Here is a 141,888-nt window from a genome sequence, read left to right on the forward strand (position 1 = left end):
ACTACTGAGCCCACGTGCCACAACTACTGAGCCCACGTGCTACAACTACTGAAGCCTGCACGCCTAGAGCCTGTGCTCCACAACAAGAGAAGCCACTGCAATGAGAAGCCTGTACACTGCAACAAAGAGTAGCCCCCGCTCGCCGCAACAAGAGAACGCCTATGCGCAGCAACGAAGACCCAATGCAGCCAAAAATAAATTTTTAAAATATATACATATATTTCAATCTGTAAATCTCAAGCATAACTACAAGAAAAGAATTAATAAAGCAGTCAGATGTTCATGGCTGTATACAGATCCCCAGGAAGACAGGTACAATCAAGTACTGAGCAGGGTATGCTATACTTGAAACTCAAACACAGGAGCACTGTGACATTCCATCAGGTCCAGTAAAAATCAACCAATTGTTACATTAAAAAAACAAAAAGTGGGCTTCCCTGGTGGCACAGTGGTTGAGAGTCCGCCTGCCAATGCAGGGGACACGGGTTCGTGCCCCGATCGGGAAGATCCCACATGCCGCAGAGCGGCTGGGCCCGTGAGCCATGGCCGCTGAGCCTGCGCGTCCAGAGCCTGTGCTCCGCAACGGGAGAGGCCACAACAGTGAGAGGCCCGCGTACCGCAAAAAGAAAAAAAAAAAAAGTTTTGAAGTCTCAAGCTATGAGAATAATGACTTTTAAGTACAAAAACTGGAATGTGGTTTGGTTTCAGGCAACCCAGCACATGAAAGATAGAGAAAACAGCAAATATGTAAAATATCACAAGTTGTTTGTCATATTAGCTTCTTTGATAACTACCCTTTCCTATCACTCTAAAGTTTGGGGATGGAAATTCGTGACCAGTGGTGGTCATCTTGGATTTGGAACACAACAGCCTGTACTTGGGGGCTTTGACCACCTCCCTAATGTTACCCAAGAAGAACCATAAAGCCTCTCATCTGGAAAGAAAGTAAAGAAGGCCAAACAGGCCCTCAGGGAGCAGACAGCTTAAAGTAGCCAGAGCCAGGCGGTAAGCACTGCTACCAAGCGAACTGTTCATACTGCAGTGTCTCCCTCCTGACCTAAGATGCTTCCCTGTTGCTGAGGACACCTCTTCTGAACACTGTATTTTTATGTCAAACACCTATGCACATTTCAGACCCAAGCCCAGCTGTCACAGCATACTAGACGGGAAACTGCAGAGCTCGGAGGCCAGGCCTCCTACCAGAGTCCGACGGAGCAAAGAACATTCCAGCTGTTCCCACAATTCCTGGAGCCCCACTGCCACACTCTCTGCTTCCATATAAAGGGGCTGGGTGGGTTTGGGAAGCAGAGGCTGCGATGTGTTGGGTGTCAGTTAAGAGCAAGATGAGCCCTCAGAGGAATAAGCAGCTAGAAGGGTACCAAGGGTCAGTCTGGGGAGCAAACTCTAAATCAGAATGCAACAGACAAGATGGCAGGGCATATAAGTAAGGAGATCCAGGAGGCTTCGTTTTACCACTGAACACCAGGGTACTTCTCACATGTAAAGTGAGGATGACTGTAACAATACTTACCCTTACCAACCTCAGGAGATTGTTTGGTGGAAGGGATTCAATGACTTATTGTAGATGAAGACATTCTGTAGAGCACTTTATGAATGTTGTTCTTATTACTGTCATTACTCTTTTTTAAGGAACAGCAGACCCATGGAGAAGGTGAACCTAGAGCTTCCTAGGGCCTGGGGCAGTCAAACAACTAGTGGTCACACATTTCATACAAGTGAGTCACGCTTCCTACCTAGTCCACTCCCCAGTGGGAAAGATAAGGATGGAAGACCACTTGCAAGAGTGAGAGTGACTGTTCTGTGTCTGGAAAGAATAGCTGGAAAAACCTATAAGGCTGGGAGGTGTTTTTGAGAAATACGTTTCCAAAAATTTCCCCAAAATGTGTTCCACTAAATATTACCAAAAAAGGATTTGGTGGTGAAATCAGTGTTGGGAACAGGCTTCCTCCCCCAGGCCTTCTTTGAGACCTTAACAATGAATTTCCAGTGAGGATATGGGATGCAGGATGTGCCGAATTTATTTAACAACAGAACCCCTTTTCCACAGAGCATCTATCAAAGGGTTTCATGAAACATACTTTGGGAATTAAACCCTCCAGCTGGGCATAATGTTATATGGGGACATAAATCATAAAAAGGGAAACAAGAGTATTTTGTTAACATTTGATCAATGGTAGGCAGCTGTTGGACATTTTGGAAAAAGGAGAAATCCATTTTTTAACCATGGCACTGAAACAGTATCACGTTTTCCCTGAACCACCCTAATTCTAGCCCCTCAAGATCTACCAGCTATGCAACCTCACATTCCACAGTCACATACATTAAATCTACTTTTATTTTGTTTTCTAAAATGTGCTTTTTCTCTCTTTAATATCAGTCCAGGACCTCCACCTCCCCTTAAAAAAAAAAAAAAACACCACCACACGCACACATACACACACCCCACCCTCCAACCAGGTGAAACTCCCCGGCGATTAGTCTATAACAAATATTGACACGAGGGGGGAAAAAAGCATGTTGAAATGTATTAGAATCAGAACCTGTACAAAAAAAAAAAAAAAAAATTAAAATATAACCTGAAACTGTTCAAGTTCAGAAAGGCTAGTCAAGTCCTTTTCTCTTGCCAGGAGAATGCCATCATCAGAGGGCTCTGGGTCACCAGCCAGGGAGGGTGGGAAGAAAGAAACAGAAGCAGCAACAGATCCTTCACCAGATAGAGGGGCCTCAACACCACCATCCCACCACGGATGCAGCCGGGAAGAATTAAAGATCTCGGGAGAACAAGTGTTGGCAGACAACCCCAGTGGGCAGCCAGGGCCTTGACACCAAAAACCAGTCTGAGTAGTCAGAGGCAGCAGGGAGCGAGGCCAGCAGAGAACACCAAGCCGGAAGAAACTTCCGCCACCCAGCAGACCCGCAGCGACCCCTACGGGTGCTCAAATTCCAGAGGTTAATCAGCCCGGTGCTCCCAACTAATGAGAGACTGGAGCTGGGCGTAAGAGGCTGAAAACCCGCAGGTTTAGTAAACATAGCCCAGCATCACATCCCTCCATGGCCTGATCTGAGCTGCCAACAAGGGATAAGGCAGGAGAGGGAGAACAAAGCATTCTGATACCTGGCTAGAGCGCCTGCACCATGGTGGGCACTGTGGCACATGGGGCTGGAGAAGGAGTGCCTCCCGTCACTCAGAGAGGGGCCTCCTTCGCAGTCATCCCTGTGGGCCAGTTAAAGCTGCTTCCAGCTTATGACCAGCCTGACAAAATGACACGAAGCAAAAGAAAAACTGGGAGGGATACAAGCCCTTAGACAGAGACAAGAACCTCCTGGAGGGAAGCTGGGCAGTGTCTGGCCCTGTTGGGATGGCATCCGTGGAGCCCCTGAGTCTGAAGGGAGCAACTGGGGAAGAGGGAGTGGGAGAGGGAAGGGAGTTAACGGTTCTTCTGGAACAGTACCAATGTCGGGGGAGGCGCTGGTGAGGGCATGGGCAGGTCTGGAACTCATGGAAGGTAGACAGGGGAGGAAATAGGCCCTTGGTGTCCCCTCCCCACCTGACCCAGGCCTGGTGAGTGCCAGCTGCCCCAGCCGGCCCTAGTGGCGGCTGGAGACCAGACCTTTCACTTTGGACATCTTCTTAGTGGGCTGCCTCTGCTCAGCATGGGGGGGACACTCTCGTTCAGCCAACTGTTGCTCCATCTCCTGAGCTGAGGAGGACGCAGTAGCTTTGAGTGTCTTCTTGATGTTGGTAACCTGGAGGGAGACACAGAATTGGTGTGGTCAGCTTGTAAGCGCCAGAAACTCACTGCAACTTGTTTTCGCTATAAGGGGGGGCCACTCAAGGGAAGAAGCCAGAATCCTCTGCAAGAAAATCTGAGATTATCTTCAGAAACTCAGATGAGGAGAAACAAGCAGGGGCTGCTCATGGAAGATACATGGAAATGAGTCAAGTAAAAAAGTGGAACTAATGCTTTCTTGGTTGAAAATGGGGAATAAGCCAAGTGGTAGTGGACCATTTGGCAAAAAGGTACAACACAGCAAGTGAAAGAAAGCACTGGTTAAAATGGCCATAGAAAAAGAAAGGGTGACACAAGATGCTACACTCAGCTCATTACTGTTCACATATGCAACCACAGATATTTTCACCAGAACTTTGGGAATACAATTCCCGAATTCCCACGAGCCCTTCTTGAATAAGCAACTAGAGGATAAACTTCAGCCAACTAAGTGACAAATGACAAAAAATGTAGTAAAAGAAAAATGCGACCACAGTACTGTTTTCAGCATTCCTTTCTTCGATTAACAGAGAGGCTCCGAAATATTTAAGCAACTCCTAAGCATATCCTATGCAATATCTGTGTACTGCTCTAGGATGAATGTTCTACCATTTTTTAATTAGTTCCCAGTTTGTTTTTCACTTATGTATGGTGCTCCTGTGAACAGCCCCCCATGTTTACCTTTGCATACTTTTGTGAACACCTGTGGAGGACATATTCCTAGAATTGAGCTTTCCACATCAAAGGGTTTACACATTCTACTTTAGTAACGATTGCCATACTGCCTTCTGAAAAATGATTGTACCAACTTGTCCTTCTACCAATCGTGTACTCCTGTGCCCGTATTTATACACATTCCCCAACACCAATTCTAATGGACTGTTCATGCCTTTGCCCTTCATCTAGTTGAGGTGTATTGGTGCAGAGTGAGGTGTATGTTTGTCGGTAAGAAAGTAAAGGCGGGGACTTCCCTGGTGGTGCAGTGGTTAAGAATCTGCCTGCCAGGGCTTCCCTGGTGGCGCAGTGGTTGAGAGTCCGCCTGCCGATGTAGGGGACACGGGTTCGTGCCCCAGTCCGGGAAGATCTCACATGCCGCAGAGCAGCTGGGCCCGTGAGCCATGGCCGCTGAGCCTGCGCGTCCGGAGCCTGTGCTCCGCAACGGAAGAGGCCACAACAGTGAGAGGCCCACGTACCGCAAAAAATTTAAAAATTAAAAAATTTTAAAAATTTAAAAAAAATTTAAAAAATCTGCTTGCCAATGCAGGGGACACAGGTTTGAGCCCTGGTCCGGGAAGATCCCACATGCCACGGAGCAACTAAGCCCGTGCGCCACAACTACTGAGCCTCCACTCTAGAGCCCGCGAGCCACAACTACTGAAGCCCGCGCGCCTAGAGCCCATGCTCCGCATCAAGAAGCCACCGCAATGAGAAGCCCGCGCACCGCAACGAAGAGTAGCCCCCGCTCACCTCAACTAGAGAAAGCCCGCATGCAGCAATGAAGACCCAACGCAGCCAAAAATAAACAAATAAAATTTTTAAATAAATAAATAAAAGAGATATTTGTTTTTGTTTCACTTCAGTGTATTCTGATGGCCTTGGGGGAAAGGTTAAGAAATGTGATTTCTCCGTTATCACCGCTTTATAAAATAACAAGGTTTGTCCAGTTTGATATGTTTTCTAAGCATTCATTCAAATGCCTATTTACCTCCTCAAGCAGCTTTTTCTTATAGAAACTATCTCCCAGTAAGCTATTATTTCAGGTGCTCAGTGACCCTGGTAAGCCAGAAAAAGAAATGAGACTTACCCCAAGGAAAAACCTGGTTTGTTCTGCACTTCTGACACGCCACTCAAGACCCTGTACCTTCCTTCCCTTCCACAACATGTGCCCTCCACTCGAGCCACGCTAGTCCCCGGCCTCACACCCGGAAGCAGTCATTTCTTCTGCCTTGTTGCCTTTCCTGCACCCTGTTATTCCAGCCTGGGCAAGCCTCCTCCTTCGCTAGCCACCTCTGACCCTACCTCTTCCACAAACCCGTCCTGACCACTAGCCTCCCCTCAACCTATATTGCCTGGCAGCGCCCTCTCACTCTCGGGTGGCGGCATCCTGTGTGCTGTGTCTCCTCTGTGTTTCAGGAGTTCACATCTAGCTTCCAGTAAGACTACGTACTGACAAAGTTGAATCCTCCACAGTCAGGTAAACATGCCATAGGGAAAAAGAGGGCTTCTTGGGCAAGTGTCTCTTAGCCTAGGAAATGAGGCCCTTTATCTTAAACAAGGCCTCAGCCTGGATGGGGGGGATGACATGGCTCACAGGGGCCCTATTATGGATATGTCATGCTCAATCAGTTTGACTGTTAGCATTTTAAAACACAGGTAACTCACAAAGTAGACTGCTGAGCCAATAACAGACTCTCATAGTTGAAGGGGAGTTAAGAGTCAACTAGCTTTTTGTAATAGCTGTGCAGGTCTACCTGCAGATAGCTCCTTCCGGGACGCAAGAGTGGCCACTCATGTAGGTCCACCAGTTAAGCCCACATCAGCTTCAAGAAACAATCCTGAGAAGTCTAACTGCTCTTGCACAGAGCCGCCCTTTAAACGACGACTAGTATCCCGCAGACTTGTCTTCTTTGGCCTAAATGCCCCTGATCCTTCTAATTTTCTTCCTTGAGTAGTCTGGCTTGCAGGCCATCCCCATCCCATTACCCCAGATGACCTAGAGTTTGTCAAGCCCCTCAAATCATGGGCCTCAGGAGTTTTCAGGTGGGACTGCGCCTGCTAACAAAATAACAGCCTAGTTCTACTAGAGACGTTAAATATTCAGGCAAAAGGAGAAAGAAGAGAGTCTTAGGGTAGGAAAACCTCTTTGAGCTATGGGGCAGAGCAAAGGGAGACAACAGAAGTAGAGTGCACAGTGGGGAAAGGGTTACATAGAAAAGAAGAACGGGGAGATGGAGAGAAGCACTCCCGGAAGCACCGAGAAGCACACTCTTGGCGCACCACACAGCCAACAGGCTCAAGATCTGTCACTAACTTAACTCCTGGGGCATTTTCTACATAAAGAAAAACAGGGCTTACTTTGTCCAATTATGCTCTATTACCTACCTGACTGGAACACAGCCTATTTTGTGAATGCAGCAAGAACTACAGACTGACATTCCAGAGAACATCAGACTTATAAGCGCACTGAAATATGAAGAAAAATACACTCCAAAATCAAATTCAAATGAGGAGGTGCTTTGTGGAGGTGATCATTACCTCCCCTCCAGGGTATTTGCTCAGAGGTAATGACACAGCTCATAATGTTATTGTTCTACCTCCTCCAGGTATGCTGGAATTGTAACTAATTATGTGCTATTTCTGTGAAAAACTAAAAGGAGAGAATATTCTTAGGCAGTTTGTGATAGGGCTGACTTCGTTAAGAGGTAAGACTCTTAAAGCTAATACTCAACAGAAGATAGCTGCTGTTATAAGATTTTGGGAGAAAAACGTCAAGATTTCCCCTCTGGGAACAAGCAATCTAACTTAAGGACAAGTAAAGAAAAGATCAACTCAGTTGAGAAAATGACTATAAAAGTTAAGTCAAGGGCTTCCCTGGTGGCGCAGTGGTTGAGAGCCCGCCTGCCGATGCAGGGGATACGGGTTCATGCCCCGGTCTGGGAAGATCCCACATGCCGCGGAGCAGCTGGGCCCGTGAGCCATGGCCGCTGAGCCTGCACGTCCGGAGCCTGTGCTCCGCAACGGGAGAGGCCACAACAGGGAGAGGCCCGGGTACCGCAAAAAAAAAAAAAAAAAAGTTAAGTCAAGAGTAACGGAAGCATAAATACAAGCAGAATAGGACAGAATTACAGCTGTGTTTGTGGTAGATCTGTTTTATTTTCAAGTCAACAAATACTTAGTGAGCACCTTCCATGTGCCTTCAGCTGGGGGACGGTCAGCATCCCTCACATAGTAGCCAGATCATGCATCTGTGAATGGAAAAACTGTCAAGGCTCTGGGCTTTGACCACACTCCCACTCTTCTCATACCTGTCTGTTCTAGATTTCCTAGAAGATTATTAAATTAGTAAACTGTTTTAATTGGTAGTGGAGGTGACCTTGGAGGTTTCCTCAAATTTCTTTCTCTCAAACTTAATCAAATCTTTACTGCCACCTGGTGGCAGCATCAGGCTCTGCCAGCTGTGTTTTCCAGCAGTGGGCCGCCCGAGCTAATCCATGTGTGCTGGCTCTCATTTAATAACCATAACCTAAGGAGCCCACACTGTTGTCTACGTATTGGTCGTGCCTCAACATTAGGCAGTGCCTTCTTTCATCAGATGCCATTTTTTCTGGAAATAAACTTGAGCCATTCAAAATTCTAAAACTAGTATCATTCAGTTTTGCAAATGACCACAGTCAAGCCCACCACCTGCCACACAATTAGCAACAGTCCGAGCACAATGGGGCAGCCAGTAGCGATCAGACTCCTCCTCCTGTGCCACCAACCAGGTTTAAGAGTGTTTCAGGCTATCCCAGGTCAGGTGGGCATTTCGCCTCCAAATCTACTGTTTCCAGGGTCTGAGGTACAGGGAAGAATCAGTGAATACTGTCCTACTTTGCTCAGATATCAATCCCAGGTCAGAGAAGAGAGCAAAATATTCAAGAGGGGGATCACAGAGCTTATTAGAGAAGCTGCAGGCTTACTTTCCTAATTGCATCTGTCTTTGACTAATGCTAAATTAAATATAGTTCACACTTCTTTGGCTAGAAGTAGAGTTAAAAATTTACAGTGGATGGAACATTCACAGCGTAGGTATGCATATATATACAGGGATGTGTGTATCTGAAATAAATGCACTCTAGTTCATGGAAGCAGAGTTCAGCAGTCCACTGACACCTATAGGGTGTGCCTGAAATATAAACACTCATTTGAGCACCTATTATGTGCTCATTAGGCATGGGACAAGGAGCTGGGCTTACAAAGACCAGGTTTTATTTTCAAGGAGTACATATAACAGAGCAGGGGAAATCTTCAAATTTTACAAATCCCCCTTAGAAAGGCACAACTACTTATTTCTTATGTTCCTTAGCTGTAACTCTGGGTCCCATTCTGCTACACTCTAGGATACCTGACTTCTAAAATTCATTAAATACCATTAATGCTTCAAGCTCCATCACGCTAGAAAAGGACTTTCAGTGCTAAAATTCTGGTCTTCAGGGCTCCAAACAAATTGGGAGATGGCGCCACAGGTGTCCAGGCTATAGGCAGACAAACACCCACTAACTCAAGGGCTGGAGCCTGCGTCTCTCCCAGAGGCTAAAAATGTCCTGAACAACCAGGCATCTAACACCACAATCACACACTTTTATCTTCACCTGCATTTCATCCACCAAATCTTTTCCCTTTTTTCTTTTTTCAAGATGAAACATATCATGCATTTTAAATGGTTACAACATACACATACAGATTAGAGAAGAATACAATGAACACTGTGCACCCACCACACAACCTAAGAGGCAGAGCGGCACCGGGGCCTTGAAGCCCCATGTGCCCCAGCCCAGCCGCACCCCGCCCTCTGCCCCGCCTGGTAACCACCATCCCTCCATCCATCTTTAAGACCCATCCCCAAACTCGTTTCTTTTGCTCTACAGCTGCAAAGTGCGTGTAAACTGAGGAATTACAACATTCCGCCCTCCGAGCCCGCTCATGCTCTGGTGACCAGGAATCAGAAACGAGACGGACAGCACCAAGAGGAGGGCCTGGGTCACACTCGCCTCTACCCCAGCACCTCACCCAGTGCCCACGAGCGAGTGAGTGCTGTTTCATCTACGCCAAGATCACAAGACAAGGGACAAACAGGGATACCCTGGAGTGGGGACAGGCGTTCTCTTCCTCACCTCGGCCTCTACCTGCTGCTGAGTTCGGCTGTGGTTTTCCTTGTACTGGTTGGCTCTCAGAACTTGCTGCTCGATGCCCAGCAGGACTGCCTCGCAGCCATCGCACCTATATAAGAGATAACCAGCCCTGAGCCCCAGAAAAGCCTGGTAGTTGTCCTGCAGCCTCCCAAATCTCCCTCCCCGATTCCTTAGAGACTTCCTGTAACACTCCGTCTGCCAGCGCTCTTGCCCCTTCACTCCTTCCAAAAGACAGGTGTTTCTGAATACATAACATAGGGCATATGGAAACAAACATGGAGGATGTGGGGTGGTTTCTTAGAATACAGCTTTAATTTCCAACCTTTGTATCCCATGGGAAAGCTTCACGGACTGTGCAATTAAAGGAATTAGGAGGGACTTCACAGATGGCACTGATTAATCAGTTTTCTCAATAGAAAAATTTATTTTCTAAAAGCATCCTATTTTGAAGATTGCCCTTTTTCTCAGAAGTGTGTTACTTCCCAACTGCCACCCCCTCCTCATTATATCATTTTCCCCACTTTTTATTTTGAAATTTTAAATACGTTAAAAAAAAAGTTGAAGGTATAGTACAATAAATAGCCACATACCCTCCACTTTAGAGTCAACAGTTGGGAACATTCTGTGTATTTGCGGTGCCGCTCTACATACCAATTTTGTTTCAAATCTAACTCCAATGCATAAAAACAAGTTGTAGGAATTCATACGAGTAAACATCCTGGAATGGGGGCTAGAATAGGCCCTCTGGATGCAAACACGTTGAAGCCAGACTATGGAGGTGAAAGACGGTGTCAGTCATCTCAAAAACGGAAAAAGACAGCCAACTTTAGTGGGACTGGAAACCTAGATTTTGTATGCCAGACCATTTTCATGTTAGGGGTGTTTTCTAAGTTTATTTCCCATTTAGTCTGACTTCATCGTTTTAAAATCTTTTGAAAGTTACTGCTTGTGTCAGATGTTGTAAAGGGAAGGGGTCTGGAGTCACACTTGGGACAGAACCTGGGGTAAAGGGTGGGCAAGTACATGCCTGGGGATCCAACAGTAGCTGAAGTGAGGGAAACTTAGGGGGCTGTGGACCCCCAGAGGGTCAAAGCTGGACTGTACATCCCTGGATACACACCCCTAGAGGCTAAGCCAGAGAGTCAGTCTGTTTAAAGACAAAATGAACCCCAGCCCTCTGCACAAAGTCTGCCTACTCTGCTTCATGGCCTCCGACGTGCCATGTGCCGCCTGGGAACACACTCTCCTCACCTCCAATTATACTCTCACCCTGGCCCTCCTTCACAACTCAGCCTTGAATCACACCATGACAAATCCATGTAGAACGTGCAACAGCTCTTGCAAACATCAAATTCCATTAAAATGGAGTACATGCAAATGTTCCACTTCCTTTTATATACCAGAATATGGTTATCAAATATTCAGTATATGAGTCTGTGTTCCAACTTAGAATAACCCATGCCTTGTCTTTAATATCCTTCACAATGTTTTACAAACACTAGCCCAATGTTACTGATGCCGAACTTGGTTCTCTTATCCAAAGAATCTTACCAACACTAATTCCCAAGCTTGGTCAAACACTGAGGGTGAGTCTGCAAAGCACAGGATCAGTGTCACACAGCGAGGCTTCAGAGGCTCCACCTGCCAACTCTGGGCATTTTACAGCCTGCTACTAAACAGCCCCCAACTGCACAGGACAAGAACTATTTTACAACCATGGCACTAGGAAGCCTGAAGTGATTCCTACTGCCACACAGCTGTAGTCACAAATGCAGCCCCACTCCCTAGCTTGCTGTCCCAAGGCCCCAGCTCCCAGGCAGCCCCAGCTGATACCTGGAGATCACATTTCCCCAAACAGAGGCATAGAGGGCATGCTGGGTATCCCCTCCCTATAGAGGGGGGCACCTCCTTCTTTGAGCCTCACCATTCATGCAAGGTCTTGACAATATTATTGATATCTTTCTTTCGGATGTCACGGCCAATGCAGAAATCCACTTCTAGCAGCTGGTTTCGCTGATCCAGCTTGCCCTGGATGATATCAGTGTAGACAGCCTCGATGATGAGGTCTTCCAGTTCCCGGAGATTCCGCATCTCCAGGTCCTTCAGCAGCACGGAGTAGGGGATACACTATAGATAAGGTACATGTGATGTTTACAAAAACCATTGGTAAACATTAAAGAAAATTCAGGTTATTACTCAGATAGCCAACATATGCCTCAGGGCTTTGGGAAATGCAGTCTAGTGGTAATTATTAACATCTATGGCAACAAGAGATGGATAAATGAGCTGTGAGACCTGTGGGATCCAAACAAGACCCACAGCATCTAGGAATGCGTTCTCCTCCATCCCCTGCCTCCTGGACTTTGCTCAGCTTCCAGCTTTCATGCTCTGAAGCACACTCTTAGAGATCCCAAAGACTCTTTCTAGAGGAAAAAGAGATATCCTCAGTATGTGGCACTCTGCTGCCTCTTGGAAGCTGGCAGAATTTGTATAAGACGCCAGATCATCAAAAAAAACTCAAAAGAATCTCAGATACTGGACACACAAACTGGCTGCTTGCCCAGCAGAGCACAATTAAAAATCTTACAGTCTAATGCATCCACCTACAGGTGGCCAGTGGATACTGCAAGCTCAGAGGTCATCCTGAAGTTTACATGTTTTCTTGGTCTCTGACAACCAATGTCAATTCCCCAACAGTAGTCCTGTAATGGACTGTACCGACATTCTGCATGACTCCAAGACAACTGGATTATCTAAATACCAGTTTTCTGTAAATCCTATGACACATCACTATTAGTTTGAAAATTAACACAGCAATCAAATCTGCAGAAACAGGAGGAAGATGTATGAGGAGAAGAGGGCAAACATACCTGGGGGTTTTTCTATGACTAAAGGTCTGAAATCCAGGGTTGGTACAGGGGCTTAGAATGACAGGTTGGACAAAGGATTAATCTCCAAATTATACAAGCAGCTCATGCAGCTCAAGAGCAAAAAAACAAACAACCCAATCCAAAAATGGGCAGAAGACCTAAATAGACATTTCTCCAAAGAAGATATACAGATTGCAAACAAACACATGAAAGGATGCTCAACATCACTAATCGTTAGAGAAATGCAAATCAAAACTACAATGAGGTGTCACCTCACACCAGTCAGAATGGCCATCATCAAAGAATCTACAAACAATAAATGCTGGAGAGGGTTTGGAGAAAAGGGAACCCTCTTGCACTGTTGGTGGGAATGTAAATTGATACAGCCACTGTGGAGAACAGTATGGAGGTTCCTTAAAAAACTAAAAATAGAACTACCACACAACCCAGCAATCCCACTACTGGGCATATACCCTGAGAAAACCATAATTCAAAAAGAGTCATGTACCACAATGTTCACTGCAGCTCTATTTACAATAGCTAGGACATGGAAGCAACCTAAGTGTCCAGCGACAGATGAGTGGATAAAGAAAACGTGGCACATATATACAATGGAATATTATTCAGCCATAAAAAAGAAATGAAATTGAGTTATTTGTAGTGAGGTGGATGGACCTAGAGACTGTCATACAGAGTGAAGTAAGTAAGAAAGAGAAAAACAAATACCATATGCTAACACATATGTATGGAATCTAAAAAAAAAAAAAAAAGGTTCTGAAGAACCTAGGGGCAGGACAGGAATAAAGATGCAGAGGTAGAGAATGGACTTGAGGACACGGGGAGGGGTAAGGGTAAGCTGGGACAAAGTGAGGAAGTGGCATGGAAATATACACACTACCAAATGTAAAACAGATAGCTAGTGGGAAGCAGCCGCATAGCAAGATCAGCTCGGTGCTTTGTGACCACCTAGAGGCATGGGATACGGAGGATGGGAGGGAGACGCAAGAGGGAGGAGATATGGGGATATAAGTATATGTATAGCTGATTCACTTTGTTGTACAGCAGAAACTAACACACCATTGTAAAGCAATTATACTCCAACAAAGATGTTAAAAAAAAAAGAATGACAGGTTGCAGAAACGAGGGAAAAAGTCGCTCCTACTCTTTGCTACACTTGAGAAGTTCATGATCAGGACAAAAAAAAATTCAGGTCCTCATTTCCTAACAAAATAGGCCTCCCACCTGAAGTGCCCAGCTGAGAATCAGAAATTTGTGATTAGGCCAGATAAAATAATTTTAGCACGTGAAACAGCAATCCAAGAACAAATATACATCTCTCCAGCTCAATCACAGAGGGGAAATGCAAAAAGCAAACTTTTTCAAAGGCACAGCCCCTCAAAAATTTATAGACATTTAGGCTGGGATTGGGCAGAGAGCCAAAAATCAACTATAAATTAATCAAACCTGGATCTTCTTTGTTAATGGCTATAAGCAGCTGGTTGCACGTCTTCTTCTAAAAAGAAGAACTCAGAGATATAGTGGAGTGGTATCTTACAGAAGGTTAGGGTCAGAAGTTAGCACAGAAGGCAAAAATTCCAATTAGTAAAATTAATCTTGAAAATCCCCAGAGGAAGGCAGCATATTAAAAAATCTATCTCTCAGTAAGTTCAACATAGCAAGTTTTTCCTCCTGCACAGGAACAGTTCACTGTGCACTGAGCAACAGCTGAAGCAGTTAACTTGCCTTGAGATGCCTTGATGTTTGAAAAATCTGTATCTTGAAACAGCAGTCTCCTTTAAGCATGGCAAAATGCTCACAGCACGTGGGGTACCACGGCATGCCAGAACTGAGACCTGCTGATTCACAATCACTCCTGGGCATACTTTTCCTAAATGGAATGGTGAGTAATTATCTACACTATTTTAACTGTTATCTTTTTCTCTTTTGTCCTTTGCCAGGCAAATTTTATGCATTTATGATGCAACTCAACTGTGTGTAGCTGGGAGTTCCCACACTGATGCCAATGTGACACCTGCCTCGAGGTAAGGAGGAAGACAGGAAAGGGTTTGGATCGTACCTTCATCCTTGACGCCAAGCTCACGATGGTAAGGTGTTTCAGCTTGTTCTGCTGAGCTGTGCTCAGTTCTGGCAGGCTCTCCTTGTTGGCTGCTCAGTCCCACCCACCACAAAAATCAAGACACAAAATAAAATTAGGATTTCTTCATGGAATAAGCACACCAACTCCCCACATCAAACCTGCTACTGAATCACTGTCATGACTCTGCACTTATTCACTAGGCAAATGTTCCATAAGCACCTCCCATCTTCTCTGAAATACCATGTGCTACCAAAGAAGACAAAACTGAATCTCTACACACAAGAAGCTTAGTCTCCTAAGAAGCCGGGCATCAGTGCACAAAACGGCATGACAATTCTCTTACTGGAGTACTATTTTCAACATGTCTTCACTGAGCGTCTGTTATGTGCAATGCACTGTCTTAAGTGATTCAAGGAGAACAGACGGGGCTTGTCAGGGCTGCTACACTCCGCGACTCCAGGAGCACCAACTACCACCCAGAGTCGTGCAACTCAATGGCCCTGGATTTGTCCTCAGTCTTACCATCCAAAGTTTCAACAGCTACAAATGCAAGAGAACTACCAGAAGAAAGGTACAAACTACCAGAAGAGAACAAAAGGGTGAGGAGGTGGGGGAGAGGCAGAAAGGGAAACAGGGGGAGAGAAAAAAGGGAGAGTGCAAGTGAGTGCAGTCACACTGGGGAACTGCGGAGGTACAGGAGACAAAAAGAAAGAAAGGTGGACTATGAGATGATCCTTGAAGGACAGGCAAAACTTTAGCAATAACAATAATAGCAACAGCAATGGCACCAGCCAAGGCAACGTATATGGCAAGCTTTACTTAGTGTAAGTGCACACACAGATCCGTTCATATACACACACATCCAGTTAGTCCTCACAACAGCCCCACAAGACAGATTCCAAATGTCTTCAATTCCTTATCCATAATGCTGGATTCCAAAAAGGTGAATCCACACTGCTTTTGCTCCCTTGAGCACGGTGCTGAAATTCATTTGGTGGCAAATCATGACCTAAATTGAGTTAGGCTTTTTATCCCACTTGTTGTGAATATTCATTTGTTTTGCTGCAAAACTGTGAATGTGTTTGACTACCGGTGCTGCCCACATCTCTCGAGGGTGTTACATAAAAAAGTATATGCATCATATTACCTTTTTAAAGTCCCCAAAATTCTAAATTATGAAACATCTAGCCCAAGAAGTGCAGATAAGGGATTGTGGACCTTTTTATTACTCCCATTTTACAGATAAGGAGACTGAGGTACAGAAGACCATTTAATTTACCAAAGAACACACAACTATTGAAGTGGACACAGAATATAATGCAAGAATCCTGGTTCTAGAGTCTGTAAAATGCTGCTCTTTAGTGAGGATGGAAACAAAGGATACACACACTGGAACAAAGTGAAGGTCAGAAAAAGCTGGCAAGTGGCAAACTGTCCAGTCTGGCAGCAGCACCGAGTAAGTAGAAGTGACCATGGAGAAAGAAAATGAGAAAAAAGGGGAAGTCGAGGACATAGTAGAGAAGACCCTGAGTCACACCACTAAAAGAAACTGCCAGGCCTCTATCATTATCACTAAAATAAACTAGGGAAGCCAGACAAAAATGGCTTGGGTGGAAGGTAAGTTAGTGTCTGGACATTCATGCACCTCATTCCTGATATTTAAGATTCTAATTTATCAATACAATGACTCAAATGATCTACAAAAGAGAATGGGGTAAGTAGATTATGGAGTATTCGATTATGGAATATTAAAAATGACTACAAAGACTTAAAACATGGATAAATGCCTATGAAATAAGTGAATAAAGCAAGATATAAAATGGTACACATAATCTACTTACACCTACATATCAGAAAGCACAAGCACAAGGAAGAAAAGTCCAGCACCATAATGCTAACAGCAGTTTAATGGGAGTACAAGTGACTTTTTTCCCTGTTTTCCAAACTTTCTTCAATATGATGATAGTATTTAGATAATATTTACAACGCTTAAATACTTTACAAAGTATTCTGACATTTCACAACACTCCAAGTGTTCCACAAACACCAGTCCTCAAGAATCTCATCTGGAAAATAAACAAGGGCTATATTCATGGATGAGCATAAACATAGTCCCCATTTACCCACTAGGAAATAAAAGGCGGGAACGAAAGTCCTCATGCGAGGTCACTTACAGAGCACAGTAGAATGAGAAACAGCCAGGTTAGGAAGATACCACCCCATGTTTTATATCCCAGACCTCAGTGACCCTCATGAAGGCAACATATCCAGACAGAGCAACAAAATTAAGAAAAGTCTTTGGAGGATCTTAACCAACTCACCTATGTAATCTGGGTATGTTCCATAGGCAAACAGATTCAGCAACTGCAAATAAGCAGCATTACCTCCTTCTGCAAGCTGAGGAGGAAAAAAAACAGCAGTTCACAGACCGAGCTACCAATCACTGCAGTGTTCAAGAAGAGGGCAGGTGATCACATGCCACAGTTCTGACCGTTTTATTGCTTGGTCCCTGAGGTCCCTCCCAACTCTTTGAGTCTTTGGGAAAAAATAAATAAGGCCCCAAGTTTAATTTTTCTCTCTGAGGAATACATGCTTTATACTGCACAGAGCATGCCCAGGAGCTACTTTTGTCACACAGACGCACACACACACAAAGCAGTAAGCACTGGGAGCAGTTCAGGTTTGCTCAGGATTCCCCTGCCATCAAAACAGACTGGAGGGACTTCCCTGGTGGCGCAGTGGTTAAGAATCCGCCTGCCAATGCAGGGGACACGGGTTCAACTCCTGGTCCGGGAAGATCCCACATGCGGCGGAGCACTAAGCCCGTGCGCCAAAACTACTGAGCCTGCGCTCTAGAACCCATGCACAACAACTACTGAGCCCACGCGCCTAGAGCCTGTGCTCCACAACAAGAGAAGCAACTGCAATGAGAAGCCCGCGCACTGCAACGAACAGTAGCCCTCGCTCTCCACAACTAGGGAAAGCCCGTGCACAGCAACAAAGACCCAACACAGCCAAAAATAAATCAAATAAATAAGTTAAAAAAAAAACAGACTGGAGCAGTCTTGTCAATATACCAGCTTGGCGGGTACAGCACAAGCCACTATCAATCCAAACTGAAAAAAGTGTAGGGTTGGCTCCAAGCTTCAGGACTACATGTGGACTGTGAATGCTGGAGATTAGCACAGCATAAGGCGTGACAGAACAGCCCAGCTGCGACAGGAAACCAGGATACCAGCCCCAAATAAAAGTTTTCATTAGAATTACTTATTCCTCGCTAATGCTAATGGCAAAGAGCTCTCTGTAGAAGAAAAACGAAAGAGATACTGTTCTGCCAGGAACTGCTCTACTCTGCTCTGCTGCCAGTTACCGTAACTGGGTGTTTCCCTTACTCACAAATATGTACCTGTTACTCTTCCAATTTACCAAACTCAATAAAGTCTAAACAGGAACCAAGTGGTATTCTGTGGACACCAACAATACCACTTGATTTTAACCATCTTTTAAAAAAAGCTTCCAAAAACTATGTCTGTAATTTCTGACCACTGAAAGGCAGCTAGCTTATTCCCAGCTCACATATGGAAAAAAACAAACTATGGGAAGATAAGGGTGATTTGCTAAGCACTCCAACGAGAACTCTAGCATCTGAATACCCCAGTCTACTGTCTCAGGTTACCGAGAATCTCCTGAGGCCCTGAATCATAAGTGGAAGAGACCATCAAATCTAGCCCCCACTTTTCAGACAGACGATTACAAAACTAGCCATAAAAGACTATTTTCTCTAAAGCAGACACTCCAAAATTTCTCCCACTGGCCTAAGTCAACAAGGTCTTTCTGGCTTTAATTTTCATCCATCTCCTCTTACCCAAACTTCCATATGAAACAACCACCTGGCATATTCATTCAGGCTTTTCACAAACTTGAAGAAACACACTACCCTTTGGTCATCTCTTCTTTTGAAAAATGATGAGCTACCAAGCCATGAAAGAGCAGGGAGGAAATTTAAATGCAATATTACTAAGTGAAAGAAGCCACTCTGAAAAGGCTCCATATGTATGATTCCAACTACACAACATTCTGGAAGAAGTAAAAAGATCAGTGGCCAGGGATTAGAGGGGAGGAAGGGATGAAGAGGCAGAACAGAGGACTTTCAGGGCAGTCAAATACTCTGTATGATACTGTAATGGGACATGTCATTATACATTTGTCTAAACCCATAGACTATAAAACACCAAATGTGATCCCTAATGTAAACTATGGTCTTTGGGTGACAATGACGTGCCAGTGTAGTTCCACACTGGTGGCAGGCTGTTCATGTATGAGAGCACAAGGTATATTAGAACTGTCTGTAACTTCCTCTCAACTTTGCTGTGAATCTAAAACTGCTCTAAAGAAATAAAGCCTATTAAAAAAAAAAACTCAGTTTTCTTAAATTTCCCTCACAGGATTCCTTTTCTATCTCTGGTAATTAAATTTTTACTGAAAGTCTACTGTGTGTCAGGCTACATAATAAGCTCTAAGGAAAACAATGGTGAGCACAATAGATCTTACCGTCACGGAGCTTACAATCTAGCAAGACAGGCTGACATTAAACAAAAATTTACAATTAAAAATTAAAACTAGGTGCTCCCCTGGTGGCGCAGTGGTTGAGAGTCCACCTGCTGATGCAGGGGACGCGGCTTCGTGCCCCGGTCCGGGAGGAGCCGCGAAGCGGCTGGGCCCATGAGCCATGGCCGCTGAGCCTGCGCGTCCGGAGCCTGTGCTCCGCAACGGGAGAGGCCACAACAGTGAGAGGCCCGCGTACCGCAAAAAAATAAATAAATAAATAAATAAAACTAGGTCTTCCTGTTTCCAGCTATTGCAGGGAGAGGAAATGATGCCACTCCACACACCTGCAATGGATGATCATGGGGAACTGCTCAAGTTTACTAACCAAGAGGAATAAGCAGATGTACAGCAGCAAGTCCAGTAACGTGAAGACCCATACTCCTTCTGCTACAACGGGCTGATTCACAGCAGGGCTACAGGCATGGAGCCGGCAGCCAATGGCAAAGGTGTCCTAGTGTCATGAAGAGAAGATCTGGCCAACAAAAGTCAGCCACCCCATATGTGTGGACCACCATCAAGAAGAATGCCTGGGCGACACTCAGTAGCATCGCGCACATGATCCACAAGAACAAGTACTGCCCAGATCTGCACATGGTGGCCGTCAGCAGAGCAGGCACCACCCTGGGCAGCCAGGAAGAAGCTGTGATGGTGAAGAGGAAGCCAACCCACCCTACCAAGAGCTCCTGAGCACATCCTCCAAAGTAAGAAGATGTCACCAGACTTTTCGATCAATCAATATAAAAGTATCAATCAATAAATATAAAAATATCCAAAATGGGAAGTAGAGGTTGAAAAAGTATAGGTTGCTTTACATGTCTGTTCCACCTGGTTACTCTTCACCAGATCTTCTCATTTTTAAGGCACAACAACCAAAAGTGATACCCAAGGTTTTAATAACAACATCAAACAAGCAAACAAAGCAAAAAGGACTACTTCCCAGCTTTTCATGTCATATCTTTTTTTTTTTTTTTTTGGCCAACGTTGGGGGAAGATGTGGAATCTTTTTTTATTTTTTTTATTTTTGGCTGTGTTGGGTCTTCATTTCTGTGCGAGGGCTTTCTCTAGTTGCGGCGAGCGGGGGCCACTCTTCATCGCGGTGCACGGGCCTCTCACTATCGCTGCCTCTCTTGTTGCAGAGCACAGGCTCCAGACGTGCAGGCTCAGTAGCTGCAGCTCACGGGCCTAGTTGCTCCACGGCATGTGGGATCTTCCCAGACCAGAGCTCGAACCCATGTTCCCTGCATTGGCAGGCAGATTCTCAACCACTGCACCACCAGGGAAGCCCTGTCATATCTTTTTTACACACCTTCTTCAGCACAACACTGCCCTTTTCACAGGAACAATACATTCTTTTTTTAAAATAAATGTATTTATTTTTGGCTGCTTTGGGTCTTAGTTGCTGCGCACAGGCTTTCTCTAGTTGTGGCGAGCAGGGGCTACTCTTCATTGCAGTGCACAGGCTTCTCGTTGAGGTGGCTTCTCTTGTTGCAGAGCACGGACTCTAGGCTTGCCGGCTTCAGTAACTGTGGCACGCGGGCTCAGTAGTTGTGGCTCGTGGGCTCTAGAGCGCAGGCTCAGTAGTTGTGGCGCACAGGCTTAGTTGCTCTGTGACATGTGGGATCTTCCTGGACCAGGACTCGAACCCATGTCCCCTGCACTGGCAGACGGATTCTTAACCACTGCGCCTCCAGGGAAGCCCAACAATATATTCTTTATTCATGCCCATCTCATGTTCGATAACAAAAATTTTCTGCTATGTATGTATCTGACCAATTTTCAATGTCTATATTTGCACTGGAGGTTTTTTGTCCCTAAGAATGACTGAAACTACCCCTGTTAAACATCAGTCCATGCTTATACTCTACTTTTCTAATTCATCAGGTTCAGTTGGATTTTTTCCCCTATCTTTCGAATTACTAGCAACCCAATCAAAATTTGCCCCAAATTCAGATAAAAATATTGACCAGAAGGAGCCCAGGACATTATCCTTGCTCTCTTCCCCTGCCTCACCAATTCCTCAAAAGGATATCTCATGGGTCCACAATGCTTCAGCATGGAAATTCCTTGGAAACCTGGAGAATCACAGGAAGGTTGAGAACAAAGAAGACAGAAAAATTGTTTAGAAACTGCTCTTACCTCCTGCACATTGGCCAGCTCCAGCAGTTCTCCGAAGACATATACTCCAGGAGCCTCCAAAACTTGGCTTATGAGAGCAGTGAGGGCTGAGCCACTGGTACCTTTGGCTAGTAAGATAAACTGTTCCAGGAGGTTACTTGAGGGTTTCTGTTCGCCTGCCATTCTCTGGTCTTGAGATCTGTCCAAAGAAAAGTATTTCATTCTTCCTTCTCCTTTGCAAAGTCTATGCCTATTGAATGCTGGATTAGACATCAGAATACTTTAATTTTACAGTATTCAAAAAGGAAAAAACAGCTCCTCAGTCCAGATCTCATTTTGTGAGATGGGTAGCGTTTAACTGGGAGTTAAAGGGATTTTGTCCTTATTCTGAGGTTTAAAATACATTTAGTAAAAGCCATTTCATTCCATCTGGCCCTTTGCCAAAGGCAGCACCTTCTAAGCCCTTAAACCTAACCAGGACCTCAAGAAACACACAGGAGTATCTCAGTAGGTGTCTTATATCTACCTCATTTTTAGACTCTGGTTAAGAAGCAGAGAATCTTGCCAAAACACAGACGCAGCAAATGTAAGCAAAAGCAATCAGTTACAGCTTCGGTGTGTCATTAGAATCCCACCTATAGCCAGATGCAGATAAGGAAAGACAAAAAGCAGACAAGAAAGATGGCCCATTTATCAAATAAGTCATTGATCAGATAGAAAAAGGGGGAAATCATCTTGAAAGATAAGCAGCAACATATTCAAACTAAGAAAATACACACATACATGCTGTGTAAGTCCATGAGGAAAATCCCTTTATTTGGCCTCCTACTGATATGTGACATTTTACCAAACACGACTTCAGAATTTGTATAAAATCTCAAGAAAACAATAAAAAGATTTGAGAAAACAATGAAGATATACTATTGCCACCCTGAAGACATTAGGACAGGAGGGTCCCTCAACTGTATAATCTACTTACTACAAGCTGGGTGTGTGAACACACACACTGCGTATCTATTCTACAGGAGTTCTCCATGAGAAAAGATTACTCCTCCAAAAATGATAATATACTGGGCAGTGTGACAAAATGAAGAAGTATAGTACAGTGAAAAAAACAATAAATCAAAAAAGGTTAGCTTCGTGAGAAACTAAGTTTTCCTCTGGAGGCAGGCACCAAGAGTGGCAGCCCTTTCACAGTACTACAAAAGCAAGTATGTCGCTTCATCCAGGATTACCTAAGGAGGTCTTGTCGGAAGCAGCAAAAATGAAGTGCTAAGGAATAAAGGTTGCTGAGGGAAGGGGAAACTGAGGGGAGAGGGTAGGAAGGAGATGTCGGGGGAAGGTGATGGTTAGGAGAGGAAAAACAAAAACCTCGCTTCCAAGTGGACACGTGCGAAGACATTGAATGACAGGGCGTGGAGATGGAGAAGGGGTAGAAAAACGGACAGAACTTCGGTCCTTCAAAAAAACCTCGGCCTAAGGAGCAAAGTCCGCGGGGGCAAAGAGATGAGGAGGCGCCGATAATCGCTGTCTTCTGGAGTGGGAGAGCCCGAGGAGGCGGCTAGGAACTCAGGGGAGATGAATTCCCGTCCTAGGGGGAGGCGCTATTTTGATGGACGGCAGAGGGGCAAAGGAGCAGCCTTTACGGGTGGGGAAGCGAGAGCAACCGCGGTGCGGATGCTGAGAGTCGAGGACTGGGGTGTACTTCAGGGCGGGTGGCGTGTTCCAAGCAGAGCCGCGGGTGCAGGGTGATGAGCCGCGGATCGCGCTCCCCGGAGCGGGGGCGGGGCGGTGTGGCTGAGGGCTTTTCCCACGGCTGGCGCTAAGCCTGACGGCCCAGACGAACCTGGCACGCCGGGCCCCACCCTCTCGCCGGCCCCTACCTGTCCTCGCCGCCTCTCCGTCCTCTCGGTCGCTGGCTTGGCCTCCCGGCGCCTGCCCGCAGGTTGTCAAGCGTCCATGATCGGCCCGGCGTCCGACGCTTTTCTGCCTCCGCCGACCCGTTGCCCTTGCGGCTCCCCCGGAAGCCTCCCGCCGCTGCACTCGAGTTCCGCCCACACTAGGTTCCCCCGCCGCGTTTGCAGCCTCAGATCTCCAGGGCGGCCCCGGCCGGGGAAAGTGGGTCCCGAGCTGGGCTGTAGCCCAGGACAGGGTGGGGGCCCTGAGGAGAGGAATATAGCCTAGGCAGTACTTGGCCCCCCCAACCATCGCCATCACCATCCTGGGCCCTAAATCCATCCTCTTTGGCCGAGCTTTACCCTCAGAAGTTCCGTAGGGCGACTGTGGCTACCCTCGGGGTACAGAGACATACTAAGCCTAATAACTACCGTTTACTGAGCGTTTTTCCATGTGCCAGGTGCTGTACATTGTCTCACTGAATTCTCATAATAACTCTCGGCCTGTCATATTATTCCCATTTTTCAGGTGACATAACTAAGCCTAAAAATCCAAAAGCCAGGGACTTCCCTGGTGGCGCAGTGGTTAAGAATCTACCTGCCCATGCAGGGGACACAGGTTCATAACCCTGGTCCGGAAAGGTCCCACAGATCATGGAGTAACTAAGCCCGTGAGCCACAACTACTGAGACTGCATGCCACAACTACTGAAGGCTGTGCACCAACAGCCTGTGCTCCACAACAAGAAAAGGCACCACAATGAGAAGCCCGCGCACCGCAAAGAATAGCCCCTGCTTGCCGCAACTAGAGAAAGCCCTCGCGCAGCAACATAGACCCAACACAGCCATTAATTAATTAACTAATGATTTAAAAAATCCAAAAGCCGGTAAGTATGAAAGTCTGCTTTGAGGGCTTCCCTGGTGGCGCGGTGGTTAAGAATCCGCCTGCCAATTCAGGGCACATGGGTTCGAGCCCCGGTCCGGAAAGAGACCACAGGCCGCAGAGCAACTAATCCCATGTGCCACAACTACTGAGCCTGCGCTCTAGAGCCTGCCAGCCACCACGGCTGAGCCCACGTGCCACAACTACTGAAGCCCGCACACCTAGAGCCAGTGCTCCGCAACAAAAGAAGCCACCGCAATGAGAAGCCCGCGCACCACAACGAAGAGCAGCCCCTGCTCGCCGCAGCTAGAGAAAATCCACGCGCAGCAACCAAGACCCAACTCAACCAAAAATAATTTAAAAAAAAAAAAGTCTGCTTTGAAACCCAGGCTATCTGAAGCCAAAGACCATGCTCTTCATCTTTATTCAGAAAATATTTTAAAATAAGCAGAAGATGGGTTGAGCCAACAATGGTTCTGTGACCAAAATGACATTCGTGGCGTTGCATTTGGTACTTACCAACTCCCCTGGAAGATGGATAAGAATGCCATGTAACTGAACACTTAGGCTGGTTCCTTTAAAGTATACACCACAGACTTTCAGGTCTTGAAGATGAGGAAAAAAACCCTATTACCTTTCGTGCATTCGAGTGCAGAAATTAGACAGATACAAAGGAGCCGAGCACCAACGCATTCATTTATTTTAAAATTTTCTTTAGCACATATTATGTTCTAGAAGTTTATATGAAGATAAGACAAGGTTCTTGCCCTCAAAAAGCTTCAATGTGTTAAGTGCTATGAGAGAGAGATGACACTTCGGAAGCACAGAAGAGAATGTGTTGAGGAAGAGAAAGTGGACATCTTATGGGCAAAAAGGGGAAGAAAAGAGGGCAGTGACCATAGTCACAGAGGCCTGCACTGTGCAGCATACACTAATGCAGAGAAGAAACCCACAGTGACTGGAACCCAGGGTTCAAGGGTAAGAAATGAGGGCTACAGAGCTGGAGTCAGGTCAAGGTTCTTGGAAACCACATGCACAGCCCTATACTCAGTAAAAATCTAAATACAGCAAAGTTCCTACCTGGGAGAGCTCAAGGTTCCTGGGAGAGACAGGTCCATCTGGCTAGGACAGATGATGCCACAAGGAGCCCCAGGGGTACAGATAAGGCTCTCCTGGCTGTGTCCTGGAGAGAGGTGGTTTAAGGAAGCCTTCTGGAGGAAATGAGGCTTGAGTTGAGCCTGGAAGAAAGAGCAAACTCTTTTAGAGTTTGTTTGTTTGTTTTACCTTAAGGGCACTGGGGAGCTATTTAGGGTTTTTAAGCTGTGGAGGGGTCTGGATAATTGCCATTTTGGACACTAGCTGCTATAGGAATGTATTGGATGTGGACAGAACTGGAGGCTGGGAAACCCTTGAGGTGACTGATGTATCCCAGTTACGAGATTGTGAGATCTTGAACAAAGGTAGCTGCAGCTGGGCATGAAATAGAAGGGACATTGTTGGAGACATTTAGATACCTCAGAACCTATCAGACCTGGTGACCAGTTGAATGCAGGGATAGAAAAGGAAGATACCCCCCAGGATTCTGGCTGGGGAGGCCAGAGCTGTCTGGAGGTGGTGTTAGAGGACAGGGCTGCAGAGGAGAAGGAGCAAAGTCGGTGGTAGAAGGAGAACAACTAAGTTCTGTTTAAGTTCATAAATATTCCAGCTGTGCCTCCCCGGCCTCCAGAATAATGTCCAGACTCCAAGGCTGCAGTTAAGGCCCTTCTCAGTGTGCCTCCCTCCTACCTATCCAGCTTTGTCTCGCCCCACCTCATTAGAGCCCAAACTCCATGCCTTCCCGGCCTAACAGGACTCACATCTTCCGTCTCTGACACCAGGGCCTATGCTCAAACTTGCTCTCTCTTCCTCTTCGCAGTGCTCTTCCCTCATATTTCTCTGTTCAAATTCCACCAACCATGTAGGCAAAGATTTAAACAATGCAAAAAGCACTAATCATAAAAAGGAAGCACTGAACTACGGCACTTGACTAAAATGAAGAACTTCTCTTCTCAGAAGACACCAGTACAAGACTAAGAGGCAAGCCACAGACTTGGAGAAGATATCTACAAAGCATGTATCGGACAAGGAACTCCATATCCAGACTATATAAAGGACAACAAATCAATAAGAATTAGCCCAATTAAGAAAGTGGGCAAAAGACCTGAACAGGCACTTCACAAAAGAGGACATCAAGTAGCCAACAAGCATGTGACAAGGGCTCAACACCAAAGACAATGTAAATGAAAATTATAACGAGATACCACATTTAGCCAAAATGGCTAATATTTTAAAAACTGACACCACCCTCTATTGCCAAGGGTAAGAGTCAACTAGAACTCTCTTATGTTGCTGGTGAAGGTGAAAATTGGTACAAACATTTTGGAAAACTGGCAATATCTACTATTGCTGATCGTATGCCATCCACACAAGCCAGCAACTCCTCTCCTAGAAATAAATGCATGAATCCACAAAAAGAAACATTTAAGAATGTTCACTGCAGCTTCGTTAATAAAAGCCAGAAACTGGTAAATGAAAACCAAAATGCCCATGAACACTAGAGAAGGTAAATGGTGCTACACACACACAATGGAATACTACTTAGCAATTTAAAAAAAAAAAAGCTACTGCTACATACAACATGGATGAATCTCACAAAAATATTGATGAAGGAAAAAGGCCAGACTCATATTGTACTTACTGTATGATTACATTTAAATGAAAGTCAAGAATAGCAAAATTGATCTATGGTAATAGAAGTCAGAAGAGTGGTTATCAGGATGGAAGGATGCAGCACTAACTGGGCAGGGGCACCCTGGGAAGGGTGCTGGAAATGTTCAGTATTTGGATTTGGGGGTTGGTGACAGGTGTATACATATGCCAAAACTGTGCTCTTGCTGTATGTGTTACACTTCATTAACAAAAAAAATTTACAGATAAAACTTTTTAACACAGAAAAATATCCCACCCATGCCACCTCCTCCATCAAGTTTTGCCAGCTGAAATATATCTTTCCATGGGGGCCTCTGTAGCATTTTAATGTCCTTTCTTTTGTGCCATTCATCACAGTTCATCTTGAATTTCAGTGGAGTCTCTTTTTTTCCCTAACTAGATGGTTATCTTGCTTGTGGCAGTGACCATGCCTTTCACCTTCTACCAACAGAGAGTCTGGCAAATAACAAAAGCTGAAAAAGGTGTTTGTTGAATTACATGGAAGGAAAACTTGGGTGGGTGCCCAGATAGGCGAAAGGGGTACAGGAAGAGGAAGGAAGGCCTAGGAAAAGAGATAGCAGATCTCCAAGGAAACCTTAAGATACAATTTTACCTAGTTTCTGAAATCGTATTAAATGTCACCTTGAGTAAAAAAGAACAAATCAAAATACCAAGTCTTACCTAGACTGTGGATAAACAAACATTGCACTCCTTCACTTGCAGGAAAGCCACCAAATAAATGTTTACCTAATGTCGACTGAAGAAAAATGCACAACCTAAAAGTTGTGAGTTATGTTTTATTTGGGGACCTTACTGAGGACTATAGCCCAGGAGACAGCCTCTCAGATAGCTCTGAGGAACTGCTCCGAAGAGGTAACAGAGGAACCAGGATACAAAGGACTTTTTGCTGAAAAGAAAATATGTAATTCAACACCAAAAGATTAGTGCTAATCAACAAAAAACAGACATCTCAAATAAATGATTTTAGTGCTTTTCTATGTATGGGAAGATGCAAGTGTCTGAGCTCATTGAAATTATTCCTTAGATATGCATCTTAATTATCTGGGGCAAGTATCCTGTTTTTCTCCATCCTGAATTCCCCTCTGGGCCCATCTTCAAGGGTGGCTTCAGTGGCTGATGGCTTGATGGTGGCCAAAAGTTGTTGTTGTTTACTGGAATGGCAGGCAACATTGTTTACTGAAAATGGCAGACAACACCTCTGGGTGTTTCAACGGTGATGGGAAGACTTCACCAAGGAGAGTAAGATCGCATAGCCATGCTGCTAAAAATATCATCACCCTAGTGTAGTGGAAAAAGCCCAGACTGCAGGAGACTTAGAGCCGAATTCTAACTCTGCCCCAACTTGCTGTGATCCCTCAACAATCTCTTTGCCTCTCTGGGCCTCAGTTTCTTCATATATAAAAATAACAGGGGTTGGATTAGCAAATTCTCTGAAGTCTAACTGTACTGATATTCTGAGTATACAATCGATATCTCTCTCAGTCCAACGCAGGAGCACACCAGAAACCCCTGCAAAACACCTAAACGGCGCCCCAGGCCAACGAACAAGTACGACTTGAAGGAGTCATTTGTTATATTATCTTTCATAATTTAATCAGTGTTTGTGTTTGTTGGTTCGTCCTTACCATGATTTGCAGGAGATTTCTGAGTTCCATGCAAATAGAAGTTACCTCTCTGTGGGCTGTCATCTTTTGAGGCTGAAGAGGATCTTCCCGCCTGGTTTCAAGTCTAGGGATTCAGAAACCACGAAACCTACAAGCACGTTTATGAACTTGCGCGCATTGCGCGGCACACTGGAATCTAAGTTACAGAGGAATTGAGTGCAGGGGATGCTGGGATTTGTAGTCCCTGGGCTTTCTGTTGCGTGCTGGGATCTGTGGTCCCCCGGGCTCTCCCCTGGAATTCTGGGAAGTGTAGTCTCCGCCACATCGCACAGGGCAACCTGCCGTTATCTCAGAGCCCTACTGTGCCCAGCGGCAGGAGCGGGCTCGAAGCGAGCGTCTGCAGATCTGAAGCCAACCCTCCGCAGGGTCAAACTCTAGGCAACAACACCAAATGAAAATTTTGTCCTACGGGACTTCCCTGGGAGGGCCCTTCCCATTGACGCTCTCCGTCCCCCTGCGAAGCCGCTGAATGTTTCTATTGGTTGATCAAGATGCCAATCGCCGAGGCAGGCTTTCCATTGGCTTCAGAGCGGGCGCTCCGAGGCTAGAGGGAAGGAGAAGGGATCAGGAGCGGGAGCTGAGGGAAAAGAGGTCGGTCCGGGTCTGGACGCTGTCGCTGCTCGCCCGAGGTCTGCAGGCCGGGCTGCGGCTCAGTCCTCGGCTCCTGGGCACAGTCTACGGAGGCTCCGCCGGGCCAGCGTGGGAGAGCCGCAGGCGGCGGCCGCCGCATCATGTCAACCAAGGACGAGCGGGCCAGGGAGATCCTGAGGGGCTTCAAACTGTATCCTCCCGGGAGCGGGGCTGGGCCGGGAGGACTTGGGAGGCGGCCGCTCACTGAGGAGACCGGCCGGGGGCGGGCCGCGCCAGGTGGGCACCCGAGGAGAGGGCGGCGGGAAGGGAAAAAAGGAACGCCGTCCCAGGCCGCCGGCGGGACCGGGCGCGGGAGGCGGGGAAAGGGGCGTCCGGAGGGAGGGAGGGGAGGTTGATGGGGGCCCCGTGGGTAGAGGCGGAGGAGCCGCGGAATTGGGCTGAGAGAGGGGCCGGGCGTCGGAGACAGGTGTCGAGAGGCGCGCTTGGGTCCGAGAAGAGAGGCCAGGAAGGGGCTGCGGCCCGCAGGGGAGGGCCGAGGGGGCGCGGTGGGCTGGCCTCGAAGCCTAGCTGCCTCTTTGGCGGGAAGCCCACCAGGGCAGCAGGGAAAAGTGACTTGGAGCGAGTGACCTTGTGTGGGACAAATGCAGGCGCTGGTGTTGAACTCTCTCGGGTTCTCCCCTCCTACCCCCCCCCACCCCGGTCTTGTTTCCACAACTTCTCTTGCTCACTTGTGGCTTTTTCCAGGGTTGGAGCGGAGGAAGGTGGGGAGTGAGAAGTCCGAGGTGGACCTCATCTTAACTCTGTCTTGGCCCTTGGAGGCACTGGACGGTCGCTGCTTCTCCCTCAGATCCTCAGTTTTCTTTCCAGCGGAATGAGAACCCTAAATTTGCGCGTGCGAAGCCTTGAGGAGTTATGGTTTTGCACTGGGACTCCTGGCAAAGGTGTCTGCTCCCTCGATTTTGTGTGGTTAACGCGTAGACATGGTGGAGCTGTCCAGCAATTATTTGATGACGTTGGGGACACGGTAGCATTTAGCAGCATATCGAAATCATTGCCTCAGGCCTGTGGTGGTGCCGCGGGTGCAACCTTCTCCCCTTCCGTAGTGAAGCTTTGTGTTTTAATGGAATGTTAATCTGTGACCATATGATGCAGATGAAAAAACCCAATCTCGTTCATTCCAGTCTTACATTTTCCTGCTGACCTTAATCTCTTCTTACATCCTATGGCTACAATATGGAACACTCTTAAATTCGTCTCTCAGTGACGATGTAGGGTTCCTCTCCTGGAGGTTTCGTCAAGCACCGTTCTCTGAGCTGCCAGTGTGTTTCCACAGTGTCCATTTCACCCCTGCAAATTTTAATTGCTTTGTCATAATCAGAAACCAAGTTGGTAGTAAGTTTTAGAACACAACAGCAAAAAAGTTACAGGAAGTTTTGGATGTACAAATGAAACTTTTCAAATGGAAGCTGACCTGCTGTGCTTTTTTTTTTTAAGGGAAGGCCCTTAAAAAAGGCCTTTACATACTGCCATTCATGATGAACTTTCAGTACTTTTATGCAGTGATGTTTAGTAACAGCCTCTTTTATAGCTCCATGTACCTTCCCGTGTTTCTCTTCATAATAGTGCCTATAAGTAGATAGGCATGGCTGAAGTATTAGAAAAGCTATGACATGGATTTTATTTTTCCCTTAAGTAATTTATATTATTACTTAACGTTTATGCTGTAAACAGTAAACTGGAGACTGGAGAATTGAGAGATTTCACAAGCCATGTTTTTGTCTGGAGTTAACATTGTTGCTGAAAGTAAGAGTCTTTTTAATGGCTCTTGAACACCCCAAAAAGGGAAAGTTTGAGCTTCTCACCTTCAGTCTTGTCTCTTGAACCTTGTTCAAGAGAAACTTTGGCTCTTGAGAAAGAGGCTAAGGGACAAATATGGAAAAGAATAGAAAGCAGAATCTGTGTTGTTTAGTGCATCAAGAAGCAGGTTTTCAGGGAAAATTTGACCTGGGCTGATTAAATCACAAGGGAAGCAGCCACCAAAAAACAGTTAGCATGGGAGCAAAGGAATGCTCATCCTCTGGTGGCCTTTATTGGCATCTGAGAATTAAGAGAGAAAAGGAAAGGAGTTCTAGGATTTGTTACTACCTTCAGGAGAAAATAAAATTAACATTTTAGTAAGAAACTACCTGACTATTGTCCACCTTTTATTGCATAAATTGTTTTTCTGAACTTTCACAGCATCTGTTTCTGAAGAGTTTTTACTACAAAAAGAAATCGCCATTTTATTCTTCTGCCAACAATGTTGATAATTCTCATTTGCCACATTGACTATGTTGGGCTTTTTTATTTTTGTCAGTTTGAACAACAGATGACATCTTGTTTTAATTTGTATTTCCCTGATGCCTAGATCCCTGGAGAGGTCATATAGGACAGTGGTTCGGTGCTCTACTGGCCTGTAGAGCTACACTCTCAGCATTGGAATTCTAGCCCTGCACTCCTGGTTGTGTGTCCCTGAGCAGCTTCTTTAACTGCTGCCACAATTTCCTCCACTGTAAAAAGGGATAAAAATAATACCTTATCTCCTAGGGTTGTTGGGAGGATTAAATGAGTTGGTATTGAAAGCACGTAGCCAAGCTCCTGATGCCTAGTAAGCATTATGTATTAGCTATTATGGTTGTCGTTGTTGTTAGTAGAGAAGTCACGGAATCTTCTGTTTGGCCATTTCTTTTTCTTCGTGAATTGCTTGTTGATATTGAATTGTTTATTTTTCTTACTGCTTTGTAGGTGTTCTTTCTTGTAGTATCAATCCTTTGCCTGTATTGTACGTTGCACATCTTTTCTCTCAATGTATTGCTTGTCTGTTTTTTGTTGAACAGAAATTTTAAATTATCACTTCAAATTCATCAATATTATTCATGTGGCTTCTGAATTTTGTGTCTCGTTTAAGAAGACCTTCCTTATCTTCAGGTTAATTAAATAGCCTATGTTTCTTTCTCTTTGTAATGTTTAGCTCTTTAATCCATCTGAAATGTATTTACACAGATGGTATGTGGTAGAAATCTAACTTCCTTTGCTATTTGGATAGCCAGTTGCCCACTACTGTTTCCTAAGTAGTTAGGCCATCCTTTCCCCTCTGTTTTGAAAGCTATCTTTGGTGTCAAATACTCAGTCTTCATAAGACATGGGTTTATTTTTGGAATATTTCTGTTTCATCGGTCTGTTTATCTCTTCCCATTCCTTTCCTGTACGCATTAGTTCAATTATTATAGTTTTATAGTATGATTTAGTACAGTTTACAATAGGATTGATATGTCATGAACAGGGTTATGTGTTTGAAGTCATATTATAAGTTCCTTGTAAATATTCATGCCCTTTTTATACAAATAGAAGCTTGCCCATATGCCCATAATAGATACTCAGTAAGTATGAATAACATACTTCATAAATCAGGGATAGTCTTTGTGTCTGAGAGAATTCAACATAAACTTTTGTATTTGTAATAAGTCTTTTCAAAAATAAAATATCTAAAAAAAATTTTTTTTTTCTTTTGGCCACACGGGCTTGTGGGATCTCAGTTCCCTGACCAGGGATCAAACCTGTGCCCCCTGCAGTGGAAGCTCGGAGCCCTAACCACTGGACCGCCAGGGAATTCCCAAGATTTCTTTTCCACATCATCTCCACCCCACTGCTTTTAGCTCATACACATTAAGAGTCTTACATTTATTTCTTGTTTGTTAAAAACATAACATTTTGTAGTTATAAACTAAAGTTGTGAATGAAATATTACTTGAGGAACAAATATGATTCTCCTGCAAAGTTTTGAATTTGAGTATTTTAAGTAGCTGATATGGAGATTTTGTTTGTAAATCCTGTGTTCCCCATTTCATTCATTCAACAGAGGTCTTTCGGGAGACTTCTGAACAGGCACTGTGCGCTTAAAGGACATAAAAATGAATGAGTCACAAACCCTTATTTCCAGAAGTCTAACCATCTTTGTGTCTGTTTAGAAGGGATATCTTCAAAAGCAATGCATTTTTTAAAATAGTATTGAATTTTTCTTTTACAAACTCCAGCTACCTAGAAATGACCTTTGTTAATATTTCAATATAGCCTTCTGATGTACCTAATGTTTAATGTGTTTCCTTTTATTAAAATGGAATCATAAGTATTATTTTGAAACTTTTAAACTTAATAAATTTACCACGTTCATAATTTTCGAATATAGTTGCTTTCATTTGCTTTCAGTGACATAGATTTGTCACTGAAAGTCTTATACTAGTTTTCTAGTATAGGCTGAAATGCCCTGTTCAGCCTGTTCAAATTACTTTTTCCTCAACATAAATCCATAATTTTATTAAATTAATACCAAGAAACTGACACATTGCCATAAGAAAGGATTATGCTTTTATGATTTCATTATTTTTGATCCATCTGGAATTTGCTTGGGTATAAGGTATGAAGCAGATTTAATTTTTTTAAAGATTAGCTAATTGTCTCCATTTCTTTCTTTACTTATACTCCAGATATTAATATAATATCCAGAATATAATTGACTGCCTGCAAATCAATAAGATAAATATTTAACTCAAAATGGGCAAAGGATATGAACAAATAGTTCACAGAAGAAAGGTGCAAATGACCAATGAATAAATTCAGAGATGTTCAACCCTATTAAAACAACAGACTATCCCTTTTTTCCCAATTAACTGACAAAAATTTAAAAGACTGATAATATTCAGTGTTGGCAACTATTGCGGAAAAGGGATGCTTCATTTGCTCTGTGTGTGTGTGTGTGTTTGTGTGTGTGAGTGTGTGTGTGTGTGTGTGTGTGTGTGTGTGTGTGTGTGAGAGAGAGAGAGAGAGAGAGAGAGAGAGAGAGAGAGAGAGAGAGAGAGAGACCTTCTTTATGGAAAGTAATTGATATCTATCAAAAGTTTACGTGTAAGTGCAGTAAAGCAGAGAGCTGTCATCAGTAGACTCTAGGTTCAGACTTTATTACCCCACCACTGTGACCCGAGGCGGAGCACTCAAACTCTGAACCTCACTATCCATTTCATTTCTTTAGAGGGTTGATATGAGCATTAAATGAGACTGCATATAAAATGCTTAGTACAGTGCCTCGCATACAGTAATAAATGTTAACTGCTGTATTATTTTTTTATTAATACTTAATATTATTAACGATAATAATAGCGTTAATATTTCTGTAAAACCACTTATTTTTCTGAGGTATAACCAATGACTTCATGCTATTATTCGCTTTCTAACTGAGCAACTGTAATATCTGTTTTGTCTCTGAAGAAATTAATCAATTGAGAAGCATTGTTGTGTACCTAGTGTTTAGCTTGTTTTCTAGCAACTAATCACATTCCAATTTATGGCAGGTGAGCAAAAAAAGAACCAGTTTGGCTCAGAAGGTTTCTGAAAGCACCTTTCACTTGTGTTCTTGCATTTCCTCTCCATAGTTTGCTCCTGGATCTCCCACATTCTCTTTCTCACAGCACCTTGATCTTTAACTACCTCCAGTCAAAAATAGTTGGCTTTACATCTTCTATTCACTTAGATTTCCTTGTTAAGAGTAGTAGACTGTTGAACTTTTCTTGAATGTCAGTATTGCCTGAGAGGTGCCTTGGCCAAGTGTTAAAAATGAGTCTGGGGTTTATAATTCCTAAAATATAGTTTTTATCTTATCAACCCAAATTTTGGGAAAGCAACCAAAACATACCACCCATACAGCCAATAAATACACAGATTGTGTTGATCACAGATTGTCTAGTAATAGACTTCATGTAGATTGTGATCAGTAGTTTGTTCTCCAGAATCCTCCTGCATGGGCTCCGAGAAGTTGTTATCGTTATCCTAAATGGATTAAATGACTATAACGTCCTATTGATTTTGTTATTTAGGATTTTTAAACAGGAATTGCTGCTTTTGCATTTGGGGGAGGAATTTGGAATATAATTAGATACTTATAGTCTTCTTCAGACCTTCTAACTTTCTTTCCAGGATTGTGTTTCTAGTGAAATATTAACCTCTGGAAAAATGAAACAGAATATGGTAAGACTCTCATGGAAAATTCTGGTCGTATCATCACTATATTTGATAAAGGACTGTCAATAGGGCTGAGGTTTGCCAGCTCTAGATTCTTACTAGGCATGACCTCACTTTTGCCTCACAGGCTTCACTTGTCAGCACTCTGCATCCACAAATCCCCATGTTAGAGGAGGCCTTGACTTTTTAAAGTATGGACCTGTCCCTATTCCTGAGCTTTAGCATCATAGGAAGATATTGTAAAGGCAAGGCCATCTTTCTAGTAATCTGACTGTTCCAGACAGTCAGTCTGACAGTTTCTAATATAAAACTCAAATTATCAAGATTTTAGGAGCAACATTCTTCTTTTGCTTTTGATCTGCTGATAATTTTGAAGCTGAGAGGAAAAGCAAATATATTTTCTTATAGTCCAATATCCATAAAGATCTCAGTGGATTGGACTAAATAAGCACGCTGTTTATAGAGGAATTTGCTTAGGCTGCTGTGGGCGGGGAGGGGTACAGCAAAGTGGAACTGGTCCAGAGGAGAGGCACTTGAAACATGTCAGTACAATAACTGGAGAACTGAGGAGGATTAACCTGAAGATGAGTTGGGCAAAGGATATGAGTGTTCTAAAGTTTAAAAAACTGTACTAGGGGCTTCCCTGGTGGCACAGCGGTCAAGAATCCGCTTGCCAATGCAGGGGACACAGGTTAGAGCCCTGGTCCAGGAAGATCCCACATGTCACGGAGCAACTAAGCCTGTGCACTACAACTACTGAAGCCTGTGCTCTGCAACAAGAGAAGACACCGCAATGAGAAGCCTGCTCACCGCAACAAAGAGTAGCCCCCACTCGCCTCTACTAGAGAAAGCCCGCGCGCAGCAGTGAAGACCCAATGCAGCCAAAAAAAAAAAAAAAATCTGTTCTAAAGAAGAAAAAGTAAATGTGTTCTGTGTGGCTCTCAGAGGATACAAGGTTAGAAGTTACAGGGGACAGAGTTTAGCCCAGTTTTAATAATTAGAGTTACCTGAAGAAAAAAGTTGTTTCAGAAAATATTTTAAGCACCAGATGGATGCCTGTCCATCAGGAGTATTGCAGAAGGAAATTATGTACGCATCAGATAAGGCATTAGAGTAGATAAACTCCAGAAGGACTCAAATCCTTTCAACACTGCAATTCTTTGATTTGGTGACAACCTTTCTTAGTTAACAAGGACTCTTTTCAGCAATATTTCTATTAAGGTATGTACTACACCTAAAATAGGCAAAACATTTTTTTGTGTGATTTGATATAATTAAAACATGATATTGTTTCCTTTTTGTTTTTCAGACAACTCTTTTTAGATTAATACTACTCAGTATTAATGATGTATTTTGTTTAGTGCATTGCGGATCCACTGATTTCAAAGTTAGGGAGAGCAATTTTTGCCTCTGAATTTGGATAAAGTCTAGAGAACTAAACATAAATAGCTCTAATATAAATAACACTTTAAATATAGCCACAAGAAGAAGGGGGATAGCCTAATAATATTTGACATTCTTGTAGTCTTTTTCAGTTTTTCAAAGCACTTTCACATATTATTACATTATTACAACTCTACACATTATTATCCATACTTTATAAATGGGGGTAATAAGGATTGACAAGGTTGTCACTCAGATAAAGTCAGAACCTTAATTTAAACCTTGGTTTGTCTTTCTACAAACTACTGTTTTCTATAGTATACCGTGATTCCTCTCTGGAGAATTTATTTTTGTTACCGTATTATGGATTTTGAGTTTAAAATTTTTCCTCAGTGTTTAAGTCACAGATTTATTTTTCACTTGAAAATTATTCTCTTCCATAGTGATCACATCCCCTGTATTCTTCTTTGTTTTTCCTCACCTCTCAGATACAGAGGGCAGGATTTAGCTTGGGATAAGGAAGAATTTTCTAACAATTAGCGTTAGCTGAAAAAAAGACATTTTCCAGAAACTATTGAAGCAGCATGTATTTTTCTGCTAGGGCTGCCACAACAAAATACCAAAATACAACAGACATTTATTTCTCAACAGTTCTGGAGGCTAGGAAGTTCAAAATCAAGGTACTGACTGATTTGATTCCTGGCTTACAGATGTCCACCTTCTCCCTGTGTCCTCACATGGTAGAGAGTGGATGGGCAAATTGTAGGAGTCATAACTATTATACCATGTGTGGCACTGCTACCTGTCTGACTGTTCTACTTGGAAAGGGTGGTTCATAGATCACTGCAGGGAAAAGAAAAAAAAATTTTAAGGGACTAAATGTGAGAATCAAGCCTGATCACTTACTTTCATGGAATAAGAAGTAAGAGATTTAAAAGCCTTTGCTTTTGAGCCACCTTCTGTGAGAAGGATAAAGGCAGAGGCCTTACTGCTGCCACTTATCTGGTGGTTCATTCAGACATGTGTTAACAGGGTCTATAAGTGCCAGGTAATTTGCTAAACCCAAGAGATACGAAATGATAAGCCAGTTTCTATATCCTAAGAACTTTTATGAGGGAGGGAGGGAGAGACAGAGACAGAGATGATAACAATCAAAATATAGTGTGATAAGTGCCTAGTAGTATGAAGTACTGTGGAACCTCAGAAGTAATGTGGGACCCGCTGCTGAAGGTGTTCTGGAAGACTTCAGAATTATCATTTGAATCGCATCTTGGATAATGAGTAGCTGTTGAGCAGTTTAATTTTAAAGATACTGGGGAGGACTTCCCTGGTGGCGCAGTGGTTAAGAATCCCCTGCCAACGCAGGGGACACCGGTTCGATCCCTGGTCCAGGAAGATCCCACATGCTGCGGAGCAACTAAGCCCGTGCACCACAACTACTGAGCCTGTGCTCTAGAGCCCGCGAGCCACAACTACTGAGCCCATGTGCCACAACTACTGAAGCCTGCATGCCTAGAGCCCACGCTCCGCAACAAGAGAAGCTACCGCAGTGAGAAGCCCGTGCACCGCAACGAAGAGTAGCCCCCGCTCACCACAACTAGAGAAAGCCGGCGCGCAGCAACGAAGACCCAACACAGCCAAACATAAATACATACATACATACATACATAAGTAAAAATAAAGATACTGGGGAGTAAGAGAGAAAGGAAGGTGATGGCATGAAAAATGAGGGAAGAGAGGATTTCAGAGGGGAGTTGGGGTCAAGAATGAGGAAGAATGAGGATCAAAAACAAGTCCTTGAAATTGCTGGAAATTTCATTCACTCATTGAATATTTGAGACTACTGAAAGTCCCATAATACCTTGTAGGTCACTGGTGATCTTTTTGAGAATAGCAGATTTTGAGAATAGTAGCTATTTGGGGAAACAAATTAACTATCATTTGCCAGGATTAAAAAATGGATACTAGATGAGGAAATAAATTCAGCAAGAATAGATTACTCTTCCAAGAAATCTGGTGACTTGAGAAAGCAGATATTAGGGGAGTAGGTAGAGAGATTTTACTAAAGGATGGAAGTCACTTATTTAAGCTTATCCAGCTTTGTGCAAGTTGCTTAACACCTGTAAAACAAAGATGCTTGCTCTGTCTGCCTTACAGAGGTGTTATGAAATTTGAGTGGAATAATATATGCCAACTAACTTTAAAAACTATAGCTCTATAGATGTATTATGCTTACTATAACATTGTTAAAATTATTTAGTTATCTTTGTTTTGAAGTTCAGGGTTGCTTTCTATTTTGCAAATTTGTAGGTTTCAGGTTTCGGGGTGTTGATAAAGCCAGAGTCTTAGTGATCCTTTTTTTTACTCCAGATTAGACATCTGAAGCCTTTTTCACAATTCTGGGAAGTAATTATGGCTGTTGGAGTGATAGCAAAATAAGCCCCCTAGGGCTTCCCTGGTGGCGCAGTGGTTGAGAGTCCGCCTGTTGATGCGGGGGACACGGGTTTGTGCCCCGGTCCGGGAGGATCCCACATGCCGCAGAGCGGCTGGGCCCGTGAGCCATGGCCGCTGGGCCTGCATGTCCGGAGCCTGTGCTCCACAACGGGAGAGGCCACAACAGTGAGAGACCCGCGTACCGCAAAAAAAGAAAAAAAAAAAGCCCCCTACATGACACGTATGTCCCATTTGAAAGCCAAAATCATCTTTGGCTTTGCTTTTTTTTTTTAAAAGATGGTTGTAATTTGAGGAAGTTGATTTCTCAGTACTGTAGCATTTTTAAAGCTAGGTAAAATTCAGGATCTCCAAATGTGGATTTCAATAGGATTTAAGGTAATATCCCCATTCTTCTGAATAATGTATAAGAAACAGTTGCTGACCCTTTTGGGAATGCACCTCAGGAAAGTGCCTTCTGTTATCTCTCCTTCGATCAGGTAGTTCTGGGAAGCAAATAAAAATGCAAAGGGAGTCTCTATGAATCTCTTTGGTTATGTCTATTCTAGTTTGTTTCTGAGCAGTTTCAGGCACATAACTGCACATATATCAGTAGAATAATAGACCTACTAGAAAAAGAAAGGTTTGTTTCACTGTTTGACTTTGCTAGTGAGAGGACTGTGTTATGTTTCAAATAGCGATCTTTTTCTCATTACTAACTTTCTTGCCTCCACTGGTTCCCAGACCAGTTTGAATTTTGATTGTATGCTTTCCAAGCATAGTACCTCTGCCAGGGCCAGAGTATCATTTCACAGGCATATCACCACTGATTACAGTGCTGCATATTATGTTTCAAGGATACTGAAACCAGGTTTCTCAGGGATCCGTTTATATTTTCTCACCTTGTCCCCATAAATAGGAAAAGTACCACAGGGAAAAATCACTGGGAACTTATTGGTCAAAGAAAGATGTTTAACTGCCGATCAATTAGAACTGGTTCTTAAAATATACCAAAAAATAAGATGCTCTGTATAACTAATGCTAGTGCAGGAGGAGCCTAAGAGGAGGGCTTTGATATTTAAGAATTAATGAAAGTGGGAGTAGGAGAAGGAAGTGAGTTCAGAGAGTGAACAAAGAAGAGAGAGTTTGAGAGGGGAGAGATCATAAAGGCAGAGTGTTAAAGGACAGAGAACAAGAACAAAAAGAAAAAAACACAACCAAAAACTAGGTAAGCAGAGCCAAGGAAGGCATTCCTGTGATGAAAATGTTCGGGATACCACTAAACAGAAACTCCCTTTGTTTACTGCTGGTCATTGCAGCTGCTTCCACCCCAGAGGAATGAGAGGGGGAAGTTTTTCTTCATGCCTGTGACCTTGGTATTGGAGCTTTGCCTCCTATTACTCAGGTCTGCCATAGTAGACATTAGCATATGTCATTTGTGCTTAGTCAGCCATTCTGCCTGAAAATTCTAGCCACCTTGAAACTCCTCAGACTACAGGTAATGAGCCACATGCCCATGTATAATTTACAGGTACTCTGCCAAGTCGTGAATACAACTTCAGAATGGGCTTTTAAACTCGAATGTGTTTTTACCTGCAATTTAGCTTCCTGACTTAACTGTTCTCCTTAAGGAGAATGGGGGTTTTTTGGTTTGTTGGTTTTCGCTGAGCTCCATCTCTAGTCTGGCCTTTCCATAGCCTGCTGAACCCTGAATGAGCAGCTCTCCTTGTTTGGCTTCTAGACACTCTTCAGTGAGCCTTGATTTCTGGTTGCTCAGCCTGAATGAGAATTCTAATCAACCCCTCTGACTCGCTCTCTGATGCTCAGTGTGGTTCAACACATATTTGAGAGGCAATTACGTGCTGAGCACTGAGAAGAGAAGGATAAATAATATAGTGCCAATGGAATTTGACTTGCAGACTTATATGCATGGTACGTTCTGATAAGTACTGTGATGCGAGTATAAACAAGTGTACAGGTGCACTGAGGAGGAACCAAAACTTTGCCTCAGGGTGTACCAGGGAACGTAATCAGAGAGGTTGACAATAGCACTGGGTTCTTAAGGAGAGTACTGGAGGGTGGGATGCCCATTCTGGTGGGAGCGGAGCAGCGGTCTGCTAAATACTCAAGCAAAAGAAGATATTGTCTTTGGGAAGTAGAGCAGTTAGGGATGGCTGGAGGATAGGCTGTGCCTAGTAGCTAGGGTAGGAGGTGACTGGAGAATGCAAAGGATGGCAGAGACTAGACTTGGTGTCTTCCTCCCTCCAGTAAGGCTTGAGTTACCCTCTTAACTTCTTCACTCCAGACTTATAGCAGTTCATTATACCTGCTACCCTCCTGGTTGCCTGTTGATTTCCTGTTCTTTATTAAATTGTCCTTTCTACTTGACCTACCTTCCTATCTCACCCTTCTCCATTGTTCTTTTAACCTATTATTAACTTACAACCTTTTTTAAAAATCAGTATTCCCAAACCTATTTACAAAGCCTGAACTTATATGTTCCTCAGAAATGTGTGTGTCTGAGGATGGAAGGATTTTTTTTTTTTTTTGGACAGTCACATAGGATTAACCGTGCCCATGTCAAGCAAGAGCAGAGGTCTTTCTGTCCTCTAGAACAGAAGTTTAAAGCTTCTTAAACTATTACTGGTAGCAAACCAGGTTTTTACTTCTAATCCTTTACAGACTGATATTTTTATAAAATAACTAAAATGAATTATTAGAAAAATGACATAGAAAATAAAAGTCAAAAATTTTATTATTAGAATCAACATTCAAATTACTCTGCTAAATTGCTATTAAAATTTTTAAATACTTGTCACATATATGCACTACCAAATGTAAAATAGATAGCTAGTGGGAAGCAGCCTCATAGCACAGGGAGATCAGCTCAGTGCCTTGTGACCACCTAGAGGGGTGGGAGGGAAACGCAAGAAGGAGGGGTTATGGGGATATATGTATACGTAGAGCTGACTCACTTTGTTATACAGCAGAAACTAACACACCATTGTAAAGCAATTATACTCCAATAAAGATGTTAAAAAAATAAAATTTAATTTAAAATAAATAAATTAATACTTGTTGCAAACTGGTAACCAATGCCTTCACAAACCAGCACCAGTCTGTGGACCATATTTTGAGTAACACATCTGTAGAATCCCCAGTACAACGAGTGCCTGATACACAGTAGAATTCAGTGCATGTTTGGGGAATAAATATGTGGATGAGATGGTTAGCGTGATTATAGTATAGGAGGGGAAAAATGATAGTGGCAGCTCTCTTTGGAGAGTTGAAGGGAAATGATTTAGTGAGAAAGTAAAGAGTACTCTAGTAATGTTACCCTCCATGTAAAATAAACTTTTTGTCATCACTCTCAGAGCATTGTTCCTTTGGCTCTCTCGTGAGGCAAATATGTACTAGTAAATCACCTTTGTGAATTTATGAGAAATATTAGTTTTGATCTTGCCAAAAAATATAAAAGTTACTCTGAATGTTTGCAGAAAAAATGTCAACCTGCTTATCTGAACTAGGTTTTAGGAGCAATTCTACAGTTGGCAAGGATTGATTTCAAATACTAACCCCTGCTCTTTAAATGAAAGTATTTCTCTGTGTTATAATGTGGACCATACTGCCAGATGCTTTGCCTGCCTGAGATTTTCTCATTTCCTTTTGCATGTTCTCAGAAGATAAGCTGAATAGGATAAGAAGTCTTTATATCAAAAACTTTGTAATAAACAAGACTTCTATGTCCATTAAGGTAATTTCAGGTTGCTTATAACACTGCAAATTTTCAGTACTTAAAAGCAAATTGTAAGGTCTTGAATCCCTTTCAAATAAGGAATTCATGGCATCATTCAGGGAATAGAAAAGCAAGAGGTGTACTTTTTAGTATTTGAACACATAGCTGCATTTCAAGGAGATCATTAATTTGAAATATTTAATTAATTGAATGCAACTTATAACAGGGAAGTTTTATTATCATAAACAGAGTTTTGTTTCCATTGTGGATCAGTAAAGTCAGCCCTCCATATTTGTGGGTTCCACATCCTGGGGTTCAACTGCATATCAAAAATATTCAGGAAAAAAAATTCCAGAAAGTTCCAAAAAGCAAAACTTGAATTTGCCATGCCAGTAACTATTTACATAGCGTTTACATTGTATTAGGTATTATAAATATTCTAGAGATGATTTAAAGTATGCGGGAGGACGTGCATAGGTTGTATGCAAATACTATGCCATTTTATATGCAAATACTATGCCATTTTATAAATAAGGGTCTTGAGTATCCACAGATTATAGTGTAGAGCTATGTTTACCAGCTGTGAGTTCCTGAGAAAGGTGTTTAACTTCTGAGAGCAGTAGTGTTTCATGTGAGTGTCATTATTAAGTGAGATAAGATTGAAAAATAGAAAAGGAGGGGCTCTTAGGACAGTGCTTAGCATGTGCATTGAATGTGGGTACTCAGATATTAGTTCTTTTACCCTGCCTCCTCTTTCTTTGAAAGACCAGCTTTAAGCGATTAATGTAGCCAGATGCCAGATAAGGCTGGAAATATTATTCACCTTTTCCCTGGCCTTGTGTCTGCAGTTATCAAGTTGAACAAGACTGCTAGGAAGCTAGCTCTGAGAAAGGCAAGAGTTAGGACTTTCTTTATCTGTCTGCACTGGTAATGAATCATAGATTAAGAATTATTTGACCTTTACAGCATTGTTAGGCTACTATAATCAGTGGGGTTTCCCTTAGCCTTTGGAGATTTTATAGAAACTCAGAAGAGAGACAAGAACCTCAATCTGAAACTGATTTCCCCCAATCCTGACTGGACTGGATTGTCCAGCAATACCCCTTATCATTTGAATGAAGAAGAGACCAACCCCTCAACTAGTACTAGATCTGTTATCTGGACATTCTTGTGCCTTTATTGATTTTATATAGTTAGAGTGGTTCAGTAATTTCTGGAAAGCTTGCCTAAGCTAAAAAAAAATTGTGTCTCTAGGCACAGAGCCTATCCTCTGTAATATGTCATCTATCCATCAAGGATATGTAAAGGATCAAGAATCAGGGACCCCCAAAAGTAAATGAGTTCTGACCTGTGGAATACACTAACAGCATTATCTGAGCTGGCGTTCCACACCAGAAGGCATCCTGTATTCTGCAGTGTTTGAAGTGCCTTTCTAGCCTCGTGTCCTGGAAGAACTGCTTGTCCTGTACCACAAGCTTAGGGATCATGACTTACTCTTCTTCTGTCCCCCAGTCTTGAGTGTAGTTTCTCCCTGGTACAGACTGGGCATGCAGGAGGCCTGTTTATGTCATATAAATGTTAAGAGAATGGTTGTTGAAATCAGGTACTCAAAAACCAACTTTATGACTTATTGGCTTTGTGACCTTTAAGCATGGTACTTGCCATCCCTAAACCACAGATACCTCATCCATACAAGGGCTATAATAATAATACCTATTTCATAGGGTTGTGAGGATTGATTTAGATGTGGATAAAGCACTTAGCCAGTATCTGGCACTCAAGACATGTTAACTATCACCATTATACAGTAAATAAGTGCTGAATACAAGGATCAGTGGGACTATTATGGTTGTGCGTGATTCTGCCAAAGATTCTTACATCCAAGAGATGTGTAACATGAATCATCTGGCATCAGAATTCTTGCATTTCTTGGTAAAGTCTTCCCCTTTAGTTTCTTCTGTTTATTTAAACAGAGGTTTTCTCAGATATGGCCCATTTGATAATGTCTGATAAAGTGTACCAGCTGATTCATATAATGCCCCAGATAATTTTATATGAAAGTTTTCCTATTTTATTGGTTTTAGAAATTATTTTGAAGGAATAACAGTCTGATGGTGACTTATGAATACTTTTATATTAAATACTTACTTTGTCATTCTAAAAAATATGCTAAACATTTCTAATTTCCATGGGAAAGCCCTCAGGAAAAAAAAAATCCCTCTGCCGCCTTTTTGTTACGTCTCTAGTGAAGTTTAGAAATTCGAAGAAGAGTATTGCCAAGAAGCTGCAAAGAGACCCCATGTTTGAGCTTCCCACGTTCTTTCTGCACACAAAGAGAAGCATTTGGGCAAATAGTCCACTGTTTGTTGTTGGTTCCTAAAGCACTGCCAGGGGAGACTTATGCTCCTGGGGTCTCTTATGTCCCAGGAGGGAGATGATGGAGGATGATTATTAATCTACACCAACTTCAGTTTATTAGCTGTACTGGTTCCCAAACATGGTTTTTTTTTTGGTGTTTTTTTTTTGCGGTACGCGGGCCTCTCACTGTTGTGGCCCCTCCCGTTGCAGAGCACAGGCTCCGGACGCGCAGGTTCAGAGGCCATGGCTCACGGGCCCAGCTGCTCCGCGGCATGTGGGATCTTCCCGGACCGGGGCACGAACCCGTGTCCCCTGCATCGGCAGGTGGACTCTCAACCACTGCGCCACCAGGGAGGCCCCCAAACATGTTTTTGACAGTGAAATATTCTGCAGGTTCTCTTGTGGTGTTTCTCTATCCATTTCCAGCACGGCAGCCAAAGATTTTATTTTTTCCATAACAATGTTTTACACATTTGATTTTTTTTTCTCATACTGCCCACCTCTCTTGTCTTCTAAGCTTGCTTGCCCTTCTTTGTGCACACAAACTATATAAGCTCCAACGACTGTTTTCCCCTGAAAAATGTAGTTATTCCAAACTTTCTTTCAGTCCCCTAAAATCTTATTTCCTAGAAACATCTTTTTCTCCTCATATCAATTCTTTGTTCATCCGCTGTAGATTACCCCTTCCTGGCTGGCATAGAATATGGGCTTCAGTGGCTATAATTTTTTCTTTCCATTCTTTAAAAGAGTTTTCTTTCCCAGAACCCTACAGCTACTCAGAGTATGATCCCTGAGCCAGTGCAGAATCTCAGGTCCTATCCTGAACCAGAATCTATATTTTGACAAGATCCGCACATGATTTGTATGCACATGAAAGTTTAAGAAAGCACTGCTGTAAATCATGTTTTGCTCAGAAGGGGGAAAGCTGGCAAGTAGTGGTTCTCAACCCTGGCTGTTCAGTGGAATCACCTGGGGAACTTTGAAAAATACTGATGCCTAGGTACCATCTTCAAAGATGCTAGTTTAATTGGTCTGGGGGGTGGTCCAGAAATTGGGAATTTTAAACGTTCCCCAGGCAATTCTAATATGCAGCCAAGGTTAAGAACCACTCTAGTGCATGAATCTTAAAATTTGCCCTAGTGTCCTAGAATAGCATTATATGTAAATCAGTGCAAAACTAATGACTAAGTAAAAGACTATGTTTTTTACATTTACATTTATTGGGAGGACATATATATACACATAGAAAAAATTGGAAATATAAACACTAAAATATTAAATGGTAATCTCTGGTTTATAGGATTACAGCTATTGTTTTTTTGTCCTCTATTTTCCAGACTTTCTATAATAACCATGAATTCTTTTGGTAAAAAATCCTCATATGTGTATATATACTTTTTAACAAATGTGATCACATTATATGTATTTTGTAAACCTCCTCATTTTAAAAAAAAGTTTATCCTTTTTCACACATCAGTATATTACAAATATTTTCTCATACCATTAAATATCATTTACATAGGCTTTTATATTGTTTAAAGTGAATCTTGACCCAGGATGACTGGATTTTTACTTAAAAGGTATGTTTATATACTGACTAGAGTCTTTTGAGAGACTGACTGTTTAACTCTTGGAAACCTTTAGTGCTTGGAAGCTTTCCTTGTCCACAGAAGGGAAGATGTTTAAATGGAGATGTCAGAACTGCGGTGAGGTCAGATCAGACCTTCCCAGAGGCTTTTGCAACTGTCATCAATTGAGTACCAGCATTTTTCTGAGCACTTAAACCTAACACATAGAACTTGACTTTACCATCCCAGAAGATGCTGTACCCTAGGGAATCCTTAATGATGTTTGTCTCGCAACCTATGTGTCCTATTGGAGGGCATTATATTTCTGAACTTCCTCTTCAAATCGTTTTTGGTTTAGTTGGAATTGTGCTTCAAGACAACTAATATCTATTACAGTTTGAGTTTCCTCTGCATTAATGTGTACATTTTGATATGAAGAGCTGGAATATCCTTTGAGCAACATCTTGAAAACATCAGTGGTATATAGTTGGCCAGGCTATGTTGTAATTAAAGAAAGTCAAGTACCTCTTTTTTCCTGAACTTGGGAATAAATACCAGTCCTCCAGCTTCAAAAAAAAATGATCTGCCTTTTCCTCTTGGCTGTTCTATTCCTGACCCAGTCCAGTTGCATTGTATGGGAAAGGAATAATTTTGCTAGTGGTCTCTTTACAATCAGAAGAAAGGAGATACATTCTACAGTTGGGGAACCTTTTAAAAGATGCACAGTAGCTGACTCTGCAGGGGAAGAGTTCTGCTTGTCATCTTTTTTACTTCATTTAACCTTTTCTCTACCAGAATCTATATATAAAAGGTTCAGAAATATACAGTTTTTAATTTCAGAGAAATAGGCTAAATGTTTTATTCACAGATTTGTAGTTCTGACTAACACAGCTTTTAAACTTAGCAGTTCTTCTGAGGAGAAAGATTCCACAACACTTCACAACCTAAAGACTTCAGGAGCTGTACCTACTGACTAAGGTCATGAGGGGATGTGTGTTCCTTTGAGTAGTGTTTGATCTGAGGTTGTGCCTAACCTGAGACAGTAGTGCTATCGACCTTGGCTATCTTGCCTGGTTATGCAAATCAGGAAGAGAGGCGACACCTGGGTATGGCACAGTATTGAAAGATGATACAAGTTAGTGAGTGGATATTCAGCTTTGGAGGCATGTTTTAGACACTGATACTTATCTTATCTCACAAGACCTGATCACAAGCAAGCCAAAGACGATACTTTGTACAAGCCTCCATTATAGATAGTACTTCTCACATTGCATTGTAATTATTCTTTTACCTGGTGGTTTTCCCTACCTGGAGGAGAACTCCAGAGAGCATGTACAGAGTCATGTCTTATTAATCATAGTATATCCTAGCCCTGAGCCTAACACTCATAAGTGTTCAGTAAATGTTAGGCAAATGAAATGTCCAGTCAGCCATGTTATAATCCAAAACCCTTTGGTCATTCAAATGTGGATTAACATTTTTTTTTTTTTTTTTTTTTTACCAATTGTAAGTTGATCATTACTTCACACCAGTAACTGTTTAACAACTGTATAGTAGATGACTATTCTGGACATTCTGGAGGGAAAATAAAGAGGAAATAATTAGGAAAACTTCTATCTAAAATTACATCAAAATTTGGGGATTCAATTTTTAGACCACATTTATTTATGTTCAGAATGGCATTGTGTTTTGGAGGATGTGCATATACTGCACTACGTGTCATTATAGTACCTTAACTCTTAAATAAGATATGAAAACACAAATTAAGAAAAGAATATTTCCCTGGCCACTGATGTTAGTATATAAGGTAAATTAAATAGATGAGACACATGTTTGATGTTTGGATGCCTAGCAAAATTATTGCACAAAAGCATTATTTTGACTTCTTAGCTATTAGTCAGAAACACTGTAGTAGTCAGCTTAGAATTTGTTCATCCTGAGTAATTGTTTTTTTTGGTCATGCCATGAGGCTTATAGGATCTTGGTTCCCCAACCAGGGTTGGACCTGGGGCCAAGGCAGTGAAAGCACTGAGTCCTAACCACTGGACCGCCAGGGAACTTCCCGAGTAATTTTTTTATTTTTTAAAAATGAAATATATGATTGAGATTAGTGTAGAATAAATATATGTTATAGTACATATTAAACTATGTTTCAATATGTACCAAATTGCTATTTTAAATTAGTTCCTAACACTATATGTAAGAGAAAATTCAACAAGAAAAAAAGTGTATTTACTAAAGGAATATTACTAAAGGAATATTCTATACAAAAGAGCAATTCCTTTTATTTTATTTTATTTTTTTTTGCGGTACACGAGCCTCTCACTGTTGTGGCCTCTCCCGTTGCAGAGCACAGGCTCCGGACACACAGGCTCAGCGGCCATGGCTCACGGGCCCAGCCGCTCCACAGCATGTGGAATCTTCCCGGACCGGGGCTCGAACCCGTGTCCCCTGCATCGGCAGGTGGACTCTCAACCACTGCACCACCAGGGAATCCCAGAGCAATTTCTTTATAAACTTAGAAGGTGGCTTAGTAGAGCAAGACCCGGGTTCTAATCTGTCTATACTTCTCACTAGCTGTGAGGCTTTAAGTGCCTGTTAATGTCTCTGAGGCTGTTTCTTCATCTGTAAAATGGGTGTGATACCTGCTTCAAGAGGGTCAGCTGAGATAATAGGTATAAAAGTGATTTATGAACTTTAAGGTACTACACAAATGAATGATGGATTTCATTGATGGCCTTAGTAGATTTGATAGCCTAATTCTGTATTTTTTTTATTATTAAAGTAATGGTTCAGAAAACATTAGGGTGGAAGGTGGATTTGGCATGAGAAATTACTACTAGGCTTTTCCTATATCTAAAGAGTTCATATGCAAACCATCCCTTTTTTGTCATTTATAAAATAAAACTTCAAAAAAAAGGTAGAACAGGTTGTGTTAGACTCTCCCGCTCGTGTTTTTTAAATTTTTTTCTAAATTTATTGAGATAGAATTGATATATAATATGTTTTGGTTTTTTTATTGAAGTATAGTTGATTTACAAAGTTGTATTAGTTTCAGGTGTACAGCAAAGTTATATATATATATTCTTTTTCAGATTCTTTTCTATTATAGGTTATTACAAGATGTTGAATATAGTTCCCTGTGCTATACAATAGGTCCTTGTTGTTTATCTCTTTTATATATAGTAGTGTGTATATGTTAATCCCAAACTCCCAATTTATCCCTCCCGCCATGTGTTTTTTTGTTTTTCAGAATAGATCCAGACCAAGAATATTTTAACTTTCTGCTGGATCCTTTCTAGTCCTACAGATTCCTTTTCCACATACTTACCAAGTGTCTCTCTGATTCTTTTCTGGATTTTTGCTTTTTGAAACATTTTATGATCCTTTCATTAATTTTGAAGGCTTTTTCTGATATCTCTATAGTTCTTTTTAAAGTACGTATTTAATAGCTTTATTAAGATACAATTCACGCATTTAAAATGTACAATTCAGTGGTTTTTAGTGTATTCACAGTGTTGTGCAGCCATCAACACAATCACTTTTGGAACATTTCATCACCCTGAAAGAAACCCTTGTACCCATTAGCAGGCATCCCCTGTTTCCTCTACCCTCCCACTCCAGCTCTAGGAAACCATTAGTCTACCTTCTGTCTCTATAGATTTGACTATTCTGGATATTTCATGTAAATGGGACCAAAGAATATTTAGTCTTTTGTGACTAGCTTCTTTCACTTAAGATATTGTTTTCAAGGTTCATCCATGTTGTAGCATGTATCAGTACTTAATTCCATTTTAATTCCAAATAGTAGTCCATTGTGTGGATATACCACATTTTGTTTATCCATTCATCAGTTGATGAACATTTGGGTTGTCTTCACTTTTTTTGGTTATTATGAGTAATGCTGCTATGAACATTCATGTACAAGTTGTTGTGTGAACATACGTTTTCATATCTCTTAGGCATATACCTAGGAGTGGAATAGCTGGGCCGTATGGTAACTCTGTTTAACCTTCTGAGAAACTGCCAGACTCTTCCAAAGTGGCTGCACCATTTTACATTTCCAACAGCAGTATATGAGGGTTCCAATTTCTCTACATCATCATCCACGCTATGTCTTCCTGAGAATACTTATCCTAGAGGGTATAAAGTAGTATCTCGTTGTGGTTTTAATATGCATTTCCCTGATGACTAATGATGTTGAACATCTTTTCATGTGTTTTTGGCTATTTGTATATTTTCTTTTTTTTTTTAATTTCTTTTTTTAATAAATTTTTTTTTTGTTACTCATTTATTTTTGGCTGCATTGGATCTTCGTTGCTGCGCGCGGGCTTTCTCTGGTTGCGGCGCACGGGGGCTACTCTTCATTGCGGCGTGCGGGCTTCTCATTGCGGTGGCTTCTCTTGTTGTGGAGCACAGGCTCTAGGCATGCAGGCTTCAGTAGTTGTGGCTCGCAGGCTCTAGAGCACAGGCTCAGTAGTTGTGGCACACGGGCTTAGTTGCTCCATGGCATGTGGAATCTTCCCGGACCAGGGATTGAACCCGTGTCCCCTGCATTGTCAGGCGGATTCTCAACCACTGCACCACCAGGGAAGCCCCTTTTTTTTTGAATTTTATTTTATTTATTTTTTTATACAGCAGGTTCATGTTAGTTATCTATTTTATACATATTAGTGTATATATGTCAATCGCAACCTCCCAATTCATCCCACCACCCCCACCCCGCCACTTTCCCCCCGTGGTGTCCATACGTTTGTTCTCTACATCTGCGTCTCTATTTCTGCCCTGCAAACCAGTTCATCTGCACCATTTTTCTAGGTTCCACATATATGTGTTAACATACGATATTTGTTTTTCTCCTTCTGACTTACTTTACTCTGTACAACAGTCTCTAGATCCATCCACGTCTCTACAAATGACCCAATTTCGTTCCCTTTTATGGCTGAGTAATATTCCATTGTACATATGTACCACATCTTCTTTATCCATTTGTCTGTCGATAGGCATTTAGGTTGCTTCTATGACCTGGCTATTGTAAATAGTGCTGCAGTGAACATTTGGGGTGCATGTGTCTTTTTGAATTATGGTTTTCTCTGGGTATATGCCCAGTAGTGGGATTGCTGGGTCATATGGTAGTTCTATTTTTAGTTTTTTTAAGGAACCTCCATACTGTTCTCCATAGTGGCTGTATCAATTTACATTCCCACCAACAGTGCAAGAGGGTTCCCTTTTCTCCATATTTGTATATTTTCTTTGGAGAAATGTCTGTTCTGATTCTTATCCATTTTTTAATTGGGTTATTTGTCTTATTATTGAGTTGTAAGAGTTCTTTATAAATTCTGGATACAATTCCCTTATCAGATTTATGATTTGCGAATATTTTCTCCCATTCTTTGGGTTGTTTTTCCGTTTTCTTTTTTTTTTTTTTAATACTTATTAATTATTTATTTGTTTTTATTTTTGGCTGCGATGGATCTTAGTTGCGGCACACGGGATCTTTGTTGAGGCATGCAGGATCTTTCCTTGCGGCATGTGGGCTCTTCGTTGGGGCCCGTGGGCTCCTCTCTTATTGTGGCGCATGGGTTCCAGAGCGCATGGGCTCTGTAGTTTGCAGCATGCAGGCTCTCTAGTTGAGACGCACGAGCTCAGTAGTTGTGGCACACGGGCTTAGTTGCCCTGCAGCACGTGGGATCTTAGTTCCCTGACAAGGGATCAAACCCACGTCCCCTGCATTGGAAGGTGGATTCTTTACCACTGGACCACCAGGGAAGTCCCTTGTTTTTGCATTTTCTTAATGGTTTCCTTTGAAGCATAAGAGTTTTTAACTTTGATGAAGTTCAGTTTATTTTTTCTTTTGTCACTTGTGTTTTTCTAGTCTGTCATATCTAAGAAGGCTTTAACTAGCCCAAGGTCACAAAGAGTTACTCCTATATTTTTTCTAAGAGTTTTATAATTTTAACTCTTACATTTGGACCTATGATCCACTTTGAGTTAATTTTTATGTATGGTGTGAGAGTTGGGGGTCCAACTTTATTTATTTTTTTTGCATGTAGATAGCCCATTATCCCAGCACCATCTGTTGAAAAGACTATTCTTTCTCCCATTGAATTGTCTTGGCACCCTTGTTGAAAATCATTTGACCATAAATGTGAGGTTTATTTATGGACTCTCAGTTCTAGTCCATTGATATATATGTCTATCCTTATGCCAGTACCACACCATCTTGATTACTGTAGCTTTGTAGCAAGTTTTGAAATCAGGAGGTGTGATTTGTCCAACTTTGTTTTCTTTCTCAAGATTGTTTGGCTACTCTGAGTCCCTTGATGTCCATATGAATTTTAGAATCAGTCTTTCGATTTCTGCAAAAAAAGCCAGCTGGGATTTTGATAGTGATCAAGTTGAATTTGGGAAATATTGCCATCTTAACGATATTTGAACAGTCCTCGTAATTCTTTTGACCTACAGGAGAGAATAACAAAAAGCACTGTAGAGAAAAAAATTCTTTGCCCTCCTTCCACAAGCAAAGAGCCTCTGAGCAGAATTTGACAAGTGGATGAATGAAGGGCAAAACCTCAGAACCCCTGTTGGTCGTCCATCAATCCCAGTCTCCCAACTCAGGGAGTTAACATACACTGAGCCTTAGCTCAGTGTATGTTAACTCTCCGAGACATGAGAAGTCTGCTTTTTGTTGTTGTTGTTTTGTTGTATGGCTGTTGGTTTCTTTTCTGGTTGTTTTAGAGGAGTTCTTTAACCTTTATCAGCCAAAACAGTTTTATCTTTAGTTAGGGAGATAAAATTTGCAGGTTTCACTCAGAGGAAATGCTTTTTCACAGTCTGGAAACTATAGGCTCCTAAAGAGGCCTAATGTGTAATGATTCCACTGGAAATCAGTTTGTAAACATAATTATAGTATCAGTTAATATAATGGTTCATTTTTGTCTTTCTTCAATTCTTACCAAAAAAGAAAAAAGAAATTCTAATTGCATGTACTGGCACTGTCATCGGAGTGAAGAATAAATTAATAGTGAGGTCTGTCCTTCCCTTGCCCTTTAGGGTTTTGTCTTTCTGACTCTTATGACTCACACTCTTTTAAACGTTACCTTTGGGAAAAGTTGGCCTCTTCTGTACTCAGAAGGCTTGGCTCTTTCTATTAAGAGCCTCCCTTTTTTTCTCCTCAGAAAGGGTGCTTTTTGCTGATGGAAACCTGGTTTTTGTTCTTGATGCCTTATGGCATGATTTCTGACTCTGGAAATGATCTTCCTCTCTTCTTGTAACAAAACATGGGGCTGCTAGTATGCTTTCTTTCTGAAAGTCAAAGGGTCATGGTGGTCCCTGGAGGAAAGCCCAGGCTCTGGCTGTTTGGAGAGTGATGCTGAAGCTGGATCTAGTGACAGTGCTCAGTTCTCCCTGGGAGAAATCTCCAGGTGAGGGAAGACCAGACCTGACTCATTAGGACTGCCCAACCATCATTCATGAAAATCCTAGGCAATTTTCCATCTTAAAAATAGACCAATCAAAGAATCACCTGCATCTTCCTTCTACTCTTTACTAGCTGTTTAATATTAGGTAAGGGTTTTTTGTTTTTTGTGTTTTTTTTGCGGTACGCGGGCCTCTCACTGTTGCAGCCTCTCCCGTTGCAGAGCACAGGCTCCGGACGCGCAGGCTCAGCGGCCATGGCTCACAGGCCTAGCGCTCCGCGGCATGTGGGATCTTCCCGGACCGGGGCACGAACCCATGTCCCCTGCATTGGCAGGCAGATTCTTAACCACTGCGCCACCAGGGAAGCCCTAGGTAAGGTTTTTAATATCTCCAAACTTAGTTTTCCCATCCAGAAAGTGAAGTGATAGAGCGGTACCTAACTCATGTGGTTTTGTGTTTGTAAAGCCCCTAACACAGGGCTTGGCACATTGAGTGTTAAGAAGTATAAAAAGTTTAAATATAAGAGAGAAAACAGCAGTGCTCACAAGCTATTACCAGCTAGTAAGAAAAACTTTACACTCAGAGAAAAGAGGGTGTTTGGACAATAATAATGAATACTAATCTAGTGAGTTTCCAGGCACTACTACTAATCTACTCTGTTCCAGGCACTGTATTAGTTTTACGTACATCAGTTCTTACTGAATCTTCACAAAAGTCGTAAAAGTATTTATTACATTTTGGAGTTGAGGCAAACTAAGCCTTAAGAAACTAAGCCCAAGGTCACAAAACCATTAAATGACAGAGCCATGATTATAACCAGGGCTGTGAGTTTCCACGCCTGTGCTTTAACCACATTGTATACTGATGAGGGAATGAAACTGAACGTGAAAGGTTGCTAGACTATGGAGAAGTAAAAAGGAAAGGGTGTTTGAGTGTGAAATCAGCTTAGGAAAAGCACAAAAAAGGTTTTGGGGGTGGTGTCACATATAGGGACAGGTCTGTGATTGAACCACTTTGGCTGGAGCAGATGTTTTTGAAGTGAACCGGAGACACCTCAGGGTGGCGGATGAGTGTGTGTGTCTATACTTGATCCAGTGACAGTAGAAAGCACTAAAAGGTTTTTGAGCAGGGAGGAGACATGATCCAAGTGATACTTTAGAAACAACAGTCTGGCAGTAGCATGCAGATTGGATAGGGGGGAAAAATATGAAACTGCATTTTAATGGAAGAAAATAGCAGGACTTGGTGACTGACTGGAAAGGAAGGTCAAAAAGGTCAATGCCCGAAGAAACAAAGCCCTTGGGCAATTTTGGCACCAAAATAATTTTGTAAAGTCAGAAACCTTGAGAATAGGCTATAAATGACTCAGTGACTCCATAAACTTCCTGTACTCTCCCAAAATGCAGGCTCCTCCAGGCACCAGTCCTTTCTGGTAGTCTCATCCCCTTGCCTTACACTCCACCCGGTCCTCCCCAACACCACCCTGTCAGAAAACCCTTTTCCATCCTAAAAACAGTCTCTTCCATCCAGGAGCTCTTCCTGGAGCCCCCACCACGTCCTGCCTGCTTGCCTCTCTGAAACCTGATCCTCCCCCAGGGAGGCACCTCCCTTGGAAACCCTGGGGAGACAGCTCTTTCTCCCTCACCTTCTCTGAGGGCCAGGCTCAGGGGGCCCGTTTGACAGGTGAAAACTTGCATTTCCCCCATGTTTTGCCTAGTGTTCTTTTGAGCCATTTTGTCTTTTTCTTACATACGTGCTCCTTGTATAGTAAAGACCATGTCCCTTTGCTTGTCATATTATAATTTTCTAGTTTTTCATTTGACTTAACTTTGTTTATGATGATTTTGAGGTAGCAGGTGTTCTATGGTTTTACTTTCTGAGATACTTTTTAAATTAACTTAACTCAAGTAATAAACAAATATATTCATCTTGTAAAAACTTAAAACAGTTTGAATAAACTAGTCTGCTTTAATCTCTGTCCCCAACCCTAGTACTCTCCCTCTCTGGCTGAAACCACTCGGGTCTTGAACTATTGTTTTTCAAATTGTATACTCTTTACTCCTTTTATGATTTTTTTTCTTTTGCATGTCTGTTTAGAGGGCTTTTTCATCCTTAGGTCACATAAATATTCACGTATATTTTCTTTATATCTAATTCTTGAGGCCAGTTGTAGTGTGTTATAGTAAAGAATGTGAGATAATTAGTCATTTTTCTTCAGTGATTTGGAATATAGCGTATAGTATAGAAGTTTTAATATACGCTGGGGTCACGGCTATGTTTTCTAGTATATCGTTGTGCCTATTTTTATGCTAGTTCCATAACTAATTATTGTAGCTTGAAGTATTCGTTAGTGTACTTCCCACCTACATGTTCTACATGCTTTTTCATCCTTGAGGTTTTTGAGGGGCCTCCGTGTTGCATCCTCCTTTGCCATACCGTTACCAACTCTTTTCCCCTCCTCTCGAAAATAAAATTCTTTTTTTCTCTTAAATTTTTTTATAAGGTACCATTACTTTTCTAGTTACCTGGGTCCAAAACCACCACCAGCTGTTTAACTCAGCAGCTGGTTAACTGGTTAACTCTTCTGCATCTTTCCCCCACCCCGAAACCTGTAATTCTCAGCATGAGAGATAAACCACAAAGGAGGACAAGAAATCTCCTCCTTGTGACCCTTTCTACAGTTTCTCTTTAACTTCATTTGGAAATAAGGCCTCTGTTTGCCTTATTTCCCTATTGAAATCTTTGTTATATTACTGAATATCATTTACTTCGTTATCACTAAGGAAAAAAACTAAGTGATAAAGTTTAAACATAAGTAAAGTAAAACAACAATGGAATATTGAAGGCCATAAAGAAAAGCACAGCCTTAGAGTCTTAAATGCTGTCTTAGAAACTAGTAGTGTGGATGTACATATGGGTGTCTGTTTTTTTATCTTTAAACTTCGTTTTGAAATAATTTTAGCTCACAAGAAGTTGTGAAAATAGATCAGTGAGTTTCCTTGTACCCTTCACCCAGTGACCCTCAATGATAACAGCTTACATAGCCACAGTATATTACCAAAACCAGGAAATGGACGTTGGTACAGTACCATCAACTGTTGTTTCCCCGGGTAACATACGTTCTAGGATTACCCAGAGAGTCCATTGGTGAATAACCATGCAAGACAGTTGTGGAACCAGCTGCTTTTCAGCTATCGTGTTCACAGTCAGACTCAGCAATGTGTATTAGAAGAAGTGAGAAGTGGAGCAAAGAAACATAGAGGGTAACAAGGAAGCTAGTGGACCTTCTTGTCAAAGCCAGCTCTACAGAATTTCCTTATTTTCCTTCCTCTGACAGACATCTCCATGTTCCCCAAGGGGCCAACCAAAAGTTTCATGGAATAGCAGATTGCTCGTCCTGTTTGGTATGTTCTGTCCCCAGTTTTACCCTGTTTCCAGGAGAGGAGCCAGTAGTCAAGTTAGGCAGGGGAGGGAATCCATAATCTCTGCTGTTGTTTCAAGTGAAAAGCAAACCCTGTAGCCTCCCCGGTGGCTTCTGTCTGAGACAAAAGAAAATAATGTGACAGGAGCAAATTGACAGCAGCCTCCTCTGCCAGCAAATGCTAATATAGCAGAGAATTTCAGGTTCTCTTGGTTGTATAAAGTTAGTGCTGCCCTGGAAGTTGTTTCCCATATAGATAATTTGGTCTTGGCCCTTGCTTGAGGCCATATTGAAAGTGTATGCTAATTATGAGGTGTCATTGATGTGACAGTGATGCACTCCAGGTTCTTTGGCTTAAAAACACACAAAAAATGTAACTTTATGAAGACATCAAAGGAATTCTTTTTTTAAGAGAGAGGTCTTGTGCGGTAGGGAAAGATATATTACAGTGGTGTGACAAATTAAGTTCTAGCTTTTAGGTGGTTCAGATCTGAAATATGACTGTATCTAAGTGGGGTATAATCTTCAGAAGTTATCCAATATGACTGACATTCTTTCCTATCACAGTGAAGACTTACCATAGATGTGCCCTGCCTGAAGAAATCACAGTAAACAGAAATTCACTTATAACTCTCAAATTAGGGCTTTAAACATTAATATTACAGAAAATTTACTCCATTTATAAGGTAACTTATTTGGTACCTTTAAAACAGTAAATTCCTGCAGAGCGTTTTAAACCACTTAATTTTTTTTCATTAAAAAAAAATACCCTTCATTTTCACACAACTGTTTTAAATTGCTAACATTAAATTCAGATGTATGAAAAAGCAGGCTCACTCTCTCTGTTTTTCTTTCTTTTTCTCTCCCCCTCTCCCCCTCCCCCTTCTCTCTCTCTCTCTCTCTCTCTCTCTCTCTCTCTCTCCCCTTCTCTCTCTCTTCTCTCTTTCTCTCTCTCTCTTCTCTCTCTCTTCTCTCTCTCTCTCTCCCTCTCTCTCCCTCTCCCTCCCTCTCCCTCCCTCTCCCTCTCTCTCCCTCTCTCTCCCTCTCTCTCCCTCTCTCCCTCTCTCCCCATTCCTCTCCACCTCTCCTCTCTCTCTCTCCCTCTCTTCTCTCTCTCCTCTCTCCCTCTTCTCTCTCTCTCTCGTCTCTACCTTTCAATCTCTCTCTCCTCTTATATTAAGGAATCTCACAGGATCTTAGATGTGGTACCTTTTTCTAGTTAAATGTGTGCATTCAAATGACCAGCAAACATATTTATCTTTACAAACTATCCAATCTCTAAAAATAGTATGAAAATATAAAGGAGACTGTGCTATTTATTTATAATAATAATTGCCCATTTAAAAATGATTCCTGGGCTTCCCTGGTGGCGCAGTGGTTGAGAGTCTGCCTGCCGATGCAGGGGACACGGGTTTGTGCCCCTGTCCGGGAGGATCCCACATGCCGCGGAGTGGCTGGGCCCGTGAGCCATGGCCGCTGAGCCTGCGCGTCCGGAGCCTGTGCGCCACAACGGGAGAGGCCACAGCAGTGAGAGGCCCGTCTACCTCAAAAAAAAAAAAAACGAGAAAAATGATTCCTTATTGTAAAGCAATTATACTCCAATAAAGATGTAAAAGAAAAATTATTCCTTTGTACTCGGTCACATTTCAAGCTAATAGAGCTAATGGTCTTTGTTGTTTTCTCTGGCATAGTTTAGGAATGTGCCCTTGTTTTGACTTTGGTAGCATCTTTAAGAGATTACATTTTCCAAAGTTTATAATTCTAAATTGTTACTACAATGGCAGGAAAAGATTATTTCTAGAATTTGATTATTTTTTAAGGAAGACTGAAAACGATAACCAAGTTCTAAGTAAATAAGAACAGTACAGTAGGGACCCTCCTGGCCGTCCAGTGGTTAAAACTCCACACTTCCACTGCAGGGAGTGGTAACTAAGATCCCGCATGCCACAAGGCACGGCAAAAACAAACAAATTAAAAAAACCCAACTATACAGTAACTCTAAGATACCTGTTAATAAGTGCCATGAAAAAGAGATAAATTGTACTTTACAAAGTAGAATAAAAATAAAATGCTAATTAAGAAATTAGTCCCTTTTTTGCCTTAATTCAAGCATAATCCTAAAATAAAAATTCTTCCTAAGAAAATGTACCCTATAAAAAACTAATATTGACTACCATTATGTAGAGTACCCTAGACCTAATAATTTGTAAGCGATTTCTTCATTGTTCATCCTTCTTAGCCCTATTACCCCCCCTCCAAAATAAAATTTTTGCTAATTACTTTTGGCACACTGGAAAGGTACTGATTGATGTGACACAAAAGCCAGGAACTCACAGCCAAAGATTTCCCTGTTTTTGCTATAAACTCAATGAGTGGGAACACTTCTGCCCTCAAGAAACCCATAATCAAATTAGGGAAACAGTAACTAGTACACAAAACACCTGCTAAAAGCCTATGAGAGTTCAGAATAAAGGGAAGTGTAATGGGGAGCAAGTACTAGAAAATCAGACAGAGGAAGACAAAAATAGGCATTGAGGAGGGCCGTTTGGCAAGTAGAAGCTCATTTTTAACTCTTGATTCGTTCGGAGATGTCTGGTTATAGTGTCTGTTTTAGCCAGGAGGTACAAACATGTGGCCTGGTAATTCTGCCCCTCTGTTTAAAGAAGCCGCACACACTGCCTTTAGTGAAGTGAAACTAGTGACACCAGAGTTGACATGGCAGAAGCTGCTGCAAAGATTAATCTGATCAAATTCAATAGATCCTACTGGAATTCTCTCCTTCTGCAGAAGTTATTATATATTAGAGTAGTGAGGAACCCAGGTCCAAATCATCACTAAAGAGAAAAGCTTCCAAAGAAAGAAAGAAATTCAAATGACCTAGAGCATGAAAAATTAGGCCTGTCCTTTGGTTAATAATTAGGAAGTGATTATTACCAAAGTTATTTGTGCTTTTATTTTTAAGTAATATACAGATTAAAATTTTTTCAAACAGTATAAAAGGTTATATAGTGAAAACTAAAACTTTCTTGCAGTTTAAAAGCTGGACTGTTTTTTTTTTAAATCAAGTGGAGGAATAAATTATATATGAAATAGGGAGCCTCTACAGGCTTTAAGTGGGAGGAATATAGCAATGACAGAGGAAGTGATTTCTGGCAGTTTGCAGGTTTGGTCAGAGAAGGAAGAGAATTCCTATAAAGGCTTCTGGATTTTTCATCACATTAGACCTTTCCCACTCCTAGATTATAAAAAAGATTCCCACATTTCCCTCTGTATTTTTCCCCTTCCTTCCTCCCTTTATTCCTTCCTTCCTTCCTTTTTTAACTTTGATCTATCTGAAATACATTTTAATGGAAGGAGTGAGTTAGAGATTTAATTTTTCTGTATGGCCACCCTTTTGTCCTAACACTATTTATTCACTAGTCCATCTTTTTTGCCGCTGATTTTAAATGTCTCTATTAATATATACTAAATTCCGTATGATTTTTTCTATTCTCTTCCATTGGTCAATTTTCTGTTCTCTTCCATTGACCTGCCTAGTCACGTTCAGCTCTACACACTATTTTAATTACTATAGCTTTATAAGTTTTAATATCTGGAAGGATGTATTTCTTGTTACCTTTTGCTTGTTACTCTTCAGGATTTCCCTGATGATTCTCATATTGTCCATATGAATTTTAAAATCAGTTTACCTGGTTTTTTAAAAATCCTATAGTTAAACTTATTTGGATTGCATTAAATTTACAGATTAATCTTCATGACATTAATTTTTCCATCCAAAATTAGGGTCTTTCCATTTATTTAATATTTCTTTTGTGCCCCTCAGTTGCATTTAGAGGGTTTTTTTTCTTGCAGAGCTTACAACTTTCTTGATATGTTTCTTCCTAAGTATTTAACTTTTTTGTTCCTTTTGCTTTGAGATTTTTCATTCCATTATATTTTCTGCTATTTGTTAATATAGTATTAATTTGGGGCCAAGCATCCTTATTTGTTTATTATTTACAGTAGGTTTTCTTTTGATTCTTTTGGGTTTTCCAGATATATAATCATATCACTTGCAAATAATGATAATTTTATTTTCTCTTGTCCAATTTTTATATTTCATATTATTTTCTCTTATAATTGTATTGTCTAGTACCTCCAGAATAAAGTAAATAATAGTGGTGCTAGAAGGTATCTCTGTCCTACTTCTGACTTCAAAGGGAATGCTTCTGGTGTTTCCCCATGGCTTACTTTATACTAGCATCTTTATTTCTCCTTACTCAACACTTCTTGACCCATTCTCTTCCTTGAAAACAAAATATTTCTTTTCATCCATTGTTAAAAATGTATATTCCTCTTCCATAGCCTAATAGTCACCCTCAACTCTGCATCATCCAAAGACTGCAAACTCAGGGTATAGGAGAATGAGCAAACTAAGGGAGACCTGAACTACTAATGGTTGAAAGAATTAAAAGCTGTATTTTACCTGTGAATCACTTCATGAGCAGTCAGCTTCACCTAGAATAGGAACCAGTGACTGAAACCAGAATTGCCATTGGCTTGAGCAGTTTGGTGTTTCTAGAAGTGCTGAAGACTTAAGAGTTTTTCTGAGTCTTTTTACAAATAAGTTGTTTTTCATTTCATTAAGAAAAAAACATGGTAATTTTTAAAGTTGTAATAGAAACAAGGGTGAATTTTAATCTTTGGAGGAAAGGGTAAGAAGGAGCACGAAGACTAAGACAGTTGTTTTATCGTTGCTTTATTCCCTTTCATGGGGAGGCAGCGGGAACAGTGGAAGAAGCTTAAGCTTCAGAGTCTGACCATCTTTCCAAATCCTGGGCTGCTGCCTCTCAACTGTGTAATGTTGGTTAGGGTACTGAACAGCTCTGCTTTGTTGCCTTTCTCTTAGTCCCATCACATGATGAGAAGCTGCCATTTTTGGGAACAAGTTTTGCTCTACAACATTTATGGCATTATATGAAAAGGACAAAGGGTGTTTCCTTCTCTCGATGGAAGTAAAGGCTGGTCACACTTGATGTATTTTAGAGAGATTTTCTTGAGGTGATATGGGTGCCTTTGCTCTGCAATTGGTACATCTGGGGCAATTATAGCCAGCTTCTGCCAATGATAATTATTGTGTCTTTGTTACTCCCATGTTCCTCCATCATGGTTACCTCCACAGGGGTCCTCTAAGCTAAAGAAAGGTTTCTTCCCACCTCCTTTTATCAGCTTGTCTGGTGTGGCCTTGTGGTGATCATAACACTTGATTAGGTCCCCAAAAGGCCACTCAACTCTCTTGATCTTTCTGGTTCCTCTCCTGAGAGACTTCAAACAAGTGCCCAAGCTGACCAGAGAGCGTAGAGTTGCATGAGGCATAGTATATTCACTATGCCTAGATGAGAATGGGGTACAGGAAGGGATAGGAAGGGCTGTGAAGCAGAAAGGGAGACTAGAGAGATGTTTGTGCCACAATGTAAAGAATTTTAAATGCCAAGCTAAGAAGTTAGGAAGTTTTCTCTGAAGTGAAAGTCTTTTGAAGGTTTATGAAGAGGAAGTAATGATATGATCCAGCTCGTACTTTAGGAATGTAACTCTAGTCACAGTGTATTAGATTGTAAAGGCTAGACAAGTGGAACTTCAATTTTATTGCACATAGAATTGCTTTTTTATTTATTTATTTATTTTTGGCTGCATTGGGTCTTCCTTGCTGCGTGCAGGCTTTCTCTAGTTGCGGTGAACAGGGGCTACTCTTAGTTGCGGTGCACAGGCTTCTCATTGAAGTGGCTTGTCTTTGTTGGGGAGCACAGTCTCTAGGCACCCAGGCTTCAGTAGTTGTAGCACGTGGGCTCAGTAGTTGTGGCTCACGGGGTCTAGAGCGCAGGCTCAGCAGTTGTGGTGAACAGGCTTAGTTGCTCTGCGGCATGTGGGATCTTCCTGGACCAGGGCTCGAACCTGTGTCCCCTGTATTGGCAGGCAGATTCTTAACCAGTGTGCCACCAGGGAAGTCCAGAATTGCTTTTTAAAATGAGCATCCCCTGGGACTTCCCTGAAGAACAAAAAAACCCCAAAGTTAGCAGAAGGAAAGAAATCATAAAAATCAGATCAGAAATAAATGAAAAAGAAATGAAGGAAACAATAGCAAAGATCAATAAAACTAAAAGCTGGTTCTTTGAGAAGATAAACAAAATTGATAAACCATTAGGCAGACTCATCAAGAAAAAAAGGGAGAAGACTCAGATCAATAGAATTAGAAATGAAAAAGGAGAAGTAACAACTGACACTGCAGAAATACAAAAGATCATGAGAGATTACTACAAGCAACTCGATGCCAATAAAATGGACAACCTGGAAGAAATGGACAAATTCTTAGAAATGCACAACCTGCCAAGACTGAATCAGGAAGAAATAGAAAATATGAACAGACCCATCACAAGCACTAAAATTGAAACTGTGATTAAAAATCTTCCAACAAACAAAAGCCCAGGACCAGATGGCTTCACAGGCAAATTCTATCAAACACTTAGAGAAAAGCTAACACCTATCCTTCTCAAACTCTTCCAAAATATAGCAGAGGGAGGAACACTCCCAAACTCGTTCTACGAGGCCACCATCACCCTGATACCAAAACCAGACAAGGATGTCACAAAGAAAGAAAACTACAGGCCAATATCACTGATGAATATAGATGCAAAAATCCTCAACAAAATACTAGCAAACAGAATCCAACAGCACATTAAACGGATCATACGCCATGATCAAGTGGGGTTTATTCCAGGAATGCAAGGATTCTTCAATATACGCAAATCAATCAACGTGATACACCATATTAACAAATTGAAGGAGAAAAACCATATGATCATCTCAATAGATGCAGAGAAAGCTTTCGACAAAATTCAACACCCATTTATGATAAAAACCCTGCAGAAAGTAGGCATAGAGGGAACTTTCCTCAACATAATAAAGGCCATATATGACAAACCCACAGCCAACATCGTCCTCAATAGTGAAAAACTGAAAGCATTTCCACTAAGATCAGGAACAAGACAAGGTTGCCCACTCTCACCACTCTTATTCAACATAGTTTTGGAAGTTTTAGCCACAGCAGTCAGAGAAGAAAGGAAATAAAAGGAATCCAAATCGGAAAAGAAGAAGTAAAGCTGTCACTGTTTGCAGATGATATGATACTATACATAGAGAATCCTAAAGATGCTATCAGAAAACTACTAGAGCTAATCAATGAATTTGGTAAAGTAGCAGGATACAAAATTAATGCACAGAAATCTCTGGCATTCCTATACACTAATGATGAAAAATCTGAAAGTGAAATCAAGAAAATACTCCCATTTACGATTGCAACAAAAAGAATAAAATATCTAGGAATAAACCTATCTAAGGAGACAAAAGACCTGTATGCAGAAAATTATAAGACACTGATGAAAGAAATTAAAGATGATACAGGTAGGTGGAGAGATATACCATGTTCTTGGATTGGAAGAATCAACATTGTGAAAATGACTCTACTACCCAAAACAATCTACAGATTCAATGCAATCTCTATCAAACTACCACTGGCATTTTTCACAGAACTAGAACAAAAAATTTCACAATTTGTATGGTAACACAAAAGACCCCAAATAGCCAAAGCAATCTTGAGAACGAAAAACGGAGCTCTAGGAATCAGGCTCCCTGACTTCAGACTATACTACAAAGTTACAGTAATCAAGACAGTATGGTACTGGCACAAAAACAGAAAGATAGATCAATGGAACAGGATAGAAAGCCCAGAGATAAACCCACGCACATATGGTCACCTTATCTTTGGTAAAGGAGGCAGGAATGTACAGTGGAGAAAGGACAGCCTCTTCAATAAGTGGTGCTGGGAAAACTGGACAGGTACATATAAAAGTATGAGATTAGATCACTCCCTAACACCATACACAAAAATAAGCTCAAAATGGATTAAAGACCTAAATGTAAGGCCAGAAACTATCAAACTCTTAGAGGAAAACATAGGCAGAACACTCTATGACATAAATCACAGCAAGATCCTTTTTGACCCACCTCCTAGAGAAATGGAAATAAAGACAAAAATAAACAAATGGGACCTAATGAAACTTCAAAGCTTTTGCACAGCAAAGGAAACCATAAACAAGACCAAACGACAACCCTCAGAATGGGAGAAAATATTTGCAAATGAAGCAACTGACAAAGGATTAATCTCCAAAAATTTACAAGCAGCTCATGCAGCTCAATAACAAAAAAGCAAACAACCCAATCCAAAAATGGGCAGAAGACCTAAATAGACATTTCTCCAAAGAAGATATGCAGACTGCCAACAAACACATGAAAGAATGCCCACCATCATTAATCATTAGAGAAATGCAAATCAAAACTACAATGAGATATCATCTCACACCAGTCAGAATGGCCATCATCAAAAAATCTAGAAACAGTAAATGCTGGAGAGGGTGTGGAGAAAAGGGAACCCTCTTGCACTGTTGGTGGGAATGTAAATTGATACAGCCACTGTGGAGAACAGTATGGAGGTTCCTTAAAAAACTACAAATAGAACTACCATATGACTCAGCAATCCCACTACTGGGCATATACCCTGAGGAACCATAATTCAAAAAGAGTCATGTACCAGAATGTTCATTGCAGCTCTATTTACAATAGCTAGGAGATGGAAACAACCTAGGTGTCCATCATCGGATGAATGGATAAAGAAGATGTGGCACATATATACAATGGAATATTACTCAGCCATAAAAAGAAACGAAATTGAGCTCTTTGTAATGAGGTGGATAGACCTAGAGTCTGTCATACAGAGTGAAGTAAGTCATAAAGAGAAAGACAAATACCGTATGCTAACACATATATACGGAATTTAAGAAAAAAATAATGTCATGAAGAACCTAGGGGTAAGACAGGAATAAAGACACAGACCTACTAGAGAATGGACTTGAGGGTATGGGGAGGGTGGAGGGTAAGCTGTGACAAAGTGAGAGAGAGGCATGGACATATATACACTACCAAACGTAAGGTAGATAGCTAGTGGGAAGCAGCCACATAGCACAGGGAGATCAGCTCGGTGCTTTGTGACCACCTAGAGGGGTGGGATAGGGAGGGTGGGAGGGAGACGCAAGAGGGAAGAGATATGGGAACATATGTATATGTATAACTGATTCACTTTGATATAAAACAGAAACTAACACACCATTGTAAAGCAATTATACTCCAATAAAGATGTAAAAAAAAAAAAAACTACCTAACTCTTAGTTAATACATATCAGTGTAAAATGTGAGTGAAGTAGAAAACCAGAAGGAATTAAAGTTAGGTTTTATTTGAAATGCTAAATCTAAGGGAGCCATCCCTGCCTTTATTTTTTCCAGGTTAAGCTACTCAAACCCCTAAATACAATTTCTGCTCTCTGTATATCTAATATTTAGTATAAACATATTTAGAAGTATAGAGTAGAATTAGGTCTTACCTGTTCTCTTAAACAGATGAAGATGGGAAAAGAAATGCTGATTAATATATGAGCAACAAAAAGCACTGCAACAGATATTCTGGGAATTATAAGGTTTTGAGTGAGTAAAACCAAAATCAAACATTAACTAGGGCTTCCCTGGTGGCGCAGTGGTTGAGAGTCCACCTGCCGATGTAGGGGATGCGGGTTCGTGCCCCGGTCCGGGAAGATCCCACATGCCGCGGAGCGGCTGAGCCCGTGAGCCATTGGCCGCTGATCCTGCGCGTCCGGAGCCTGTGCTCTGCAACGGGTGAGGCCACAACAGTGAGAGGCCCGCGTACCGCAAAAAAAAAAAAACAAACCATTAACTAATACCACTAACTTTTAATTTTTCCCTATTGAATATTATACAGCGTTTAAGATAATGTGCTTTTATTAGAGAATTTGAAATAGCTCAGAAGAACTTCCTTTTTTTTTTTGCTTTTTCCAATCCTGAATAATTATGATATAATAATGTCCTACATTTGTATCATGTTTAACAATTTATAAACCATTTTTGTAGGCATTTCATATAATCCTGCAATAACCTTAAGGCTTTGGTATTATCGGTAGTTGACAAACAAAAACTCAGGCAGGATAAATGACTTATCTAAGATCACACAGCTATTATGTGGTAGAATTGAACCCTAATCCAGGTGTTCTGCTCCAAACTAATTTTGTTTTCTTCTCTGTCAACTTTTCCTTGTGACTATATACTAATATACATTGTGGTCTCTATCTTCCCCCCCACAGTCCAAATGAATCCCTGAGACTTATAGGTGAACGCCTTAAATAAATATTTTTAAATAGATCACTTAGTGTTGAAACATTTTCATGTTGCAGATAAAAATTTAGGTATCAGAGCACAGTCATTTGATAATAAAACCAACTGGACTGATATAAATAAATAATTGGATTTAAAAATAAATGGGAGAAAAGACCAATCTCCACTGCATAATTCCAAATAATTTATATAGTTAGTCTTACCATGGGGAGGTGGAGTATAACTCCCACACCATAATTTAGACTGTGTACAGCAGCTACCTTCTAAGAGTAAAATATGGAAAGAAGGGAAAAAGACTGTTTACAATGGAGAAGACTGACAAGCACTGCCTCAGCCAAGCGATTGAGGTCAACATCATGTTGGTAGTATGTGCCCTTGACACGATGTGATGAAAATGGCACTTTACATCAGTGATCTTCCTCCCCAAAACCCACAATCATGAGAAAAAACATCAGACAAACCCCAACTGAGAGACTCTCAGGAAATACCTGACAAGTGCTCCTCAACAAGGTCATCAAAAACAAGGGAAATCTGAGAAATTCTCACAGCCAAGAAGAGCTTCAGGAGACATGACAACTAAATGTAATGTGGGATCCTAGGACAGAAAAAGGACATTACATTAAAACCAAGGAAATCTGAACAAACTGTAGACTTTAATTAATGATAATGTATCAGTGTCGGTTCATCAGTTGTGACAAACGTAAATGTTTATAATAAGGGAAACTGGTGTGGGCTACATGAGAACTCTACTATTTTACAGCTTTTCTGCAAATCTAAAACTATTCTAAAATTAAAAGTTTATTTAGGGACTTCCCTGGTGGCGCAGTGGTTAAGAATCTGCCTGCCAATGCAGGGGACACGGGTTCAATCCCTGGTCCGGGAACATCCCACATGACACGGAGCAACTAAGCCCGTATGCCACAACTACTGAGCCTGTGCTCTAGAGCCTGCGAGCCACAACTACTGAGCCCGCGTGCCTAGAGCCCGTGCTCTGCAACAAGAGAAGCCACCACAGTGAGAAGCCCGCGCACCGCAACGAAGGGTAGCCCCTGCTCTCCACAACTAGAGAAAGCCCACGTGCAACAACAGACCCAATGCAGCCATAAATAAATAAATAAAGTTTATTTTTTTAAAAAAGACTAGAATAGAATAATACTTGGTAAACCAATTCCCTTCTTGGTGAATTGCTATGAATCAAAATGTTATATATCTTCCATCCTTAGATTGGTGTCAGAATGGGAGTTAATATCACTAGAGAATTATCTCAATATCATTGCAAATTATCCAGCTTGAGTATGAATTATCTTGAAGGAAATGAGTAAACTTCTTTGGTTTTAAGTAAAGAAAACCCACAACATTATCAGAATAATGCCCAAATATAAGGTGACCCTGAGTATAAGGCAATTTCTTATCTTTCCAATGAAAACATATTTTTACATACATATTTAAGATCATAATTTTAATAAAATAATATATGAATTTAGAAATATTATTTCCCTCCACTTGTCCCTTTTTATGAAACAGTGTTGCCTAAATTTTTTTACATGCAACTTTGATGTCAATATTTGGCACCTAGTAGGTTGTCAGTAAGCATTTATTGAATGAATGATAGTTTGAGATCATTGAGATATATGGAGAGCCCTGGATCACTCTGAGGATCCACTGAAGGTTTTTGACCAGGAAGCTAATACACAAAGGCGGAGTGGTATTTAGCCTTTTCTCAGGGGAAGTGGAGATATCACAAATCTGCTTAAGGGAGGCCAAGGTGTAGCCAGGTGTTGGCCTAGGGGCACAGACGGGGCCCTGACTTAGGAGTCGGGCAGATTTGGATTTAGAAACTGCTGGAACCTGAGTGGTCCCAAGAGTCTCTCTGAGGAGGTGCCACTGAAGCCAGGACCTGAGGGTGTAAAGAGTAAGGGCAGAAGCTCTTGGACGGGCATCACCCAGGCAGAAGAGACTACTGTCTCAGAGACAGAGGAAGGAGCCCACTGTGACCAGAGGATAGTGACTGGGGACCTTGGAAACCATGGAAAGGACTCCATTTTTTTTTTAAGTGGAAAGGAAAAAATGGGATTGACATCTAATTTGCAGTCCTAAAAAACCACTTCCTTCTGTGAGGAGAATGGGTTGGAGGAGGAGTCAGGAATGGAAGCAAGGAGGCCAGATTGGAGATGATAATTAATAATAATAATAATAGTTAACACACTGCTTACTAAATGCCCAGGGACTGTTCTAAGCACTTTACATGAACCAACTCATTTAAGTGTGCTTCCCCGTTAGCACCCTCTTTCATTCTCGAAAGTACCACACATTTTTTTGAAGTCTAGTTGCTGTACAATATTATATAAGTTACAGGCATACAATAAATATAGTGATTCACAATTTTTAAAGGTTATACTCCATTTATAGTTATTATAAAATATTGGCTATATTCACCATGTTGTTCAATATATCCTTGTAGCTTATTTTATACCTAATAGCTTGTACCTCTTACCCCCCCTACCCCTATATTCCCCCTCCCTATTCCCTCTCCCCACTGGTAACCACAGTTTGTATGATAAATTCCAGGAAACTATGAATCAGCCAATTAACATTTTCAGAGGGGCTGATAGTTGGAGTGTTCAGTCTCCTCTACCCATCATTTTCAAATCATCCTATGAAAGCCACTAACCAAGACAACTCTACAGTACAATATGAAGGTAGGAAAAGTTGTGGAATCTCATCTCTAAACTTCCTGAGGCCCTTCCTTTTTGTTCCCTTCTGTCTTAACCCTGTCTCTTGGTTCTGAGTTTATGTGGGCATTTCTATTTGTCTCTTTTTCTCAGTGTCTTTTTTTTTTTTCCTTTAACTCTCTCCCTTGAGTCTCTTTCCCTGTTTGTGTGTGTTCTGTGTTTCTTTCCTCTTTACCCTCTTTGCCTTCCCCATTCCCTCTCTCTATTCTCTTCCCTTCCCCTAATCTCATTCATTCTTTCTTCCTCCCTCAACTGGCCGGTGAGGTACTGGCATGTACAGTGAATGTGTTCTGCTTGATATATAAAAATTGATATTGACAATTTCCGTTTAAAACTAATTAAGGCTCCCAAGAGCCAGTGTACTCCTTCCAAAATGCTTCTATAGATGATTGTTACAAAGTATTTTAAATCTTTTTATCCCAGTTCCTGCCTTCACATCTCTGGAGGAAATTTACCTAGTACGCCACTCATCTAACTGGTTTCTTCCAATCCCCACACCTTCCCTTCTTACTCCACCACTGCTTAGGACTGCTTCCTTTGCCTGCCTAGTTCCGAATAGCGGCTACCAGGGACAGCTCTCTTCCAAGCAGAGGCTCCCTTGGTAACGAGCATTCCTTTGTGCTCATCCTGCATATAAATCACCAGGGAGCTTTTAAATGAGAAAAGACCTGGCTGACCCAGAAGGTGGTATTTATAAATAGTCCTCCAACCCCCCCTCTTTAAAGCTTGTCCACCTAATCCTCTCCTCTCTCAAGATTGGAAGTGACTTGACCTTTGAGTCTTAAAACTCAGGCTCTTTTTCTTTTAAAAATCTGGTTGGCAAAAAGCTGTTAAAACAAAGATGTTCTCAGCAGGATGATGATCAGTCATGAGACCTTGCCTTTCATTTCTGACATTTTCAGCCAAATATGCTTCCTCTTCTGTGGACCAATTTTTCACATTGTTATTATTTTAAGACACTTACCTCAATAATTTTTATTTCTTTTTACTGATAGGCTATCATGGATTTGTATTTTTATGATTTAGAAAGCTGTTCCCAAATGACTGCAGCTCTATCATGAACTAAGAGCCTTCCTTTTCACTCCTAAAATCACAGAACTTGGAGGGGCTCTAAGTAGCCTCAATCCCAGCATCACTGGATAGAGCTCTGTTATATTTCCCTAATGTTGTATTATTTACTGAAGCTAAAATCTCATAGGTTTTTGTTAGGATTATGAAATGAAGCACATGATATAGACACTAATAGATAGTGTCTATTTACCTAGTACCCCACTCATCTAACTGGTTTTTTCCAATCCCCATGCCTTCCCTTCTCACTCCACCACCACCTGCCAACTGCCTTCTCTACCTGAGGTCTGTCCCCAGCTCCTGCACTGGACTGCACCTAAATCATATCAGACCACATATCTGATTAGGGTACATGCAGGAACTGCCTAATTGTTGAATTGGCCAAAGATTTTTTTTTTACTATATTTCCCAAAAAGATAATTAAGTCCTTAATCTGATTATTTATAAAGAGAAGAGATGCTTATATTAGACAAACCATGTGTTTTTAGCAGCCTCTCTCCCTTGTTATAAAATGGAGGAAACTTAAATTCACTATCCACTATCAGAGAGAATACTCTAATTTAAGGCTGTTTTCTTTTCATCCCCTAACAGATGGAAGAGTAAGTCCTGGTCCCAGGCTTTTCTTCGCTGACTTGGGCCAGGGGTAGTAATTCTTTTTCTAGAAGCTACTAGGTCTGATCCATCTGTTGCTTTGTGGGGAGAACCCCTTCCCCAAGGCTTTTCTTGCAGTCGTTTTGCTGGAATGTCCTACTTGCATGTGAGCCTGGAACTTTAGAAGTAATTTTAGTTCTGTTATTTAATTTAAGAAAGTTTGGTGTCCAGTGTGGCTGTATTTGTACATAAGAGACTATCTGTAGAAAAAGAATAAAAAACGTGTACACAGCAGGTTGAATAAATACTGTGTCTTCTGAAAACCTTGGGCTTAAGTGTCTAAGGCAGTTCTGTTTAGATCAGCGCTCAGCGTGGACTTGCTAGAGCGTAGTATCTGTTGTTTTATTTCTCCAGTTGGGGAAGCTGTCTCTTCATATATGGAGACTCTAGAATGGGTAAGAATATGTGTAAAAAAAAAAAAAAAGAATATGTGTAGTAATTAGAATTGTAAGACATGGCCTAAGCAAGTATGGATACTTTTGACTTGCGTTTGGATTTAGTTGTTAAAAAAAAGTGGAGTGTAGAAATATGAAACAGAGGAGAGAAAACCACGTAGGTACAGCAGAGCAGCAGTATTCAGCAATACAGTGAGCATACAAGGAGGGTTTATTAGGATTATACACACGGAGAGGAGAGTAGCACAACGAACACAACTTCAAAGCAATGGTGGGTTCATGTCGGGGGACAGTGCACAAGCAGACCAAGGGCATAGGAAGTTTAGGGTACCCATCACATTCAAGGCACACTACTAGATAACCCTTGGTTCTCTTTTGTGACTTCTTTTTATATAGCAGCAAAACTTAGAAAGAATCTCTCTAGAGGGTTAAATGTAGTACCATTAAGTACATAATGATGCTAATCAACTGTGTTGTTCAGGGTTCTTCACTGCAAGCTACCAAACAGTAGGAAAGGCGCTCAAAGGCTCTCTGGTGCTTTCAGAACTGACTGAAGTTGGAGGAACAGGGGAAACACTGCAGAAAAGGTGGGGTTGGCACTACCTGCTGCCCCACCCTGAAGAAATGCTGACTTTTCCTCAAATCCTTGTGTGACTACAGCTTCAGGGTCCCAGGTGTCCAAGCCTAGGTCACGTGCTTGCCCCCAGCTGCACCATGACCAGGAGAGAAGGATCTGGATCTTCTAGTTGCTGTAGTGCAAAGCAGTCACTGCCTCCCATGGGGGAAAGGAGGCTGCAGGGTGCTGGTTTGGAAGAAGGTTTGGTTGCTAGACAGCAAAAAAAAAAAAATAAGGCATGTAAACTGTATCTATCTGAAGCTCAGTGTCTTCACAGATATTAACCATCTTTCTCAGGCTCAGCCAGCATGCATGGAGAATATTAATTTCATTTTCCTTTAATGATTTGTTCATTGTTTTTAAAAACAAAGACAAAAAAAAATAACAAAAAATAACTTGGGACTATCTTTTTAAATTCAGTCTTTATCAAAGTTGTATGTGTACATCATTTAGAGTCATAGTTCTACCCAGTTTCTAATGAAGAACAGCATTCCATGTGCTCCCATTCCTATTTTCTACTCCCCAGAGAAAACTATTTTCAATTCTTTCTAGCTGATTTATTTGGTATTAATCTTGATATTTCTAAATAGCACACTGTGGTGATGTCTTAATGTTTCCGTTTGGGGCATTATTTATCAACTTCCCACGATGGAAATGAGTTTTGTTCTTTCTCAACACTTTATGCTTAATCACACATACACTCTCTTCTCCTTCCCCCATCCTCCCAGGATAATTGTATTGGATCCATAGCCTGTGTTTTTATTATCATTACATCGACACTGTTTGCAATGAAGCCATGTAGTATAATGTGACTACTACTTTCTCCACCTTTGATTTTTCCCTGATGTTAATAATTGTCTTGGTTTTTTAATTCATTTGCTTCAATTTTCTATACTTCTCACTGACGTGACCCCCAAATCTCCCCTAACTGAATAAATCCTCTTTCCATATAAACACATTAGATATTCTATGAATTTCATCTTTTTTTTAAATTTCATCTTTTAATTTTTGGGGTTTTTTTGGCTGCACTGGGTCTTCATTGCTGCGCGCGGGCTTTCTCTAGTTGCAGCGAGTGGGGGCTACTCTTTGTTGCAGTGCGCGACTTCTCATTGCAGTGGCTTCTCTTGTTGCGGAGCACGGGCTCTAGGCGTGCAGGCTTCGTAGTTGCAGCAATGCGGGCTCAGTAGTTGTGGCTTGCGGGCTCTAGAGTGCAGGCTCAGTAGTTGTGGCGCACAGGCTTAGTTGCTTCGTGGCATGTGTATCTTCCCGGACCAGGGATCGAACCCATGTCCCCTGCACTGGCAGGCGGATTCTTAACCACTGTGCCACCCGGGAAGTCCAAATTTCATCTTCTAAAAAAGAAATCTCTTCCTAAGTGTTCTGACTTGCTCCTATCTGGACCCTGGACCAGTCACCCTCCAAGCCTGCTAAGGAGCTATTATTGTCTTGGGGTCTCCTTCAACATCACTCTAAGGACCCCTTTACCTGTCTCTTGTTTTAGATCCCTTGCTTCCTCGATTCAGTGTCATCCTCTTCCTTGGTCTTCCCTGTCATTTTGAAGGAGCATGTTACCATTCGTTTCTTTTTTTTTTTTTTTTAATTATTTATTTATTTTTGGCTGCGTTGGGTCTTCGTTGCTGCTTGTGGTCTTTCTCTAGTTGCAGAGAGCAGGGGCTACTCTTCGTTGTGGTATGCAGCCTTGTCATTGCGGTGGCTTCTCTTGTTGCGGAGCATGGGCTCTAGTTGCGTGGGCTCTAGTAGTTGTGGCCCATGGGCTTAGTTACTCCACAGCATGTGGGATCTTCCTGGACCAGGAATCGAACCTGTGTCCCCTGCATTGGCAGGCAGATTCTTAATCACTGTACCATCAGGGAAGCCCACCATTCGTTTCTTGCGAAAGTAAAGGTTTTTTTAGTTTTAGGAATCATTTCCTTGAGAATTTTAAAGGCACTGCTCCATTTTTTTCTGTCCTCCAGAGTCCCTGTTGAAAAGTCTCATTCATTCTGATTTTGACCCTTTGCGTAACAACTTATTTTCCCTCTGGAAGCTTCTCTTTAACCTTGATGTTCTGCAAGTTCACAATGATGTAAGTTGGGCCCTCGCTGGACCTTTTCTTGAATTCATTTGTTTGATGACTTCCTCTCCTTGGTGTTTTCTGTTTTTTCTCAAATTCCTGCTAGTTAGATGTTGAACCTCTTGTACTGATGTCCAGTTTTTGCATCTTTACTCTCCTGTTTTTTATCCTTGTAGTCTTTTTCTTTTTCTTTCTGAAATAATCTCTCAACTTTGTCTTCCAAACCTTGTGTGGAGTTGTTTGGTTCTGCTATCAAAATGTATATTTTCCTAGAGTTTTTTTTGTCCTCTGAACATACTTTTTTTATTTAATTGGTATTGTTGATGCATTTATTGTATGATGAGCAATACAGAAACAAGAAAATATAAATATGTAGGTTAGAAGGCATTTTCTGACTGAAAGAGATAATCAGTTGACCAGTCTCAAAAGTTGTAACCTTGAGCCAAAGAAAAATCACCTAAAATACACAAAATTCAATGGTATACAATTTTTAGTACAGTATTTATAAGGATTATGTTTTTTTTAAGATTTTTTTTTTTTTTTTTTTTTTTTTTTGGCTGCTTCGGGTCTTAGTTGCAGCACACGGGATCTTCGTTGAGGCATGTGGGATATTTTGTTGCGGTGCACGGGCTTCTCTCTAGTTGTGGTGCATGGGCTCCAGGGCGCGTGGGCTCTGTAGTTTGTGGCACTCGGGCTGTGTAGTTTGTGACACTCGGGCTCTCTAGTTGAGGTGCATGTGCTCAGTAGTTGTGGTGCACTGGCTTAGTTTCCCCGCAGCATGTGGGATGTTAGTTCCCTGACCAGGGATCGAACCGATGTCCCCTGTATTGTAAGGTGGATTCTTTACCACTGGACCAGCAGGGAAGTCCCTGTAAGGATTATGTTTTGCTGGTTGTTTTTGTGTTTGTTTTTAATGCTCATTTTTAAAAGTTTATATCTTCCTCTGTAGTCTTTTTTTCCCTCTAAGTTGCTTTTCTTCCTCTTTGTTTTGGTCTGTCTTTCATAGTAAATGCTTTCTTGAGTTTCTAGTGATCCTTGGTTATCTTCTCATATTTAAGAGCAGGCCACTAAAAAGCTACTTGAGAGGTCTGAACTTGTGAGTAAAGCTTATGGACTGTGATCTTCACTGTAGGGCAATCTGCCTGAGTCATTTACTGGAATTTCTCTCATATCTGTTTCTTTAGGTCTTTTATCTTGGCTGGTCATATTCTGTTGGAAAATTTTAAATTTTGCACTGTTCATTTTCTACCTCTTTCTTGCAATTTCTAGATGTGTACAGTCTGAGTTCTCATGTTGTAGACAAAAATATCTCCCCTGGGTCTCTGCTTTTTCCTTTAAATGCCTTTTGTACTCTCCTAAACATTCTTTTTTTTTTTTTTAAATAAATATTTATTTGGCTGTGCCAGGTCTTAGCTGCGGCAAGCAGGATCTTCATTGCCGCATGCGGCATCTTTAGTTGCGGCATGTGGGATCTAGTTCCCTGACCAGGGATCAAACCCGGGCCCCCTGCATTGGGAACATGAAGTCTTAACCATTGAACCACCAGGGAAGTCCCTCTCCTACACATTCTTATTGGCTTTCTTGGCACTTAGCAGTTAGGCCCACTTGCTAAAAAATAAACAAGAGTTGATAGGAGCAAATCTGAAACACCTAGAGTACAAAATAGGAGTCACTTCAGTGCCTTGTTTTTCCTTAATATATTGATCAGAAATTGGATGAACCTTCGGGATGCTGAGACAGGGAAGATACTCTGGCAAGGAACAGAAGACCTGTCAGTCCCTGGAGTGGAGCATGAAGGTACTTTCCACCCTTTGTCTGCACAGGGCTGATGACGCAGAGCAGGCCTAGGCATCAGGGAACTGAGTTAATGGAGACCCACCAGGGGACAGGCCTCTGCAGGCATAGCACGTCAGTCCACGTGGTGCTGAGATGTCTAGTTTCTTTCTTATGTTTCTTTCTCCTACTTCCCAAAACCCACCTCGTGCTGAAATTTTAGCATTAGAACATACCCAAAGATACAAAGATCTCAACTTTTTTCTGAAAGAAACTTTGTGTTTTTATCTCCCTGAAATAAAAGAAAAACCAAGGGAACAGAATAGAAAGAAGGTTCCCATTCAGCCCCTTTCCTGATAAGAGGAGCTGGGTACGGCCTTTAGATGCACTAAATCTATTGTTCCTTGAAGATCTTTCAGTCAAATGCACTGGACCAGTTTGGGACCTCTGCCTTTAATTAAAGTGTAATTCTGTTACCAAGGCATTTTATGAAATTTAACATAGATAATATACGCTCTAAATCATCTCTAAGAAGCTCCCAGAAATGCTTTCAATATTTCTTTTTCTTTACCAGCCCGTGTTCCCAAGAAAATCCTCAAGTGCAAGGCAGTGTCTCGAGAATTGAACTTCTCTTCAGCAGAGCAAATGGAAAAATTCCGCCTGGAACAAAAAGTTTACTTCAAAGGGCAATGCCTAGAAGGTATTCTGCTGCCAACATGCCTGAAATCTGGGCTTAGGGACAAAATCTGGACAGGGACAGAAGTCAAGACCCAGTGAACTAAAGCACTGCTTTGATAACATTTATTTTGCAACTCAGTTTGTGATAGGGTTCCTACACCCTGGCAGACTGGGGAGCCCTGGCGAAAAGAAGCAAAAACAAAGCTGGCAACTACAAGGGGCTCTGAGCCCAACAAAAGGGTTACTGACCCTGGAGGGCCTGAGGGTGGTGCCTGCTTTGTCACTGGCGTGGTATTATAACATGGTCACAAGGAAGCTGCTGGTTAGGGCCTGGTACAGTGCTCTCCATACCGTCTTGTACAGATTTGACTGGCAAGGCCACTCTGCATTGAGTTTTTACCGTGAAGTCTAAGAGTGTACATATGTGTCTTAGAGCTGAAATTCCAAGTGAAAAGGCCTGTTCTGTACTTCCATACTTCCTGGATGTATATAATTTACATCCAGCCTACTGCTAAGAAAATATTGCTGTGGCCCTAGTGCTTTAGATCCCAGAGCATAGGGAGCAGGCCTCTAGTGTGGTTCAGGGGACACAGCCTGAAGGGGGCTTCCATGTCCTTTCCTATGCCTCTGGCCTGGGAAGTTTCTGATGGCTTCAGTGGTGCTTCCTGGGGTAGGAAGAGGCTTGCCCTAAAGGATGGGGACCTGGAGCCCTGAGACTCTGCCCAGGGTGCCAGCTCACCTGCTTTTCCTTCTTCCTTCAGAATGGTTCTTCGAGTTTGGCTTTGTGATCCCTAACTCCACAAACACCTGGCAGTCCCTGATAGAGGCAGCGCCCGAGTCCCAGATGATGCCAGCCAGCGTGCTAACGTGAGTGAGCGGGCCGCAGGAACTGTGGAGGTGTCTAGAAGCAGGAATTCCAGGCACGTGGGACTCGTGGTCCCGTTCAACAGGCAGGCAATCTAGGTTGAGAACAAGGGTAAAAGAGTATCCAGTGGTATCCGAAGTTACAGCTTACTGACTTTTGTCATGTGAAAAAGACAGTGTGATAGAATGGAAAGAATTAGAAACGTCAGATTAAACCTTTAGACTAAATTCCTGATTAACCATGACTAGCTGTGTAATCTTGGACAATGTACTTTACCTCTCTGGGCCTTATTCTCCTCCTCTCTAAATGTAGAATTAATAGTTATCTCTTACAGAGGTATAGTGAGGATAAAATGAGATGATATGGAAGGAAACTGGCATATAATATATATTAAGTCTATGCTAATTGGCTCCCTTTCCTTACTATCAAACTTCTGCTGCTCTGTACTTTGTTTGAATGGCCTTCAGTGGAATCTGGCAAAGTCCTAATTCTGTTTTAGAGGATAATATTTGGTTATAGTTTTTCAGAGACTAGCTTACAATTTTAATAGATATGCCTCCAGCTCAAAGAATAATTAGTTTGTCCTTTGTCCCCAAAAGTCAGTCAATAACTGCCTACCTACCATTTTTCTCTTGGGAAAAGATTTTAGTCTTTTAAAAGTTTTAGCAATATTGCCTAGTAACAAATTATTCACACAGATAATTGTGCAATATTGGATCATCTCTTTAAACAGGTCCTTTATGAAAGCCACATTGAATTTGTAAATAGAGGTTATTTATTTTATAAGTCTTGAATAGATTTTTAATTTGTATAATAGTACGTATTTTTATATTCCATCAACCAGTCAGATCTTGAGTTCCTTATTTACCTATTTTATAATTAATTACTAGCAAGAAGATATCTGCTGGATATTAATTACCCTGGGAAAGTACAGTGTCATATGTAGAAGGGCATTTTTTAGATTTTATTAACCATTATTTGACTTATTCTTGTCCAGGCCTGATTTCTTTCAGGTATTAACACCACTAAGTCTGTGATAACATATTTAGTTTATTTAAGTTATGTCTTACTTTTTAGAACCCCAGAGTAGTACCACTGTTACCTTTAACTTAGTACAGGAGTAGTTTGATTTGGAAACACTGAGATAACCACCAAGAAAAATGAAATTGCACACTGTATACAATACAGGTGTATTGTTTGAGGTTCTTAAGCCATAAGCCATAGAAACTGACTCTGGCTTACAGGACAGCGTTGAAAGGGTAGGGCCGAGACCTGAGAAACTCGAAAGATGCAGGTGGCAGGAACTGTGGATGGTTTCCTCAAGGAGCAGCTGTGGGAAGGATCTTGCTCAGGGGAGAGAGTCTGATTGGCCCAAATTACATCCTGTGCCCACCCCTTTGCCAGGTGAGGGGGGAGCCACTTGGTTGACCCATGGACTGGAGATAGGGTGGTTCCCCAAGAGAAGAACAGAGTGCTGTTACTCAAAGTGAGGAGAATAGATGCAGGACAGGCCAACCCACAGCTGTCCACCAGAGTAAGTTTTATAGGAAAAGATACGTCCGCAGGTTTCCATGTGAATCAGAAAGTCAGTCATATTTATAGGCACTGCTGTGTGCAAAGCACTCTAAGGGCCTTAGGTATACTGTGGATTAACACTTGCTCCCTCTTATGATTTCTGAACTTGAAGAAGACCTACCTAGTCACATAAGTTAAATGTCATGTTAGACATCTAACCCCATATGGACACAGATTTTAACATCCCCAAGCCAAGGTTATAGGTGGGTGCATGTCCACAGGCCCAGCAGACCCAGATTGAAACCACTTTGTGGAAATGAGATCTGTTGTCTAACACACTCACTCTTTCGCCCTCTCTTCTTACTTATAGTGGAAATGTTATCATAGAGACAAAGTTTTTTGACGACGATCTTCTTGTAAGCACATCCAGAGTGAGACTTTTCTACGTTTGAGAGAAGAATATGTGTGCATTTCAAGAATTCATTTTTTTAGGGGGAAGGAGGAAACTGTTTACTTTTTTCCTCTATACATTTGATTTTTGACACTTCCACCCCTAATTCCCTCTACGGCAAAACCCACCTGCGGCCACCAGGGGACCAGCTCTGTGTAGGTAACCAGATGGCTTTTTTCTCTCAAGCCACCATCTTCAACTGACCAGATTAAACTCCCAATCCCGGACCAGGGCAGAGGGCATGCCTCAACTCCTTCTTGGAGTAGACACGGGGACAAACACATACCACAAGCTGTTCCCGTCACCCTGCCTCCTTCTTGGGTCCTGCAGGCAACACATCTTCCTTTGGCCCCTGGTTTTGGAAAAGTTCAAGTTCCTGACCCACGTTTAGTTTTTTCCTACCATTTCTATTTCATACATTCTCATACATTTAACTTGTAAAATAGACTGTGATATTATTGTTACATAGTGAATTAAAACATATGAATTAAAATATTCCTATGTCTTTAGCATGGCATTGCTTTCATCTCTCCTTTTTTTGGAATGTGAACCTGGCTCCATGATGGGAAGAAAGACATTTAACAGACCAGACAGTAGGATCACAGCTATATTTTACTCCAGAGATCAACTGATAGATCTTGTGGTTCCTGAGTGCTTCAGTTGCTGCTTTCCAAGAAGGTACAACATACCTGAACAAGACCCATGACCTTGACATTTGTCTTTTAGATGTGATATTTCGTGGTTCTCTTCCACAACATACATGCACCCTCTGCTTGTTTGTACTGTTTTTAACTTTTTCCCTTCTTTTATAATGTGCATTTGTTCAAGAAGTTTCCAGAAAGGTTAGAAGTTCTAAGTTGGTAGAGTAAGGACTCTTATTCCTAAATGAGAAACTAGAATTTTCAAAATGAAGAAAAGATCTCCCTAAACTCAACTGGAGAACAATGGGAAGGCATCCAGGATGGGGTGGGATGCTGAGAGGCCTTAAAACCAGTGGTCAGAGGAAGCCCATGTGACAGAGAAGTAGTTATATCTGCAGTGCTTCCAAGTCTGACAATAGAGAGAAAACTAAAAAGGGCTCTCTTTCAGGAACTTAGCTCTGAGCTACCAGTAGCCTTCACTGTCCTTTATAAAATACCAACAATTAAAAGTTTTCTGGTTCCTCCTGTACTAAGGTCTGAGGCCAGAGGAGGGAAAATGCACCGAGAGATGGGCTCTCCTTGGTGTAGCCCCTGCTCCTAGATTCCTGCTCTCCTTCCATCTGTTACCGCAAAGGGCCTGTTTGCATATGTGGGTGGGGAGGAGAAGCAGTACATTTTTAGTACACTATCGCCATCTTTCAGTGATGACTCCATTCTTCACATTAGATCTGTTATCTTCAAAAGCTAATTTTTAAATACCAAAGGTTGGATAAAAAAACAACAACAAGGTAAAAGTGAATCAAGCTTTTCTTTTGCTTTCCAAAACTGCCATGTCTTTTCTCAGAGTGGACCTGTCTCCTTCCCTTTTCCTGGACTATATCTTCTCCCCAGAGTCCCATCAGGGAAGGCTGTCAGGGGCCTGGACACATGCTGATGGAGAAAGGACTTCCCAGGGAAGGCTTCTCCACCCGCTTAGACCTCCTTCACTGCCCTTCTCCACTCACTCACCCAGCCAACAGTCAGGGACACACTTCTTTGCTAGCCGCTCTGAGAAAAACAAAAAGAATCGTAGTCCAGTCGTTCTTAGAAGCTTGCCATCTCTCCAGGTACATGTGCTCAGGCAAAATTGCTCATTTTATCATGAAACAAGCAAGACAAAAGAAGCGTGTGCCTCAGGCACAATACTGATCAAGGGGTTGCAAGCGTGGGTGGGATTTGAACTGATGGGAAGGATCGCTGAATGCTATAGTGGGAGGAGAAGGGAAGTGGTACAGGCCAGGGAAGAAGTCAGGCAGAAGGAGAGGGAGGACACGGGAGCTGCAGGGACCAGGGCCCTAGGTAGGTTAAGGTCAGCGCTTGTAGGGTGGGTGCTGGTCCAAATGCCTGAAAATATGGAGGGTTTGTGGATATATTAAAGGCCACAAAATGTTATTGGAAGGAGAAGCATACAGATCAGGCCTGGCACAGTGACAGCCACTGGTTCTCAGACATCTATGGCACCTGCCCACACCCAGAGATTCTGACTCAGTATGTGTGGATCCCAGAAATCTGCCTATGGAAGCACCCCAAGTGATTCTGCTACAGGTGTTCTGTGGACCGTATTTTGAAATACTGGTAGAGGCATTTAGTGAATATTAGAGACATACCTGTGTACACTGGTGGCCATAAGATAAACTGAGATCTCCAAGCATGCTTAAGGAACAGAAAGGGTGGTCCCAGTTCTGCCCTGTGCCAGGGAGGGGAAGCTTTCAGTTGCTCAGGGCAATCAAGAGGAACTTTAGCGTCTTCAGAGGAGAGGACAGAAGAATCCCAGGCAGCATGGCCTTGGAGAAAGACTTGAGAGAACTTAAAGGATCTGTCAAACATAGATTTCCATTTAGAGAGTTTTGGTTAAGGTTTCCTGTGTGATGTGAGTAAACAGTCTCGTCCATCTTCCCATCTGTTCTACTGGCCAGTGTGCTGAGTGACTTCTGTGATGGAGCACATGGGGAAGCACTGAGTCTGGCCCTGGTTGGGCATGAGGGGGTGGAGGAATCACAGTCTACCGAAGAGGATCTAGCCACATTCAGGCCACACTTACAGGCCTGTTATGTATATCAGTAAGATGTCGTGTGAGGCACAGGCCAGCCTTTCCTGAGCTTTGTCCCTAGTTGAGCAATTATAAGTGCCTGCCATAAGAGAAGGACAAGGTGGGCATTTAAAGGAAGAAGAGATTACATGCAGTTCAGAAAAATCAGGAAAGCCCTCTCTTCTCTGGATCCTTCAACTCTCAGCCTACAAAATATGTTCAAGTTGCCCTAAAAAAAATAAGCTTTTATAAAGAAGGCTTTCCTTCAGTCCCGCATGGCCTTCAGCTCCCGCTCCCTCCTTTTCTTTCTCTACAGATTCAAACCTCTCGGAATTGTCTCCACTCACTCTCTGCACCCCCTACCTCTCATTGACTCCTCAACCCACGGCTTTCTGGCTCTGGCCTGTGGCTTCCTCTCCTTCGAGGCATCAGTGAACTCCACTGAGCCACTGCCCCCATCCGGTCCTTCTTGCTTTATCTCCTGGGACTCTGGGAGCCTCTTGGCTGAGTGTCTGTTCCTTGCCCCTTTGCAGGCTCTTCATTTTCCTCCAGCTGCCTTGTCCCTAAAATGTTTGTTGGTGGATTTGGGATTTTTTTTTTTAGCTATTATATATTGAGAAAATGCTTGTGCAAATTCTTCTTTTTTTTTTTTGGCCACACCTCGCAGCATGCAGGATCTTAGTTCCCCAACCAGGGATCAAAGCCATGCCCCCTACAGTGGTAGCTCGGAGTCCCAACCACTGGACCACCAGGGAATTCCCACTTGTGCAAATTCCTTAAGCATTATACATTCACTGCATGCATATTTATTGAACACTTTTTATGTACCAGACACTTGTTGGACAAGATGAGTGAAGTCCCTACCATTAGATTCTAATGAGAGGAGACAGAAAGCAGATAATTTCAGATAGTAGTCAGTGCTCTGAAGAAAACAGGACAGTGCAAGGGCAGCATGTCTGAAATGAGGAGGTGAAGAAACAGAAAGAAGTCAGCATTCAGCTTTTGACCCCAAAACAGGATTGACGAGTCCCCAGCAAGTCAACAGTCTGGAAAGCCAGGATTTACTCAAAGGAAAAGATTTTTTAAATCCCTTAACCTATCATCAGCAAAGTAAGAACCAGATGTGCCACACTTGATACTACAAAGGACTCAGGGTATGACAGGGAAGGCCCTGCCTTGTGGGAGGAGTGACAGCCTCCCCTTCCACCCTGCGAAGGATGGAGAGGAGGAAGCAGGGCAAAGAGGCCCAGTGCTGATGTCCTCGCTTTCCTCCACCCATCAGGCCTGGGTGGAAAGGCTGGATAGAAACATCTGCCCAGGTGTGGGGGAAAGATGAGAACTTCCTAGAGGTTAGTGGGGAGGGTTGGCTGCCCAGCAATCCAGTAGACGGAGGCCTATTCACTTAGCTTCATAACCATCTCCCCTATAGTGTCCTCCATGCCTACCACCCCGGCCGCGGTTCCTATATCCATCTGGGGCGAGTCTAGCTGATGGCATGGCCTCCCCTTGTGATTTATCCTTCACATCACAACCAGAGAGCCCCAGGATGTGCATCTGCTCACCAATTCCTGGGTATTGTCGAGTTTATTTTTAGAACTTCTTGCTAGTGACCTGGTAATTGTTTTGCAGCATTCAAAATGCACTGTTAAAATGGTCCTCAAAGTGAAAACATTAAATGGCTTAGCAGTTCTTTTTGGTGCTTTTGTTTGGTCTGAAACTGAGCAGCTTCAACTATAGCTTTGAATAAACTGAGGGATGCAATGCAGTGGACTGAGAAGCAGAAATCTGGTAAATATACTTGGTTCCCAAACCATATACACCGAGGCACCCCGGGCACTGCAGCAAGTTCACAGGGCTGCCGTAGGATCGTTTAGTTTTTTAAGGACATGCAGTGATACGGGACATCTGTCATACACTGCTCAAAATCAACGTGAACAGGAAATGAGGGGAGTGGTGTCCAATCTGATTCCAGGTTTGAGAAGCTGTGCAGTGCCCAACAGGCACACACGCTCCATTAGTAAGTCACTGTGATGATAAATGAAATAAAAATATTTTTTTCTCTCAATCTATGTGGCTTTTCTTTTTCCAAAATAATACAACAGCTACTAAGTTAGGACATAAATACTTAATAAGTTGTTTGGACCTAACTACTTAAGTAGAATTGTTAGTTATTTGTTTTGACCTAGTTGCACCGTGAAAAAAATTGCTGAGACACAAAGATTACTGTAAACAGAGAGCGTTCGGGGATCTCTGATAAAGCCCTTAGTTTAAAATTATGCCTTTCAGAGGATTAGAAACACATATGCAGGGACTTCCCTGGTTTCCCAGTGGTTTTCTGTGCTCCCAACCTCGGGGGCCTGGGTTCAACCCCTGGTCAGGGAACTAGATCCCGCATGCGGCAATGAAGATCACACATGCTGCAACTAAGACCCAGCACATCCAAATGAATTAAATAAATAAAAAAATTTTTTTAAAAAGAAAAGAAACCACACGCACACAAACATCACTGGCAGCAGTAGCATCAAATGCATATTGACCACCCAGCTCTGAACTCTGAGACAGCCTTTGGTTCCATGGAATGCTTTTTTTTTTTTTTTAATTTATTTATTTTGGCTACTCGGTGTGGCATGCGGGCTCTTAGTTCCCAACCAGGGATTGAACCCAGGCCCTCTGCATGGGGAGCACAGAGTCTTAACCACTGGACCACCAGGGAAGTCCCCCATGGAATGTTTTTATTTTTTTTTTAATTAATTTATTTTATTTTATTTATTTTTGGCTGTGTCAGGTCTTCATTGCTGCACACAGGCTTTCTCTAGTTGCGGCGAGCAGAGGCTACTCTTCATTGTGATGCGCGTGCTTCTCATTGTGGTGGTTTCTCTTGTTGTGGAGCTCGGGCTCTAGGCACACAGGCTTCAGTTGTTGTGGTGCATGGGCTTAGTTGCTCCGCGGTATGTGGGACCTTCCTGGACCGGAGATCAAACCCGTGTCCCCTTCATTGGCAGGCAGATTCTTAACCACTGCGCCACCAGGGAAGTCCCCCACCATGGAAGTTCCCCACCATGGAATGCTTTTAAATTGTTGCACTTATTGAAGGAAATGTATTCAAAGTTAAAAAAAAAAAAAAAGGCATTTACTCAAATTTCTTAGAATGACTTTATAAGTGACTTGGTTTATTCAAATCATCCCCCAAATAACTCCTCTCAATTACAAGAGGATAAGCAAGATTATTGTCACTTGAATGTTTCAAATATATTATAATGATTACTTTTGTGTTGGGCTAAAGTGTGTATTTTGAGCTATACAGTACACTCTCTGAATGGTGCACAGGACACCCCTGTATAATCAAGCCGTACATGATTGGTCTACCTATTTACAGAACTGGAATTTCATTTCACTGTTTTGTGTTATTACAGAAGCTGATAATAGTCATTGGTTTTCTTTCATGGTACATTGTTGGTCATACGTATTGGTTACTTGGGGCCCAACCCTTGGCCAGAGTTGTAATCCACATTATCTCTTCTGGCAGATCGTCTACTGATTATTACTCTTTTAATTGGCTTGTATTCAGCAACGATCTATAATGCATCTGGTAGAATTAGGCTAAGGTTTTTCTTGGAGGGTTCACATTTACTTAAAAGTAGACGTTTTATGATATTGAAATGATTTTATGACCATAGTGATCCTCAAGCATTTCCAGGCTCAAATGATATCATTATGGCACAGAATTCTGGGAGCTCAGTTGTGGATCTGGTGGCATTTTGAAGGAGGCGCACAGTCATTTGCAGAGGAAAACCTTGCCTCTGTCCACAAACACCTCCTCTGCCTCCCAGGCAGTCAAGTAGCCACTGGGAGTGCCCACTGAAAAATGTCATTGCATAACAAGAGACTACCATTCAGAAGTCAAGGGACTTCCCTGGTGGCTCAGTGGTTAAGAATCCTCCTGCCAACGCAGGGGACATGGATTCGATCCCTGGTCCAGGAAGATCCCACATGCCGCAGAGCAACTAAGCCCGTGCGCCACAACTACTGAGTCTGCGCTCTAGAGCCCACGAGCCACAACTGCTAAAGCCCACGTGCCATAACTACTGAAGCCCGCTCACTCTAAGGCCCGTGCTCTGCAACAAGAGAAGCCACTGCATGGGCTTCCGTGGTGGCGCAGTGGTTGAGAGTCCGCCTGCCGATGCAGGGGACACGGGTTCGTGCCCTGATCCGGGAAGATCCCACAGGCCGCGGAGCGGCTGGGCCCGTGAGCCATGGCCACTGAACCTGCGCGTCCGGAGCCTGTGCTCCACAACGGGCGAGGCCACAACAGTGAGAGGCCCGCGTACCGCAAAGAAAAAAAAAAAAATGGATTCAGACCACACTGTCTCCAAGGAAAGGAATGAGCTCCTGGGGAGACATGCTCACCACGAGGCTGACTAGTAGAGCAGCTCACCAGGGACAATGTTGACAGAGGGGTCAGAATTGTAGAAACCACTGTCACTTCCTCCTGCGACTGGAACCCACCCTTCCTCAGCCCCTTCAAGGCTAGGTGACTGCCCAGCATCGCTATCCAGCAGGTCATGGCCCCGGGCTCCAGCGGAAACCACAAGAGTCAGACTTGGGACATTGGAGGGAAACTGGCAAAAAGGACCCAGAGAATAACTATGTGAGAAGGGGTAGAAGTTTTCCTAGGATACAGAATGGCGTTGAAGCTGAATTTCTATGTCAGAAAAGTACGTACATATTTTGTGAATCTTGATATATAGGGTCAAATGCTTTCTAGAAAGGTTTGTATCAGTGTCCACCCTTTGCTGTCCCTCACCCTACTGATACCAGTCACCTCCTGGGCTGTGTTGACAAAGGGCACTGCCATGAGCACAGGGCCTCCAACCACCTGACCACCTGCAGCCGAGGGAGCCTGCATGAGGCTCATGCAGGCCTCTAGGAGCCAGGCTGTGGAACCGCTTCCCAAGAATCCTTTCCCAAAGTCTGCTTAGTTCAGCAAATATTCCCTGAGCCCTGGTGATGGTCCTTGTGCAAGATCAGCTTTTTCTAGACATGACTGTCCTTCAATATGTTAATAGGCTTTCTGTGAAAAAATTCCAGGTCAAAAAAACTTGGGATGAGCTGCATGCTAAACCTTATTCTTGGCAACTCCTTGGTATATTAAAAACCCAGTGAGTTCCATGGAAAGAAGACACTTCTTAACACTGTTTAGCCCAGCACTTTTCCAAACAGGGGATCTCACCTCTCAGGCACAACTTGGGGCAGAGAGACAGTTGGGAGGCACCAGGCTGCATAAAGATGACGGGTCTCACCTCTTATCCAGGAGCCTCCCAGAGCAATTGAGTTAGTTAAGTGAGACTGTTTGGCTATGAGGCACAGCTGGGAACACTGGAAGTTCAATGAGTCCCTGGGAGATCAGAGGACCAGAGAGTACTGGGGTTAGAGATGAGGGAAGGGGGCGCTCCAGGCTGGTGATGCAAGAGGGGCAGCTCAGATGACCCTGGGCCCTCCCTTCCCCCCTGGCTGGGAATGAGTGGAGCAGTACTCTGCAGTCCTGCTGAGAGATGGATAGCTAGCATCATAGCCTCTTCTGAGGCTGATTCACCTCCCTCTGTTCCCTCTCAACCTGGAAACCACACCAGAGAAGCGATCCCCCACACATATGTGCTCCTCCCTCTTCAAGCTGTCTTTGTTCATGGAGGCCTGTTTGGCCTTGGAGACTGGAACCTGGAGCCCTGTATTCTCCTGTTTCCTAGTATGACTCAGAGACCACAGAAAACCCACCCTGAACCAGCCCAAGCTGGGAAGAAATTTACTGACTTGTATAATTAAAAAGTCCAGAGATTGTTCTAGCTTCAGGCATTGCTGGACTCGGGCTCAAGCGATGTCATCAGGACTTAGGGTTCCTCTTCCTCTTGGCTCAATTCTGCTCCTATGTGTGTGGGCTGCAGCCTCAGCTTCTCACTCAGCTGCCTCAGTTCAAGGCTCAGGCCCAAGTTTTTTCCCTTCCCAGCAACTCAATCAAAGATCTCAGGGCTCACTCTGATTGGATCAGCTTGGGTCGTGTGCCAGCTCTGAGCCAATCAGCAGGCATTGGGGGGTGGGAAGGCTTCAGGTACTGTTTGGCCAGGACTGAGTCACATCCTGCCTGTGGGGCATGATTATGGTTGGGGGAGAGGAAATTCTCCAGGAGGCAAACTGGACAGTTTCAGGAAATTATTGCCAAGAGAAGGGTGAAGGCTGCTGGTGGCAAAAACAGCAGATGTCCCGAGTACCTTCTGGAATTCTCACCAGCATCTGCTTCCTGCAAGGGATCTGCTCCCTGCCGAGAGCCTCACAGCTGGGCCCCAGCATGGGTGCCTGTGAAATGAGCTTGTCTCAAATGACCACCTGGCACTTCTTGTTGCCATGGGCAGCAGGCTTGATGGAGAGCTCATGAGGGCATACACCCTTCCAAGCTGGGTTCTTGGCTATGCCCAGGACTTCATGGAATCCACACCAGCCACTGGCTGCTAGGCCCTCTCCATAAATAATGCACACATCATTCACCCAGTATATAAGGTCAATGTCCCAGGCAGCCTTAGAATGTTTCAGCCGCATTTCGTAATTTGAGCTTTCATCATCTCTCTGAGCTCAGATCAGACCCAGGCTGAGGTCTCTGGAGAGGAGGTACCTGAGGACAGCCCTGCCCTTGCTTTCAAAGGCTTGAGGTTGGGAGGGACAAGCAGCCACACTGCAGAACTGGACTGCCCCAAGTAAAGCTGTTACCGGGCTTTTCATCCTCCTGAAGCAGCTCCCACCAGGAGGGAACCACAGGGTGGCCAGGGGCCTGAGGCAGGGCAGGGCTGGCCTGCATCCGGGACACAGGAAGCCACAGCGGAGGCTGGACATCAGGGCCCTGGTAGGACTGGATCTAGGAGGGCTTTGGGCCCCTGGGCCAGCAGTGGAGCTGTGGAGAGGTGACCCCAGATGCTGACACTCAGGTCTGGGGCAGACTGGCAGGCAGCTCAGAGTTCCAGGGAGTGCAGCTGGGAAGCCCGGACCCCCACCCCCAATTCCAAGCAGCTGAAGGCCCTAAGGCTGCACTCAGGGCAGCAGCCACTGTGAGCCGTCCTACCATAGGGCCCAGAGACAGCCAAGAGCCGGGCCTGCCCAAGGCGGGTGTTCTGCACACGAAGCCTTTGAACAGAACTAAACAAGAGGGAGCCCAGGGGTCCAGAACCCAGGGAAGGTCCATGGCTCCACAGGAGCCAACCCTGGCCTCAGCTCTGGCTCTGTCTGGGGAGGCCTGGGGTCTCCCCTCCAGGAAAAAAAGGACCAGACCCCTGAGACGGGCCATCAGCGGCCCAGAGGGAAGGCTTCGGAAATGAGCACCGACTTTCATGTCTGACTGAGGTGCCAGCAACAGAGAGGGAGGAAGAGCATGTTGCTGGGGGCTGGGAGTTGCTGTGGCTGCGTTTCCTAGGTCCAGGGGCCACTGAAGGTCTCTTTCCTGGACTGAGCAGAACGCAGGGGAGCCGCATGCAGTTCCCTATGCCCACCAGAGGGCGCCTGTTCCTCACAAATCTTCCAACTTGGGCTCCTTGGGCGCCGTCTGCCCTTGGAGGGGACGTTAGGAGTAGGATCAAGGTGACCCTGGGCCCTGAGGGTCCCAGGTAGTGATAAATTGTGTACTGAGCTCCGGACTAGAGAAAAGTGGGTTCTGCTGAAGGCAACAAGGGCCGTTCCAGACCAAACCTTTGGAGGTATGAGGCAGTGCAGATGGGAAAGGGGAGCTTTCCCGGGAGCTCAGCGCAGACGTGAGACCCTCAGAAAGGCAGCTCTGGGCCATGGCACGTGCCTCATGCTATTCCCTTCCTGAAGAGGAGGAGATGATAGAGGCCCAACAGAGTTCAGTTACTTGCTCCATACGAACATGGCTGCATGTCTGTGTCTGGACAGGGCTAACTAAGCTTCTGTCCTCCTTTCTGGGGGGCTTGGGGGTTAGAGTTCCAAACTGGGTTACACCTGATCCCAGCTCCATATGTCATCTGTTATGTGGTCTTCCTAGACCCCTTCCCCTGCCTTGGAGACCGCCCCTAGGCCCCCTCTAGGGCCTGGGGAACATCCTCAGGACGAGCCGCCCTGGGCAGCAGGACAAGGAACATCTGGTCTTGCCTCGAGGGGCCAGCAGCCCAGCCTGGCAGGGCACGTGGGATGGGCACACAGGGTCAGAGGGTCCCTGGTCCCAAAGCCTTGGTCAGGCCTTGACTCAGCAGTTAGGGGCTAGCTCAAGGGAACACGTGCAGCCTGGGGCCTCCACACTGCATCCTCATTCCACACTCCACAGGCTCCAGCTCCTGTGAAGGGCGAGGCCCTCCCAGAACACGGGTGCCTGGCAGAAACCACAAGTGTGGGAGAGATGAGGTGTGGAATGCCATCCCACCACCAGGAGGTGTCCTGCTCTGGCTTTCCTGCTCCTCTCCGGATCTCTGGAGCCTAGAACAGCGCCTGGCACAGACAGAGCATTTGGTAAATAAGTGAGTGGGGGGATGAATGAACAAATGAATGGAATGGACAGAATACTTACCATGTGCAGGAAAACTTGTGAGTAAGAAGTGGCCCCTGACCTCAGTGGCGGACAGCCAAAAAGCACACAAACAGGTAAATATACAAGCTCACATTGCTTGTATGAGAATTGCTGTGCGGCCAAGGGAGAACTGGGGACTAGGGAAGGCCTCTCTGGGGAAATAACGTTAGTACTGAGGCCTAACACGGAGCAAGTAGTGAGAAGTCTGGGAGCAGGCATTCCTGGGGCGGAAAGAGCAAGTGCAAAGGCCCTGAGGGAGGACCAAGCTTGCCACGGGCACAAGGAGGCTGATGTGGCTGGTGAGTAAGGGAGGCCGGGCAGAGGGAGAGGTGGCCCTGGTGTCGGAGCTGTCACTTACTGGGAGGGACTGTGCCCAGTTTGGTGGGCTCCCTGGTGTGACTAGGCTTGTCTTTCCTGGCTATGCCCTCGCCCTGGCCCACTGTGTTCACACCTCAGCCTTGGTTACTCTGGCCTGCCCAGGCCTCTCTCCCGCCCTCCAGACCTGTGCACACAACAGCCTCAAACACAGTGAGGCCACCACGTGGCACCAGACCTTCAGTTCCTGCCCCTTTCAGGTGTGCCAGAGGGCTCAGGCCTGAGCCTGGGATCCTTGGTGGGAACTGCGTCCAACATCCAATTATGTCATCCGAGTCTAGACGCTTTACCCCACATGATGACCCAGTTCTCTCCCTCCCAGCACCTTCCCTTAATCCAGTCCCCTCCCCAACACTACCTCCGCAGATGTCACTTTAGTGCTTCCCAGGGAGTTTTCCTATTTAAAATCTCCACGCTTCCCCAAATCCTACCTCCGTACCTGGCTCAGATTGCCTGTCCCTGCCTCTACCTTTTGCCCATGTGCCCTCTGTGGCCTCCTGAATCAGGGCTGCCCACGCACTGCTCCTCCCCCACAAAAAACAACCCCCACACGCATCTTTTTTTCATCCTCCTGACCCTTCCAGTCTCAGCGTCAATGCCACCTCCCCCGGGAAGCCCTCCCTGCTTTGTCAGTTCCTCTTGTCCTTGTGCCGAGAGCACCCGTATCAATAGCCCATCTTAAGGAGTTGTAAATTGATACCTGGTTATTAACATTTGCTCCCCCCCATTCACACACCTCACCAACTTGTCTTGAAGACAGATGACTCCTTAATGCAAGTGGTGGGGGCCTGAGAGGGAGGGAGGGAGGGAGGGAGAAGGGTGTAGATGAAATACCCCCCAGTCTTCTTCCATCAGGAGGCGCTGGGGTCCCAAGGCTATGCAAGGAATGCCACGTGGCCAGTGTCAGAGGGCAGGGGTGAGGAGGGAGAGTGTGCAGCTTCTGGGTCCCTACCCCATCCTCTGCCCAGTCAGCCCCCCTGCAGGACAGACTCGGGTACTCCAGGCTGAGGAAAGTGCATTCAGGAGGGACAAGAGGCAGCCAGTGTCATCCAGCCGGCAGAGGTGGGTCTTGCAGCCTCTCCACCTTAAAATCAAATTCCAGGCTCCAACCCTGCGGTTTCAACCCTCCCTGACCCCTGGAGAAGGCATACCACACACCATGGGTGCTTGCAGGGAGCTTCAGCCCATGAAGCTCATCTGTGGGCCCCAGAAGTTTCTTAGAGTGCTCTGAACAGTCACCTCTCTCCCTGAGGGCCTGAGTTTGAGGTCACACTTCGTTTGCTCTGACTCACTGCTTACCTATCAAAACAGCTCACCTACCACCCGTGTTTAAGAGGTAGGGTGCTGCCCCCTGCCGCCCCACCCCACCAGACACCAAGGTATTTGTTTCTCCTGGAGGCCAGAGTTTGGAAAACGAGGGCAAGGCTGCATTATTGCCCTGGAACTATATCCTAAGGGACCAGAAGGTACCACATGTCACCACCAGGGGGAGCCATTCTGTGGCCAGGAAAATCCAGTAAGGCCTTTGAGGTGAAGGACCAGCTACCAGCTGCCCACACTGGGAGGTGGCATCTCTGGGATCTTTGGCCCTGGGCTCACACACACCCCACCCCACCCCCTGGTTCCACAGAGGGCAGCCCCACTCATAGCCCGTTCCCCCAGAGTGCCTGGAGATGTATACACCTCCTGCCAGGGCAACCGGGTTAACGTGGCAGCGCCCAATGACAGGGTCCTGAGAAGAGGCTCCCAGTACAAATCAGTGGGAGGGGACTAACCTGGTAAGTGGCTCCCCTTCCAGCCCAAAGCCCCAGCGGTCCCACCACATCCCACCAGCCAACTGCAGCTCAGTCTTAGACTAGCATGGCCACCCACCAGACCCTGCTGCCCAAGGGGCACATCTCCCCGCCCCCCCGACTGGTGTCTTCAAATCCACTGTCCCCAGGAAGGACAGCTGGGCCAGAGCTCAAGATCCTCCCCTCTTCTCCTTGCCCCCGAAACCAAAAGAAGAAAAACAGAAACCAGAAGAAACCAAAACAGAAAAACCAGGCTTGAGACAGCTTTGTTAGAACAACTCAGCAAAATAAAATTCCGGTTTATTGTTGGACAACATTGTTTCACACATACATCAAACAGGCCAAAAAAAATAAACAGCAACTTCATAGACAAAAAAAGGAAAAAAAAGAAACCTTTTATCTTTGGCCTTTTTAACCATCTCATACAAACCAACTACTTATAGTACAGCTAAGTACATACACAAAAAAAGTTACTGGAATGCTCGGAATAAGATTGTTTTTTTGTTGTTGTTTTTGCTTTTTTTACAAGGTTTTTTTTCTCCTTTGAGATTATAATGAACATGGTCACACCACAAGTAAAGTCAGAAGTAGGACAGAGAACGCTCCGAAGGCTGGTTTGGTCATCCGAGATCATTAAAAATGGCTGACCCCCTAACAATATGTACAAAAATATAAAATGTAAATAAAAAATACAAACAAATTTTCCTTTTTAAAGTACTTTAAGAAAAAAAGCAGGGCCTTGGAAGTTTTGGTTCTTTTTCCCTCCCCTGTTGCAAATTCGCGTTGTGGTTTTGGTTGGGTGGTGGAGAGCGCGTGTCATCTGCGGTGGCACTGCCCGCAGTGGGCGGGCGGGCAGGCGGGACTCTCTACTCGAAGGTGACCACGTTTAGATTCTGAGACGGGAAGTGGAGGGTGAATAGGTCACGGTGGCCTTTTAAGTTTAACTTTTCCTTTTTTGCTGTCTAGTCATCCTCATCGGTCTTCTGCTTCTTGGTGTCAACATCGTCATCCTGGGAAGGGAAAGATGGTCAAGGTCCCTTTTCAACCCACCGGGCCCACCCACCAACTGCCTCAGCTCCTGCTGGCAGAGCCAAGACAGGCACAAGCAGCCCCAGAGGCCTCCGGGAGGCTGGGCCCATGTTCCTTCCTGTTCCTGCTCAAGATGAGAAGGGAACCACTCGGGACCACCCACCACACCAACTACAACTACTCAAGTCCCATCAGCCCCTCCAGTTTTAGTGCCTCAGATCCCAACCCTCTCACCGCGTCAAGCCATACCAGACCCACCTCGTCATCTTCAGCTGCCCGTTTGCCTGTAGCGGCCTCAGCCTCCTCATCTTCATCTCCATCCTCTTCCTCACCTGGAGAGAATAAAGCCCAGGTAAAGCACTCTGCCTTCCTTAGCCAACCAGGGAGGGTCTTGGTGTTCTCCCACGCAGTGGCAGCCAGAAACGGGGAGGGGACAGCAAAACTACAGCTCCTTGGGCAAGCTCCCAGTAACAGTCTTGGCAGGATGGAGTGCCCCTGATCCGTCTCTGCTGCCTGACAAACTGGGCCGTCAGGGTACCCACACTGCCCATCGCAGATATCTTGTCTCCAGAGAAATGAAGGCGCAAGCAAAAGCCAGAGAAGCCGACCAACCGATCAGTGTGTGGACAGCACTCTCCAGTGGGAGTGTGACATGGTGTTTGGGGCACAGCTCCACACCACTAACCTAAAGCAAGGAAAAAGATGCCAGCTCTGCGGGTGCAAGCACCGTCGTAGGTGGTCCATTCGATCTGCCCCCCTGCGGGGAGCCCCCAATCCCTCCCCACTTGCTAGAGGACAGAAAAAGGTACCCCCCCAAAAAGAGACAAAGCTACTCACCATCACCTTCCTCCTCCTCCTCCTCTTCCTCCCCACCTTCCTCCTCTTCTTCATCTACCTCATTGTCGGCCTCCTGCTCCCCATTTTCCTCGTTCTCCTCGACAGAAAACAGACCAGCTTACAGATGAGGACAGAACATCACTCTGCCCCATCCCTTCTTCCAGACCCTGCCCAATGCTTCTACAGACCAGACCACCTAAGACACGCCCCCTGAAGCTCCACCGAGAGATCCTGACACGTAGCTGTCCAAGGCCTCAGCCCCCCCCCGCCCCCGGATTAAGCCCAAAGTCTAAGTAAGGAATCTTAGCCAGGAGCTGCTACGGGGTCATGTCCAAGGTAGACACTCACAGCATTTCCGTTAGCAGGTGCCTCTCTCCCATTCTCCGCCTCCTCCACAACTTCCTTCTTCTCTTTTAAGTCCTTCAAAACGGAAAAGGAAGCCAGTCAGTCTTTTGGGCAACCCAGGGCTGCCAAAGGAGCCCAGGTCTTCAAGTACGAAGGATGCGGTGCTGATCTGGATGGCCAAAGCTAAAAACTGAATGTTACAGGTGGACGGAGCACAGGATACCGAGTGTCTATGGTCAGGATTTCGTCCTACTTCTCAACCCTTAAAAACAAACACACTTTAAAAAAAGGAGCCCACCACGGCTGTTCCCCCTGCGGCTTTACTCATGCTCCTTAGGAAAGGAGCCATGTGGCACCACAGCCCGAAACCTGTCTGGCCGGGCGAACGAGCCTGGGAACACTTCACTCACACTCATCACGTACTTGTTTCCAACCAGAGGGAACTCCGCCTCTCACAAATCCTTCTTGGAAGACACCAGGTATGTGCCGTAAATAAATAAGGCAATGGGGGGGAGGGCCCTGACACTGCGGGAGGACTCCCGTAGGTGGACTAGCCTGGGAAGGGGATGGGAGGGAGCTAACCGGCAAAACCGGGGCAGCAGCCTCACCAGCCAGAAGCCCCGCAGCCGAGCTCGAGCTCCAAGCCCTCGGCAGCGCAGGACCTGGCAAGCGCACGGGTTTTTTTTTTTTATCTGAAGGAACCGGAATCCCACCAATCCCTCCATACCCAACAGCTGTCCCAGGAGGTGGCAGACCGATGCCTGGAAATGGGCGCGGTCTCAGGGGACGCTCCCCTCCTGGGCCCGAGAGAGGCCTTTGGGCACTCAGAGGCGCGCCGCCCGCAGCACCCTATTTCCGTCCCTGCCTCTCTCGCCCGTCCGCGGGTCAGCTCTGTGTCCGTCGGACCGCGCCTCGCAAGGCGGCCACAGCCCGTGTTCCAAAGGGCAGCGCCGCCGCGGACACTCCGAAACCCCTTAACTTTTTCAGTGCGGCAGACTCCGCCGCCATCACAGACGTCGAACGGCGCGCGAGCGGAAGGCGCTCAGCCGCCGTCCTGCGAACAGCCCCCGGGCACCTGCCGGCCCCGTCCTCCAGCTTCTCCCCGTGCAGTCCACAGCCGACCCCGGCGCCGCCCGCTCCCGCCCCCTGGTGGCCGGAGCCCCGGGGAGCTGTGGGGGCGGGGAGGTCGCGGCGCGCAGGCGCGCACCCCCGCCCGGCGGGCTTTGCGCGCGGGCCTCTGCACGCACCGCGCGCGCGGAGCACGTGGCCCAGAGCCGCCGAGTGCGCCCCTGACCCCGGAGACCCGGCGCCCGCGGGCGGCACTGGCACCGCCGAGCGCGCACCAGTTGGTCTCCTGTCTTTCCCGGCCTCTGGACGCCCCCGCCGCCTCCCCGCGCAGACCTAGATGCGCGGTATCTAAGTCTCTGCATTTGGCGGGCAAAGTCCCGCGGGAGGCTGCCCCGAAGTCCGCGGGGCCTTTTCAGTCCCACAGCCCGAGGCCGTCGGAGACGCACTCCACAGGGCTATATTGCTCTTAAGGGGAAATCACCTTAGAGGAAAACGAAAGCCCGCGTTGGGTAGGGCTGACCCTCCCCTCCGAACTAGTTCCCCGGCTGGGCCCAGTGAGGGCCGGAGGGAGCCCCTGCGGAGATCCGGGTCCCAATCTCCGCTCCTTCGGGGGAGTCGCTCCTGGGAAAGAACCAGAGGTGACGCCAGGGGTACAGGGGTTAAGGAGACGCCAAGGTGACTCGCGCCCGTCCCTGCAGGGGCACGACAGTGGCGCGGACAAGGGCCGAAGGATAAAAAAGCGATCCCTCCTGAAAGTACCGTGGTCCCGCCGAGGGCGGAGACACCCCCCGGGGCAGGCAGCGGGACCGATGCGGCGCGCAGGAGCGGAGCTGCGCCAAACGCGCAGGGCCTCAAAACCGAGGGCAGTGAACCCGCAGCACCGGGCCCCAACAGCCTCTGGTGCCCGGTTCGACTCCGCAATAAGCCAGTCGCGGCCGCAGCTTTTGTTCGCCCGCGTAGCCTCCGGAGCAGCCGCAAATACGGTGCCCCCGGGCAGCCGCGGGGGGCGCCCATCATCGCCCCGGCGCGCCGCTCCTTCACTTTCCGTTTCCTCCCCTCCGGCGCGTGGGCTCGCCTCCTCCTCAGTCAAGCCCGGTATTGCTGGAGAATTATTGAAGCTGGGCGGCTGCTCCCGGCACACTGTCCCCAACCCCGGACGCCCACCCCCACCTCCCCGAGGGCACCCAGGGCGGAGAAGACCTTCACACCTCCGCGGAGACAACCGACGTCGCGGCCCGCCGGCCCGCCGCCCCACTCCGCCTTATCAGAGCTTAGTCCAGATAAGCCTCCTCGGACCCACTACAAGGCGCGAAACGCGGCGGTCCGGCGCCGAACAAAGAGCAGCGCCACCGGCGGGCGCTCGCCGCGGAGCCGCCACTTCCCGCAGCCGGTCCGCGCCCGCACACGCGCCCCCCCCAGCACTTCCGATTCCAAACGCGCCGGAGTTTCAAAGTTATTTCCGTGCGCCCCGCGGGCCGACGACCCCCAGCCCGGCCCCTATCCTCCCGCCGCCACTCAGACGAGTCCCAAACAAGTTTCGAGAGCCGTGGAGCAGCCTCCCCTCGAGCCTCTCAGCCTCCGCGCCAGCCCCTCCGGGTCCCTGAGGGGCCCCGGCCCACTCCCCGACGGGCATCACGTTTGCCCACGGTGCTTCCCGCCCCCTCCCCCGCAAGCACAAAGAGTGGGCTGCCTGGGGGCCTAGGCTGGGGGCGGGCGGGCTCCCCGCAGAAGGGAGCAACAGCGGGCTCGGGGTACCCAGGTGCCGCGCGCCAAACACCGCTCCGGTGGTGGCGGCGCGCGAACCCCAAAGGGGCGGGCGGCGTCTAACCTCACCTTGGTGGTGATTTCGGAGCTGGTGTCCACGGCCGCGTCTGACATGATGGGGCACGCCGGTGATCCGATGCACGGATTGAAAAGAAAGCGGGAATTCGACGACTCTGGCGATAAAGCTGCCGGAGCCCGCGGCGGCGGAGGAGGCGCGCGGCGGAGGTGGCTGCGGCGAGCGCGGAGCCGGACACAGGAACAATGCCAAGATGGCTTTTCAGAGCAGCCAGTGGAGAACTCACGCGGCGCCAGAACCTTTAATATAGATTAGTGGGCGGCGCTCGGCCTCCCTTGCCCGAATGCTATTGGCTTGCAGCAGGGAGCGGGCGCTCACTCATTGGCTCGATTCCGAACAATGGGCAAGCGTGCTTAAAGCGGCAGTGCCCTCGTGCGTCCCGCGCTGCGCAGTCGCCGACCGTACTGTCATTCAAGGCCCGAGTTTGCTGGGTCTCGTCGGCACCAACGCCGTGGGGGAGGGGCGCGCGCTCGCGCTCGGGGCACGCGCTCCCGCCGCTGTTTTGCTTGGGGCTGCTGACGCAGAAAGCCAAAGCGCGGCAAAGCTGCGCGCCCAGCCCCCGGTCCTGACCCCTCCCCGCGCTTGCTCGGAAGAAGTGGGGGAGGAAAGAGGAGGAGGCTGCCGGCCCACACGACGGCTGCCAGCGAGGGGGAGGGGAAGGCCGGGTGCTGGGCTGTGCTCGCCCCGGGCGGTGCCCTGCACATTGCCCGTATGCCCACCCCCCGCGCCTTGGCACATCCCACCACGAGCTGTCCCAGCGCAAGTCGGCGGAAGCCCCACGACGAGCAATGAGGGCGTGAGGCTAAGACCCGCGTACTTGGGGCGCCCCGTCTTCTACCAAGTCCACCTCCTCTGCCCAGCTCCCGGCGCCCGGAGTCTGGGGAGGTGACCCCGTCGTCCACTCCCAGCCCCGGCGTCTGCCGCCTAAGCCAGCCTACGAGTGGGTTCCGTGCCAAGCACGCACACTCGGGGATTCGTGCATCGAGGGGACTCGAGAGCCTGTGTAGGCTCTGCCCTCGAACAGGACAGCCCGCGGGCGTCGCACCACACAACGGTCCCCGCACTTCAGGTTTCTGGTTTGCGCCTGCCCCGAGCGGTCACTGCCGTCGCGACAGCTACTGGGATCCTTCCAGGGCCCGGCCTTCGAGTCTATCGCTCTCCCACACCGCTTAAGACTCTGCCAAGGGCACATGAACTTATTCTTTGCGGGGTTATTCGAGGGAAAATAATCGTCCCTTAGACCAGTTGATCTAGTCCTTGGGGGCTCCATGAAGTTTGGGGCGCCATTTAGGGAACACGCGGAGCCCGAAGAAGGGAACCATTAAGACGCCACACTCAAGATGGCGTTGGACTCGGCAAGCCTGGCGTGACGTGGCGACCCAACCCACTCGGACTATCTGAAAACCGTCGGCGACACTCTCCTTATCACCGTCGCATTTGGCTGTCGAACTAAGAAACCAGCTGTGTGGGAGGAAAGATTAGAATAAGTGGAAAGACGGTCCAGGAAAATACCTGTGCCACACACAAGATGGCGACAGATAGGGTTCATCCCCGTGTTGCCAGAAGGGGGCGCCCGACACGGAAGGCGGGACTCGGGAGAAGCGAGTGCACACTGGCTGAGAGTGGCGGGCGAACACAAAGTTGACGCTTTGCGTCTTGCCATTGGCAGGTTCCGCTGTCTGTCTCTTGGGGCCGCCGATTTGGGAATGGAGAAAACCCGGAGTCTGGGATTATGGAAGAGGGACGGATGCCAAGTCCTGCAGTGCTTGAAGTCGGGGGCGAGAGGAGAGGCTGAGTGGGTCGCCCTTCTTGGCTTTCTTAGCTCAGGGGCCAAGTGGCCCCATTCCCACCGCGAGACCCCGTTAACTGAGCTCACCCCGCACTCTCCCGGCTGCCTCCCCAGGCCCCGGACTCGGCTGCCCAGCCGCGAGCAGGCGCGTAGGGACACCCGGATCTGGGTCCCCTCCCACTCCCCCTGTCCCTCGCGCCTCAGGCCCGCATCCCCTTTACATCTGCCAGTCTGGCCGCTGGCCTGTGGGGGCTTTCCCAAGCGAATTGTCCTTTAGGGAGGGAGAAGCCCGGGCTCCCTGTCCTTTGGCGGGGAGAAACGCGGGGCAGGTGCTGGTCAGGGCAGGGGCACGGCGCCACCTCCCGCTGCCTGGCGGTCGCCATCCCGTCCCTTTTACGCAGCGGCGGAGGGGGCGCCCTCCGGGTCCCCGCCCTGCCCCAGGGCGCCCCAATGGCTGGAGGTGGGATTTTCCCCAGGGCGGGCGCGCGCCAATCCAAGGGACTCGCAATGGTGAGGACCACGAGTCCAAACCTTTTGTTCGGTCCACTCCCGCCCGCCATCAGTTGCCTTCATTGCGACGCGGACCTGAGGCCGCCCTTCGCCCCAGAGGAGGAAGGTTCTCCTTGGCTGCTGCAGCCGCGACCCTTCCTTTGTGTCACATTATCCGAGACGTGGAGGGATTGTGCGGTATCATAAATGGGGTAGAAGAGCGCCTTTTACCTGCGGCGCAACCATTAAACTCTGGTTACCCTGGAGGGGATTGTTTGGTCCACAAAACCCAGATGCATTGAGAGGTTGTTCTGTGCCGCATTTAAGCGATTGAGCCTTCTTCCCTGTCTGGATAGTGGCATCGGGCAGTCTTCTCTGTGTCCACGGCTGAAGACTGGACGTGACTCTTCTGGGTTCTGGCCATTATGGGGGGCCAGGGGTGGGGGTGGATCCAACTGGATGAATGTGAATTTCCCTCGAAAAACTGCTTTGCCTGGCCCTGTGCCTATGCAGCTAACTTTGCTAGAAGTGGGTAAGGAAGGCTCATGTCCACCTGGTTCTGGAACCAGCATTTACCTTCACTGAGCACTGACTGCCTGGTGTGTACATGGCAGTAAGCCTTTGGCTCATGCTTCAAGCATTTTCATTTATTCTCCACACCTTCCAAAGTAGGTAGGACAATTATAGGGTTGAATTATATGAAATTGATGTTTTTTATAGGTCAAAACCAGTTGAAAATCGGCAAATTTATAGGTTCAGCCTCTAATATTATATCACTCTCCTTTTAACAAGTCAAGAAAGCCGACCAAGAGGGTACTTCCCTGGCAGTCTAGTGGTTAAGACTCTGCACTTCCACTGCAGGGGGCACGGGTTCGATCCCTGGTCAGAGAACTAAGATGCCTCATGCCAGGCGACTGGCCAGAAAAAAAAAAAAAAAAAAGAAAAAAGGAAAGCAGACCAAGGGACCTGGAGTAACCAAGTGAATCAGTGACTAAGTTGAGGCTAAAAGCCTAGAATGGAGGAATCTGCGTTGTTAGATGAGCGATGGATCAGAAGTGGCCTTGGAGGACTTCCCTGGTGGCGCAGTGGTTAAGAATCCACCTGCCAATTCAGGGGACACAGGTTCGATCCCTGGTCCTGGAAGATCCCACATGCCGCGGAGCAACTAAGCCCATGCGCCACATCTACTGAGCCTGCGCTCAGTGGGCCCACAAACCGTAACTACTGAGTCCGTGTGCCACAACTACTGAAGCCCGCGCGCCTCGAGCGTACTCCGCAACAAGAGAAGCCACTGCTATGAGAATCCTGCGCACCGCAACGAAGAGTAGCACCCCCCCCCGCGCTCGCAACTAGAGAAAGCCCACGCACAGCAATGAAGACCCAACGCAGCCAAAAAAAAAAAAGTGTACTTGGACCTCCATCTTGCCATAGAAGTGTGGTATTTGACAGCTCGTAAGTGAAGGAGTTATTTAGGCTAATCAAGAGCCTCATTCCTCCAGTGACATGCAACCCCGCCCCTCCTTTGCTGTTTCTGAACGGGGTGTTCTTCCTATCCCCTATCACTTTCACTTACTGGATGCATCTCTGCCCTTTGCTGCTTCTGTAGCCTTTCAAACTCCCCCCCACCCAAAGACAAACTGGTATGCCCTGGTAGCCCACATTTCCTGTCCCTGGTCTGTTTACAGCCTGAAGTGCACTGGGCTTAGGTTAGAGCTGCTCTAAGCCAGGGGACCCAAATGGCCTCCAGGCAAGTTTTGTTTTTAGGGAATTTGCATTAGGGACACTCTCAGTTGGACAACAGGCCTGTCTCTGCCGGCCTGAGGCACACATTTATTTCGCTTGCCTGACCCTGTAGGCACGTATGTTTGCAATTGTTGCTCCTAAGCCATTTCCAACATATTCCTAATTGTTCATCTCACAATTTTGATTCCCAAGAGACCAGAAAGAATATAAATGCTGTTAAAGCTGCCTGGGTTCAAATCCCAGCCCTGCCACATGCTAGCTGTGTGAATTTGGGAGAGTTACCTCCTCACCTCTAAAAAATGAAGGTGACAAAAATAGTACCTACCTTCCACAGTCATGGTGGGAACTGAACAAGTTAATATTCAGAAAGTGCTTAAAATAGGGTCTGGCACATCCAGGAAAACTGTCAGTGTTCTCAGGATTCCATCTTCCAGCTGCCATCTGTACCTAAGTGGGCTGGTTTCACAGTTTCGGCAGGACTCTGGACAAAGGAACAATGTCTTCAGAAAATTCTTCCCATACTCAGTGGGAAATGAGGGCACCAGCCTAGCTGAGTTTCTGGAAGCCTATGATTCGGTGCCCAACATGTTGGCAGCCCCTCTGGCCTCAGAGGAATGACAGAGTCTGAGAGGCACCCTGAATGGAACAGGCCTCAAAAAAATCCCGCCTTTAGAAACCCAGGACTTTCAGGCTGTGGTTTCCTTGCCCAGGCATCAGGGCCTGGGGAGCTTCCAGGGGCCTTTCAACTCTCCCGCCCTGCTGAGCCCAGATGGGATTGTGTAAGAGCACCCCCCACATGCCTGCTCTCTTGTGCAGCACGCCTGGGCCTGCCCGTTCTCCTGGGGAGCTCGGCCAGAAGGCCCTGGTACCCACACAGGTCTGGCCACCCAAAGGCTCCTTCCTGGCAGGGAGAGGGTGGAACATCTCTTGAAGTTCAGGGCCTGCTCCCAAACTGATGGCAAACTGGAGTCCTGGTTGGAGGCGTGCTAAGGACGCAGGGGGAGGTGTGCGTGCTCTGTACAGTGCCACTGCCGCCCCCTGAGCACACTCATGCCATGGTGTCTCCAGGAATCTTCTGCTGGCCTGTGCCATTTCCCAGTCCCTCTTCCCTGCATCTATCGAGCGTGTGTGGGCCTATCTGCATAGCTCGAGTGGGTGTTTTGCTTAAGCTCTGGGTACCGTTTGTGAGTGCGTGGGCTCAGCATCACGGTGGCAGGTGAAGGTGCCAGCTGGGGGAGCACGTGTGTGGGCGCACGCCCTGTAGCCCTGCCTGGGATTGCCTGCGACAGCAGTGCGCCTGAAGAGAGGTTAAACACGTACAAGGAGGCAACCCTGTGTGGCAACACTCAGTGTGACCACGAGGAGACATTTTACGAGGCGTCTCCACACCTGTCCCTTCCTGCCACCCAGCCCTGCATGGAAACCCAGCAAGACAGGAGCCAAGAGCGGGCCCCAGCTGAGGGTCTAGGTGCTCTAGGCCAGGCCAGAAATCCCAGTGCAGTTAAGCTTGAAGTTGGGAGAGGCAGGCTCTTTGACATCTTGAACCTTCCTCTTTCCTCTTCTCTGTTAAACTCAAATGGGGGGCTTCCCTGGTGGCACAGTGGTTAAGAATCCACCTGCCTGTGCAGGCGACACGGGTTCGAGCCCTGGTCCGGGAAGATCCCACATGCCGCAGAGCAACTAAGGCCGTGCGCCACAACTACTGAGCCTGCGCTCTAGAGCCCATGAGTCACAACTACCGAGCCCACGTGCCACAACTACTGAAGCCTGCGTGCCTTGAGCCCATGCTCCGCAATGAGAAACCACCGCAATGAGAAGCCCACGCACAACAACGAAAAGTAGCCCCCACTCGCCACAACTAGAGAAAGCCTGCGTGCAGCAGCGAAGACCCAACGCAGCCGAAAAAAAAAATTAAAATTAAAAAAAAAAAACTCAAATGGGTCTTTTCCACCTTTCCTTCACCCCTGGCGGAGGAGCCCCCCCAGTCTTGTTTGGGAGGAGAAGATATGAGGGATGGAGGACCCATCGCCAGCCAGGAGTTGCTCACTGTCTTACACCAAAGGGGGGTACAGACAGGGTAACCAGCTCTCTGGGAGGCAGAACTCTCAGTGCTACAACTAGGAAACTCCTGGATGCACCACCGGACACACTGATTACCCTGGTCGGGTCCTTATTCACACACTGGTAAGTATGGCATTTCTCAAGAAACCTATGACGCACCGTCAGGAAGAAGGGTCCTGTAGCCCTCAATCCCAAAACAGCTTCCCGCTTGGATTCTGCTTCTCTACCGTGGAGAAGCCAGGGTGGCGCTGGGAGCGTTTGGTTTGCACATGGTAGAGCAGAAGGACTGAGGGGCTTAGGGAAGACCACAGAGCAAGCTGGTGACGCTGGGACCAGGACTTCCCGCACCCTCCCAGGAGGGCTTGCAGATGCCACGTGCAGTGATGGTCGCGAGCATAGGAATCTGTTGGTTTCCAGGTCCAGGTGGGAGCAAGGGTATCTAGAACTGTGGGAGGAGATTTCAGTCTCCTTTAAAAAAATGTTCTCTCCTCCAAGAGGTTTTCTGAGAATTTCACAGGGGACAAAAAGTGAGGCTCGGGCTTCCCTGGTGGCGCAGTGGTTGAGAGTCCGCCTGCCAATACAGGGGACACGGGTTCGTGCCCCGGTCCGGGAAGATCCCACATGCCGCGGAGCGGCTGGGCCCGTGAGCCATGGCCGCTGAGCCTGCGCGTCCGGAGCCTGTGCTCCGCAACGGGAGAGGCCACAACAGTGAGAGGCCTGCGTACCACAAAAAAAAAAAAAAAGTGAGGCTCTCACTTGGACAATTCTATAGGAAAATCTCAAAACAGGACGAACCATTACCCCAGAACTCAAACCTCCCCAGGGAAGGGAAAGAAAGTTGGCAGCACCTTTTCTAGGGAAGCGCAAGCCCCACGTGCATTTAAAGCCTGGGAGGAAAGCCAGAGCTCACGCACCTGAACTGAGAGCTCCCCAGGCCTCCTCAGCTGCAGTGTGTTCTCAACACGCTGCATCGTGGCCAGGCCTGGAACTGTACCGTTTACTGGCTCTTAGCAGCTTTCTCCAGGGCAGGCCACTCTCTCTCGCCACTTAGGTGCTTGAAGAGTGTTGCCTCAGAAGCATAGGCCAGACATCTCTGCATCCACCTGGCTGCTGGCAAGGCCTCCGTTTTCCCACTCGCTAAGCGGAGGGTAGAATATGACGCAGGTCCCAGGGAGACAACAGCATGGCTGTTGGTCCCCACCCCGTCCTGGCTTGTTCACAGGGCCACAGTGCTCTGAGGTGCAAAGTCCTTGGCCAACACATGGTTTTGAGACCCCCTGAAGTATTTATCACCTTGGTAGTAATCAGTCTCCTCTTGGGCCATATGTGATAGGTGGGAGGCTTCCTCAATTAAGATTTTCGGGATGATAAAATGTATTCCAGAATGTTCTTCAGAAGCCACCAGTACTATTAAACAAGGAGCATTCCATGATGGAAGTAAAATGTGCTCTGAATACCTGTAGAAACAGATAAAAGGGAAATTAGAAATTAATGATTAATGTTAACAAGTGAGCCTGCATGAGATGAAACAGCTCTAGAGCAGAGCGGGACAAGCCTTAAGAAGAAGCTTCGCTGAGAGCCCCAGCTTCTGATTACGTAAAGCTTTCAGCCTCGTGGAAGGCCGTCGCCTGGCAGTGGTGGGGACTCTCCATGATTCCTCTCCCCAGTCCTACCTCTCTTCCTCATGGGGCTACCAGTAGGAGTGGGGCGCACCAGGGGCTGGGGGACCCATTCCTAGGCTTGATGGACGCTCATTCTAAGCAAGTCCCTTTACCCTCCCCACCTTGTTCGCATCATCTGGGCTGAAACGAGAGGGGATTTCTGGGCGTATTGTGTAAGCATTCCCCTCCCTGCAGGCTGGGGTGACAGGGGCAGGTCTGGTTGTGTCCTCGCTCGGCATGGCCCTGTGCATTATACATCTGTCTATACTTCAAGAAATGACCCTTCAGTTGCTCTGAATCAAATGGAACTGTGCCCGACGACCCACTGAGCCAGCCCCGATCCTGGGCGTTAACGCCTGCCCTGTGCCAGAGGAGAAGAGAAGAATTGAACCCGCTTCAAACAGTTACGGCAAACGCCCCTGCAGATGGAGAGGATGGGAAAGAGCCTCGTTTTATAGATGGAGACCCTGGGACCCAGAATAGGAGCCCGATTTGCCACCAGCGAGGCCCCTGGCCAGGACTAGAGCCCCCTTGGCCCTGGCTGTCAGGGCTCCATGCCACCCACCATCCTTCTCGATGAATGACGGGCCCTGGCTGACACCAGCTCTAAAAACCCAAAGGCCGGGGCAGACCAGAGGGGTCAGGGGTGCTTCCTCGAGCAAGTAGGGCTTGGCAAGAGCCTGAAGTCGGGCTAAAAGGTGAGGGAGAGAGCAGGGGCGAGACAGTCTGGGCAGCTCCAACATGGAAACAAGCCACACAGGCACCCAAACAAGAACGAGGGGCAGGAGGGTCAGAGGGAAGAGGGTACTTCTGAAATCTGCCTTGCTTCAACCAAGCGGAGACATTCCAGATGTGCCCTTCCACCTTAAGGCATGGCTACTGGGCTAGAACCCTGAAGACCTGCCGCACCGGGACTGAGCAAGTGACACAGCTGCAACCCCGGCACACTGAGGTGTAAGCGGTAGAGAGGCCACGTGAGAAAGGCAGCTCCTGTTTACTGAACAAAGTCTGGGTCAGACATTGTTCTGAATTCTAGACCCACAGTAGCTCATTCAATCCTATCTGGCTTGTTATCCCCACCTCACAAAAGAGGAAGCTAAGGCACAAAGTGGGTGGGTGTTGCCCAAAGTACATGGCAGAGCCGGGCTTTAAAACCAGCTGCGTATATGGGAAAAGAATTTTTAAAAGAGTGGATACATGTATATGTATAACTGATTCACCTTGCCGTACAGCACAACATCGTAAATCAACTAGACTCCAATAAAAATTTTAAAAATAAAGAATACAAGTGCCCTGTCTCTCTCTCTGTCTCTCTCTGTCTCTTTGTCTCTCTCTCTCTCTCTCTCTCTGTCTCTGTCTCTGTCTGTCTCTCTCTCTCTGTCTCTGTCTCTCTCTGTCTCTGTCTCTTTGTCTCTGTCTCTTTGTCTCTCTCTCTCTGTCTCTCTCTGTCTTTGTCTGTCTGTCTGTCTCTCTCTCTATTACATACATACATATATATATATATATATATATATATATATATATATATGTAAACAGGTGCAGCCCCACCTTTCAAGGGGAAAAGTCACTGGTCACAGGCGATCCTATCCTTGTCAGCCTGTGCCCACCCCGCCATCCTCGAACCATGGACAGGATCCCGGGCTTTCCTCTGTCGATGGGTAAGGAGTTTATTTTCACCAGCTGAGGCGCTCGCTTATCCCCCAGCAGATGCCCCTCAGGTTGCAGAAGGAGCAGAGGAGCCTCTCCAGATGAGTGCTTTCTGGTTGAGGCAAGATTCTTTCTGATGGGATATGATATCCTGGCGGGGGGGGGGGGGGGGGGGGGGGAACGGAACCGCGTTTTGCAACTGTTTGCTGCTGAGGGCTCACCGGAAAGTTAGCCTGCTGAAAACTAAGTACTCCCAGGCTGCTTCATTTAGCTTTTTCGTGACATCAGTAGACAATTGGCAACAATGCCTTAAACATTTCTCCAGGCTACCATTGACCACGGCCTTGCTCTGGGCTGTGGAAGCACAACATTGCACAATGTTCCTTTTACAGCAACCCACGGGACAAATTCCTCTCAGGCCTCAGCAGGGCAGTGTAGCCCGATGGTTAGAAGCACAAACGCCAGGTCCCCCCCGCTGTCCTCTTGTGGGGGGCAGGAGCCCATCAGATCAGGGTTCCTCCTCTCCTGCCTCTGTGTCTTAGCATGAGTTCTTGGACACGATTTAACCTCCATGAGCTTCAGTTTTCTCACCAGTAAAATGGGAATCAATCACACCCTCCTAAGACTTCTCCTGGGGAATTCCTTGGTGGTCCAATGGTTAGGACTCCTCGCATTCATCGCCGAGGACACGGCCAAAAAGAAAAGACTTCTCCCGAATAATTTGCTTCAGTTTTTCTTTATAGATCCTCCGTGTCTTACAACTAAGCCATTTCCTTCTCTGTCTGGGCTGCCAGAAGCCCAGCACCCACCCTGAGGGCCCTTCTGGGTCCCACCCCGAGGCTGATGGGACTAACTAGCCCTACCCGCTCTTACTCTTACCCTATTTTCCCTTAGCCCAACTTCTTCAGTGATTTTTTTTTTCCTGTTGGCCTTTAGGTATTTTTACGAACTTTAGAACCAAGGCCTAAATTAATTAACATGATAATTAAACAAGCTGGAGCCCTTTATACCAAAGCACTTTCTCTCAGGTTACGCCCTTTAAGCCTCACACCAATCCTCACACCAATCCAGGTAGGTGCCCCATTATACAGAAAAGGAAATGGAGGCCCCCGGAGGGAGCTGGTGGGGTAGAGACAGGTCATTCCACGTCACCCCGGCCGCCCAGCGCCGGCCTCCCTTGGCCCCTGCCCTGGCCCCTGAAGAGGCTGCCCCCAACTCTTCCAGCCCTTCCCAGCATCCCCTACCTGCCCCGACGTGGCTGGGTGATTCTGCCCCTCCCTCACACTTCCCTTCCATCCCACTCCATTTCCCTGTTATCATTCTTTTGTCTTTTGGGGGACTTTCCAAGAAATGGCAAAATTCATTGCATTATTTAAGGATGAGGGAAAAATCAGCCTCCCCTCTCCATGGCCCCCTCTATGGCACCTACACCACCTAATTCAGAGTTGGCTCTCTCGTGACGGGAATGTTCCGAATGCTGGCATGCTATTCAGCCCAAGGAAGTGTGGTCCAACCCTGCCAGGAACAAGCCGCAGGAGCCCAGAACAGGAGCTGCCCACAGCCTCCTGCCCCTTTCCTGGGACTTTCAATGTGGATGCTCCCTGGCTGAGCCTGGGCTGGTCCCTCAGAGAACCCAAAGGCAGGCTGGGAAGACCCACCGCCCCACCTGGCTCCCCCTCACTCCCTGAACTGGCTTCCTGGGGAAGGCCCAGGACCCCAAGGGGCTCACAAATTCTCAGTGAAATGCAGAGGGGACACTCTTCAAATTCAATTCCCAGCTGCCGCCTGAGGCTCAGAACCTTGAGTCCAGCTGAACATGTGAAGCCCTGGATGTGCCCACGTGGGCCTGGAGCTGAGTTGGGGTCAGATGGAGAGAGTGGAATTGCTCGCAGGATATGGGGAGGGGGATTTGAGCTCTTCCAGGACACTGGGCAGTGGTCATTTTGTTCACATCTCAGTAAGAAAGCAACCCATGCACTTCCCTGGTGGTGCAGTGGTTAAGAATCCACCTGTCAATGCAGGGGACACGGGTTCGAGCCCTGGTTCAGGAAGATCCCACATGCTGCAGAGCAATGAAGCCCATGAGCCACAACTGCTGAGCCTGTGCTCTAGAGCCCACGAGCCACAACTACTGAGCCCGTGTGCCACAACTACTGAAGCCCACGCGCCTAGAGCCTGTGCTCCACAACAAGAGAAGCCACCACAATGAGAAGCCCTTGCACCACAAAGAAGAGTAGCCCCCGCTCGCTGCAACTAGAGAAAGTCCGCGCACAGCAGCGAAGACCCAATACAGACAAAAATAAATTAATTTTTTTAAAAAAAGAAAGAAAGCAACCCACAACTTAGAGCTTGTTGGTAACTTTTATTATTGTTACTTGGTGGTAATTTTTGTTCTCAGCTTACGAAGCTCATGATTGTTGCCTTTCAAGAAACTGTGGCCATGAGGTTGATGGTGTTAGCCCCAAGGTCACCCAGCTCTGCCCTGAAGGCTCTGATCCCTGCCCTGGGGTCCCGCTCCCAGGGGACCGCAGTTCTTGTCTGTCCACAGTGGCTGCAACCGTGTGTAAGTCACCAGGAGCCAGGGCTGCCTGCTGCCTCCAGGCTGCTGGAGGGGATAGGAGGCAAAGGGGCCGACAGGAGAGGCCAGGAAGTGTCACAGCCTGAAACCCCAGAAATAGCGTCAGGGAGCCCCAACCCTGGTGCCTTACTCATGGGCTCCCGGTGATGGGGGAGCCCACCTCGCCTAGCAAGACAGAGGCACGGGGTGAGAATGGCAGCCGGGGGCAGGCCTGGTGCTGGCCTGGAAACCCTCGGCAGACAGGCACGCCCCTGGCCTTGGCCCAGCTTCTCTCTTCTCTGGTCCAGGCCCCGTTCCAGTCCTTTTACCTCCCGATTACGAGTGTGCACGTGCCTTTAAGTGCAACCGTGAACATGTAGCCATGTCTGGTGACATGTTTCGTGAGTGTGAGCCAGACGTGTGTGTTCACGCATGTGCAGACATAAGTGTGTGCTTACAATGTTTGTAGTCATGCAAGCATCCCTCCCATCTAGGGGCTGGAGCACAAAGCCAGTCTCTGCAGGTACACAGGCGTTTGCTTTGTTCTCCTTTGTACTTTTCTGTATTTTTAAACCTTCCCGATTGTCAGCATTCACACACACACACACTCCCTGCCCTGGTCACCACCCAGTGAGGGAGGCAGGCACAGAAGGGGAGGTACACACTGTGTGTGATGAAGGCCACAGCAGCGAGAACCTAGGGGAGAGAGCAGACAAGCTCTGCCTGAGCAGTTAGGGAGGGCTTCCCAGAGGAGGCATCTTCTGAGCTGGGACTCAGAGATGAGGAGGCTGCTCCGGGTGGGTTGGGGGCCTTCCCCGCTGATCGCTCCTCCCTGCCCCACCCCCTTTCCTCCAGCAGAACCCTCCCTCCTGTGGCCCCTTGCTTTGCTGTCTCCATCTCCCATTCTCATTCACTGTGCCTCTGGGACAAGTCCACGTACCTCCCTTGTGCCTTGGTTTTCTGACCAAAACAACAACAGCAAACAAGCAAATCAAACAAACAGCTAATAATGCAGCGTATCTGGGTGAGAATGGATCCTCAGCTCCAGTGGAAGCGTTTCATTTGGCCCAGTCTTTTTCTAGAAGGTGCCGACTCACCTAAACCCAAGAACAGAAAGGGACTGTGGAGCTAACCTAGTTCCACTTCTCACCCTGGGAAGCATGATCCCTAAATAAGCCCCCTTTGGGGGTCACCTGGTCTCAGCCTGAACGCCTACCTGCACACACAGGTGAGCACACAACCCTGCACTGATGCCCTTGCGCCTAGTGAAATGCCCACCTCCCCACCGGCCATCAGCTCCCAGGTAGCCTCCTCGCCTCCTGCCAAGCTCCCTCCCGGTGCCTCCCTCCCCTGCCTGGAACTGAGGACACAGTGGCCTGGGGCCCAGTAGGCCCTATAGCCTGGGGAGGGGTGAGCTAGGCCGCCTCCTCACTGTGTGGTCTTAGAGAAGTCAATTAACTTCTCTGAGCCTCAGTCTCTTTTTGTAAAGGTGGGAAGGGGATGAGGGAAGAGTTACAGTTGCCAACTGTAAACTGCTCTGCAGATGCTATTTATTATGATTAAACCATTTGAGAGCAATTACAGAGCGACCATCAACGATTATAGAACAATAGAGGGGAAATTGCACACATATGTGCTAGAGAGGCCCCCCAGGAAGAGCACTTTGAGCGAGTCCTCTGTGGCTGCCTTTGGGTGGTATCTCTTGGCCTGCATTCCCTGCACAAGATAAAACGCCTCTAATCCTCACAGCCAACCTGGAGACGGACCAGCCCCACATGATGACGGGGACCTGTTGGCTCAGAGGAGTGATCAGCTAGCGCATGGACAGCAGGCCGGCCCCGGAATTCAGGTTTCTGGCCACGAAATGTGGGTGCTTTCCACTCTGTAGCTGCAGTAGGACAGTTTTCAAGCCAGAGAGATTTGACAAGATATGAGTCACATGCGTTGATGAAGAGAAGTCGCATTTGCGGTGAGGGAGGGCAGTCATTCATTCAGCAACACCTGCTTCTGAACATCTATCTCCTGTTGAGTAAATGACAGCGAGGAGGGGGGCCATCAGAGGATGCGTGTGGGCTCCTAAGGGCTTCTGTGGCAGAGACCAAGCTTGTGCCTTCCCTGCCTGCCTGAGTTCTAAGCAGGGCCCCTGCCCAAGGCTGGCAGGGACTGGCCCCAGGCAGTTACCAGGAGCCTCCTATACATGGGCAGAGCCTCTGGTTTTCATCAAGACCAGTTAAGTGGATCCCAGGGCTTCGGTTGAGGGGGGCAGGAAGGCACAGAGGGAGGAGGAAAAAGGATGAGGGGGCCTCCCTTGGGTCACTCAAGGTGCCCGGGGGACAAAGGGAGTGGGATACAGAGCCTGGTGGGGTGGGCCAGGTTGGCGGAAGCAGGGCCGGGCGCAGGTCCAGGGCCACCAGGCCTGCGTGCGGGAGGGGCCCGCGGATGGATGCAAGCACCACCCAAGGGAGTGGGGAGCAGCCTGATTAATAGGATGGTGGGGCAGATGGACGGGCAGCCTGGGCTGCTCTGGGCACCAGCCTCCTGCCCCCCAGTCTCCAGTCTGGCCAGTGGGCTGGGGGGCAGGGACTCTGCTGGCCTCTGGCAGGGGTGAGGCTGTGGTGAATGAATCACTGGCCAGTGCCAGGAGTCTGCAGGCCTCAGCGCGCACTCCCCGAGGACCAGCTAATTCACTTGGAGCGAGGCCGGCCGCTAATGCTCAGAGCAGCCTGCCTGGGCCCTGCCGAGCCCCACGCACGGCTGACCGCTGAGCAAGGGGCCAGGCAGCAGGAGACAGGAGGGCCCACCCCTGCCGCAGGCTTGGCCAGGGCTCCCCACCTGCCTGCAGAAGGGGCAGCACTGCGCTTGAGGGAGAGGAGACCCCTTCTCTGGGCGAGCCTGAGTCTGGGAGTGGAGGGGAGGCACGGACATCCTCTCCTGAGCTGCAAAGAGCCTAATTATGGTGGACAACTAGGAAGGGAGTGGGGAGGAGCGGATGGGGAGGCCCAGCGTCGCCCTCCCCTCCTGGAGAAGAAGGAGGAAGAACCAGGTTGAGAGCTCAGCCCCACCAGGAATAGATGCTCACATCCCCGAGAAACCAACCGCTTGCAGAACGTGGCCTGGCGTCTTGCCAGCCTCTCCCTGACATGTGCTGTCTGCTGATGGCACAGGTGCAGCATCCTCAGGCTGCCCCCATCCTGTCCATGTCCCAGGGTTTAGTGAGCACATACTGCGTGGCCCTCTGCTGGGCGTCCTAACGCTGCCCCAAAGGCTCAGCCAGAAGATGGGTCAGCACACAGGAATCACAGCAGGGAGCCAACTTCTACACACTGTGTGCTGGGCCCCAAACCAGGGCTCTGCTGCCTTGTTTGTCCTCACATCCACCTGCAAGGAGGTACGAACTGTTAAGGATGCCCATTTTACAGATGAGAAAACCGAGGCTCAGAAGGGTAGAGTACTCACCCAAGGCCCTTAACTTGTAAGCAGCAGAGGCAGGTCTTGAACGACTCCCGTGTGTAATCTACTTAGCACAACCCCAGGATTCTGGGTTTCTGGGTGGGAGGTGAGGGAGACCTCAGGCGTCTGTCCTTAGGAGATCAAAGGCCTTACCGGTGGCTCGATGGGGCCGGAAGAGCTGAGCACTGGCAAAGGGGGAGGGTGTACAGCTTGCCTTTGGGATTCTTGCTCCCATTTCAGTGTTCCTGGGCAGTCCCCCTCCAGGGGAGAACACTTAAATACGCAGGGAGACAGTGGGGCAGGAGGAAGGGCTGCAGGCCTGTGAGGGGTGTGGGCTTGCCAGGCCCTGGGGGCTGCATGGTCCTGCCTGCACAGGCAGTGGGCGATGGGCCGGCTCTCCCTCCTTGTGGTCACTGCTGTTCCCGTGCCCGGCACTGGCCTTGAGCCTCGGTCCTCCCACTGGCCGGTGGCCCCCCAGGCTCATCTTCGGGGCCGAGATGAGTGCGAACGATCAGGGCCCGGAGGACTCTATGGCTGGGTGCTCCCCAGGCACATTGGCCTCCTTCCGGGTGGGGGAACAAAGGGGACCTAACTTAGGAGGGTGGGTGGCAACCGCGCACTCTCCCTCCTGCCAGGGCTGGGTCTGGAGGGAAGAGCCCTCGGGCGCCCTCTGCCGGCCTGGGGGCTCTGGGAGGAAGGAGGTGGCAGCTGCGGCCCTAGATCAGCAGTCCCTCCTCCTGCCCTAAGGCCTGGCTGTGTGTGCACTGGTGAGTCCCAGTGTGTGCACGTGTGTTCTGTGTGTGCAAGTGTATGTGCATGTCTGTGAGGGTCTTGTGCACGTGTCTGCAGATGTGTCTGTGTGCATATGTGTGTGTAGGTGTGTGTATATCTGTGTCTGCATAAGAATGTGTCAGTGTGTGCACACCTGTGCTTGTATTTGTTTGTGTGTGCAGGTGTGTTTGAGTGCCTGAGTCCATGCCTGAGCGGGCCTGTGTCTCTATGTTTGGTGGGTGCCTGTCTGTGTGAGGGTGTGTGTCAGAGCACACATCTGTCCCCCTGGGCTCGGGTATGGGTGAAAGGAGCCTGGCTTGCCTTGAAGCAGTTGCCTGTTCTGAAAGCACTCTGGCTAGGTGGTCCCTGGAGTGGACAGCTCATGTGGGCATCAGTGGAAGGCTGGGAGGGGCAGAGTTGACCGCTGGCCACTCTAATGTTTATTCGGTGCTTACAAGGAGAAAGAGAGGAAGATACTTGAGCCCTCTGTCCCTAAGGAGCTTTGCATGTGAGCAATTATAATCTAGCATAATAATTAAGATGATAAGGACACTGGAGGTGCCTGCAAAATGCAGGGAGAGCCCAGAAGGGCCTAAACTGGCCTGGAGCAATCCCAGAAGGCTCCGTGGGGAGGGCAAGCCTGAGCTGAGGCTTGAGGGGGAGGTAAAGCCTGAGAATTGAACAGGCGGGCAAGGTGGATGAGCCTGTGAGGGCCCAATGGGCTCAGGACACAGAGAGCAGAGAGTCAGAGAGGGAGGCGGGGGGCGTGCCAGGGAGGCGGAAGCTCTTCTGGGAGTCCAGTGGGAAAAGCAAGACCTGAGAGATGGGCCAGGCGCAGGTGCCCTGATTCTGCCTGGTGGCGGAGGGTCACTGAAGGAGTCTAGGCAAGGTTGAGACTGTCCATTATGAGTGTAGATGGGGGCCCTCTGCCTCCTGGCAACACCTGGAGGGAAGGCCCAAGGTTTCTCCTTCCGGGGTGTGTGGGCCCTGAGTCAGGCACCCCTGCCTGCCACACGGAAGCATCTCAGGATGAGGCTGCTTGGGGCACACACACTGACCACAAATGCTCAGACTTGGGCCCCGAAGTCTGATGGAGGTTGAGTGCTGCGGGGATCATCGTTCTCCCCCTCCAAGGCCCAGCGGTGCCCACGTTGCACCAGCTGCAGAGGCCTCCGGGCGCCTCTTTTGCCATCAATGCCTCCTCTGTGGCCTGGGCCTGGGAGGGTGGGCCGGGTAAGGGCTTGGGCCGCAGCCAGCCTGGTCCCCTCTCGGGGTGGCACTGGGCCGGCCTTCTCAGCACTGGCCTTGGGGTCTTGTGGGCATTCTCCATCCTTAGGGCTCGGTGCCCCTGAAGCCTCCTGCCAAGGCTGGTCCTGTGCTCACTTGTGAAATCCCTGAACACACACTCATTCAGGCTCAACAAAACGGGCACCTGTGCACACACTTGGGATGGGAGAAGAACAGCTTTATTTCTCTGCCCTCCAACAGCCTTTGACGTCAAGCCCCGCTCACCATCTAGAACATGGTGGGGTGCTGCCTTCGTGATCCCACCCCACCTTTTCCCTGTGGCACCCAGGCCTTGCCCGGGGCCCTGGAGCAGCTGGAAGCGGTTTGCTCTGCAGGCCGCCACCCCAACATCCCTTGTTCTTACTCAGCCCCGCCCCTGCTCAGGCTGAGCTTGGGCTCAGGGACACATCCTGAACTTCTGGACCGGCCCCTGCCTGCCCGCAGCCCATCAGCACTCTCACTGTGTGCGCCACCTCTCCCCACCCCCAGGAAGGGCAGTAAGCAATGGCGTGCTCCTCTGACCACGCGGAGGCCACCGTGTGACTCAGGAGCCCGAGCCCCCATCCAAGCCACCCTTCCCTCCCACTAGTGACAAGAGTTCGCTTTCGGGAGAGCTCCCGCGTGCGTTATATCATCCAACCCTCCCAACTAACCTGCCAGGGAGGCCTCTTCGTGCCCCCAAATTACAGCTGGGGGAGCTGAGGCCCAGAGAGGCTCAAGGTGTGGATTGGAACACAGGCCTGTGTGACACCCAGGACCCCTGCTGTTACCCCTACACCAGGCCCACCGCTCCCGCACATCCAGAGCCACCTTCCCTCCTCTCACTGGGCTGTGGTCACGGTCTCCCCACTGCCTTGTCCATCTCATTGCTCCTTGCTCAGCATCCTCTGTGGTTCTCACGGACTCCAGGATAAACAAACGCCTCATTCACCTTGGCATTCAAGACCCCTCTGTCGCCTGGGCCCAAGCCTCCTGCTGGCTGCGCTCCTGGGCCCCTTCCAGTCCCATTGCCAAGCCTTTGCACTGCTCTCCCGCCTCCCTGGACCTCCCTCTCTTCCCTTCCACCGCATCCATTCCCATTCCAGTCTTGAGAGGAGAGTGAACCGCTGAGAAGGAAACTGAGGGGAACAGTCCTCTCCCCAGCTGTGTTCTGGCCACAGGGTGGACGTTTCATCGAGGCTGCTGCCGGCGAAGCTTGGCCCCCCGCTCCTTAGGGACCGGCCGCAGAAGCCCAAGGCCCCAAGGCGTGCAGTTTGCCAGGTCCTGCCTCTGTCTTTGGAGCCTGGCACCAGGCTGACCCTCTTTTGGAGCAGGTGTCGACAGGGAGCTCAAGCATCAGGGGACAGAGGAGTGGTGAGTGGAGGCGAGTGCACAGGAGCTGCCATCCCCTCCTGGCGCTGCCTTTCCCAGCCCCTGGGAGCTGTTGCTACGCTGGCACACACTCCTGCACAGGCACAGCACGTCAGCTGCACCCACAGCCCGCATAGCACGAGCTGGCTGTGGGGAGGGGGCAGCTCTTCCCCCTGGGGAGAGGCCAACAGGCCAGCCAGACCCTGGGTGCCGTTGGAGCAGGGACCTTCCGTGACCCTTCAGGCGTGCGTCACCGGTAGGCGTTCCCACTCCTGACACCCAGGGTCCCAGCTGGTCTTCCTTGGGCCTTGCTTATCTGCACCCTGTCTGATGGGCCACCCAGGGGCCCTCCTGGCATTACTGGGGGCCAAGGAGCTGCCAGGAGCCTCCCAGCCTTCCCCCCAGCCCTGGTCTACCATTTGCCCCTGTGGGGAGGCCCCAGGGCCAGAGAACTCTTCCAGGTCTCACGGCTGGGAGCCTCCTCTCCTCTCCAAGCTCCAGGCTCTCAGAGCTCCTCTAAGGGCCTTCATTCTGACCAGGAGCTCAGAGACTGGGGGTCTGGGCCCGCTCTGAGTCCTTGGGCACCCTTGGGCTCCCCTGAGCTCCAGCCCTTCCTGTGGGCTTCCCCAGGGTTGCTCTCAGGATGTGTGTGGCCTAACGGGGAGGATTTGAGCCTTGGGCTGAGGCGCCCAGATCACCCACATTGGGCCCTTCCTCCCTCCCCTGCTGCAGTCCTAGGAGCAGATGTACAGCTGGGTGCGAGGAGCGAGGGCCCAGAGTGGGGGGCGGTGGAGGGAGGGGCACGATGGTGCTGGGCAGACTCCTCAGCTGGCAGAGCCTCCTGCCAAGACATTGCCCCGCCCCTCCCCCGCCCCTCCCCCGCCCCTCCACTCATTATCAACTTGGGGTTTGTGTGCAAACAGCAGCTGGTCTCTTTTGTCAGCCTCCCCTCCCCCCCCCTCCCCTGCCCCTTTGCTCCTCCCCCAGGCCTCCCGACTGGCTCTGCCCTCCCAGGCCCTGCCCAGCCCCCAGGTGATTTAGAAGCTTAGGCTCTGAGGAGTACCTGGGAGGCCAGGCAGCCTCTGCCCATCCTTGGCCCTGGGCCCTAAGTTCTCCTCTAGCCCTTCAAAGACACGATATTAAACCCATCTGGGACATGAGAGCCAGAGAAGGTAACAAAGCCAAAGTCACAGAGTGGGCAAGTGCAGAGCCAGAACCCAGACCCAGGTGTGCCTGTTTGCAGAGCCTGTTTGCTGAGCCAGTCTACTCCCCAGCCTTAGCTGTTCCTCTGGTCGCCCCAGTGCCTGGCATCACTCCTTTTAGGGGCCCTGGCAAGGTGGACCCACTCCCAACCTCCTGGCTGTGTCAAGGGCTTCAACTGAAGTACTGTGTGCCTGGGGCTGTCCCAGGAAGGCAGGGCCCCGTCAGTTACACCCAGGATTTGAGACTGGATGCTGAGGGCAATGGCAGGAGGAATCTTGCAAGCAGTGGGCCCTGCAGACTGTGGAGGCAGAGAGCAAGAGGCCAGTTAGGAGAAATGGCGAAAGGAGAAGAGCGTGGGCCAAGGCACTGGCCCTGAGAGAGTGGGGCAGCCAGACCTGGGGCCACAGACGTGGTCACAGTGGATGGTGAGCAAGGGGGTGGGGAGGGGATGGCACCTGGGTCTCTGGGCTGGAAAATGGCAAGGATGTGAGTCCTTTACAGATACAGGGGCAGGTGTGGCAGGATGAGGACCTTGGGTTTGCGACAAACTGGGTTTGAGCTGCTTGAGTGATGTCCAGGTGGAGGTCTCCAGGGGACCCAGGAGACAGGTGCGGGCAGGGCAGGTGGAGTTCTGGGAGTGGATGAGCTCACGGAAGGTGGAGGAAATGAGGGGCGAAGGGGACTGAGGGTGGAGTTCACGGGAGGGGACTGAAAGGAGGGGGAGGAAGAGCAAGAGGAATGTCCACTGTTTGGGAATTTGGAAGTGGCAGGGACTCTGGGAGGACAAGTCCATGGCATGGCTGGGGCTGCAGCCTGTGTGGCGACCAGGCACTCACTCTGTTCTGCACAGATTTTAGCTCTTTTAATCCTTACAGCAGACCTGGGGTAACAAGCCGCAGCCTCAGGTGGAACCAAGATTAGGCCTGAAGGTGCTGTGTGACCCCCGAGTATCTGGAATGAGGGCTTGCTGCTGCCGAGTCTCAGTCCCTCAGTGGTTGATGCAGATGCCGCAGACCCAGACTAGAGGGGACACATGACGGGTGAGTGAGGGGGACACGGGAGGGAGGCATGTGCCACCCCACAGGCGTCACAGAGGATGCAACCGCCAAGGTAGGTCTGGAAGGAAGGCTCTGAGTTCATTAGGTGCAGGGATCTGAAAGGCAGCAGTCAAGGAAGCAGCCTGAGCAAAGGCAAGGAAGCGGGAGAGAGCGAGGAAAACCGCGGCCCAGGAAGGAAAGGTGGGGCCTGAGCTGGACCACTGCCCAGTCCTGGTGCTCACTCGTAGCCCCCAGCCCGTGATCAAACTCCAGCCTCTCCAAGGAACTTTTCTGGGGCTTTGGCCAGGCCAACTAGGGGCAGCTGTGGGCACACGAGTGTGCAAGGCCTGCGCTTGGCGGCCGGGCCCCGAGCGCTCCTGGGGCAGGCAGGGCGGACCCGGCACACACGCGCGTGCACACACCGCATACACGGACACTTGCATGCAGCCTGGTCCGAGCTGGGCGGAAGTTGCAGGGCCGGAGGCCGGGAGCCCGGCCGCAGGGGCCGCGCCGGGGGCGCCGGGGCTAGCGGGAACAAAGGACGCCGTGGGGTGGGGGTGGGGGGGGCGGCCGGGCCGGGCCGTGATTGGCTGCTGGGGTCGTGGGGGGGCCGGGTCGGGCGGTGATTGGCCGCGGCCTCAGCGGGCCCCTCGTGGCCAAAACCCCGAGCACCGAACTGTGGCCCGGGACAGCTTGTACCCCTCCATCTGCGCCGGGGGTGGGGCGCAGGCGGGGGTCGGGTTCCTGCCCAACCCCCCCCTCGGCTGGCCCTTCTCAGAGCCTCGCAACCTGTGCACGCAACCCCACCCTCACCCCACCTCGCGCCCAGCTGCGCGCGGGGTCTCTCGGGACCCAGGCGCGGGGTCTCTCGGGACCCAGGCCGGGAGGCCCTGGGGCACCGCCCCGCGGGGACGCCCGAAGGGCAGGGTCCCCAGCACCGGAGGGCCGGGGTGCCCAAGTGGAAAGGGGCTAGGGCCCAGGAAGCTGCCCCTTACGAGAGGCTGGACTGGGAGAGGGGTCAGAGAAGAGAGAACACTGAGGACAAGCTGGGGTTAAAACGAGTAGAGGCGGCCATGAGCTGAAGGAGGCTCAGAGGAGGGTGTTTGGATGACCTGAGGCCCGGGCACCAAAGCCTGGCAGCTTGGGGAGTCGCTGGGGCTGATAGCGCCGCCCCAACGCCAGGTAGAGTCCCGGCAGGGCTGGGAGCAGGGGAGGGAGTTAACTGAGCTCACTGCCAGCCAGTCCACCGCTTGGTGCTTAAGGATTTAGGATGAGGGGACTTCTCTACTCCAGCCCTCTTTCCCAGCTGCCTGGGAGGTGAGAGAGAAGGGGTGGAGCGAGGGAAGCAGGCCACCAATCACAGCCTCGGCTCCTCTTTGAATCTGGCCTGGCGGGCTCGGGCTGCCGGGCGCCAGGTGTGCTGCCGCCCTCTGTGTCCCCGCTTGCCTGCCCAGGCATGTCCCACTCCACCACCCACCCTTTGGGAGGCCCTGTGCCCCACCCATCTGGTTCCCCTATCTGGGACTGAAGCTGGACCCTGCTTCTGTCCAAGGACCTGAGTGACTCCAAACCATGCCCCTCTCCCAGCCCCATTCTCAGCTCTGCACAGCGTCTTAAGCTACAGGGCACAGCTGCCTCCATCTCCCCAAGATGGCCACCAAGGGTCCAATGGTGCTGGGAGTGGAGAGGGTCAAACCCCATGATTTGCAGCAAGAGTTCTGGCAGAGGGCTGGTTCAAGCTGTGGGACCCAGGGCAGGCCCCTTACCTCCAAGGTGGCTCCTTCAGCCACCAAGATGATAAGGGCCTGATTCCAGGTTGTTGTGAGGATTAAATGAGAGCCTGGGAAGGAGGGGGCTTTGTGTGCCGGAAGCCTCAACGTTTAGGAGGGGAAAGGGATGTTAGCACTCTGTCCCGGTGCTGGGGAACAAGTAGCCAGACAGGGTGGGTGGGACTCCTGGGTCCTGCCCTGTGGGCAAGGGCCAGGGTGCCAGGTAGCATGGGAGAGACCAGTGCAGTGCCACCCCCGTGGAGCCCAGAGCCCCATGGGCCCTAACCAGAAAGGGAACCGGAGTTGAGGGTTCCTGGCCCTCACACCATTCCCAGGCTCTCTGGGAAAGATGGGGCAGAAGGATCTGGGGTCTGCTTTTCCTCTATCTTCAGCCCCAAAGGTATGGCGCCCTCTCCTAGGTCAAGGCCAGCAGGCAGGTGGGGGACCCACATGCCCCTATCCTCTCCCCACTCTGCTTCCCCATCCACTGCTTTCTGCCTCCTCCTTCCCCCAACTCGGGCATGAAATTGGGCACCAAGACCCTCCAGGCTGCTTCCTTAACGTCTCTCAAAATCTGTCTTCTCCTTTCTCCCCTCCACTGCCATCCTAGTCATATCTGGGACCTTGCTAACAACCTCCACCTGACCAGTCCCCCTCCCACCAGGCTGCCCACCCTATGGCCAGCATGAAATGCAAATTAGGTCTTGTCCCTTCCCTGCTAAAATTCTCTCTCCCCAGGAACCCCTGATTGGACCTACCAGGGAGTTCTGGTAACTGGGTAAGTCCACACTCTGGAACCAGCCTGCTTACGATTGCCTCCTTGTTAACTGGGCCTTATTTTCCCCATCTGTAAAATGGATATGATGATATGAAGAACTGGGCAGCGTTCCAAGTGCTTTGCACATAATCATATCGGTCCATTTACTCCTTATAGCAACTTTATGAAGTAAGTAACTATCATTATGCCTGCTTTACAGCACCCACAATAAAAGTAGAATAACGTAGTACCTATTTCATACAGTTATGGATTAAATGAGTTAATGCATATCAGAATTTCCAAGACCTCGGAACACAGCTGGTGCTCAGTACAATCTAGCTGTTATTCTTGACCCAGCCTCTTCTGCCAACACCTTCCCCATCTAACCTCCAGTCCTACTGAAGCATAGGTACATGCCTGGTCCCTTGCCCTAACCACTCCCCCCCACCCCGCCCTTTCTTCTCTGGGTCCTTTCACCTGGCACAGAATACATACTTAATACATATTTAGGAATGAATGAAAGAGGTTTTGGAAAGAGGCTGTGCTGAAAAGGATTAGTCAATGCTCGTGCGCCCCCTGGTGGCCATCCTGGGCATTCCGGGCCTTGGCCCATTCTTTTTTTTTTTTTTTTTTTTTTTTTTTTGCGGTACGCGGGCCTCTCACTGTTGTGACCTCTCCCGTTGCGGAGCACAGGCTCCGGACGCGCAGGCTCAGCGGCCATGGCTCACGGGCCTAACCGCTCCGCGGCGTGTGGGATCTTCCCGGACCGGGGCACGAACCCGTGTCCCCTGCATCGGCAGGCGGACTCTCAACCACTGCGCCACCAGGGAAGCCCTGGCCCATTCTTTAAAATAAATGGGAAGGCAGAAAACAGTCTCAAACCCGGGAAGGTGGGAGGCCATGCCTGAGAACAGACTGCAACCTGGGGGGTTGATCCCAGGGCTTAGGCACAAATGTCTGTGGCTGCAAAGATTCGCAGCCCCTAGCCAGCTTGACCTTTCTTCCCCTTCTCTGAGAGGGGTGTGTGTGTGTGTGTGTGTGTGTGTGTGTGTGTGTGCGCGCGCGCTTGTCAGTGTGAGCTGGACTGTGTGCCCAAGAGGCCAAGAGTTCAGCTGTGTCTACACAGAACAGATGGCGGCAGCAGGTTCTGTCTTCAGAAGATATATGTGTTGGTGGGGCATGTGTGACCGAGCCTGTGTTCATGTGTGTGTCCCCTGCTTGTGTGTGTCTATCACCAAAACCTGTCTGGGTTGAGAATGCTGGGCCTCAGCCACCACTGAGCCGAGGGAAGGCTGCAGCCCATCCCTGGAACTTTCTGGATCTTAGTGTACGGCATGGTGTCCAGGTGACACAGTACCCAATATTGGGTCACCCTGGGCCTGTCTGTGCACCTAGGAGGGAAGATGATTTAACGCCCCCTTTCTCTCATATATGTGTATTCACTGTGCTTGTATGACTGGCCTGTTGTAGTTCCACTTGCTTCTGCCGAGCACCTGCTGTGTGTGCTCCTGGGGTGGGAAGGAGTTGTCTACCCTCATTCATGAGCATCTCATGAGTATACTCATGTCTCTCCTAGTTATTTTGCCAGATTATCTTCCTATGAATAGGCAGGCTTGCGTAAGAGCAAGGAATTTGGAGTCAGACATGTTTGAGTTCAAATTCAGACTTCACCTAGCTGTGTGATTTTAAACAAGGGATTTAAACAACTTCACCGAGCCTCAGTGTCCTCGTCTGCTAAATGGGGATATTAATAATGCCACTTCCTAGGTCGTTGTGAGAAGTAAAGAGTTGAAGGATGGAAAGCCTGGGGCATGGTGACAGGCACACCAAAGGCTCGTGATAAATGGTAGTGATTACTGGTGCTGGTGTGCTTTTGGCTTCTTAGCTGGGCCTCTATTCTCTGCTTCCTGTCCCCATGTCTGCGTCCTGTCACCCATGACACAAAGAAGAGTGTTAGGACAGGTCTTGCAGACAATCCTCTACTGGTGTTCAGAATGGCTGCCAGCAGTTGCCTATAGCCCGGCTAAAAGTACTTTACACCTGGACTGCACTCATTGCTTTTTTCTTACAGCCGTGAATACACATCCAGGTGACCTGATTTTCTGAACCCCAAACTGGAACACCTGGTCTGACCATGCGGATGTATTTATACGGCTGAAGGGGCAAGATGTCTGAAGCGAGTCCTTGCACACTCCCCAGATTCAGGCCCTGGCACATTTGGCCACCTGGGGGAGCCCTGTGCCCCCTTCGGTCAGAGGGAGTGGAGGGGGGATGTGTGAAGAGGGGAGGGGTGCCAGCTGCTTTGGGGACCAAGGAAAGGCCAGGAGTGGAGGGGCGGAGCTGTGTGCCCTAAGAAGCATCCCTTCCAGGACCCCAGCCAGGAGTTAACCCATCTGCTGCCAGCCTCCACCCCTTATGCTCCAGGGGCCTCCGGCTTCATGGTGGGGTGGGCTGGGGGGGGGGGTTGACCTCCTTGGGAGCAGTGGCAGCAGAGGGGAGAACCTGGTATACTGTGCCAACGACTGAGCCCCGCAGTTGCACCCACTCCCGTGGTGGCTCAGGGAGAGTAAAGCATGGGTGTGTGTGTGTGTGTGTGTGTGTGTGTGTGCGTGCGTGCGTGTGTGTGTGATTCCCAGGTCAGCCAAACTGTCTGCCGCCCTGGGACAGCCTCAGTGAAACTTCGTCGGGGTCCTGCAGGCAGAGCTCAGAGCTGGTACTCCCTCCAGCTCCTCGGAGAGGCAGCTGTCCGGGGCCCGCCCAAAATGAGGGAGGGCAAGTGCTTCTAGACCCTCATGGGACCTGGCAGGTCACCTCCATGTTGTCCTCCCACTTTACAGCTGAGGAGACCGAGGCGCAGAGGGTGAAGGAACTTGCCCACGGCCACCCAGCTGGTAGGCAGCGAGGCCTCGTGGAACCCAGGGTGTCTGACGCCAGTGCCCTCGTCCGCCCCCCAACACACACACCTTCTGCCACTCTAGCACCGAGACCCAGGCAGACAGAGGGAGCCGCAAGGAGGACAGGAAGGGCCGGGGAAGCAGGGGAGAGGAGGGAAGGGGAGCACGGCGAGCGGGACATGGCCCTGCAGAGACAAACCTCTGAGTGGTCCCAGGGCGGCCTCGGGCTGAGGAATGAGGAGGCCGGAAGGAAGTAGAGGCAGGCATGGACAGCTCTTTCAGGAGGGTGGCTGAGAGGAAGGGGAGCCAAGGGGCAGGCTCGGGGCACTCCCGTTAACATGCAGGGACTTGGTGGCTTCAGTGTCGACGGGAAGGAGCCGCCATTGAGATCGAATGTGGAGTCGGTGCCGGAAAGGGGTGGGGGAGGGGAGCCAGCGCAGTAGCAGGGCCAGCTCAGCTTCCTCCTTGGGGACAGGGATCTGAGCTGTGTGCAGGTGACAGAGGCAGGAAGTGGGATGCCCTGTGGGGAGGGGTTCTCTTCTCTGGGTCCTGGATGGTGGGGACAGGGGACGGGGCGGGGTGGGGCTTTCTAGCTGGGGCAGGGCTGTGGGGCGGTCAGAGGTGAGAGCCCTGAGGGGCCGTGCCCAGAGACAGCCTCCCACCCCCTGTGCCTCCTTCCTCTGAGGCTCTCCAGAGACCCTCAAGAACTAAGGCTCATTGATTTGGGTGGAAAATAAGAGTTTCAGTAAAATGGGGACCCCTGTCCTTGTCCAGGGCCTGAAGGGGCTTTGAAAATGCCAGGTGGTCTAGGTCCAAGGTGTTTTTGGTGCCCTCTATTAGGCAGGGGGAGGGAAGGAGCTGGGGTGGACCCCCCCATCTTCCCATGGGGACTGACCCTCCTTTCCTGGCCTCGTTCCCTCCCTCCCCCAAATTCCCAGGGGCTTGCTCTGTGCAGGTCTTGGAACATATCTCTCAGCCCCTCAATCCGCTGAGCCCCCAACCATGACCCCCTGGAGCCCATTCCCAGAGGAATGAGGCCTGAGGGGCAGCCCTGCATGCTGGTGCTTGGAAGGCCCTCCCTGTAGCCCATTCTGCTCCCTGAAGCCTGCAGCCTGGGGAACAGATGGCCCCTGCTCCCCCTCCCCGACTCTTAGTAAACCCTGGGGGGTCCTTTGGTTCCTCCTTGTGGCCTACCCAGTCTCCTCCTCCCACTTCGGGAAGCAACGAGCTGAAAACAGACAACATCTGGGTCTCCCCGCGGCCCCAGGGGCCCAGCTGTCTGACCGGCCAGCAGCCTCAGCATTACCACCCCCTCTCCCAGTGCCGGTGTCACCCTGCCTAGTCTCATGTGACTGTCTGGCATCCTTTGAGGCAGGGTCTCAAGCTTGGCCCCAGGGAGACCGCTGCCCAAAGCCACAGCTGTCCCTGCTTTAGTGGGTGACCAGCCAGCTCCTCAAAGTTCGTTGCCATATGAGCCCCCAGACCCACAGGGCCAACTCAGCCCCAGACTGAAAGACATTCCACTCTGAGCCTGGGGTGAGGACAGATGCCACCCACAGTCTGTGGGATGACACAGGACACAAGTGACTGCAGAAGGGGCAGAATGCTTGGGCTGGGGACTAAGGGCCGTGGGCTCAGGCAGCGGAGGGATGGTCAATGCCACCATGACCCCAGGTGCCCAGCCCACTTCTCTCTGCGAGGACACCCAGGTGCGAGGTCACAGGCACTCTTTGAGGCATCTGGGTCTCCCTGGGTCTTGTCAGAAGAGAAGGAACAAACACTGACTGATTTACATATTGGGCTCCCATTTGCTTTTCACCCAGGCTCTGATCTTGACCTTCTCCACCCTGCTCCTTCCCAACGGGGCAAGGCTCATACGGCCCACCCTCTGAGAATCAGAGCAATTACACATTGGCCAGCAGAGCTGGGATCCAGGGACTGAGGGTCAATGAGCAGAGTGACCTGCCCGAGGTCATCCAGCCAGTTAGGGTCAGAGCTGGACCTCAACCCTGGCCCTGAAAGCCCATCCAGGGTTCTTCCCCACCGCTGCCCCACAGCCTGCCTTAGATGGACCACCAAAGGTCCCAGGGTGCTCTCTCAGGCTCTCTAAGGCCTGGGGCAGGACCAGAGGTCTGGGCCTGAGCCTGTCTGCAAATCCATACCGCTGTCAGCAGGCAGGGAGGGAGGCACCTACGTGCACTCAGAGTCAGCCCAGTGGAGAAAGGTTAACAGAGTGTCATCGAGAGGGAGCTGGGTGGCGGGCAGGGGATGAGAGGAGGCTTCTGGGTGAGCTCCTGCCCGCCCTGGCACATCTGGCCCCCCACCGAGCCCTGGGGGGGGGGGATGGGCTGAGCCGTTGTCTTCCTGGAGCTAAGCTGGGCCCGTGGCCCCAGTGCCCTCCCTGCCCTCTGCCAGGACAGAGCTGGATTCTGCTGACCTGTAAGGGGGCTCCCCCAAGCCTTCCTTTCTCAGACTCCGGTGAATTTTATCTTCCTTTCCGTTGCCCTGCACTGACCTTGTTGGTTTCCGGGGTTTCCTCTCTGTCACAATGGTCCTGCAGTGGGTGTCCGCAGGAGAAGTGATCTGCCCCCTGCCCTTGTGCCCTCTCCCGCTGGCCAGGCCACCATCAGGCTCCTGGTGATCTGGAATGCCCCCCCCCCCCACCCGGCTGACAGTCATTCTAGAGGGTGGGCACTCTGGGTGCCATAAAGCCGCTTCAGGGGAGGAAAACCTCTCTGCGCAGAGCCTGCCCACACCCACGCCCCCCCCCCCGAGTCCTTCCTGCGGGGGCTTTGTAGACCTTCACCTGCCTTCCGTCGCAAGTTCAGGCCAGGCCTGGTCCCAGGAGGACTCCCAGTCCACCCGAGGCAGCCTCAGGGCCAGAGCCTCCCCTCTCCACCCTTCATCAGATCCACAAACTGAGGCAGGAGGTGTGCTTTTGGCCTGGCCCCAAACTGCAGGGGTGGGAAGGAGCAGGTGTCCAAGGTGTGGACACTGACCCAGGACTGCTCCCCACTTCCTAGCTATCCAGGAGTCAGTCAACAAACACATATTAACCCCTAGCTGTGTGTTGACAGCTCCCCTGCACCTGTTCGGCTTTGTGGGAGGGCAAAGCTGAGCCACGGCGTCCAGAAGCCCTGGGGCCCTGGGGAACTCCACCAATCATGCTCAGGGATCTGCTCATCACCTGATTATGGGTCTTAGCTTGGGGTCTTGGGGAGAGTCCCAAAGCTTGCTGAGCCAAAGTCACGTTCTGGCATCTTCTCTGCCCACGACCAGAGTGTCGGCCTCACGAACAGGTCCCGCACAGGGGCAAGGGGGCTGCCGGTCCCCAGCCCTGCCCCCTGAGATGCCAGCTGGGACAACGGGCCCTTCCCGGGGCGCGGCACCATTGCCACGTGCAGCAAGCAGCCCTCCTCTTCGTTAAAACTGTGAAAGTTAAAGTCACAGCCGCGCCGCACAAAGGGCAAGTCTCGGGCTCAGAGAGAAGCGACCACGGCAGGATGCTGAAAATAAGGCCTTCCAGGGGCAGTTTGTGTGGATGACAGCACGGAGCGCACAGGGAGAGAGACACGCCCCACTCCACTGCTGCGCTGCTCGCTTCGGGGGGCGCACAGCCGAGAAGAAACACTGCCACCTGGGTGTAGCAGCTTGGTGGGAAGGATGAAGAATGTTCTGGAACCCGCATGACATATGGGATGGGGGAAAAGCTGGTGTGGTTTAGCCCAGAGTGGAGGGTTTCAAGGTGGCACTTGGGCAAACATTCAATATTGCTTCATCATTCATTCTGACAACACGTTCACTGAACACCACTGTGCTCCAGCACTGTGGGTGGCAGCAAGGCTCACAGGGACCCTGCCTTCACAGAACACACAGTTCTGAAGATGGATGTTAAAGAAGGCATATTTCAACTCTGTATAAGATAGAACACGCTAGGGACCTCCCTGGTGGCGCAGTGGTTAAGAATCCGCCTGCCAATGCAGGGGACATGGGTTCAAACCCTGGTCCGGGAGGATCCCACATGCCATGGAGCAACTAAGCCTGTGCACCACAACTACTGAGCCTGTGCTCTAGAGCCCGCGAGCCACAACTACTGAGCCTGCACGCTTAGAGCCCGTGCTCCGCAAGAAGAGAAGCCACCGCAATGAGAAGCCCACGCACCACAACAAAAAGTAGCCCCCGCTCTCTGCAACTAGAGAAAGCCCGCATGCAGCAACGAAGACCCAGCACAGCCAAAATTAATTAATTAATTAATTTTTAAAAAACCAAAACACACTGAAGTAGTGAGTTTCCTGCCACTGGAAGCAATCCAGGAATTCAGTAGAAGAGATTTCTGCTTCAGGTATTTGGGGTGAATGAGGAGACTACTAAAATCCCTTCTAATCTAAGACTTGGCCTTTTCATCCGCATACGGATTACAGAGTGTCTCGTGCTTTTGAGTATCCATTTCCCCATCTCCCTTCTTCAGATTCCATAGGGATCTCTCCCCGGTGTGAAAGGAGAGTCTTAAAACTGGACAGTCTATCCACTGATGTACTGTTTCAGTGCCTTGGGAAAGGACAGCCATTGCCATCCTACTGACAGGATTCTTTAGCTCCTGGAACCTAATGTCCCACAGAAGAATGTTCCTCTAACTGGGGCGCTTGGATCCTGCCCGGTCCCACTGAGCCAGCACAGGGCTGGAGATGGTTTTCCCAGTGTTGGGTAGTTAGGACAATAGCTGGGGAAGGCAGCTTGGGCATGAGTGCCCCGAGACTCCTGAACAGAGCCCAGGGAGCCAGGGATCAAGGGGCTGTCGGAGGAGGGATGGGAGTCACAGGAAGCTGGTGCCCGCGCAGCCTGGTGGGAAGGGCGCAGAGCAGGCAAATGCCTCCCTGGCTGGATGAGGATTCTCTCTCAAATGCAGCCTCAAATTACACTCCCTGAAAAAAAAAAAAAATTACACTCCCTGAAATTAGGCCTATTAGAGATTCACTGAAGTGAACGTCGCACTAAAAGCCCCATTTGAAAAATATCCCATAGGGAACTTGCCTTGTCAGATATCAAAGGCTGCAGTACCGGAGAAGTGAGATACTGGCCCCAGAATCCAGGATCATTCAGGGAGTCAGAGCAGACGTCCCAGAATCTGGCCTGGGAGGTGTCAGAGACAAGGGTGCACTCATCAGGCTCTGGGAAGCTGGGGTGCTTGCACAGGTCACTGTCCCTGTGCCCCCAGTGCGGGGACCCTGGAGTCCTGCCCTTGCAGTGGGAAGGCAGCTCCTTCTCCATGTTTTGGTGCCAAGCCCTCCTGGAGGGCGAGAGCCTGAAGCCCACCTGGAACAGAAACGAGGAACAGAAACCAACGGCGTTTCCAGGGACGCAGCTCATCTACTTCCCACCCCCGGGCCGTCCCTCCCATGAGTTACCCTGTTATCCCCCCATGGCCAAATACAGCTCCCAAGGCAACGGAGGGTGCTGCATCGTGGGCATTGTGCGGACGGACCTGGGAGGCGCCAAGGTGGTCCCTGCTCCAGGGGGGCAGGCAGTCCACACCACCAGCGCCCAGGCCCGAGGTCTCTGCCTGAACCTCAGCCCTCAGGGACACTTTCCCACAAACGCAGGGGAAGCTGGGGAGAGAGAGGGTCCGGCCGAGTAGCAGTGACCACTTCCTCCTAGGGGAACGTGGGACGTGCTCCAGCGGAAAAAAGAACAGGGCAGGGGGCCTTTCCTCTCTGTCTAGTCCACCGGACGAGGCCGAGATCCCGAGAGCTGCGATCACCCGGGGCGTGTCCGGCCGTCCTCGGCAGCCCCCCGGGCGCCGCCCTGGCCCTCGGAGCCACCACATAAGGCAATGTTTGTGCCTGGGCGGCGCGGCCTCTGGGCAGTGGCTCGGCTCGCCCTCTCCTTCCGCCCCGCCCCGGCCGGCCGCCCGCCTGCCTCCCGGACGGGCCGGGCTGGGGCGGTCTAACTCCCGGAAGAACCGCCCTGAGTGGGGCGGGGGGACCCGACCAGGGGGACCCGCCCAGCCCCCGACTGGCCTCGGCGGAGGGCGGGGAAGTGGGCGGGCAGGGGCCGTGATCGGCGGTCTCCGTGCCTGGCTGCCCGAAGGGGACACCACGCCCGGCTGGGAAGAGAGCCGCCGGAAGCCTTAGCCTCCGCCCCCTACCCCCAGCCAACTGCCTAGAGCCCGAGGCTGCCTTGGTTGGGGGCGGGGAGAGGGCCGGACACCACTGGGACCACCAGGACCTGGCTTTGCAATCTGAGAGGCGCCACACCCTGGAGTCTCCACCCAGACCCGCCGCGGGCAGCGAGGACCGATGGTCTCCCTGAAGAAATCCACACAACCCCCCCGCAAGCTGTCCCTCCCCAAGAGCCCAGAGTTCTGTTTTATCTCTGTGGGTTGTGACTGAGGCATCCTGACTCCCAGCCACAGCTTAGAGAGGAAACATTTTATAACCTGTCTGCTGGCTGGCAAGGTCAGGCTCATATGGGCTGCGTCCCCTTCTGGAGTTTTCCATTAAGTTATTTACACAGAACAAGCCCACAAGCCTCTGCAGGAAGTTGGCAGACACAAGGTGGCATTCATTCTGAAAACAGTCTCATTTTTCCGAGGGATCCCTCCTCTCTCAGATGTGACCCTTTGGAGGAAAGAAGCTGCCCAAGGGTGGAACCTTCTAGGTCCTTGTGGTTTATTCTTGGAAAACTAGAGAAATTCCTCACCAGGTGTTTCTTGGGCACAGACTCAATGCCCATCACAGAATTCTGAGGGGGCAGCTCTGGCCCCTGGTCAGGGGCAGGGGGACTGGGAGACCACTTCTGGAGCCCATGCTCCAGGAAAGGGCCATTGAGGGAGGGTGACATCACCCAGATCCTTGGGCCTTTGGGAAGAGTGAAATGTAGAGCAGTGATCCAGTACAGCTTGCCCGTTCAGCAGAAGAGGTGGGGCTACCTTACCTACTTCCAGGTTACACAGAGTTTACTGAGATCAGATCTCGGGCTTGGAAGCTCCAGCCTGTGGCCCTGCTGGTAGATTAAAATGGTGGCAGAACTTGCCCCAAGCCTGAGTGACACAGGAACAACAAATGGCTGCTGATCCGCAGGCCCCAGCTCCCAGGCAAGTGGGGCTGCCCAGAAGTGGCTGCTGAGAGCGCTCGGCAGAGGCAGCCCATCCCACCCGTCAGGACAGCCGGGGGTGTTCTCCGTGCCCACAGTCCCCGTCTGAGGAGGGGCCCTGCCGGTTTTTTCTGCATAAAGTGTTTGGTGCTTCCGAGCATGCGTCAGCTCCCCTGACCCCCAGTAGCATGGACTATGGACCATGCCCTGAACAGGGTGGGGGAGAGGGAGGCTGTGCTTTACAAGGTCACTCCCCTTGTGTGTGTGTATGTGTGTGTGTGGGGGGGGTGGGGTGGGCGGGGTGCGTGTGCCCATCCAATCCCCACCCGCACGGCCCCCTACAGTTTTAATTCAAGGTGCATCGGGCAGCCCAGTGTGCGGTAGTACACACTGCATGGACTTCCAGCATGAACATATCAAGTATGATGCAGGGGACATGGGTTCGAGCCCTGGTCTGGGAAGATCCCACATGCCACGGAGCAACTAAGCCCGTGTGCCACAGCTACTGAGTCTGCACTCTAGAGCCCGTGGGCCACAACTACTGAGCCCGTGAGCCACAACTACTGAGCCTGCATGCCACAACTGCTGAGGCCCACATGCTTGGAGCCCGTGCTTCACAAGAGAAGCCACTGCAATGAGAAGCCCATGCTGTGCAGCGAAGGGTAGCCCCTGCTCTCTGCAACTAGAAAAAGCCCGCACACAGCAACCAAGACCCAATGCAGCCAAAAATAAATAAATTTATATTAAAAAAAAAAAAAAGGAGCTATCTGTCTGCTCTCGGAGCCCGGTATCCTGCAATTTGGGTCTATAAGCGCCTGGAGGGAGGAACTGTTTGGTTGTTATATTCCTAGCCCTAACACACAGCATGTGCTCAGAAAGTACCTTTTGGGTGATGGGGAATAAAAGCCATTTCAGATTGCAAAGATCTGGGTCTCACTAAAAAGACTATCCTGTGAAGTGGCCCTTTCTCCGTCATGAGACATTCAATGGGGGAGTGGGGGGTGGGTTTGTGTGTGGGCGCTCCATGTTTTAGCGGGATTCTCAATGGGAATGTTAGAAGAGATGGACTTTTATACCCTTAAAATGTACCTAGGGGGCTTCCCTGGTGGCGCAGTGGTTGGGAATCCGCCTGCCAGTGCAGGGGACACCCGTTCGATCCCTGGCCCGGGAAGATCCCACGTGCCGCGGAGCAACTACTGAGCCCCTGCACCACAACCACTGAGCCCGTGCTCTAGAGCCCGTGCTCTGCAACAAGAGAAGCCACGACAACGAGAAGCCCACGCACTGCTCGCTGCAACTAGAGAAAGCCCGCGCACAGCAACGAAGACCCAACACTGCCAAAAATAAAAACAAATAAATAAATATATTAAAAATGTACCTAGGAATACTGAGCACAACAGGAGAATATCCCTAACCATAGGAAAGATACACAAATGAGGTGGTTCTCTGATGGAAGGGAAAGGAGAACCTGACAAGGGGACTTGCAAAGTCGGTCCAGTTCAAGTGCTAGCACCCCACGTTCACTGAACACTTCCTCTGTGCCTGCACTGTCCCCTTGCAAGCAGTAGCTCCCTCCATCCCCACTGACAAAGATGCTTGAGCAGGGGCCCAGCTGGTAAAGGGCAGTGCTGGGGCTTGAGTCTGTGCCCCTCCCCTGGGGAGAAGAGTGTGTGCAACACAGAAGCAGCAGGAGGTGTAAACCAGAGACCACAGTTCCCCAGGCCATAAACAGGATAGTTTTCCCGGGTGCCCCAGATCGCGGGAGGCTGGGATTGCACTCCTGGGTCTGAAAACATCCTGGGCCATGCAAACAGGTTGGTGAATACACAGATTCAAGAGTCCACGCATCTATACACATACCGGGTTGGTGCAAACACGAGTCCGTGCACACCCGGACCTGTGTAAGCGGGCAGGCAGTTCAAATGCAAGAGTGCGCATACTCAGGTGCGAGCGCCTACTCAGGTGCGAGCACATTCTCGAGGTCGTACACACAATAATGCGTGGAAACCCACGGGTTCGTGCATGCCAGAGGGTGCAAACACGAGTTCCGGCATACTACGGCTGTGCAAGCTCCAGAGGTTGAGCAAACACGGAAAGGTGCACACTACCGATGGTGCACACACGAGGCCGTGCGTGGCCCTGACGCCAACCGAAAGAAGTAGAAGCATCCATTTCCCCCCCTGCTCGGGCACAGCTGCAGTCTCCGAGCGCCATCTTCGCCCGGCGGGCAGCGGAAGGACCTGCAGCCCGCGTAGCCCTGGCGCTCGGGCCTTTGTTGTCCTGGTTTCCGGGCATCCATCACGCGGTGTCCGCGCGCGCCGGAGCACGAAATGGCGGCTAGGGGGCGGGGAGAGGGCGGGGCGTCCGGGAGCGGTACCCATTCCCGACTCTCGGCAGGGCGCGCCATCCGCCCTCCGGCGCAGGCGCACAGCGCGGCGCGCGTTCCCGCGTTTCCTCCGACGCGCGCCAGGACACAAAGGGCCGGAGGGAAAGCACGGAGCGCGATAGCGCCTACGGAGCGGCTGGCGGGCCGGAGCGGCCTGGAGCGGACCGCAAGGCCGGGGCCGGACTCGCCGGAACCGCGCGCTCGGGCGCGGGGTGGGGCGTGGTGCGGCGCTCCTGCCCCTCCCCTCGCCCGCCCTCAACAGCCGTAAGGGCCTCGCGGGCCGGGGTGGGCGCGCAGGGCGCAGGCGCCGTGCTCGTGGCTGCCGCCGCCGCGGGGCGGGCCGGGAGCCTCCATTTTCCCTCGCGCGTCCTAATGGCGGGAGCTAGCCACCTTTCCCCAAGAGCGGAACAAGGGCTCGCCTCCGGGAACGCCCGAGGCCTTCTCCAAAAATTGTTTCTTCTGTCCGCGCTAAAGCGGGGCGATGTAGCTCTTCGGAAAGTTTTTGAGATGTGACTCGCATAGTTTTTCGTAAAAGAAAAGCACCTTCCGCAAATTACTATAGTTTTTAACTTGTTACTTCAGATTGGGACTGTGGATTTGGGGGAAGGGTGAGGACACTGATAAACAAAAAGTAAATTTTTTTCCATTAAAGAGAGGTTTGTTAAGAGCAATAAAACATTTTAAAAACCATTTTTCGTCATACAAGGAATACATGTTCTTCGTAGAATATTTCGAAAGAAATAATAGCCGGCATTCACCGACTACTTATATGCCAGGTCCTGTTTTTAAGTGCTTTGATTTTCATAACCAGGTACAGATGGAAAAAGTGCAGCACAGAGAGGTTAAGTACACAAAAGTACTTAAAGTACAGGAAAGCAGGAAAAGTAGTGAACCCACCTTACAAGACAGCCACTCTTTAATAAGCTGGCATGGCTCCCGCCAGTGTTGTTTTTTTTGCCTTAAGAAGTTTGGTTCATGTTATACATGCCCAGTTTTTGATTAACTGGGAGAGCTGTAGGTGGGCAAATGGAAAAGGCTCCGAGGCCCGGAGGGGCCGCGGAAGTTCCTGTTGCCCCTGTTGCTCGGTGTCTGGGGCTTCTTGGTCCTGTGAAATTCGGAGACAGCAGTAGGTGGGTTTTTTTTTTTGGCCACAACTTGTGGCATGCGGCATCTTAGTTCCCCGGCCAGGGATCCGGGCCATGCCCCCTGCGTCGGGAGCGCAGAGTCTTAACTCCAGCCACGGGACCGCCAGGGAAGTGTCTGCACTAAGTGATGTCTGAGGAGACCCCCAGCTCTAGAATGTTGGCATCCGGTGATCCCAGAGAATTCTCGTGACTCGTGATCATTTCTGGGGCTTGGGAGGAAAAACCTCCTTATTCCTCTGTCCTTTCTTTCTCTGCTATAGCACGTTCTCAGGTCATAACTGCCTTACTTGAGTTTCCCAAGCTCGTTTGCTCCTGTGAGGAATGTTTTGCAGATCAGAATAGAGTCCTTTCAGGGTAGAGAGGGCAGGGCAGGAATGATTCCTCACTTACAGATGAAGCAGCTGAGATTGAGGCTTATGAGTCTCGCCCAAGTTCATCAGCTGATGGACAGTGGAGCAGAGATGCTTCATCCAACTTGAGGCATCTGCTTTGCAGCCTCAGCCTCCAGGTCCGCCACGTCCATAGGATCTATAATTAAGTCCATGCTTATTTGTCTAAACTTTCACAAGGCGGGGATCCCAACACCCAGCATTACTGATCAATGGTAGGTGCTTCTCTTGCTTAGTGAAAGATTGTCTGTTCTTTCTTTTTAAGAAGATGTTGGCGGTAGGAGTTTATTAATTTATTCATTTTTGCTGTGTTGGGTCTTCGTTTCTGTGTGAGGGCTTTCTCTAGTTGTGGCAACCGGGGGCCACGCTTCATCGCGGTGCGCGGGCCTCTCACTGTCGCGGCCTCTCTTTTTGCAGAGCACAGGCTCCAGACGCGCAGGCTCAGTAGTTGTGGCTCACGGGCCTAGTTGCTCCGCGGCATGTGGGATCCTCCCAGACCAGGGCTACGAACCTGTGTCCCCTGCATTAGCAGGCAGATTCTCAACCACTGCGCCACCAGGGAAGCCCAAGATTGTCTATTCTTAACAGTTGAGGGGAAGGCAGATGGCTCTTCTCTCTTAAGAAAGTAGCAGGACTTCCCTGGTGGTCCAGTGGTTAAGACTCTGTGCCCCCAATGCAGGGGACCCGGGTTTGATCCCTGGTCAGGGAACTAGGTCCCATGGGCACAACTAAGATCCCGCACAGTCAAATAAATAAATAAAAAGACCTGGAGCGGCCAAATAAATAAATATTAAAAAAAAAAAAAAAGCAGGATCAACTAGCTGGTTGCCGTTGAGAAAACATTACCATAGCTCCCTGCAGATCACGGCTGTGTACCCAGCTCTACCCCAAACAACATCAAGACAAGGAAAGAGAAGTTTTAAAATTCACTTGAGAAACAAGTCAGTTGCTTGCTTGATGAATCAGGCATGTGTGTTATCTGGAGTAAATAACAAAAGGGCTATGTGAAATGGAGCCATGTAAGGATGGGGCTCAAGGTGAATTGCAGCCCTGAGAGGGAAGGCCCCCTGCCCTCTCAAAGCAGCAGGGCCCTCTGAAAGCCACAGAGCTCTCTCTGTGACGGGGCCCTGCGGTCTCTGTTCAGCAGATTTGTAAGTGCCTCCTCTGGTTGGGTGCTGGTGGCAGGGGGTAGAATCGTGAACAAGACAGCCCATCCCTGCCCTCATGGAGCCTAGAGTTGAACAAGGAAGCCAGACCCTGAGCAAATGACCAGGGTGGTAAGTGTAGGATGATGAGGCTGTCCACAAGGTGGCGGCGGCCCTGACTTAGGCAGTAGGCCAGGGAGGCTCCCTGGAAGCAGTGATTCCCTTAGACTCTGAAGAGGGAAAGGGCAGATCAAAGTTGAGGAACTGAAGGAGTGCAGAAAGGCTGGGCATGGGAGGTGGCATGGGGGCGGAGTGTGGTGGGGCGGCGGGGGGGCAGTGACAGGAATTGAGACAGACAGATAGGAGCCAGACAGTATAGGTTTCTGCAGGAGTAGGAGAAGAAAAAATGTCTTTTTCTTCTACCCATCCTAGGTTCTCTGACGGGAGCCCTGTACACTAAACTAACAAAAGACAGATTACCAAGGGAAAAATAAACAGAAGTCTATTAAAATGTGCATGACACACACACATGGGAGCACCCAGTGAGGAGTAACTCGAACGGGGGCACTTAGAACTTGGGCTTATTATATAGCACCTAACACAAGACCAATAAAATTTTAGAGAAGTGGCAAGAAAAAGGAAAAGGACTTTTGAGTTTCTAGGGGATCAAATTGTAGGAAGGTAAAGATACGGGGGAACTAATAGTAGATAAGGGCTGGTTTTAACAAGGTTTGTCATGTAGCTTCCTCTGTTGCCATCTCCAGACTGGTAAGTGTCCAGAGCTGTCTCCATCAATTAACTTCTGTCCTTCCATCTCTGCAAATTTATGTCCAAACAGGAGGAGGGCAGAGAGCTTTTCTTGTATCTGCTTCTCAGTTGCCTTTAGCTCAAAATAATCCTTATGCCCAAGTGGCATCTTTGGGGGGGGCATATTTCGCCACCCTTCACCAGCTTTGGTTTGCTGAATTGTTAAATATTCTCCTCATTGGATCCGATTCTTGAGAATCCCCAAAAGACTTTTTTTTTTTTTGAGATATAACTTACATGCCATTAAATTTACCCCTTTAAAAGTATATGTAACTCAGTTGTTTCTAATACATTCACAAAGTTGAGCAGCCATCACCCCAAAAAGAAACCCAGCGCTGCTTAGCGGTCATCCATCATCTGCCCTCCCCTCAACCCCACCAGGAATCTGCTTCCTGCCTCCGTGGAGTTGCCTATTCTAGATATTTCATATAAATGGAATCCACAATGTGTGCTCTTTGTGTCTGGCTTCTTTCTCTTAGCGTAATGTTTTTAAGTTCATCAGGGCTGTAGCAGGTATCAGTACTCCATTCCCTTTTATGGCTGAATAATACTCCGGCGTGTGGATATGCCTTAGAAGACTTTAGAGGGTTAGGCTTTCATATCCGCGTTGGGACAAGTGCCCTGGGGTCCAGTATGAAAAACACTGTTCTTAAAACAGCAGTGGACTGCCCAGGCTCTCCTCCAACTGGCTCTGTGACCTCGGCAAGTCACTTTCTTTGAGCTTCATTTCCCTCTCGTAAATGTGAATAATAGTAGTAACTCTTGTAGGGTTGATGAATAAATGAGTTAATGCATTTAAAGGGCTTCGAAAAGTACCTGCTGTGAAAGTCCAGTGGTTCCTATGCGGAAAAAAAGGCTGGCAGGTGCAGAGCTCCCTAATGACTACTTAGCACGTTGCCCTTTATTCCAGAATCTTCCAAATGGCTACAGGGCTACTTTATAAAACTGGAAATTACAGCTAGGTCTGATATAAGAGGGAATGAATTGAAGATAGCAGTTTCTATGCCTTCCTTAGGCATCTAGGATTTTGTAGTTCTTCAGACTTTCAAATTTGTTATGAGTGATGATGAACCAAGAGACTTTTTCTTTATATGTACTTTTAAGGTCATCTGCCTTGAGAACAAACTGCTTTAAATTGTAAAATATTTATATAAATTTTCAACAAATGAAAAAGTAGAAGAGTATGATTCCCCATGTACCTTCAACAACATTTATTCCCATTTTTCAATACTTGACTAATGACTTTTGTTCCACAACTGAATGGGGGAGACACACCCAATAGGTAGGAGCCATCTTGCAAGGACCTGGGGAAACTGGTTTGAAGGGCAGGTTGAGAAATGTATGCTTGCCTAGGCGCTGAGGCACTTCATGGATGGTAGGGATGGAGAGGAGGGCTGCAGTCTCCATACAGCCCAGACCACTCCGTGGAACCAGGCGTGGGATGAGGAGGCTCCCTCTGGGGAGCTGGCACTAGCAGCAGGATGAAGTTGTCCCCAAACTCTGCCAGTCCATCAGGAGTAAGGGATGTGGTGGTCCAGCTCATACTGATTGCGCCAGGGACTGTCTAGCAGCCACATTTTAATAGATATTGACAGGCTGTGGAAATGCAAAGGAGCAAGATCCGGAGGGTAGGGGCCCTCTAGGTCAGGTACTCCAGACCCTCCCTACTCAAGTGAGGCCGTGGGCCTGGGAGCTGGTTAGGAATGCAGAGTCTCGGGCCCCACCCCAGACCTACAGAATCGGCATTGTAACAAATTTTAACAAAATCAGCTAAACTCATTAACTGATTTTCAAAAAGTGGGTGAGTCCTTTGGATCTAACAGCTTTAAGGGAGGGATGCACAGAAGGCAGCATTTTGTAAAAAGAACTAATTCTGTCCTAAAATCTGTGTGTGTGTAACTCATTAATCCTCACAGCCACCCCATGAGGTACAATTATTATCCCCATTTTACAGAGGAGGAAACTGAGGTCCAGAAAGGTTAAGACACTTGCCCAAAGTCACCCAGCTAGTAATCAGCTAAGCTGAGGTTTGAAGCCAAGCAGCCAGTTCCCAAGTGTGTACTCAGGATACCCAGCTGTAGTCATGGAGATTCATAAGTCCTGGACCGTGCTTCACCAGTGTGTCCTTTCCAGAGAGGACTTTTCAACCTCTGGGTTCCCAGGTCCTGGGGTGGGGGACCCCTTCCACGTGCAGCCTACCTGCCCCGCCCCTTCCAGGCCTGCCTGTGCTGGCAGATCTGCTCCATAACTCTCTAGCTGGATGAATTTAGTTAATGATTACTAAACTGTGTAGAATGGAATAATAGTACTTACCTCCTTGGGACGATTAAATGATCAAATGCACATAAAGTGTCAGTAAATGGTAGCTATTGTTTTTTTGGTTTTTTTTTGGTAGCTATTGATTTTATTATGCATATGTGTTTTAAGGGTGGGAGAAGAGTGCAGGGGGAGGGGGCACATGAATTGACATAAAGACATCTGGGAGATTAGAGTTAATATGTTAAATTCCAGCCCAGCGATGGATACGGAAAAATGCGTGATGAAGCAGAATGCTTCTGCCCAGGAGATCTTTTCGTGGACCTTGGAATTCTCAAGGACCCTAGACCCCTTTATGGAAAGCCGAGGCGATGGTGAGGGCGTGGACAGTCGGCTCTTGTTCTGGTGGGCATCAGCGTTCTGTCAGTGAGGTGCTGGGATGCTGCCCAGCAGGAAGTGCTGCAGGCCATAGCACAGGCGCCAGGGCCCTGCTGTCCCCCCAGCCCCGTAACAGGGACTGGGGGAATCGGGCTGTGGAACCCCAGCACTTGAGGGCCTCCAGGACTGGTACTGGTGGGGACGAACCTGGGACCAAAGAGCTCTATCCTATCAGGATGGCCCCCAAAGCTGTCCATCTGCCCAAGGGCCACATCCAGTCTCAGGACCCTGCTGCCCTGGGCCCAGGGCCCTTGCTCAGTAACAGCGCCGGTTTTATGGGTATTTTCTGTAGGCTCGCATACAGATGCAAACGTTTGTGGGGCAGAGAATAAACACGGAACTGTGAAAGCAGAACTCCTTAAACCCCTGAATCCCAGGACCCACCTCCCAGTCAAGCTGTATTGGCCACTTTAGACTTTAGATGAGTTCTAGGTAGGATGGTTGTAAAATTTATTGTCCATAGTAGTGCTTCTCATTGGTTTGCTAATATGTTTTTTGGTAAGTTTTTCTGAAAATAATTCCAAACCTAAAGAAAGTTGCAAGAATACAAATAGTGCAAGAACACTCCTACGTCTCTTACTC

General features: G+C 47.7%; 3 protein-coding genes, 2 long non-coding RNA genes and 1 pseudogene across 14 annotated transcripts; 2 read left to right on the forward strand and 4 right to left on the reverse strand.

Annotated features, from left to right (window-relative positions):
* Window positions 1–2,021: 2,021 nt before the first annotated feature.
* Window positions 2,022–28,700, reverse strand: COPS7B (COP9 signalosome subunit 7B). Of its 8 annotated transcripts, XM_073807123.1 has the most exons (9): window positions 28,545–28,699; window positions 25,231–25,388; window positions 23,257–24,755; window positions 21,395–21,572; window positions 16,972–17,047; window positions 14,630–14,718; window positions 11,607–11,809; window positions 9,665–9,770; window positions 2,022–3,768 (listed from the first exon to the last, which is right to left on the reverse strand). In XM_073807123.1, exons 4-9 carry the CDS (start codon window positions 21,554–21,556, stop codon window positions 3,610–3,612), a joined length of 795 nt encoding a protein of 264 aa, XP_073663224.1. In that variant the 5' UTR covers window positions 21,557–21,572; window positions 23,257–24,755; window positions 25,231–25,388; window positions 28,545–28,699; the 3' UTR covers window positions 2,022–3,609. The 8 variants fall into 8 exon arrangements, 7 of the variants coding, with proteins under 7 accessions (XP_073663224.1, XP_019779168.1, XP_019779172.1 ...); XR_012332934.1 differs by lacking the exons at window positions 23,257–24,755; window positions 28,545–28,699 and having other exon boundaries at window positions 2,022–2,561; window positions 3,137–3,768; XM_019923609.3 differs by lacking the exon at window positions 23,257–24,755 and having other exon boundaries at window positions 28,545–28,700.
* On the forward strand, window positions 19,540–19,945 carry LOC109547992 (large ribosomal subunit protein eL28 pseudogene; annotated as a pseudogene).
* Window positions 28,701–29,113: 413 nt separating the features above from the next.
* On the forward strand, window positions 29,114–81,145 carry PDE6D (phosphodiesterase 6D). Of its 2 annotated transcripts, none has more exons than XM_004310531.4 (5): window positions 29,114–29,364; window positions 77,057–77,145; window positions 77,696–77,821; window positions 78,561–78,666; window positions 80,550–81,145. In XM_004310531.4, exons 1-5 carry the CDS (start codon window positions 29,315–29,317, stop codon window positions 80,629–80,631), a joined length of 453 nt encoding a protein of 150 aa, XP_004310579.1. In that variant the 5' UTR covers window positions 29,114–29,314; the 3' UTR covers window positions 80,632–81,145. The 2 variants fall into 2 exon arrangements, with proteins under 2 accessions (XP_004310579.1, XP_019779196.1); XM_019923637.3 differs by lacking the exon at window positions 29,114–29,364 and adding an exon at window positions 70,373–70,511.
* A 13,184-nt stretch (window positions 81,146–94,329) lies between these two features.
* On the reverse strand, window positions 94,330–99,409 carry PTMA (prothymosin alpha). Of its 2 annotated transcripts, none has more exons than XM_033859551.2 (5): window positions 99,177–99,409; window positions 96,279–96,350; window positions 95,931–96,027; window positions 95,352–95,425; window positions 94,330–95,074 (listed from the first exon to the last, which is right to left on the reverse strand). In XM_033859551.2, the coding sequence occupies exons 1-5, from the start codon at window positions 99,219–99,221 to the stop codon at window positions 95,027–95,029; spliced, it is 336 nt and encodes a 111-aa protein (XP_033715442.1). In that variant the 5' UTR covers window positions 99,222–99,409; the 3' UTR covers window positions 94,330–95,026. The 2 variants fall into 2 exon arrangements, with proteins under 2 accessions (XP_033715442.1, XP_033715443.1); XM_033859552.2 differs by having other exon boundaries at window positions 95,931–96,024; window positions 99,177–99,408.
* An 11,521-nt stretch (window positions 99,410–110,930) lies between these two features.
* Window positions 110,931–115,856, reverse strand: LOC141279129 (uncharacterized). The gene is made up of 3 exons (XR_012332935.1): window positions 114,587–115,856; window positions 114,227–114,508; window positions 110,931–113,152 (listed from the first exon to the last, which is right to left on the reverse strand). It is a non-coding gene; the product is annotated as an uncharacterized lncRNA (long non-coding RNA).
* Window positions 115,857–128,479: 12,623 nt separating this feature from the next.
* On the reverse strand, window positions 128,480–131,961 carry LOC109548002 (uncharacterized). Its single transcript, XR_012332936.1, has 3 exons — window positions 131,131–131,961; window positions 130,680–130,961; window positions 128,480–130,570 (listed from the first exon to the last, which is right to left on the reverse strand). It is a non-coding gene; the product is annotated as an uncharacterized lncRNA (long non-coding RNA).
* Between the last annotated feature and the right edge of the window lie 9,927 nt (window positions 131,962–141,888).

Source organism: Tursiops truncatus, chromosome 7 (assembly GCF_011762595.2).
Source record: "Tursiops truncatus isolate mTurTru1 chromosome 7, mTurTru1.mat.Y, whole genome shotgun sequence".
In the NCBI taxonomy this organism is placed as follows: Eukaryota; Metazoa; Chordata; class Mammalia; order Artiodactyla; family Delphinidae; genus Tursiops; species Tursiops truncatus.

Coding starts and splice junctions, on each gene's coding strand:
- COPS7B (XM_019923609.3), bottom strand. CDS start 28,607: ATGACAGCCCACAGAGAGGTAACTTCTATTTGCATGGAACTCAGAAAT. Junction 25,389..28,544: donor GAAATCTCCTGCAAATCATG/GTAAGGACGAAC, acceptor TCTTTCTTCCAG/GCTCAACTCAAGCCTCATTT. Junction 21,573..25,230: donor GGAACCTTGAGCTCTCCCAG/GTAGGAACTTTG, acceptor TTCTTTGGACAG/ATCTCAAGACCAGAGAATGG.
- PDE6D (XM_004310531.4), top strand. CDS start 29,315: ATGTCAACCAAGGACGAGCGGGCCAGGGAGATCCTGAGGGGCTTCAAA. Junction 29,365..77,056: donor ATCCTGAGGGGCTTCAAACT/GTATCCTCCCGG, acceptor TATATTGATCAG/AAATTGGATGAACCTTCGGG. Junction 77,822..78,560: donor CAAAGGGCAATGCCTAGAAG/GTATTCTGCTGC, acceptor TTCTTCCTTCAG/AATGGTTCTTCGAGTTTGGC.
- PTMA (XM_033859551.2), bottom strand. CDS start 99,221: ATGTCAGACGCGGCCGTGGACACCAGCTCCGAAATCACCACCAAG. Junction 96,351..99,176: donor GCTCCGAAATCACCACCAAG/GTGAGGTTAGAC, acceptor TCCGTTTTGAAG/GACTTAAAAGAGAAGAAGGA. Junction 95,075..95,351: donor GGGCAGCTGAAGATGACGAG/GTGGGTCTGGTA, acceptor TTCCCTTCCCAG/GATGACGATGTTGACACCAA.